The following is a 135,511-nucleotide window of genomic DNA, read 5'->3' on the forward strand; positions in this document are numbered from 1 at the left end:
GATAGAAGGGTGGAGAGATTGGAGGGCCCCCTGTGGAGGATAGAAGGATGGAGAGATTGGAGGGTCCCCTGTGGAGGATAGAAGGATGGAGAGATTGGAGGGTCCCCTGTGGAGGATAGAAGGATGGAGACATTGGAGGATCCCCTGTGGAGGATAGAAGGATGGAGAGATTGGAGGGTCCCCTGTGGAGGATAGAAGGATGGAGAGATTGGAGGGTCCCCTGTGGAGGATAGAAGGATGGAGAGATTGGAGGGTCCTCTGTGGAGGATAGAAGGGTGGAGAGATTGGAGGGCCCCCTGTGGAGGATAAAAGGATGGAGAGATTGGAGGGTCCCCTGTGGAGGATAGAAGGATGGAGAGATTGGAGGGTCCTCTGTGGAGGATAGAAGGATGGAGACATTGGAGGATCCCCTGTGGAGGATAGAAGGATGGAGAGATTAGAGGGTCCCCTGTGGAGGATAGAAGGATGGAGAGATTGGAGGGTCCCCTGTGGAGGATAGAAGGGTGGAGAGATTGGAGGGCCCCCTGTGGAGGATAGAAGGATGGAGAGATTGGAGGGTCCCCTGTGGAGGATAGAAGGATGGAGAGATTGGAGGGTCCTCTGTGGAGGATAGAAGGATGGAGACATTGGAGGATCCCCTGTGGAGGATAGAAGGATGGAGAGATTGGAGGGTCCCCTGTGGAGGATAGAAGGATGGAGAGATTGGAGGGTCCCCTGTGAAGGATAGAAGGATGGAGAGATTGGAGAGTCCCCTGTGAAGGATAGAAGGATGGAGACATTGGAGGGTCCCCTGTGGGGGATAGAAGGATGGAGAGATTGGAGGGTCCCCTGTGGAGGATAGAAGGATGGAGAGATTGGAGGGTCCTCTGTGGAGGATAGAAGGATGGAGAGATTGGAGGGCCCCCTGTGGAGGATAGAAGGATGGAGAGATTGGAGAGTCCCCTGTGGAGGATAGAAGGATGGAGAGATTGGAGGGTCCCCTGTGGAGGATAGAAGGATGGAGAGATTGGAGGGTCCCCTGTGGAGGATAGAAGGGTGGAGAGATTGGAGGGACCCCTGTGGAGGATAGAAGGATGGAGAGATTGGAGGGACCCCTGTGGAGGATAGAAGGATGGAGAGATTGGAGGGTCCCCTGTGGAGGATAGAAGGATGGAGAGATTGGAGGGTCCCCTGTGGAGGATAGAAGGATGGAGAGATTGGAGGGTCCCCTGTGGAGGATAGAAGGATGGAGAGATTGGAGGGCCCCCTGTGGAGGATAGAAGGATGGAGAGATTGGAGGGTCCCCTGTGGAAGATAGAAGGATGGAGAGATTGGAGGGTCCTCTGGGGAGGATAGAAGGATGGAGAGATTGGAGGGACCCCTGTGGAGGATAGAAGGATGGAGAGATTGGAGGGTCCCCTGTGGAGGATAGAAGGATGGAGAGATTGGAGGGACCCCTGTGGAGGATAGAAGGATGGAGAGATTGGAGGGTCCCCTGTGGAGGATAGAAGGATGGAGAGATTGGAGGGTCCCCTGTGGAGGATAGAAGGATGGAGAGATTGGAGGGCCCCCTGTGGAGGATAGAAGGATGGAGAGATTGGAGGGACCCCTGTGGAGGATAGAAGGATGGAGAGATTGGAGGGTCCCCTGTGGAGGATAGAAGGAAGGAGAGATTGGAGGGTCCCCTGTGGAGGATAGAAGGATGGAGAGATTGGAGGTACCCTTGTGGTGTATAGAAGGATGGAGAGATTGGAGGGCCCCCTGTGGAGGATAGAAGGATGGAGAGATTGGAGGGTCCCCTGTGGAGGATAGAAGGATGGAGAGATTGGAGGGCCCCCTGTGGAGGATAGAAGGATGGAGAGATTGGAGGGTCCCCTGTGGAGGATAGAAGGATGGAGAGATTGGAGGGACCCCTGTGGAGGATAGAAGGGTGGAGAGATTGGAGGGTCCCCTGTGGAGGATAGAAGGATGAAGAGATTGGAGGGTCCCCTGTGGAGGATAGAAGGATGGAGAGATTGGAGGGTCCCCTGTGGAGGATAGAAGGATGGAGAGATTGGAGAGTCCCCTGTGGAGGATAGAAGGATGGAGAGATTGGAGGGTCCCCTGTGGAGGATAGAAGGATGGAGAGATTGGAGGGTCCCCTGTGGGGGATAGAAGGATGGAGAGATTGGAGGGTCTCCTGTGGAAGATAGAAGGATGGAGAGATTGGAGGGTCCCCTGTGGAGGATAGAAGGATGAAGAGATTTGAGGGTCCCCTGTGGAGGATAGAAGGATGGAGAGATTGGAGGGTCCCCTGTGGAGGATAGAAGGATGGAGAGATTGGAGGGTCCCCTGTGGAGGATAGAAGGATGGAGAGATTGGAGAGTCCCCTGTGGAGGATAGAAGGATGGAGAGATTGGAGGGTCCCCTGTGGAAGATAGAAGGATGGAGAGATTGGAGGGTCCCCTGTGGAGGATAGAAGGATGAAGAGATTTGAGGGTCCCCTGTGGAGGATAGAAGGATGGAGAGATTGGAGGGTCCCCTGTGGAGGATAGAAGGATGGAGACATTGGAGGATTCCCTGTGGAGGATAGAAGGATGGAGAGATTGGAGGGTCCCCTGTGGAGGATAGAAGGATGGAGAGATTGGAGGGTCCCCTGTGAAGGATAGAAGGATGGAGAGATTGGAGAGTCCCCTGTGAAGGATAGAAGGATGGAGAGATTGGAGGGTCCCCTGTGGAAGATAGAAGGATGGAGAGATTGGAGGGTCCCCTGTGGAGGATAGAAGGATGAAGAGATTTGAGGGTCCCCTGTGGAGGATAGAAGGATGGAGAGATTGGAGGGTCCCCTGTGGAGGATAGAAGGATGGAGACATTGGAGGATCCCCTGTGGAGGATAGAAGGATGGAGAGATTGGAGGGTCCCCTGTGGAGGATAGAAGGATGGAGAGATTGGAGGGTCCCCTGTGAAGGATAGAAGGATGGAGAGATTGGAGGGTCCCCTGTGAAGGATAGAAGGATGTAGAGATTGGAGGGTCCCCTGTGGAGGATAGAAGGATGGAGAGATTGGAGGGTCCCCTGTGAAGGATAGAAGGATGGAGAGATTGGAGGGTCTCCTGTGGAGGATAGAAGGATGGAGAGATTGGAGGGTCCCCTGTGAAGGATAGAAGGATGGAGAGATTGGAGGGTCCCCTGTGAAGGATAGAAGGATGGAGAGATTGGAGGGTCTCCTGTGGAGGATAGAAGGATGGAGAGATTGGAGGGTCCCCTGTGAAGGATAGAAGGATGGAGAGATTGGAGGGTCCCCTGTGGGGGATAGAAGGATGGAGAGATTGGAGGGTCCCCTGTGAAGGATAGAAGGGTGGAGAGATTGGAGGGTCCCCTGCGGAGGATAGAAGGGTGGAGAGATTGGAGGGTCCCCTGTGAAGGATAGAAGGATGGAGAGATTGGAGGGTCCCCTGTGAAGGATAGAAGGATGGAGAGATTGGAGAGTCCCCTGTGGAGGATAGAACGATGGAGAGATTGGAGGGTCCCCTGTGGAAGATAGAAGGATGGAGAGATTGGAGGGTCCCCTGTGGAGGATAGAAGGATGAAGAGATTTGAGGGTCCCCTGTGGAGGATAGAAGGATGGAGAGATTGGAGGGTCCCCTGCGGAGGATAGAAGGATGGAGACATTGGAGGATCCCCTGTGGAGGATAGAAGGATGGAGAGATTGGAGGGTCCCCTATGGAGGATAGAAGGATGGAGAGATTGGAGGGTCCCCTGTGAAGGATAGAAGGATGGAGAGATTGGAGGGTCCCCTGTGAAGGATAGAAGGATGTAGAGATTGGAGGGTCCCCTGTGGAGGATAGAAGGATGGAGAGATTGGAGGGTCCCCTGTGGAGGATAGAAGGATGGAGAGATTGGAGGGTCCCCTGTGAAGGATAGAAGGATGGAGAGATTGGAGGGTCCCCTGTGGGGGATAGAAGGATGGAGAGATTGGAGGGTCCCCTGTGAAGGATAGAAGGGTGGAGAGATTGGAGGGTCCCCTGCGGAGGATAGAAGGGTGGAGAGATTGGAGGGTCCCCTGTGGAGGATAGAAGGATGGAGAGATTGGAGGGTCCCCTGTGGAGGATAGAAGGATGGAGAGATTGGAGGGTCCCCTGTGGAGGATAGAAGGATGGAGAGATCGGAGGGCCCCCTGCGGAGGATAGAAGGATGGAGAGATTGGAGGGTCCCCTGTGGAGGATAGAAGGATGGAGAGATTGGAGGGTCCCCTGTGGAGGATAGAAGGATGGAGAGCTTGGAGGGTCCCCTGTGGAGGATAGAAGGATGGAGAGATTGGAGGGTCCCCTGTGGAGGATAGAAGGATGGAGAGATTGGAGGGTCCCCTGTGGAGGATAGAAGGATGGAGAGATTGGAGGGTCCCCTGTGAAGGATAGAAGGATGGAGAGATTGGAGGGTCCCCTGTGGGGGATAGAAGGATGGAGAGATTGGAGGGTCCCCTGTGGGGGATAGAAGGATGGAGAGATTGGAGGGTCCCCTGTGGAGGATAGAAGGATGGAGAGATTGGAGGGTTTCCTGTGGAGGATAGAAGGATGGAGAGATTGGAGGGTCCCCTGTGGAGGATAGAAGGATGGAGAGATTGGAGGGCCCCCTGTGGAGGATAGAAGGATGGAGAGATTGGAGGGTCCCCTGTGGAGGATAGAAGGATGAAGAGATTTGAGGGTCCCCTGTGGAGGATAGAAGGATGGAGAGATTGGAGAGTCCCCTGTGGAGGATAGAAGGATGGAGACATTGGAGGATCCCCTGTGGAGGATAGAAGGATGGAGAGATTGGAGGGTCCCCTGTGGAGGATAGAAGGATGGAGAGATTGGAGGGTCCCCTGTGAAGGATAGAAGGATGGAGAGATTGGAGAGTCCCCTGTGAAGGATAGAAGGATGGAGACATTGGAGGGTCCCCTGTGGGGGATAGAAGGATGGAGAGATTGGAGGGTCCCCTGTGGAGGATAGAAGGATGGAGAGATTGGAGGGTCCTCTGTGGAGGATAGAAGGATGGAGAGATTGGAGGGCCCCCTGTGGAGGATAGAAGGATGGAGAGATTGGAGAGTCCCCTGTGGAGGATAGAAGGATGGAGAGATTGGAGGGTCCCCTGTGGAGGATAGAAGGATGGAGAGATTGGAGGGTCCCCTGTGGAGGATAGAAGGGTGGAGAGATTGGAGGGACCCCTGTGGAGGATAGAAGGATGGAGAGATTGGAGGGACCCCTGTGGAGGATAGAAGGATGGAGAGATTGGAGGGTCCCCTGTGGAGGATAGAAGGATGGAGAGATTGGAGGGTCCCCTGTGGAGGATAGAAGGATGGAGAGATTGGAGGGTCCCCTGTGGAGGATAGAAGGATGGAGAGATTGGAGGGCCCCCTGTGGAGGATAGAAGGATGGAGAGATTGGAGGGTCCCCTGTGGAAGATAGAAGGATGGAGAGATTGGAGGGTCCTCTGGGGAGGATAGAAGGATGGAGAGATTGGAGGGACCCCTGTGGAGGATAGAAGGATGGAGAGATTGGAGGGTCCCCTGTGGAGGATAGAAGGATGGAGAGATTGGAGGGCCCCCTGTGGAGGATAGAAGGATGGAGAGATTGGAGGGACCCCTGTGGAGGATAGAAGGATGGAGAGATTGGAGGGTCCCCTGTTGAGGATAGAAGGATGGAGAGATTGGAGGGTCCCCTGTGGAGGATAGAAGGATGGAGAGATTGGAGGGCCCCCTGTGGAGGATAGAAGGATGGAGAGATTGGAGGGACCCCTGTGGAGGATAGAAGGATGGAGAGATTGGAGGGTCCCCTGTGGAGGATAGAAGGATGGAGAGATTGGAGGGTCCCCTGTGGAGGATAGAAGGATGGAGAGATTGGAGGTACCCTTGTGGTGTATAGAAGGATGGAGAGATTGGAGGGCCCCCTGTGGAGGATAGAAGGATGGAGAGATTGGAGGGTCCCCTGTGGAGGATAGAAGGATGGAGAGATTGGAGGGACCCCTGTGGAGGATAGAAGGGTGGAGAGATTGGAGGGTCCCCTGTGGAGGATAGAAGGATGAAGAGATTGGAGGGTCCCCTGTGGAGGATAGAAGGATGGAGAGATTGGAGGGTCCCCTGTGGAGGATAGAAGGATGGAGAGATTGGAGAGTCCCCTGTGGAGGATAGAAGGATGGAGAGATTGGAGGGTCCCCTGTGGAGGATAGAAGGATGGAGAGATTGGAGGGTCCCCTGTGGAAGATAGAAGGATGGAGAGATTGGAGGGTCCCCTGTGGAGGATAGAAGGATGAAGAGATTTGAGGGTCCCCTGTGGAGGATAGAAGGATGGAGAGATTGGAGGGTCCCCTGTGGAGGATAGAAGGATGGAGAGATTGGAGGGTCCCCTGTGGAGGATAGAAGGATGGAGAGATTGGAGAGTCCCCTGTGGAGGATAGAAGGATGGAGAGATTGGAGGGTCCCCTGTGGAAGATAGAAGGATGGAGAGATTGGAGGGTCCCCTGTGGAGGATAGAAGGATGAAGAGATTTGAGGGTCCCCTGTGGAGGATAGAAGGATGGAGAGATTGGAGGGTCCCCTGTGGAGGATAGAAGGATGGAGACATTGGAGGATCCCCTGTGGAGGATAGAAGGATGGAGAGATTGGAGGGTCCCCTGTGGAGGATAGAAGGATGGAGAGATTGGAGGGTCCCCTGTGAAGGATAGAAGGATGGAGAGATTGGAGAGTCCCCTGTGAAGGATAGAAGGATGGAGACATTGGAGGGTCCCCTGTGGGGGATAGAAGGATGGAGAGATTGGAGAGTCCCCTGTGGAGGATAGAAGGATGGAGAGATTGGAGGGTCCCCTGTGGAAGATAGAAGGATGGAGAGATTGGAGGGTCCCCTGTGGAGGATAGAAGGATGAAGAGATTTGAGGGTCCCCTGTGGAGGATAGAAGGATGGAGAGATTGGAGGGTCCCCTGTGGAGGATAGAAGGATGGAGAGATTGGAGGGTCCCCTGTGAAGGATAGAAGGATGGAGAGATTGGAGGGTCCCCTGTGAAGGATAGAAGGATGTAGAGATTGGAGGGTCCCCTGTGGAGGATAGAAGGATGGAGAGATTGGAGGGTCCCCTGTGAAGGATAGAAGGATGGAGAGATTGGAGGGTCTCCTGTGGAGGATAGAAGGATGGAGAGATTGGAGGGTCCCCTGTGAAGGATAGAAGGATGGAGAGATTGGAGGGTCCCCTGTGAAGGATAGAAGGATGGAGAGATTGGAGGGTCTCCTGTGGAGGATAGAAGGATGGAGAGATTGGAGGGTCCCCTGTGAAGGATAGAAGGATGGAGAGATTGGAGGGTCCCCTGTGAAGGATAGAAGGATGGAGAGATTGGAGAGTCCCCTGTGGAGGATAGAAGGATGGAGAGATTGGAGGGTCCCCTGTGGAAGATAGAAGGATGGAGAGATTGGAGGGTCCCCTGTGGAGGATAGAAGGATGAAGAGATTTGAGGGTCCCCTGTGGAGGATAGAAGGATGGAGAGATTGGAGGGTCCCCTGCGGAGGATAGAAGGATGGAGACATTGGAGGATCCCCTGTGGAGGATAGAAGGATGGAGAGATTGGAGGGTCCCCTGTGGAGGATAGAAGGATGGAGAGATTGGAGGGTCCCCTGTGAAGGATAGAAGGATGGAGAGATTGGAGGGTCCCCTGTGAAGGATAGAAGGATGTAGAGATTGGAGGGTCCCCTGTGGAGGATAGAAGGATGGAGAGATTGGAGGGTCCCCTGTGGAGGATAGAAGGATGGAGAGATTGGAGGGCCCCCTGTGGAGGATAGAAGGATGGAGAGATTGGAGAGTCCCCTGTGGAGGATAGAAGGATGGAGAGATTGGAGGGTCCCCTGTGGAGGATAGAAGGATGGAGAGATTGGAGGGTCCCCTGTGGAGGATAGAAGGGTGGAGAGATTGGAGGGCCCCCTGTGGAGGATAGAAGGATGGAGAGATTGGAGGGTCCCCTGTGGAGGATAGAAGGATGGAGAGATTGGAGGGTCCCCTGTGGAGGATAGAAGGATGGAGACATTGGAGGATCCCCTGTGGAGGATAGAAGGATGGAGAGATTGGAGGGTCCCCTGTGGAGGATAGAAGGATGGAGAGATTGGAGGGTCCCCTGTGGAGGATAGAAGGATGGAGAGATTGGAGGGTCCTCTGTGGAGGATAGAAGGGTGGAGAGATTGGAGGGCCCCCTGTGGAGGATAGAAGGATGGAGAGATTGGAGGGTCCCCTGTGGAGGATAGAAGGATGGAGAGATTGGAGGGTCCTCTGTGGAGGATAGAAGGATGGAGACATTGGAGGATCCCCTGTGGAGGATAGAAGGATGGAGAGATTGGAGGGTCCCCTGTGGAGGATAGAAGGATGGAGAGATTGGAGGGTCCCCTGTGAAGGATAGAAGGATGGAGAGATTGGAGAGTCCCCTGTGAAGGATAGAAGGATGGAGACATTGGAGGGTCCCCTGTGGGGGATAGAAGGATGGAGAGATTGGAGGGTCCCCTGTGGAGGATAGAAGGATGGAGAGATTGGAGGGTCCTCTGTGGAGGATAGAAGGATGGAGAGATTGGAGGGCCCCCTGTGGAGGATAGAAGGATGGAGAGATTGGAGAGTCCCCTGTGGAGGATAGAAGGATGGAGAGATTGGAGGGTCCCCTGTGGAGGATAGAAGGATGGAGAGATTGGAGGGTCCCCTGTGGAGGATAGAAGGGTGGAGAGATTGGAGGGACCCCTGTGGAGGATAGAAGGATGGAGAGATTGGAGGGACCCCTGTGGAGGATAGAAGGATGGAGAGATTGGAGGGTCCCCTGTGGAGGATAGAAGGATGGAGAGATTGGAGGGTCCCCTGTGGAGGATAGAAGGATGGAGAGATTGGAGGGTCCCCTGTGGAGGATAGAAGGATGGAGAGATTGGAGGGCCCCCTGTGGAGGATAGAAGGATGGAGAGATTGGAGGGTCCCCTGTGGAAGATAGAAGGATGGAGAGATTGGAGGGTCCTCTGGGGAGGATAGAAGGATGGAGAGATTGGAGGGACCCCTGTGGAGGATAGAAGGATGGAGAGATTGGAGGGTCCCCTGTGGAGGATAGAAGGATGGAGAGATTGGAGGGACCCCTGTGGAGGATAGAAGGATGGAGAGATTGGAGGGTCCCCTGTGGAGGATAGAAGGATGGAGAGATTGGAGGGTCCCCTGTGGAGGATAGAAGGATGGAGAGATTGGAGGGCCCCCTGTGGAGGATAGAAGGATGGAGAGATTGGAGGGACCCCTGTGGAGGATAGAAGGATGGAGAGATTGGAGGGTCCCCTGTGGAGGATAGAAGGAAGGAGAGATTGGAGGGTCCCCTGTGGAGGATAGAAGGATGGAGAGATTGGAGGTACCCTTGTGGTGTATAGAAGGATGGAGAGATTGGAGGGCCCCCTGTGGAGGATAGAAGGATGGAGAGATTGGAGGGTCCCCTGTGGAGGATAGAAGGATGGAGAGATTGGAGGGCCCCCTGTGGAGGATAGAAGGATGGAGAGATTGGAGGGTCCCCTGTGGAGGATAGAAGGATGGAGAGATTGGAGGGACCCCTGTGGAGGATAGAAGGGTGGAGAGATTGGAGGGTCCCCTGTGGAGGATAGAAGGATGAAGAGATTGGAGGGTCCCCTGTGGAGGATAGAAGGATGGAGAGATTGGAGGGTCCCCTGTGGAGGATAGAAGGATGGAGAGATTGGAGAGTCCCCTGTGGAGGATAGAAGGATGGAGAGATTGGAGGGTCCCCTGTGGAGGATAGAAGGATGGAGAGATTGGAGGGTCCCCTGTGGGGGATAGAAGGATGGAGAGATTGGAGGGTCTCCTGTGGAAGATAGAAGGATGGAGAGATTGGAGGGTCCCCTGTGGAGGATAGAAGGATGAAGAGATTTGAGGGTCCCCTGTGGAGGATAGAAGGATGGAGAGATTGGAGGGTCCCCTGTGGAGGATAGAAGGATGGAGAGATTGGAGGGTCCCCTGTGGAGGATAGAAGGATGGAGAGATTGGAGAGTCCCCTGTGGAGGATAGAAGGATGGAGAGATTGGAGGGTCCCCTGTGGAAGATAGAAGGATGGAGAGATTGGAGGGTCCCCTGTGGAGGATAGAAGGATGAAGAGATTTGAGGGTCCCCTGTGGAGGATAGAAGGATGGAGAGATTGGAGGGTCCCCTGTGGAGGATAGAAGGATGGAGACATTGGAGGATTCCCTGTGGAGGATAGAAGGATGGAGAGATTGGAGGGTCCCCTGTGGAGGATAGAAGGATGGAGAGATTGGAGGGTCCCCTGTGAAGGATAGAAGGATGGAGAGATTGGAGAGTCCCCTGTGAAGGATAGAAGGATGGAGAGATTGGAGGGTCCCCTGTGGAAGATAGAAGGATGGAGAGATTGGAGGGTCCCCTGTGGAGGATAGAAGGATGAAGAGATTTGAGGGTCCCCTGTGGAGGATAGAAGGATGGAGAGATTGGAGGGTCCCCTGTGGAGGATAGAAGGATGGAGACATTGGAGGATCCCCTGTGGAGGATAGAAGGATGGAGAGATTGGAGGGTCCCCTGTGGAGGATAGAAGGATGGAGAGATTGGAGGGTCCCCTGTGAAGGATAGAAGGATGGAGAGATTGGAGGGTCCCCTGTGAAGGATAGAAGGATGTAAAGATTGGAGGGTCCCCTGTGGAGGATAGAAGGATGGAGAGATTGGAGGGTCCCCTGTGAAGGATAGAAGGATGGAGAGATTGGAGGGTCTCCTGTGGAGGATAGAAGGATGGAGAGATTGGAGGGTCCCCTGTGAAGGATAGAAGGATGGAGAGATTGGAGGGTCCCCTGTGAAGGATAGAAGGATGGAGAGATTGGAGGGTCTCCTGTGGAGGATAGAAGGATGGAGAGATTGGAGGGTCCCCTGTGAAGGATAGAAGGATGGAGAGATTGGAGGGTCCCCTGTGGGGGATAGAAGGATGGAGAGATTGGAGGGTCCCCTGTGAAGGATAGAAGGGTGGAGAGATTGGAGGGTCCCCTGCGGAGGATAGAAGGGTGGAGAGATTGGAGGGTCCCCTGTGAAGGATAGAAGGATGGAGAGATTGGAGGGTCCCCTGTGAAGGATAGAAGGATGGAGAGATTGGAGAGTCCCCTGTGGAGGATAGAACGATGGAGAGATTGGAGGGTCCCCTGTGGAAGATAGAAGGATGGAGAGATTGGAGGGTCCCCTGTGGAGGATAGAAGGATGAAGAGATTTGAGGGTCCCCTGTGGAGGATAGAAGGATGGAGAGATTGGAGGGTCCCCTGCGGAGGATAGAAGGATGGAGACATTGGAGGATCCCCTGTGGAGGATAGAAGGATGGAGAGATTGGAGGGTCCCCTATGGAGGATAGAAGGATGGAGAGATTGGAGGGTCCCCTGTGAAGGATAGAAGGATGGAGAGATTGGAGGGTCCCCTGTGAAGGATAGAAGGATGTAGAGATTGGAGGGTCCCCTGTGGAGGATAGAAGGATGGAGAGATTGGAGGGTCCCCTGTGGAGGATAGAAGGATGGAGAGATTGGAGGGTCCCCTGTGAAGGATAGAAGGATGGAGAGATTGGAGGGTCCCCTGTGGGGGATAGAAGGATGGAGAGATTGGAGGGTCCCCTGTGAAGGATAGAAGGGTGGAGAGATTAGAGGGTCCCCTGCGGAGGATAGAAGGGTGGAGAGATTGGAGGGTCCCCTGTGGAGGATAGAAGGATGGAGAGATTGGAGGGTCCCCTGTGGAGGATAGAAGGATGGAGAGATTGGAGGGTCCCCTGTGGAGGATAGAAGGATGGAGAGATCGGAGGGCCCCCTGCGGAGGATAGAAGGATGGAGAGATTGGAGGGTCCCCTGTGGAGGATAGAAGGATGGAGAGATTGGAGGGTCCCCTGTGGAGGATAGAAGGATGGAGAGATTGGAGGGTCCCCTGTGGAGGATAGAAGGATGGAGAGATTGGAGGGTCCCCTGTGGAGGATAGAAGGATGGAGAGATTGGAGGGTCCCCTGTGGAGGATAGAAGGATGGAGAGATTGGAGGGTCCCCTGTGAAGGATAGAAGGATGGAGAGATTGGAGGGTCCCCTGTGGGGGATAGAAGGATGGAGAGATTGGAGGGTCCCCTGTGGGGGATAGAAGGATGGAGAGATTGGAGGGTCCCCTGTGGAGGATAGAAGGATGGAGAGATTGGAGGGTTTCCTGTGGAGGATAGAAGGATGGAGAGATTGGAGGGTCCCCTGTGGAGGATAGAAGGATGGAGAGATTGGAGGGCCCCCTGTGGAGGATAGAAGGATGGAGAGATTGGAGGGTCCCCTGTGGAGGATAGAAGGATGAAGAGATTTGAGGGTCCCCTGTGGAGGATAGAAGGATGGAGAGATTGGAGAGTCCCCTGTGGAGGATAGAAGGATGGAGACATTGGAGGATCCCCTGTGGAGGATAGAAGGATGGAGAGATTGGAGGGTCCCCTGTGGAGGATAGAAGGATGGAGAGATTGGAGGGTCCCCTGTGAAGGATAGAAGGATGGAGAGATTGGAGAGTCCCCTGTGAAGGATAGAAGGATGGAGACATTGGAGGGTCCCCTGTGGGGGATAGAAGGATGGAGAGATTGGAGGGTCCCCTGTGGAGGATAGAAGGATGGAGAGATTGGAGGGTCCTCTGTGGAGGATAGAAGGATGGAGAGATTGGAGGGCCCCCTGTGGAGGATAGAAGGATGGAGAGATTGGAGAGTCCCCTGTGGAGGATAGAAGGATGGAGAGATTGGAGGGTCCCCTGTGGAGGATAGAAGGATGGAGAGATTGGAGGGTCCCCTGTGGAGGATAGAAGGGTGGAGAGATTGGAGGGACCCCTGTGGAGGATAGAAGGATGGAGAGATTGGAGGGACCCCTGTGGAGGATAGAAGGATGGAGAGATTGGAGGGTCCCCTGTGGAGGATAGAAGGATGGAGAGATTGGAGGGTCCCCTGTGGAGGATAGAAGGATGGAGAGATTGGAGGGTCCCCTGTGGAGGATAGAAGGATGGAGAGATTGGAGGGCCCCCTGTGGAGGATAGAAGGATGGAGAGATTGGAGGGTCCCCTGTGGAAGATAGAAGGATGGAGAGATTGGAGGGTCCTCTGGGGAGGATAGAAGGATGGAGAGATTGGAGGGACCCCTGTGGAGGATAGAAGGATGGAGAGATTGGAGGGTCCCCTGTGGAGGATAGAAGGATGGAGAGATTGGAGGGCCCCCTGTGGAGGATAGAAGGATGGAGAGATTGGAGGGACCCCTGTGGAGGATAGAAGGATGGAGAGATTGGAGGGTCCCCTGTTGAGGATAGAAGGATGGAGAGATTGGAGGGTCCCCTGTGGAGGATAGAAGGATGGAGAGATTGGAGGGCCCCCTGTGGAGGATAGAAGGATGGAGAGATTGGAGGGACCCCTGTGGAGGATAGAAGGATGGAGAGATTGGAGGGTCCCCTGTGGAGGATAGAAGGATGGAGAGATTGGAGGGTCCCCTGTGGAGGATAGAAGGATGGAGAGATTGGAGGTACCCTTGTGGTGTATAGAAGGATGGAGAGATTGGAGGGCCCCCTGTGGAGGATAGAAGGATGGAGAGATTGGAGGGTCCCCTGTGGAGGATAGAAGGATGGAGAGATTGGAGGGACCCCTGTGGAGGATAGAAGGGTGGAGAGATTGGAGGGTCCCCTGTGGAGGATAGAAGGATGAAGAGATTGGAGGGTCCCCTGTGGAGGATAGAAGGATGGAGAGATTGGAGGGTCCCCTGTGGAGGATAGAAGGATGGAGAGATTGGAGAGTCCCCTGTGGAGGATAGAAGGATGGAGAGATTGGAGGGTCCCCTGTGGAGGATAGAAGGATGGAGAGATTGGAGGGTCCCCTGTGGAAGATAGAAGGATGGAGAGATTGGAGGGTCCCCTGTGGAGGATAGAAGGATGAAGAGATTTGAGGGTCCCCTGTGGAGGATAGAAGGATGGAGAGATTGGAGGGTCCCCTGTGGAGGATAGAAGGATGGAGAGATTGGAGGGTCCCCTGTGGAGGATAGAAGGATGGAGAGATTGGAGAGTCCCCTGTGGAGGATAGAAGGATGGAGAGATTGGAGGGTCCCCTGTGGAAGATAGAAGGATGGAGAGATTGGAGGGTCCCCTGTGGAGGATAGAAGGATGAAGAGATTTGAGGGTCCCCTGTGGAGGATAGAAGGATGGAGAGATTGGAGGGTCCCCTGTGGAGGATAGAAGGATGGAGACATTGGAGGATCCCCTGTGGAGGATAGAAGGATGGAGAGATTGGAGGGTCCCCTGTGGAGGATAGAAGGATGGAGAGATTGGAGGGTCCCCTGTGAAGGATAGAAGGATGGAGAGATTGGAGAGTCCCCTGTGAAGGATAGAAGGATGGAGACATTGGAGGGTCCCCTGTGGGGGATAGAAGGATGGAGAGATTGGAGAGTCCCCTGTGGAGGATAGAAGGATGGAGAGATTGGAGGGTCCCCTGTGGAAGATAGAAGGATGGAGAGATTGGAGGGTCCCCTGTGGAGGATAGAAGGATGAAGAGATTTGAGGGTCCCCTGTGGAGGATAGAAGGATGGAGAGATTGGAGGGTCCCCTGTGGAGGATAGAAGGATGGAGACATTGGAGGATCCCCTGTGGAGGATAGAAGGATGGAGAGATTGGAGGGTCCCCTGTGGAGGATAGAAGGATGGAGAGATTGGAGGGTCCCCTGTGAAGGATAGAAGGATGGAGAGATTGGAGGGTCCCCTGTGAAGGATAGAAGGATGTAGAGATTGGAGAGTCCCCTGTGAAGGATAGAAGGATGGAGAGATTTGAGGGTCCCCTGTGGAGGATAGAAGGATGGAGAGATTGGAGGGTCCCCTGTGAAGGATAGAAGGATGGAGAGATTGGAGGGTCCCCTGTGGAGGATAGAAGGATGGAGAGATTGGAGGGTCCCCTGTGAAGGATAGAAGGATGGAGAGATTTGAGGGTCCCCTGTGGAGGATAGAAGGATGGAGAGATTGGAGGGTCCCCTGTGAAGGATAGAAGGATGGAGAGATTGGAGGGTCCCCTGTGGAGGATAGAAGGATGGAGAGATTTGAGGGTCCCCTGTGGAGGATAGAAGGATGGAGAGATTGGAGGGTCCCCTGTGAAGGATAGAAGGATGGAGAGATTGGAGGGTCCCCTGTGAAGGATAGAAGGATGGAGAGATTTGAGGGTCCCCTGTGGAGGATAGAAGGATGGAGAGATTGGAGGGTCCCCTGTGAAGGATAGAAGGATGGAGAGATTTGAGGGTCCCCTGTGGAGGATAGAAGGATGGAGAGATTGGAGGGTCCCCTGTGAAGGATAGAAGGATGGAGAGATTGGAGGGTCTCCTGTGGAGGATAGAAGGATGGAGAGATTGGAGGGTCCCCTGTGAAGGATAGAAGGATGGAGAGATTGGAGGGTCCCCTGTGAAGGATAGAAGGATGGAGAGATTGGAGGGTCTCCTGTGGAGGATAGAAGGATGGAGAGATTGGAGGGTCCCCTGTGAAGGATAGAAGGATGGAGAGATTGGAGGGTCCCCTGTGAAGGATAGAAGGATGGAGAGATTGGAGAGTCCCCTGTGGAGGATAGAAGGATGGAGAGATTGGAGGGTCCCCTGTGGAAGATAGAAGGATGGAGAGATTGGAGGGTCCCCTGTGGAGGATAGAAGGATGAAGAGATTTGAGGGTCCCCTGTGGAGGATAGAAGGATGGAGAGATTGGAGGGTCCCCTGCGGAGGATAGAAGGATGGAGACATTGGAGGATCCCCTGTGGAGGATAGAAGGATGGAGAGATTGGAGGGTCCCCTGTGGAGGATAGAAGGATGGAGAGATTGGAGGGTCCCCTGTGAAGGATAGAAGGATGGAGAGATTGGAGGGTCCCCTGTGAAGGATAGAAGGATGTAGAGATTGGAGGGTCCCCTGTGGAGGATAGAAGGATGGAGAGATTGGAGGGTCCCCTGTGGAGGATAGAAGGATGGAGAGATTGGAGGGTCCCCTGTGAAGGATAGAAGGATGGAGAGATTGGAGGGTCCCCTGTGGGGGATAGAAGGATGGAGAGATTGGAGGGTCCCCTGTGAAGGATAGAAGGGTGGAGAGATTGGAGGGTCCCCTGCGGAGGATAGAAGGGTGGAGAGATTGGAGGGTCCCCTGTGGAGGATAGAAGGATGGAGAGATTGGAGGGTCCTCTGTGGAGGATAGAAGGGTGGAGAGATTGGAGGGCCCCCTGTGGAGGATAGAAGGATGGAGAGATTGGAGGGTCCCCTGTGGAGGATAGAAGGATGGAGAGATTGGAGGGTCCTCTGTGGAGGATAGAAGGATGGAGACATTGGAGGATCCCCTGTGGAGGATAGAAGGATGGAGAGATTGGAGGGTCCCCTGTGGAGGATAGAAGGATGGAGAGATTGGAGGGTCCCCTGTGGAGGATAGAAGGGTGGAGAGATTGGAGGGCCCCCTGTGGAGGATAGAAGGATGGAGAGATTGGAGGGTCCCCTGTGGAGGATAGAAGGATGGAGAGATTGGAGGGTCCTCTGTGGAGGATAGAAGGATGGAGACATTGGAGGATCCCCTGTGGAGGATAGAAGGATGGAGAGATTGGAGGGTCCCCTGTGGAGGATAAAAGGATGGAGAGATTGGAGGGTCCCCTGTGAAGGATAGAAGGATGGAGAGATTGGAGAGTCCCCTGTGAAGGATAGAAGGATGGAGACATTGGAGGGTCCCCTGTGGGGGATAGAAGGATGGAGAGATTGGAGGGTCCCCTGTGGAGGATAGAAGGATGGAGAGATTGGAGGGTCCTCTGTGGAGGATAGAAGGATGGAGAGATTGGAGGGCCCCCTGTGGAGGATAGAAGGATGGAGAGATTGGAGAGTCCCCTGTGGAGGATAGAAGGATGGAGAGATTGGAGGGTCCCCTGTGGAGGATAGAAGGATGGAGAGATTGGAGGGTCCCCTGTGGAGGATAGAAGGGTGGAGAGATTGGAGGGACCCCTGTGGAGGATAGAAGGATGGAGAGATTGGAGGGACCCCTGTGGAGGATAGAAGGATGGAGAGATTGGAGGGTCCCCTGTGGAGGATAGAAGGATGGAGAGATTGGAGGGTCCCCTGTGGAGGATAGAAGGATGGAGAGATTGGAGGGTCCCCTGTGGAGGATAGAAGGATGGAGAGATTGGAGGGCCCCCTGTGGAGGATAGAAGGATGGAGAGATTGGAGGGTCCCCTGTGGAAGATAGAAGGATGGAGAGATTGGAGGGTCCTCTGGGGAGGATAGAAGGATGGAGAGATTGGAGGGACCCCTGTGGAGGATAGAAGGATGGAGAGATTGGAGGGTCCCCTGTGGAGGATAGAAGGATGGAGAGATTGGAGGGCCCCCTGTGGAGGATAGAAGGATGGAGAGATTGGAGGGACCCCTGTGGAGGATAGAAGGATGGAGAGATTGGAGGGTCCCCTGTGGAGGATAGAAGGATGGAGAGATTGGAGGGTCCCCTGTGGAGGATAGAAGGATGGAGAGATTGGAGGGCCCCCTGTGGAGGATAGAAGGATGGAGAGATTGGAGGGACCCCTGTGGAGGATAGAAGGATGGAGAGATTGGAGGGTCCCCTGTGGAGGATAGAAGGATGGAGAGATTGGAGGGTCCCCTGTGGAGGATAGAAGGATGGAGAGATTGGAGGTACCCTTGTGGTGTATAGAAGGATGGAGAGATTGGAGGGCCCCCTGTGGAGGATAGAAGGATGGAGAGATTGGAGGGTCCCCTGTGGAGGATAGAAGGATGGAGAGATTGGAGGGCCCCCTGTGGAGGATAGAAGGATGGAGAGATTGGAGGGTCCCCTGTGGAGGATAGAAGGATGGAGAGATTGGAGGGACCCCTGTGGAGGATAGAAGGGTGGAGAGATTGGAGGGTCCCCTGTGGAGGATAGAAGGATGAAGAGATTGGAGGGTCCCCTGTGGAGGATAGAAGGATGGAGAGATTGGAGGGTCCCCTGTGGAGGATAGAAGGATGGAGAGATTGGAGAGTCCCCTGTGGAGGATAGAAGGATGGAGAGATTGGAGGGTCCCCTGTGGAGGATAGAAGGATGGAGAGATTGGAGGGTCCCCTGTGGGGGATAGAAGGATGGAGAGATTGGAGGGTCTCCTGTGGAAGATAGAAGGATGGAGAGATTGGAGGGTCCCCTGTGGAGGATAGAAGGATGAAGAGATTTGAGGGTCCCCTGTGGAGGATAGAAGGATGGAGAGATTGGAGGGTCCCCTGTGGAGGATAGAAGGATGGAGAGATTGGAGGGTCCCCTGTGGAGGATAGAAGGATGGAGAGATTGGAGAGTCCCCTGTGGAGGATAGAAGGATGGAGAGATTGGAGGGTCCCCTGTGGAAGATAGAAGGATGGAGAGATTGGAGGGTCCCCTGTGGAGGATAGAAGGATGAAGAGATTTGAGGGTCCCCTGTGGAGGATAGAAGGATGGAGAGATTGGAGGGTCCCCTGTGGAGGATAGAAGGATGGAGACATTGGAGGATCACCTGTGGAGGATAGAAGGATGGAGAGATTGGAGGGTCCCCTGTGGAGGATAGAAGGATGGAGAGATTGGAGGGTCCCCTGTGAAGGATAGAAGGATGGAGAGATTGGAGAGTCCCCTGTGAAGGATAGAAGGATGGAGACATTGGAGGGTCCCCTGTGGGGGATAGAAGGATGGAGAGATTGGAGAGTCCCCTGTGGAGGATAGAAGGATGGAGAGATTGGAGGGTCCCCTGTGGAAGATAGAAGGATGGAGAGATTGGAGGGTCCCCTGTGGAGGATAGAAGGATGAAGAGATTTGAGGGTCCCCTGTGGAGGATAGAAGGATGGAGAGATTGGAGGGTCCCCTGTGGAGGATAGAAGGATGGAGACATTGGAGGATCCCCTGTGGAGGATAGAAGGATGGAGAGATTGGAGGGTCCCCTGTGGAGGATAGAAGGATGGAGAGATTGGAGGGTCCCCTGTGAAGGATAGAAGGATGGAGAGATTGGAGGGTCCCCTGTGAAGGATAGAAGGATGTAGAGATTGGAGGGTCCCCTGTGGAGGATAGAAGGATGGAGAGATTGGAGGGTCCCCTGTGAAGGATAGAAGGATGTAGAGATTGGAGGGTCCCCTGTGGAGGATAGAAGGATGGAGAGATTGGAGGGTCCCCTGTGAAGGATAGAAGGATGTAGAGATTGGAGGGTCCCCTGTGGAGGATAGAAGGATGGAGAGATTGGAGGGTCCCCTGTGGAGGATAGAAGGATGGAGAGATTGGAGGGTCCCCTGTGAAGGATAGAAGGATGTAGAGATTGGAGGGTCCCCTGTGGAGGATAGAAGGATGAAGAGATTTGAGGGTCCCCTGTGGAGGATAGAAGGATGGAGAGTTTGGAGGGTCCCCTGTGGAGGATAGAAGGATGGAGAGATTGGAGGGTCTCCTGTGGAGGATAGAAGGATGGAGAGATTGGAAGGTCCCCTGTGGAGGATAGAAGGATGGAGAGATTGGAGGGTCCCCTGTGGAGGATAGAAGGATGGAGAGATTGGAGGGACCCCTGTGGAGGATAGAAGGATGGAGAGATTGGAGGGTCCCCTGTGAAGGATAGAAGGATGGAGAGATTGGAGGTACCCTTGTGGTGTATAGAAGGACAGAGAGGTTTGAGGGACCCCTGCTGGGGGGTGGGGGGTTACCTTGGCCTGGAGCTCTGGAGTCTGGCATGGAAGGATTCTACCACAGGAGGCAGTTGGAAGGAGGCTTTCCAGAGAAGCCCCAGGAGCAAAGAGAGTGAGTAGATCTGCACTGTGCAGGGGCAGACAAGGGGAGAGACTGCCAGCTTTATCAGGTCTCTCTTGTAGACAGTAGGGATGAGCCGAACACCCTCCCCCACCCCCGTTCAGTTCACACCACAACATGCGAACAGGCAAAAAATTTGTTTGAACACGCCAACACCGTTAAAGTCTATGGGACACGAACATGAATAATCTAAAGTGCTAATTTTAAAGGCTAATATGCAGGTTACTTTCCTAAAAAGTGTTTGGGGACCCAGGTCCTGCCCCAGGGGACATGGATCAATGCAAAAAAAAGTTTTAAAACCGTCCATTTTTTTCAGGAGCAGTGATTTTAATAATGATTAAAGTGAAACAATAAAAGTGTAATATTCCTTTAAATGTCATACCTGGGGGGTGTCTATAGTATGCCTGTAAAGGGGCGCATGTTTCCCGTGCTTAGAACTGTCTAACAGCAAAATGACATTTCTAAAGGAAAAAAAAGTAATTTAAAACTACTCGCGCTTATAATGAATTGTTGGTCCGCAATACACATAAAAGTTCATTGATAAAAACGGCATGGGATTCCCCCACAGGGGAACCCCGAACCAAAATTAAAAAAACAAAAACAAATGCGTGGGGGTCCCCCTAAATTCCATACCAGGCCCTTCAGGTCTGGAATGGATATTAAGAGGAACCAAGCGCCAAAATGAAAAAAAAAATGGCATGTGGTATCCCCAAAAAGCCATACCAGACCCTTATCTGAGCACGCAACCTGGCAGGCCGCAGGAAAAGAGAGAAGAGAGGGGGATGAGAGAGCGCCCCTCCCCCTCCTGAACCGTACCAGGCCACATGCCCTCAACATTGGGAGGGTGCTTTGAGGTAACCCCTCAAAGCACCTTGTCTCCATGTTGATGTGGAGAAGGGCCTCATCCCCACAACCCTTGCCCGACGGTCGTGGGGGTCTGCGGGGATGGGGGGTTATCGGAATCTGGAAGGGGACAGCCAGATCCCACCCCCCCCGTGTGAATTGGTAATAGGGGTACAAATGTACCCCTACCATTTCACAAAAAAGTGACAAAAAGGTTAAAAAACCCAAGAGATGGTTTTTGACAAGTCCTTTATTTATGTCTTCTTCTTTCTGCTTCTTTAGTCTTCTTCTGGTCTTCCTTCCGTGTTCTTCTTCTTCTCCATCTTCTTCTTTGTCTTCTTGTTCCTCTGCTCTTCTCGTCCCGCATCTTGCTCCAGGGTCACCCGTTTACGTAAACGGGGTGATGCCGCCCCCCCTCTGACATCACGAGGAAAGCCATAGGGAAGTCCTCGTGCATGGGGGGGGGGGGGGTTGGGGGGCGAGGTCATGGGGTGGCCCCACCCTCCGTTATTTAAGAAGTGTCAGAAGAATCGAAGCGCCACGCGGTGGAAGTCTCCCACAGAGGCGGATTGTGCGGATGGAGTGGAGAAGAAGCCGGAGCAAGATGCAGGACGAGAAGAGCGGAGGAAGAAGAAGATGAAGAAGAAGATGGAAAAGAAGATGGAGAAGAAGAACAACACGGAAGGAAGACCAGAAGAAAGAAGATGAAAGAAGAAGCGCAAAGAAGAAGAATTTAGTAAAGGACTTTTGTCTTTTCTAACCTTTTTGTCACTTTTTTTTGTGCATGGTAGGGGTACTTTTGTACCCCGTTACCAATTCACACAGGGGGGGGGGCGGGATCTGGGGGTTCCCTTGTTAAAGGGGGCTTCCAGATTCTGATAAGCCCCCCCGCCCACAGACCCCCACAACCACTGGGCAAGGGTTGTGGGGATGAGGCCCTTGTCCCCATCAACATGGGAACAAGGTACTTTGGGGGGCTACGTCAAAGCATCCTCCCAATGTTGAGGGCATGTGGCCTGGTACGGTTCAGGAGGGGGGCTCTCTCTCACCCCCCCCCCCTCTTTTCCTGCGACCAGCCAGGTTGTGTGCTCAGGTAAGGTTCTGATATGGATTTTTGGGGGGACCCCACGCCATTTTTTTTTTTTTTACATTTTGGTGTGGTGTTCCCCTTAATATCCATACCAGACCTGAAGGGGCTGGTATGGAATTTAGGGGGACCCCCACGCATTTGTTTTTTTTAATTTTGATTCGGGGTTCCCCTGTGGGGAAATTCCATGCCGTTTTTTTATCAATGAGCTGTTATGTGTATTGTCAGACAGACAATTCATTAGTGCTTTTAAATTACTTTATTTTCCTTTAGAAATGTCATTTTGCTCTCTGGCAGTTCTAAACACAGGAAACATGCGCCCCTTTACAGACATACTATAGACACCCCCCAGGTACGAAATTTAAAGGAATATTTCACTTTTATTGTTTCACTTTAATCATTATTAAAATCACTGCTCCCGAAAAAACTGCAGTTTTTAAAACTTTTTTTTTGCATTGATGCATGTCCCCTGGGGCAGGACCCGGGTCCCCAAACACTTTTTATGACAATAACTTGTATATAAGCCTTTAAAATTAGCACTTTAGATTTCTCCCATAGACTTTTACAGGGTGTTCCGCGGCTTTCGAATTTGCCGCAAACACCCCAAATTGTTCACTGTTCGGGGAACCAGAGAACAGCCAATGCCAGTGACCTCAGTGTTTCCTGTGTCCCCTGTGTATCCAGTCCCCACAGTGACCACAATATCTCCAATGACCCCAGTGTCTCCAGTGTCACCCAAATATCCAGTGATCCCGGTATCCCCAGTGACCTCAGAGTTTCTGGTGACCCCATTATTTCCACTGACCCCATTGTCCCCTGTGCATCCAGTGACGCCAGGGACCACAACATCCCCAGTGACCCCAGTGTTGACCATGTATCCAGTGACCCCAGTATCTCTAGTGACCTCAGTGTGCCCAGTGTCTCTAGTCTCTCCAGTGACTGCAGTATCTCCAGTGATTTCAATGTCTCCAGTGACCCCAGTATGTCCAGTGATTAACACTTATTGTAATCACTGAGCCCCCCTGCAAAAGTCCCATCTCTAGTCCTGGACAGCTTGGACCGTGCCTGTGTATGTGGAGAGAATGATGAAAACAGAGCATAACAATCAATGATGATGATGATGGGTGTGATCAATAATATTAACAAGGATGAATTTAATAATAATAATAATCATATAAAATAAGGGGTGTGTAATAATAAATGATAATAAATAAGGATGAGAGTAATAATAATAATAATAGGAGGGATAATAATAATAATAATAATAATAGGAGGGGTAATAATAATAATAATAATAATAATAGGAGGGGTAATAATAATAATAATAATAATAAGAGGGGTAATAATAATAATAATAAGAGGGGTAATAATAATAATAATAATAATAATAATAATAATAATAAGAGGGGTAATAATAATAATAATAATAATAATAATAATAGGAGGGGTAATAATAATAATAATAATAATAGTAATAGGAGGGGTAATAATAACAATAAGAGGGGTAATAATAATAATAATAATAATAATAATAAGAGGGGTAATAATAATAATAATAATAATAATAAGAGGGGTAATAATAATAATAATAATAATAATAATAAGAGGGGTAATAATAATAATAATAATAATAGGAGGGGTAATAATAATAATAATAATAATAATAGGAGGGGTAATAATAATAATAATAATAATAATAATAAGAGGGGTAATAATAATAATAATAATAATAAGAGGGGTAATAATAATAATAATAATAATAATAGGAGGGGTAATAATAATAATAATAATAATAAGAGGGGTAATAATAATAATAATAATAATAGGAGGGGTAATAATAATAATAATAATAATAATAATAGGAGGGGTAATAATAATAATAATAATAATAATAATAATAATAGGAGGGGTAATAATAATAATAATAAGAGGGGTAATAATAATAATAATAATAATAATAATAATAGGAGGGGTTATAACATATAATATAAAATAATAGGAGGGGTTATAACATATAATATAAAATAATAGGAGGGTATAATAAATGATAATAAATAATACAGAATATGTATAGCTTTAGTAATATATATATAGGTGGGAGGAGTAATGATATTATATTATAATATTAGGAGACTCCTCCTCCTTCCAGGTGATAGTGTCGGACCGCGGGGAGAACTCCCTGTCACTGGCTCTCAGCACTGGGGTGGGGCGGTACAGCGGGGCGGGACCACTAGGAGGGTGGGAGTGGCTTCTACCAGCCCAGCAGCCAGGTAGAATGGAGGAGGGGGCGGAGGATAACTGAAAGTGGGCGGGACACCGAGCGGAGTGGGAACGGCTGAAGACTGCGGGGAGGGGACAGAAGAGCGTAAGACTCGTATAGAGGTGGGCGAAGATGAACAGGTGATGGGCGGAGATGGGCAGGTAGTGGGCGGAGATGGAGAGGTGGTGGTCGGAGATGGACAGGTGATGGGCGGAGATGGACAGGTGATGGGCGGAGATGGAGAGGTGGTGGGCGGAGATGGATAGGTATTGGGCGGAGATGGACAGGTAGTGGGCGGAGATGGAGAGGTGATGGGCGGAGATGGAGAGGTGATGGGCGTGTCTCGGGTGTGTCTGGTAACAGGTGAGTCAGGAAGAGGTGAGGACAGGGACTGATGGCTCCACCGAGACCCGAAATCCGATACCAGAAAGTGCAGAACTCCCCGGGGGAGGAGGGGGAGGTCTCCATCCACCTGTACAGGTAATATCTCTATGTAGGGGGGTCACCATCTATACATATACTATATATATCCCGGGGGGAGGGGTCTCCATCCACCTGTACAGGTATGACTATCTCTGTATACTGATTAGTGTATATACAGTGATGTACTCTGTGCTGTGCGGAGGTCGGGTTTGCTCTGTACTCGGTATCTGTATACCGGTAACAAATATATACAGTGTCTTAAAGTATTCACACCCCTGACATTCCCCACATCTTCTCATGTTACACTGAAAACCATAAATGTATTTTATTGGGATTTTATGTGATGAACCAACACAAAGTGTCACATAATTGTGAAGTGGAAGGAAAATTATACAAATAAATATGTGAAAAGTGTGTGTGTGTGTGTGTGGGGAGGGGCATTTTGTATCCAGCCTGCACAGAGTCCTGACCTCAACCCGATAGAACACCTTTGGGATGAATTAGAGCGGAGACTGCGAGCCAGGCCTTCTCATCCAACATCAGTGCCTGACCTCACAAATGCACTTCTGGAAGAATGGTGAAACATTCCCATAGACACGTCTCCTAAACCTTCCCAGAAGAGGTGAAGCTGTTGTAGCTGCAAAGGGCCAACTCAATATTGAACTCTCCGGACCAAAGCTGGAATGCCATTGAAGTTCATGTGTGTGTAAAGGCAGGTGTCCCAATACTTTCGATAATATAGTCTATATATATATATATAATGTCCACAAAGATGTATATATTGGCCAGGAACAGCTGTATACATATTGTTTAGCAGTGATGTATACTGTAGTGTGGGGGATGGAGTTGTGTGCTGTCACCAGCACAACCGGTGTATCGGGTTCTGCCGGTGGAGTGTGTCAGACCTGTACGGCTGGATGTTGCTGGGTGTCGGTGAGGAGGGCGGTGCTGGGTGTCGGTGAGGAGGGCGGTGCTGGGTGTCGGTGAGGAGGGCGGTGCTGGGTGTCGGTGAGGAGGAGGGCGGTGCTGGGTGTCGGTGAGGAGGAGGGCGGTGCTGGGTGTCGGTGAGGAGGAGGGCGGTGCTGGGTGTCGGTGAGGAGGAGGGCGGTGCTGGGTGTCGGTGAGGAGGAGGGCGGTGCTGGGTGTCGGTGAGGAGGAGGGCGGTGCTGGGTGTCGGTGAGGAGGAGGGCGGTGCTGGGTGTCGGTGAGGAGGAGGGCGGTGCTGGGTGTCGGTGAGGAGGAGGGCGGTGCTGGGTGTCGGTGAGGAGGAGGGCGGTGCTGGGTGTCGGTGAGGAGGAGGGCGGTGCTGGGTGTCGGTGAGGAGGAGGGCGGTGCTGGGTGTCGGTGAGGAGGAGGGCGGTGCTGGGTGTCGGTGAGGGGGGCGGTGCTGGGTGTCGGTGAGGGGGGCGGTGCTGGGTGTCGGTGAGGGGGGCGGTGCTGGGTGTCGGTGAGGGGGGCGGTGCTGGGTGTCGGTGAGGGGGGCGGTGCTGGGTGTCGGTGAGGAGGGCGGTGCTGGGTGTCGGTGAGGAGGGCGGTGCTGGGTGTCGGAGAGGAGGGCGGTGCTGGGTGTCGGTGAGGGGGGCGGTGCTGGGTGTCGGTGAGGAGGGCGGTGCTGGGTGTCGGTGAGGAGGGCGGTGCTGGGTGTCGGTGAGGGGGGTGGTGCTGGGTGTCGGTGAGGGGGGCGGTGCTGGGTGTCGGTGAGGGGGGCGGTGCTGGGTGTCGGTGAGGGGGGCGGTGCTGGGTGTCGGTGAGGAGGGCGGTGCTGGGTGTCGGTGAGGGGGGCGGTGCTGGGTGTCGGTGAGGGGGGCGGTGCTGGGTGTCGGTGAGGGGGGCGGTGCTGGGTGTCGGTGAGGAGGGCGGTGCTGGGTGTCGGTGAGGGGGGCGGTGCTGGGTGTCGGTGAGGAGGGCGGTGCTGGGTGTCGGTGAGGAGGGCGGTGCTGGGTGTCGGTGAGGAGGGCGGTGCTGGGTGTCGGTGAGGGGGGCGGTGCTGGGTGTCGGTGAGGGGGGCGGTGCTGGGTGTTGGTGAGGAGGGCGGTGCTGGGTGTCGGTGAGGGGGGTGGTGCTGGGTGTCGGTGAGGGGGGCGGTGCTGGGTGTCGGTGAGGGGGGCGGTGCTGGGTGTTGGTGAGGAGGGCGGTGCTGGGTGTCGGTGAGGAGGGCGGTGCTGGGTGTCGGTGAGGGGGGCGGTGCTGGGTGTCGGTGAGGAGGGCGGTGCTGGGTGTCGGTGAGGGGGGCGGTGCTGGGTGTCGGTGAGGGGGGCGGTGCTGGGTGTTGGTGAGGAGGGCGGTGCTGGGTGTCGGTGAGGGGGGTGGTGCTGGGTGTCGGTGAGGAGGGCGGTGCTGGGTGTCGGTGAGGAGGGCGGTGCTGGGTGTCGGTGAGGAGGGCGGTGCTGGGTGTCGGTGAGGGGGGCGGTGCTGGGTGTCGGTGAGGGGGGCGGTGCTGGGTGTCGGTGAGGAGGGCGGTGCTGGGTGTCGGTGAGGGGGGTGGTGCTGGGTGTCGGTGAGGGGGGCGGTGCTGGGTGTTGGTGAGGAGGGCGGTGCTGGGTGTCGGTGAGGGGGGCGGTGCTGGGTGTCGGTGAGGAGGGCGGTGCTGGGTGTCGGTGAGGGGGGTGGTGCTGGGTGTCGGTGAGGGGGGCGGTGCTGGGTGTCGGTGAGGGGGGCGGTGCTGGGTGTCGGTGAGGGGGGCGGTGCTGGGTGTCGGTGAGGGGGGCGGTGCTGGGTGTCAGTGAGGGGGCGGTGCTATGTGTGTTCTTCCATACAAAACTCATATCCCTCAATGACAACTCTCAGGCTCTGATCACATTGTGTGTGAATTTGCATATCTTCCCACACAACATGAAATGAAAAGTGCACGTCGGGACCTCCATGGTGTGAAGGAGTTGATGTTGGCATTTAATCTATTTTATATTTGTTTGTGAGGCACGTCGCACGACCGCGCAATTGTCAGTTAAATCGGCGCAGTGCCGAATCGCAGAAAGCGCTCTGGTCTTTGGCCAGCAAAATGGTCCGGGGCTTAAACCCTACTCTGCTTTCCATTTGCTTCTATAGCACTTGTACCAACACTACTTCATTTGCCAAACCCATACCAGAAGGATACCAGAACTTCTTTTTGTGCTAGATATGGTAGCCATGGTCAGAGATTGGGGAGGTGGTGATATGGAAAGATATGAAGAGGAGATGAGATACCAAACATGATGATATATAGAATATAATAATAAATACAAAATGTATGAAAAAATATTTCTTTAATACAGATTAAAACCAATTCAAAGTCCGACCCCCCCCCCCGGTGTCCGTGTATTCAGTATTTCTTCGGGGACGAGATACTCGAACCCATAACTTGGTTTGGTGAGAACAATACGAGTTTATTATAATGATATAATAGAATAAATCATTTTCATTGGTCTTGCAGCCAGTCGCCGCCATCGCCCATCATCCGCAAACGCTATCGAGAATCCTGTTTTCGAATCTTCTCCTCCTTACTCCTACTGGTGGTGGCCGTCGGCTTTGTCTTGTACGATGTCGAGTTCAGAAATACAGAAACGCCGGCTACCCAACCAAAATTTGGTGTCCACCTCGACGAGTCCTCAGATAGTAATGTTTCTGGAGGTCCCCCATCAATGGCCAACCATGAAGAGCTAGGAGAAGGTCGCCACCACCACCACCACCACCATGATTCCCAAACGTCGGACCAAGAAGAGGCTGAGGGAGATGAAGACGGGAACTCTTCTTCTGGCCATCACCATTTTGGAGGCACCTTCCACCAAGCAGCAGCCGTTACCGACTCTGGTGAGGAATATAATCTGGTGATCTATAGAACCCTACGACCTCTTAGGGGTATTTTAACCACTTGCCGACCAGCGCAAAACGACGATGTATGTCGACAGAATGGCACGGGCAGGCAAATGGGCGTACACGTACGTCCCTTTTTAAATTTGCCGCCCTGCCATCGGGAGCGCGCCGCCGGCGGCGCTCTCCCGCGCTGGTCGGGACCCCCGTGAGTCCGGTCGCGGGACCCGCAGACTCGATCGCCGCAATCGTCTCACGGAGCTGCCGAATGGAGGAAGTGCCGTTGTAAACAACATTTCTCCATTCTGCCTAGCAACTAGTGACGCTGATCTCTGCTCCATGTGATTGGAGCGAGAGATCAGTGTTCACTAAATGAAAGCCCAACCCCCCCCCACAGTTAGTAACACACCCCTAGGAACACTTAACCCCTACACTGCCACCCACTGGTTAACCCCTTCACTGCCAGTGTCATTTACACAGGAATCACTGCATTTATATAGCACTGATTACTGTATAAATGACAATGGTCCCAAAAACGTGTCAAAAATGTCTGATGTGTCCGCCGCAATGTCGCAGTCACAATAAAAATCGCTGATCGCCGCCATTACTAGTAAAAAAAAAAAATAATAAAAAATTATTAATAAAAATGCTATAAAACTATCCATATTTTGTAAACGCTATAACTTTTGCGCAAACCAATCAATAATCGCTTATTGTGATTTTTTTTTTTTTTTTTTTTTTTTTTACCAAAAATATGTAGAAGAATACGTATCGGCCTAAACTGAGGGAAAAAAATGTTTTTTTTATATATTTTTGGGGGATATTTATTATAACAAAAAGTAAAAAATAATGCGTTTTTTTTTTTTTCAAAATTGTCGCTCTATTTTTGTTTATAGCGCAAAAAATAAAAACCGTAGAGGTGATCAAATACCACCAAAAGAAAGCTCTATTTGTGGGAAAAAAAGGACGTCAATTTTGTTTGGGAGCCACGTCGCACGACCGCGCAATTGTCAGTTAAAGTGACGCAGTGCCGAATCGCAAAAAGTGGTCTGGTCTTTGACCAGCAAAATGGTCCGGGGGCTGAAAGTGGTTAAGAAAGTTGTGGATAGTTTTTTTTTTTTTTGGTTTTATAATTTTCCTTTGTATTTTATTACACAAAGACCATTACTACTAAACTAGAAGGACTATAACGCTACTGATAGGTAAACAAGTATCAAAAATATTTATTGCACAGCATAAAAACTTTGGAAAAACATGAAATTGTACATATGTATCAAAAAATGAACATAAAAAATGTTCTTCTCAGATTATCACCATCCATGGGGGGGATGTAAGACTTGCTGTTGCTCCGACGCAGGTTGCGTTTCGCAGGGCACAACTCACTTCTTCAGGCACACACTAGAATAAACAATAGGGGTGTAGTTTGTAATTTTGGGACCCCCCACATTCAGTGGCGGACTGACAACTTATGGGGCCCCCAGGCAATCAGACATTATGGGGCCACACAGTATATACACATGCACACACACACAGTATACAATCACACCGTATACACAGACAGATGTTAAACTTCCTCCCATTGGTCTTTCCCCGCTCCACCCTATAAGACCAGAACATGCTCCCGTTCCAACCTGCGAAGGCCTAACGTATTAATACTGTCCCTCCAGGGGCAGACTGACAACTCATGGGGCCCCCGGGCAATAGGAGATTATGGGGCCACACAGTATACACAAACACACACACACACAGTATACACAAACACAGTATACACAGACATGTTTCTATTGGCTGAGAAGGTACTGGAGAGGCGGGGCAGGAATAATCTCTGGATTTTTAGACCAAAAGGATGTCGGTGAGGGACATTTCAGAGACAGATGTAAAAAAAAAAAAAAAAAAAAAAGATTTTTACATACTTTCCCTGGTTTTACTGAGGCTGGAAACCCTGATGGGGGGGCCCCCTAGTGGAACGGGGCCCTCGGGCAGTGCCCGAGTGGCCCCAATGGTCAGTCCGCCCCCTGCCCACATTATGATATCCTTGGCCTAATCATATAGTGTACTTGGCAATATGATGATATACTGTATGGATGACTCTACTACCCATATGATGTATCATTCCATCTGGAATGTTCATATAGGAGCCTGACCCCCTTACAAACTGTGTGTGGACTGTGCCATCTGATCAGGAGGGAGCGGCCGCTGATTGTGTGAAGAATACATATGATATACTCTTCTACTCCATTTATATATCTCCTTTTTTTTTATACAAAATTTCAAAATATGTGGCAATAGATCACTAGACCACTACACTGAGTGATGAGATGTGATCTTGACTGACATTTGCATTGTTTATTCTAGTGTATTGTCTGTGTTTTTACATTTCCTGAGAAGTGAGCTGTGCCCCACGAAACGCAACCTACATCGGAGCAACAGCAAGTCTGACATCCCCCCCCATGGATGTGGGGTTGGTGATAATCAACACTAAGAAGAACATTTTTATGTTCCTATTTTTTGTTTTATGTTTCGTTTGTGGTACATATGTACAATTTCATGTTTTTCCAATGTTTTTACTCCATACAATAAATATTTTTGATACATTTTTACCTATTGATACAGTTATAGTCCTTCTAGTTTAGTAGTTGGGGTCTTTGTGTAATGAATCTTTAGGATGAGGTACCGGACTAATTTTGTCCAACTTTGAGGGCTCTCCTTATGAGACCCCCCCCCCCCTCCCATTTTTCTTATCCTTTTTGTATTTTACTTTTTAGTGATATATCAATTTAGGAATATCATTTTCAACACTCGTTTCTACTAGCTTTTGTTATGCACCAAATGTAAAAACAGTTTCCTCCTCTCTGACTCTTTCCCCTGCTCCTTCCTCCTCCTCCTCCTCCTCCTCTGAGTCTTCCCCCCTGCCTCTTCCTCCTCTCCGAGTCTTCCCCCCCTGCCTCCTTCCTCCTCTCCGAGTCTTCCCCCCCCTGCTCCTTCCTCCTCTCCGAGTCTTCCCCCCCCTGCTCCTTCCTCCTCTCCGAGTCTTCCCCCCCCTGCTCCTTCCTCCTCTCCGAGTCTTCCCCCCCTGCCCCTTCCTCCTCTCCGAGTCTTCCCCCCCTGCCCCTTCCTCCTCTCCGAGTCTTCCCCCCCTGCTCCTTCCTCCTCTCCCAATCTTCCCCCCCCTGCTCTTCCTCCTCTCCGAGTCTTCCCCCCCCCTGCTCCTTCCTCCTCTCCGAGTCTTCCCCCCCCCCTGCTCCTTCCTCCTCTCCGAGTCTTCCCCCCCCCCCCTGCTCCTTCCTCCTCTCCGAGTCTTTCTCCCCCCCTGCTCCTTCCTCCTCTCCGAGTCTTCCCCCCCTGCTCCTTCCTCCTCTCCCAATCTTCCCCCCTGCTCCTTCCTCCTCTCCGAGTCTTCCCCCCCCCCCTGCTCCTTCCTCCCTCTCCGAGTCTTCCCCCCCCCCTGCTCCTTCCTCCTCTCCGAGTCTTCCCCCCCCCCCCCTGCTCCTTCCTCCTCTCCGAGTCTTTCCCCCCCTGCTCCTTCCTCCTCTCCGAGTCTTCCCCCCCCCCCTGCTCCTTCCTCCCTCTCCGAGTCTTCCCCCCCCCCTGCTCCTTCCTCCTCTCCGAGTCTTCCCCCCCCTCTGCTCCTTCCTCCTCTCCGAGTCTTCCCCCCCCCCTGCTCCTTCCTCCTCTCCGAGTCTTCCCCCCCCCTGCTCCTTCCTCCTCTCCAAGTCTTCCCCCCCCCCCCCTGCTCCCTTCCTCCTCTCCGAGTCTTCCCCCCCCCCCCCTGCTTCCTTCCTCCTCTCCGAGTCTTCCCCCCCCCTGCTCCTTCCTCCCTCTCCGAGTCTTCCCCCCCCCCCCCTGCTCCTTCCTCCTCTCCGAGTCTTCCCCCCCTGCTCCTTCCTTCCTCTCCTCCTCTCCCCCCCCCTCTTCCTCCTCTCCGGAGTCTTCCCCCCCCTGCCTCTTCTTCCTCCTCTCCGAGTCTTCCTCCTCTCCGAGTCTTCCCCCCCTGCCTCTTCTTCCTCCTCTCCGAGTCTTCCCCCCTGCCTCTTCCTTCCTCCTCTCCGAGTCTTCCCCCCCCCTGCTCCTTCCTCCTCTCCCGAGTCTTCCCCCCCTGCTCCTTCCTCCTCTCCTCCTCTCCCCCCCCCTCTTCCTCCTCTCCGAGTCTTCCTCCTCTCCGAGTCTTCCTCCTCTCCGAGTCTTCCCCCCCTGCCTCTTCTTCCTCCTCTCCGAGTCTTCCCCCCCTGCCTCTTCTTCCTCCTCTCCGAGTCTTCCCCCTGCCTCTTCCTCCTCTCTGAGTCTTCCCCTGCCGCTATACCAATCTACCAGAGACCTGTCTGGGTTCATCAGGGGTGCCATCAAATGACGGCACCCCTGATGATAGTGTAACCCATACCCAAGAACAGGATGAGAGGTTTAAATTTGAGACCCGCCCCATTCAGACTTGGAACAGAACAGGGTGCACTGCAATGCTCACACCTCCCACCAGGTTCTTGAACAATCAACATCTTTTTTTTTTCTGTTGTTACACACGCCATGGTGATTGGATGAAGTTGCTAAAATTACTGGGAGAAGTTCCTGGCATATTGGGGTATAAATAATTGAGAACGTTCCTGACACTCATTAGAAATAAGGATGATACAATAAATAATCTAATTAAATGAGGAGTAAACATCATCATAGTTACATAGTAAGGTTGAATAAAGACACCAGTCCATCCAGTTCAACCTGAGTGAGTGTCTACAATTGCCCCTATCCCTGTGCATTGCACTCTCACATCGGTCCCTACCCTCAAGGAGCCCACAATCCACGATCCCCATTCATATACTAGGGCCAATTTTGGACAAAGGGCAATTAACCTATCAGCATGTCTTTGGAGTGTGGGAGGAAACCGGAGTACCCGGAGGAAACCCACACAGGCACAGGGAGAACATGCAAACTCCAGGCAGGTAGTGTCATGGTTGGGATTTGAACCAGCGACCATTTTTACTGCTAGGCGAGAGTGCTAACCACTACACCACTGTGCCGCCCATTCATCATGACAGAACAAGTCCAGTTGAATGTGACCCATCACTGTTCATAATTACTCCCTCACATTCATCACATGTTACTCTTTTCTTTCCATGGTGACAGAGACATGCTCCATGTTGGCTCGGGACATCCTCCAGTCGGGGGGTTCGGTGGTTGATGCAGGAATCTCTGCTGTGTTCTGTTTGGTGGTTGTACACCCACACACTTCCAGCTTGGGTAAGTGATTGTCTACCTTCACCTGTAGGATTGGTGCTACAGACTATACATAAATGTGATTGGGATGACCTATACATACACATCAGAGGGGGGGGGGGGGGGAAGATGATTGGAAAGACTTACACATCAAAGGTAGAAGATGTTTTGCGTGGACCTTCATATGGGAAGGTGGTGGGGCAGTAAAAGGTGATGGGAGGAACTATACATTGAGACTAGAAGGTGACTGGAGGACCTTCATATCAGGTGGTAAAAGATGATTGGGAGGATCTACACATCAGGGGTCAGAAGATGATTGAGGAGACCTATACATCAGGGGTAGGAGATGTTTGGGTGGATCTACATGTAGAGGTGTAGAAGGTGATTAGGAAAACCAGCATAGCAAGGTGTAGAAGTTGATTGAGACAATGTCAGGAACCATGAAACAGACTGAGACAGAAGTACAATCAAATCACACTTGTTTATTAATAAAAAATAAAAAGGTAAATAGAAAAAAGCGTAGTCAAGCATAGCCAGAGTCCAGTAGCCAGATCAGGTAGTCAGCCAGTCCAAAGTTCATTAACCAGATCGGGTAATCAGCCAGGCCTGAAGTCAGGGATCCAAGGAGAGCAACTGCAAGCATGTTGAGAAGGCAGGAGGGATGTCAGCAAGCCAGTCTTGAAACAAAGATCAGGAGATGGTTCCTAGTGATGTGACCAACGCGAAGGCAAATGGAAAAGTGAGCAGGAAGGCTTTAAATAGGCAGGTCAGACGAGCATCATCGGGAACAGCTGGTAACTGTGAAAAGAGAAGAGAGCTGCCAATTAGCCGACAGCTGAGCGGCCAGCCCAGAGGAGGAAGGGCTAAGCCAGCCCTGACAGACAATCTATACATCATGGGGTAGAAGATAATTAGGAAGACGCATACCTACACATCATGAGGTAGGATATAATTGGGAAGACCTTCTGTATGCCCCAGAGGTAGAAGATGTTTAGGAAAACCTACACATGGGTAGTAGAAGGTGATTGGGAGGACTTACACACTGGGAGGAGGGAGTAGAAAATGATTGGAAGGACACATTTGGTGGGAAAAGGTGATTGGGAGCTCATCAAGGGGTAGAAGGTAATTGGGAGGATCTACACATCAAGGGGTAGAAGGTAATTGGGAGGATCTACACATCAAGGGGTAGAAGGTAATTGGGAGGATCTACACATCAAGGGGTAGAAGGTAATTGGGAGGATCTACACATCAAGGGGTAGACAGTGATTGGGAGGACCTACACATCAAGGGGTAGGCAGTGATTGGGAGGACCTACACATCAAGGGGTAGAAGGTAATTGGGAGGACCTACACATCAAGGGGTAGAAGGTAATTGGGAGGCTCTACACATCAAGGGGTAGAAGGTGATTGGGAGGACCTACACATCAAGGGGTAGAAGATGATTGGGAGGGATCTACACATCAAGGGGTAGAAGGTGATTTGAAGGGTTTACACATCAGATGGATAACAGTTGACTGGGGGGACCTACACTGAGGTGTAAAAAGTGTTTTGGAGGACCTGCACATTGGGAGGTAGAGTATGATTAGGAGGACCTACATATCAAGGGGTAGAAGGTAATTGGGAGGCTCTACACATCAAGGGGTAGAAGGTAATTGGGAGGATCTACACATCAAGGGTAGAAGGTGATTGGGAGGATCTACACATCAAGGGGTAGAAGGTAATTGGGAGGACCTACACATCAAGGGGTAGAAGGTAATTGGGAGGACCTACACATCAAGGGGTAGAAGGTAATTGGGAGGACCTACACATCAAGGGGTAGAAGGTAATTGGGAGGACCTACACATCAAGGGGTAGAAGGTGATTGGGAGGACCTACACATCAAGGGGTAGAAGGTAATTGGGAGGATCTACACATCAAGGGGTAGGCAGTGATTGGGAGGACCTACACATCGGGGGATAGAAGGTGATTTGTAGGGTTTACACATCAGATGGATAACAGTTGATTGGGGGGACCTACACTGAGGTGTAAAAAGTGTTTTGGAGGACCTGCACATTGGGAGGTAGAGTATGATTAGGAGGACCTACACATCAGAGGGTAGAAGGTGAATAGGAGTACCCACTTATTCAAGTTGCCCCACCTCCACTCCAGGGTTGCCAACCTCCTGCAGCATTTTTTTACTGGCAAAACATGGAAAATCTACTGAGAGAGCACATTTTTTTTTATTTTATTTTTTTCTGACAACCTGAAAAATGACTGGGAAAAAAAAACTAAGACAATCCAATATTTAAACAGTATAAACATGATATGGAAACACTGACAATAAACATAACAAGTAAGGCCGCGTACACACGGGCGGACTGTTCGCCCAACCTTGTCCGCTGAACAGTGTTTGGGCGGACAGTCCGCCCGTGTGTGGGCTTTCAGCGGACAGTTTCAGCGGACAGTTTGACGGACAAAGTCTTTCAGAAATTCCGAAAAACTGTCCGCTGAAACTGTGTTTGAGCGAACAGTCCGTCCGTGTGTAGGCTACTTTCGAAATGAGCAAACTGTTCCCGCTCGGAGGAAAGTCTGCTCATTTCGAGCGCGTGTACAGGTAGGCGGGGCCCGCGAAGGAGACGTCGCGGGCTCCGCCGCCTGGAATGGGCTTAAAGGGGAACCCCAACGCCGAAAAAATCGGCGTGGGGGTTCCCCCAAAGTCCACAACAGACCCTTGTCCGAGCACGCTACCCGGCCGGCCAGGAAAGGGGGGCGAGCGAGCGCGCCCCCCCTCCTGAGCCGTACCAGGCCGCGTGCCCTCAACATGGGGGGGTGCCTTGGGGAAGGGGGGGCCGCGCGGCCCCCCCCACCCCAAAGCACCTTGTCCCCATGTTGATGAGGACAAGGGCCTCTTCCCGACAACCCTGGCCGTTGGTTGTCGGGGTCTGCGGGCGGGGGGCTTATCGGAATCCGGGAGCCCCCTTTAAGAAGGGGGCCCCCGGATACCGGCCCCCCACCCTATGTGAATGAGTATGGGGTACAATGTACCCCTACCCATTCACCTGTGAAATAAAGTACAAAAAAAAACACAACACAGAGAAAAAATATTTTATTGCACAGCTCCGGGGGTCTTCCGTCTTCGGGGGTCTTCTCGCCGGACTCCTCCGCTATCTTCGTGTAGCTCTTTTACTAGCGGAGGAGCCCGGCTTTCTCCCTCCCCGCCGCCGGCCTCTTCTCCCGACTTCGGGGGTCTTGTCCCCCTCTTCGGTTCTTCTGCCGGGCCACCGCGCCTTCTTGTAGCTCTTTTGCAGGCGGTGGCCCGGTCTTCTGTCGGCGCTGCCTTCGGTTCTTCTGCCGGGCCACCGCGCCTTCTTGTAGCTCTTTTACAGGCGGTGGCCCGGTCTTCTGTCGCTGTCGCCGTCGCCGTCGCCGCCTTCCGTTCTTCTTCTTGTTCTTCTTCTTCTTCCCCAGGAGATGTTGACACGTCGCTCTCTCCGGCCGGAATGCCAGAGCTGCGCTGTGCGGTCACTTATATAGTGACAATGGGGCGGTGTCACATGGTATATGTCACATGGGTTGGTCACATGGTGACCCCGCCCCCTTACGATGTCATAGTCCCCATGTGACATCAACCCATGTGACCAACCCATGTGACATATACCATGTGACACCGCCCCATTGTCACTATATAAGTGACCGCACAGCGCGGCTCTGGCATTCCGGCCGGAGAGAGCGACGTGTCAACATCTCCTGGGGAAGAAGAAGAAGAACAAGAAGAAGAAGAAGAAGAACGGAAGGCGGCGACAGCGACAGCGGCGACAGAAGACCGGGCCACCGCCTGTAAAAGAGCTACAAGAAGGCGCGGTGGCCCGGCAGAAGAACCGAAGAGGGGGACAAGACCCCCGAAGTCGGGAGAAGAGGCCGGCGGCGGGGAGGGAGAAAGCCGGGCTCCTCCGCTAGTAAAAGAGCTACACGAAGATAGCGGAGGAGTCCGGCGAGAAGACCCCCGAAGACGGAAGACCCCCCGGAGCTGTGCAATAAAATATTTTTTCTCTGTGTTGTGTTTTTTTTTTGTACTTTATTTCACAGGTGAATGGGTAGGGGTACATTGTACCCCATACTCATTCACATAGGGTGGGGGGCCGGTATCCGGGGGCCCCCTTCTTAAAGGGGGCTCCCAGATTCCGATAAGCCCCCCGCCCGCAGACCCCGACAACCAACGGCCAGGGTTGTCGGGAAGAGGCCCTTGTCCTCATCAACATGGGGACAAGGTGCTTTGGGGTGGGGGGGCCGCGTGGCCCCCCCTTCTCCAAGGCACCCCCCCATGTTGAGGGCACGCGGCCTGGTACGGCTCAGGAGGGGGGGCGCGCTCGCTCGCCCCCCTTTCCTGGCCGGCCGGGTAGCGTGCTCGGACAAGGGTCTGTTGTGGACTTTGGGGGGACCCCATGCCGATTTTTTTCGGCGTTGGGGTTCCCCTTTAAGTCCATTCCAGGCGGCGGAGCCCGCGACGTCTCCTTCGCGGGCCCCGCCTACCTGTACACGCGCTCGAAATGGGCGGATTTGCCTCCGCCTTACGTGGGCGAGTCCGTTCATTTCAAAAGTTGAGCGAACTGTTTGGCAAACAGTTCGCTGAAACAGTCTGCTCAAAAAGTGCCGTGTGTGGCCATGTCCGTCCATGCTAATTTTGAGCGGACTGTTTGCCGAAACTGTTTGACAAACAAAGTTGGGCGAACAGTCCGTCCGTGTGTACGCGGCCTCAGAGTCAATACGGCAGGACAAATTATCAGCCTCTAATATTTACAGACAGTTGCAAAAAAACACATGCTGTCAGTAAATTTACTGACGGTTGGAAACCATGATCCCCTCCATAAAATATACCCGTGGGGGAAATATACTTAGATAATATACTTACCCTTCCCTGATCTCCATAGTGCAGGTGGCAGCATCATCCTCACTCTTTCCGGCCAGGTTTCTTGATGTATTTTGGCATGCTCCGGTTCATCTACGTAAACAACTGTTTTTGTGGATATTAATGCCCAACTCACCTCCTTTCTTGGGGCCCCTCGACCCCCTATGGTTTGCCTAGAAACTTTACAACTGCATTCACAAGAATGTTGAGTAGCCCAGATCGCACAAGATGATCCGGAACTGCGCTGCAGGGTCTTCTTGTGAGATTTTGGCTACATGGCCTTCCCCCGAGGTTCTTCTTGGTAGGTGGATGACATAACGCCCTACACTGCAGAGGTTGAGGAAGTTAAGGAACTGAAGGTGGGACATCTGCTTTAGGTATCGGGTTATTGATGAAGTGTAGGCGATCACTGGAGAGGTAAGTAGAAGAAGGTGACTGGCGGAGTATAGTATGTAATTGGACACATAAGTAATAGATGATTGGTAGAGTATAAGGAGTAACTGGAAGTTGATTGGTATAGAGAAGAAGGATGTTGATTTGTAGAATTAGGTTTTTTTTTTTTTTTTTAAAGCGGGATTCCGCTCTTTTTTTTTTTTTTTTTCTTACCTGTGTTACAGGTGGGCGACTGCTACCTTCGCTTAGCATCCACGTCTGGCGTTTTTTTGACCCCCGGTGCGACGATTCTTTTCCTCGGGATGACTTTTAAAAAAGTGCTCTGGCGTTTTCCATTTTAAGTGTGGGCGTCTGAAGCCCACAGGCATTTACTTCCTGTGTATCGATGACGCTCGGCTCCCAGCATGCTCCGCTCCATCTCGCACATGCTCAGTGTGCAATAGTGGTAATGGCAGATACAGCTGCCTGCCCACTTTAAAAATGGCAAATTCGGGCACGCCCTCGTCACGTGACCGGCGTCCTAACGAAATCTCGCGAGATTTCGCAATTTCATTGTCCCCCCATGGATTCTTGGGAAATAGCTTAGAAATTTCCCAGGGACCATTGCGAGGACGATAACCACGCCTACTCCCACGGGAGGACAACCCGGAAGTCAGCAGAAACATCTGAAATAAAAGGTAAGTAAAGAATAATTTTTTTTTTCAGGGTTCATTTAGGTAAGTATTCAATATGGTGATTTTAATAAGATGAAGTTTCATTTTTAGGTACCAAACCACTTTAAACTTCTAATTGCTCCCTACACTCTACCAATCAAGATGATTGAGGAGACCTATACATCAGGGGTAGGAGATGTTTGGGTGGATCTACATGTAGAGGTGTAGAAGGTGATTAGGAAAACCAGCATAGCAAGGTGTAGAAGTTGATTGAGACAATGTCAGGAACCATGAAACAGACCGAGACAGAAGTACAATCAAATCACACTTGTTTATTAATAAAAAATAAAAAAGTAAATAGAAAAAAGTGTAGTCAAGCATAGCCAGAGTCCAGTAGCCAGATCGGGTAGTCAGCCAGTCCAAAGTTCATTAACCAGATCGGGTAATCAGCCAGGCCTGAAGTCAGGGATCCAAGGAGAGCAACCGCAAGCAGGATAAGAAGCCAGGTGGGATGTCAGCAAGCCAGTCTTGAAACAAAGATCAGGAGATGGTTCCTATTGATGTGACCAACGTGAAGGCAAATGAAAAAGTGAGCAGGAAGGCTTTAAATAGGCAGGTCAGTGGAGCATCATCGGGAACAGCTGGTAACTGTGGAAAGAGAAGAGAGCTGGCAATTAGCCGACAGCTGAGCGGCCACCCCAGAGGAGGAAGGGCTAAGCCAGCCCTGACAGAGACAATCTATACATAATGGGGTAGAAGATAATTAGGAAGACGCAAACCTACACATCATGAGGTAGGATATAATTGGGAAGACCTACTGTATGCCCCAGAGGTAGAAGATGTTTGGGAAAACCTACACATGGGTAGTAGAAGGTGATTGGGAGGACTTACACACTGGGAGGAGGGAGTAGAAAATGATTGGAAGGACACATTTGGTGGGAAAAAGTGATTGGGAGCTCATCAAGGGGTAGAAGGTAATTGGGAGGATCTACACATCAAGGGGTAGAAGGTAATTGGGAGGATCTACACATCAAGGGGTAGAAGGTAATTGGGAGGACCTACAATTGGAAAGAGTGAGGATGATGCTGCCACATGCACTATGGAGACCAATCATCTCACTTATGTGTCCAATTACCCACTATATTCCACCAGTCAACTTCTACTTACCTCTCCAGTGATCGCCTACACATCATCAATAACCTGGTACCTAAAGCAGATGTTCCACCTTCCGTTCCTTACCTTCCCCAACCTCTGCAGTGGTAGGGAGTTACATCATCCACCTGATGAGAAGATCCTGGGGAATGCCATGTAGCCAAGTGCAGGATCATCTTGTGAGATCTAGGCTACTCAACATTGTCGCGAGCGTAGTTGGGAAGGTAAGAGGGAGGGGACTGGTGGAATTTAGGGGGGGAAATAGGAAATAATTTGGTTTATGTGGAATTTTTTTTCTCTTTCTTGCTGAAATGCAACCAAATAACTAGCATAAAGCTAAGTCATCTCGCCATATGTCATTTCAGGTGGAGTCTTCTCATCCATCTATTTCAACCAAGCCTCACAGAACACCTCAGTATTAAATGCAATACCCAGAGAAACGTCTTCAATTTCATATGGAGTACCTCAGGTTCTTCAGGGGTTATGGGTGCTTCATCAGAAGTACGGAATGAAACCCTGGGCTCAGCTAGTAAGTTCTGCTGTCATTCTATCAGAAAAGGGATTCTTGGTGGACTCCAGCCTTCGTGCTGCTCTTATGGCAAATCACGAGAAGGTTCTAAGCTCTGAGGGTCTGCGGAACCTCTTCTGTGATCCTCAACAAAATCTTAAAGACGTTGGAGAGAGAGTAGAAAATCCCACGCTGGGCAAACTCTTGGATAAGATTGGAAGTTCCGTTTCAGACCCTGCGCTTTCAGATGACCTCATACACAGTCTGATGAGTGACATTGGGGTTACAGAAGATAAGAAATTCAGAGAGTCCATCTCCAGATATCTTACCCTAGAAGACCCGCTGACACTTCACTTGGATGCACTAACTTTGTTCACTTCTGGTGGTCCCACTGCCGGGAAAATCCTCTCCAACTCCATTCAAAAGATTTACGAAGAAGAGCATGAGCAAAGCATGGAGTCGGTTTCTGAGCGTCTCCTAAATTTTTCGAAGGCGATGTATACACAGAGTGGAGCCTGGCCTAGAGACTTATCTTCCCAATTATCTCCTTTACAGCTGCCCACATGGAGCCCGGCGCCTGTTGGAAGCAATGTCATGATAGCTGACGCTTCTGGAGATATCTTTGTGTTGTCCCTCACGCTCAACAGCACCTTTGGATCCGGGTTTGTTTCTTCATCTACAGGGATCCTTCTCAGTGACTTTGTTCAAAGTCAGGTTTCCTTGCAGAGCTCCAGACCCCTTTACTGGGCCTGCCCATCAGTGCTGATATATGGGGAGGATAATGACGTGATCGGGTTGTCCGCTTACGGGGGAAGTTCAGTGCCATTCTCCCTGGCTCAAGTTATCATACGTCATCTCCTCTTGGAGAAGGACCTGACGGAATCCGTGACTGGATCCCTGGTGGAGGTTCAACCTGTAGGCTCTGACCCCTGGATGGAGTACTTTGGGCTGCAGGGTAACAGCACAGAGCCGGTAGTGGCGGTGGAAGTTCAGGCAGAACATGTGCATGTTATGAAGTCTCATGGACCTTGCTGTTATACTGCTGGACTTTAGCCATTTCCTAATTAATGTCAAAAATAAGCTCCTCGAAGATGGCTTCCATGGACAAGAAGTTCTCTTTTCAGTTATGTTTAGCAAGCTAAATAGTATTTTATCAGCATGGACTTTGATATGGTACCAATGTCTGTTGAAGGGTTGGCTGGACGCTCAGATCCCAAGAGTTTACACCATCATGCCAAGTAGGGGCTTTTCCTGTGCCCAGATCTTCCAGTAAATATAAAAGGAAACTGATGACATTCCCTTAAATCCAAAATAAGTGTAACTTTATTGTTCCAGGCAGGCTTTAAGACAAAGCCCCCCCTAGGACACCTCCCATGTCTTGAACAATAAATTTACACTTATGTTGGATTTTTTGGAATGTCATCAGCTTCTTTTTGGGTTTACTGGTAGCGCGGGGCACGGGAAAAGACCCTGCTTGGCCTTTGCATCTGGTGCTGTCCGCCAAGGGTATGACCCAACATGAAGGACTAGGCAGTGGTGTATAATTTATCACTACTGTCAACTCGGCTGTTGAAGTGAAGTCTTGTTTGGGTAATTATTGGGGAATTTTGAAAAGTATTAAATTTTGACACAGTTCACTCTGTGCCTTCCGTTAACGATTAATTACTTTGCCATCTGCCCCCAATTACCCTCAACCCTTGGTGTTTCTGCCCAGGAACATCTACCGGCGTTTGATAAGCAGTGCAAGCTCATTGAGGTCCCGCAAGGCTCATTACAGCTCAACTGAATGTATAGTAAACGATCAACCCCCCCCCCCATAGTAATCTCATGGGGTAAAAAAACCTAAACGGCCCTAAACCTGTACAGTCTTGTGGGGCGTTTGACTCTTTCCTGGCCCTGCAGGGATCATTTGGTGATGTTCGTAACCCATGAAGCTACTTTAGGGGTCTTATACTCCATGTTTTACCTGCTGATGAGCTGCAGACCTCCCGTTTTATATGAAGCGGCTGACTCACAGGAAACATTATGGGGAAGAAGTGTAGAACAGGAATGCTGTCATCAATTTGATTTCACATTGGAAGTTATTGGCCATGCTCTACGCCAGGGATCTGCAATTAGCGGACCTCCAGCTGTTGCAAAACTACAAGTCCCATCATGCCTCTGCCTCTAGGTTTCATGCTTGTGCCTATCAGCGTCTTGCTGTGCCTCATGGGATTCATAGTTCTGCAACAGCTGGAGGTCCGCTAATTGCATATCCCTGATCTACGCCATGCTTATAGGTTTACATGCAGCTTAAAGTATAATAGTATTTTACAAGCAATAATGAAATGCTATCTCAAAAGTTTGGCTGTGTCAAGTAAAGATGATAGTTCCTTAGGGAGTTCGTTGAACTGAGTATTCTTTCAGGAACCCATCTCGTCTTGGTTCTGTGTTTTTTTTTTTTTTGTATTACTTGTGGTACGCTCCAGTACATTGTGAAACTGATCAAATGTAAGAGAACACACTTACCTTGTGGGGTGGCAGTGACCTACCTTAAGGTGGCATACTTCTAAATTGCAAAGACATATATATTGGGAGGAGACAGAATCCTACTTTTTGTGGGGAGGAACTGACCTATGTTTGGGGGAGGAGGTAGAGACTTACCCATGGAAGGATGCAGAAAGCTTCCTTTGGAGTGATGCAGAGACATATAATTGGATGAAAGACTAGACCTACCTTTGGGGGAGAGATAAAGACCTACCTTTGAAAGGAAAGTGGAAATCAACCTTTTGGAAGGGTGGGACCTACCTTTTTAAGATGGTGAAACGGAGAGTTGGTGGGGCAGGGACCTACCTTTTGATTGGGGAGGCAGCAATCTACTTTTTGGAGGGATGTAGAGATCTTCTTTGGTGTTGTGCCTGAGCTTATGCTTTGGGGGGTCTACCTTTTGGGGCAAGGCAGTGCTCTACCTTTGGTGGAGAAGTAGGGATCTAACTTTGGAGAGTCCAGAGATCTATATTTGGTTGTGAGGCAAAGAGGGGGGGTCTAAAAATGGGGGGTCTACCTTTTTGGGGAGACGGTGATCTACCTTTTGGTGAGGAGACAGAGACTTGTCTACATGTTCCGGGGAATACCTTTTGAGGGTTAGTCAGGGGTCTACTGTACTTTTTGAGGAGAAAGCAGAGATCTATATTTGGATGGCAGAGACATTCCTTTTGGGGAGACCTGTTTACATTTTGGAGGGGAATACGAAGCCTACCATCAGTGGAAGGAAGGGACCTGCCTTTGGGGTGTTAGACAGGGACCTACCTTTTGGAGGGACCAAACATCTATATTTGGATGCGGGGCAGAAAGCTACTTTTTTTTTTTCAGGGTCTGGTTGGTTATTTCATACAAATGCTTTTTGCTATTACCATATTACAAGGTTCTGTTGTTCGCCACACTCACTCCTGACTCATTCACGCACAATTCTATGCAACAGATCAATTGAATTGCACTTTTTTTTAATGAAGTCTAATAATGTTTGAAATATTTTTTGTATTTCTGTATGTATTTGTCACCAGGAACTGCACTGAACATTATTTATAGTTAAATCCAATTTAAAATCTAGTTTAAAACTAGAAAAGCACCCTAAATGTTAAATATGGAAATATATAAAATGTGTGTTTTGCAGTACAAATAAAATACTGAGTGTATTTTTGTTATATTGGAGTAGAACCACTCTAGATCCTTATCAGGGTTTCCTGTGACCCATATAAATATTTAGCACTGGTCAAATTGTATGTGTTATGGTTATTTCTCAGACTGAAGAGTTCATCGATTGTCTTTTATAGGGGACACTGGTGATGACCACAAACCTTCTACACAAATTCTTCTGGAGAATAGAAGGAGATCCCAGGAAATAACTTGCATAGATTTATTGACAGTTTATTTACAGGTTGGCCCTTGAAAAGGTTCTCCAAGGCCCCAGAATGTTCATAGAGCCCAGAATGTCCATAGAGCACCAAGTGCCCCAAGAGCCCAGACTGTCTCATGAGCCTATAGAGCATGGAGTGCACCAAGAGCCTAGAATGTCCATAGAGCACAGAATGACCACAGAGCACCAAGAGCCCATACTGTCTCAAGAGCCTATAGAGCACTGAGTACCCTGAGAGACCAGAATGTCCATAGAGCACAGAATGTACATAGAGCCCAAAGTGTCCCAAGATCCTAGAGTGTTCCAAGAGCCCAGAGTTCTCCAAGGTCTCAGAGTGTCCCAAAAAGACTAGATTGCCTCTGCAAATCCCAACCTTTTGGAAGTTGAAGCACAGATCAAGCCCTCTTCCCTTACCATGATATGGCTGTGCACAAGGCTGCCCACTGAATATGCAGGCATTGCATAATGTGAGGGAGTCCATGCCTATATGTTGCCTTTTAAAAACATTCCACATCACACTTTTACTTGTTTTCATAGGAATGGTAGTACAAACATATTAGCTCCCTCCCAGTCCTAGTATCAACGGTTCAAACCATGCCAACTCATTGTCAATCTAGGAGCAACTACACAACCATAGGACTTGACAGTCACTGAACAACGAAATCGAGGTATATGTGGTTACCTCAGAGTCCCTAAGTGTATTGTTTGCTATATATATATATATATATATATATATATATATATATATATATATATATATATAGCAAATACATACCTATACACACACACAGACACACACACAATGGGGCAAAAGGGTATTTAGTCAGCCACCAATTGTGCAAGTTCTCCCACTTAAAAAGATGAGAGAGACCTGTAATTGTCATCATAGGTGTCACCTCAACTATGAGAGACAAAATGTGGAAACAAATCCAGACAATCACATTCTCTGATTTGGAAAGAATTTATTTGCAAATTATGGTGGAAAATAAGTATTTGGTCAATACCAAAAGTTTATCTCAATACTTTGTTATATATCCTTTTTTGGCAATGACAGAGGTCAGACGTTTTCTGTAAGTCTTAACGAGGTTGTCACACACTGTTTCCGGTATGTTGGCCTCCATGCAAATCTCCTCTAGAGCAGAGATGTTTTGGGGCTCTCTCTGGGCAACACGGGACTTTCAACTCCCTCCAAAGGTTTTCTATGGGGTTGAGATCTGGAGACTGGCTGGGCCACTCCAGGACCTTGTAATGCTTCTTACGAAGCCACTCCTTCGTTGCCCGGGTGGTGTGTTTGGGATCATTGTCATGTTGAAAGACCCAGCCACGTTTCACCTTCAATGCCCTTGCTGATGGGAGGAGGCTTGCACTCAAAATCACACAATACATGTCCCCATTCATTCTTTCATGTACACAGATCGGTCGTCCTGTTCCTTTTTCAGAGAAACAGCCCCAAAGCATGATGTTGCCACCCCCATGCTTCACAGTAGGTATGGTGTTCTTTGGGTGCAACTCAGCATTCTCTCTCCTCCAAACACGACACAAGTTGTGTTTCTACCAAACTGTTCTACTTTGGTTTCATCTGACCATATGACATTCTCCCAATCCTCTTCTGGATCATCCAAATGCTCTCTAGCAAACCTCAGATGGGCCCGGACATGTACTGGCTTAAGCAGGTGGACACACGTCTGGCACTGCAGGATCTGAGTCCCTTGTGGCATAGTGTGTTACTGATGGTAGCCTTTGTTATGTTTTATAGAGCCCACCATCTTTAGGTGGGTGCTAATCAGGTTTAGTTAGGTAAGTGTTAAGTAAATTTGCCAAGGCCTTACATTTCTTTAGGCCTGGTTGTTTGGTTTGGACGGGAGGAGTGACAGAGTAGAGAGGGGAGGGTGTGGCCATCTGCATACTGCCCTGAAAGACCTCCCTTACCTTCCATTGAAATGTTCTGGAAGGAAGGCGGTCTGGGGACTGGGGTGCAGGCAGTTTGTATGGAGAGCCCTGGACCAATCAGTAAATTGTATTGGCAGGGGCAGGACTCATATATAAGCTGGGGGTCACATGCTCCTGGAAGGAGATGGGAGGAGTTGGATTCAGAGGAGCAGCAGAAATGTAGCCCATGGGGAGCAGGCTTGAAAGCCTGGGGGTTCAGAGACCCCAGCGCTGGATAGTTCAACAGAAATTAAGCCACCATGTAACTCCGGGAGAAGTGGACCGGGCATCTCAAGGTGGGATGTTTCCGACCATCTGGAGCGGGAAGTAGCTGCAAAAAGGACGCAGTGGTCAGGGATCGGCTTTCTGTGGTAATCATGGACTGTCGGTGGGAGAGTGGGAACAGAACTGGAAGGCCTGAGGGTTCAGAGACCTCAGTGCTGGATAGTTCAACAGAAATTAAGCCACCATGTAACTCCGGGAGAAGTGCACCAGGCATCTCAAGCTGGGATGCTTCTGACCATGCGGAGCGGGAAGTAGCTGCAAAAAGGACTCAGTGGTCTGGGATCGGCTTTCTGTGGTAATCATGGACTGTTGGTGAGAGAGTGCAATGGGAGTACAACCCAGCGGTCCTTATTCGTCCAGGACTTTTCTGAATTGACGCGGGAGGATCGCAGGAGTCAAGATAGGCAGGTGAGGCCTGGGGCTTCCAGCATCCACATACCACAATGTCATTCAGAGGGGCATTGGTCAGTTCACTATTGGAAAGGACTTTACACTCAGGAATCGGAAAGAGAGAGGCAGATCGTATTTCCCTAAGCAATCTTGTAACATACTGCAACTAAGAAAATTAAAGTTCTTTTAAGAGTTCATGGACTGTCTGCTGATTGTAATTCATGCAGGGGTGGAAGAACGGAAGAAGTTAACGGAAAGGTATGAACACACCCAGCAGCTCCCAGGGGAGTAGTGCGCTACACGTTGGTCCCAGCTCTCTGCAGATCATTCACTAGGGTCCCCCCGTGTGGTTCTGGGATTTTTTCTCACCGTTCTTGTGATCGTTTTGACCCCACGGGGTGAGATCTTGTGTGGAGCCCCAGATCGAGGGAGATTATCAGTGGTCTTGTATGTCTTCCATTTTCTATCTTTTACTCCCACAGTTGATTTCTTCACACCAAGCTGCTTGCCTATTGCAGATTCCGTCTTCCCAGCCTGGTGCAGGTCCCCACAATTGTGTTTCCGGTGTCCTTCGACAGCTCTTTGGTCTTCACCAGAGTGGAGTTTGGAGTGTGACTGTTTGAGGTTGTGGACGGGTGTCTTTTATACTGATAACAAGTCCAATCAGGTGCCATTAATACAGGTAATGAGCGGAGGAGAGAGGAGCCTCTTAACCACTTGGGATCCGCGCTATTGCCAAATGACGGCATTAGCGCGGACCTACTTTTCCGGGACTACGTCTATCGACGTCGTCCCGTGCACGAGCGGTCTGCGCGCCCCCTGAGGGGCGCGCTCTGTGATCGGCGAGTCCATGAGACTCGCCTGATCACCGATCCGTGCAAGGGGTCGATCCCGACCCCTTATCACGTGATCAGCTGTCAGCCAATGACAGCTGATCATGTGATAGAACGGAGCCGGTAATCGGCCAAAAAAAAGCCGATCACCGGCGGCCATGATCGAGACATCAGTCCCGATCACGGCCAGCAATACAAGCGACCACCTGCCCCCTGCCAGTGCCCACCTGCCCCCTGCAGTGCCATCCTGAATAAAAGTAAGTGCCCCCCAGCAGTGCCCACAGTGCCACCCACAGTGCCCACAATCTGCCTCAAAGGTGCTGCACCCCAGTGCCGCCCATCAGTGCCCAGCAGTGCCGCCCATCAGTGCCCAGCAGTGCCGCCCATCAGTGCCCAGCAGTGCCACCTATCAGAGCCACCTATCAGTGCCACCTATCAGTGCCCATCAGTCCCATCTATCAGTGGTACCTATCAGTGCCACTTACCCGTGCCACCCATCCGTGCCATCTTATCTGTGCCCATCTTTGCCCATCAGTGCCGCCTTATCTGTGCCCATCGGTGCCGCCTTATCTGTGCCTATTAGTGCCGCCTTAACTATGCCTATCAGTGCCCACCAGTGCAGCCTATCAGTGCCCACCAATGCAGCCTATCAGTGCCCCCTCATCCGCACACTTCAATGAAGGAGAAAAATTACCTGTTTGCAAAATTTTATAACAAACTATGAAACATGATTTTTTTTTTTTTTTTTGCATCTTTTTTTGTTTGTTTAGCAAAAAATAAAACTCCGAGCTGTAACTAAATACCACCAAAAGAAAGCTCTATTTGTGGGAAAAAAATGATAAAAATGTCATTTGTGTACAGTGTTGTATGCCCGCGCAATTGTCATTCAAAGTGCATCAGCGCTGAAAGCTGAAAATTGGTCTGGGCAGGAGGGGGGTTTAAGTGCCCAGTAAGCAAGTGGTTAAAGAAGAAGATACAGGTCTGTGAGAGACGGAAATCTCGCTTGTTTGTAGGCGACCAAATACTTATTTTCCACCAGAATTTGCAAATAAATTCTTTCAAAAATCAGACAAATGTGATTGTCTGGATTTGTTTCCACATTTTGTCTCTCATAGTTGAGGTGATACCTATGATGACCATTACAGGCCTCTCTTATCTTTTTAAAGCGGGACTCCGCCGGGACTCCGCGTTTTTTTTTTTTTTAAAGTCAGCAGCTACAAATACTGCAGCTGCTGACTTTTAAAATAGTGACACTTACCTGTCCAGCGCGCCCGCGATGTCGGCACTCGAAGCCGATCTCTCAATCGTCTCTCGGGTGCTGCCGCCGCCATCTTGGGTATGGGAATCAGGAAATGGAGCCTTTCGGCTTCATTTCCCGGTTCCCTACTGCGCATGCGCGAGCCGTGCTGCGCAATGAGGACGGTCCCCGCTGCCTCTGGGATCTGTGTGTTTCCCAGCAGGCAGCGGGGCACTTGCGGAAGGGGGCGGGTACTTGCGGAAAGGGGCGTAATCTACGCCCCTTTCCGCAGACAGCTATCCCGGAAGTGGGTGCAGTTACCTGGATTATCCAGGTAACTGCACCCCCCTCCCCCCTGAAAGGTGCCAATTGTGGCGCCGGAGGGGGGGGAGGATTCCGATGAGCGGAAGGTCCATTTTAGGGTGGACCTCCGCTTTAAGTGGGAGAACTTGCACAATTGGTGGCTGACTAAATACTTTTTTGCCCCGCTGTGTAATCTGACAATATTGACAAGACTTGGTGGAATGTGATTGTAAAGCTCACATTCCACCAAATTTTGTAAAAATTGACAGATCTATGGCTTTGAGGTTTACCAAGAGTTTCTACTGATAGCGGCCATGCGTAGCGTGTGAGTTACCACCACAGCCGTTATCAGTAGAAATTCGAGGTAAGCCTCGAAGCCCTCAATCCCATTTTTATATACTTCCCCCCAACACAGAACCTTTTTTATGCTTCAGCAAGTATCCAATCTACCCCACATCTTTTGTTGATCACTTGTCTGTGGTAAAAGCTTTACTGGTATCATTCACTGCGTTTATGTACAAACTTGGCAGTTTTGGCATCTCTGGTGGCACTCTGGGAGGTCCCGTCTTGCCTTCTATGGAAGGGCTTCTCAAGAAGGTTTGTGGCCATCACAAGTTTGCCCTAAAATTAGTTAAGAGTGGAAGATGAGGCTATCGGGTCTGATATGTTAATGTGTGTGTATATTGTACAGCAATTATGACCAATGCCGTGTTATTCTCACACTAGACCTATTGCCTGTATTGATTTTGAAGAGAAATAAATGTTCATCAGCTCCGTATCTGTGTTGTGTCATCATTAACAAAGATGAACAGGAGACCCATTAGAAGCAGTTGTCATGGTGGACGGTATCATACATGAAATGTTCATTATCACATCCAAAGACTTGCCATAGACCTCCTCCTAGAAATGTTCTGCCTAAGGCCGCATACACACGGGCGGATTGTCTGGCCAACTAAGTTCGTCAGACAATCCGACAGTCCGTCCAAATTTTGAATGAACGGACTTGACCACACACGATGAACAGACAGTCCGCTGAAAGCTTGCGCGATGACGTGTACAGCACGTACGACAGGACTAGAAATAGGACGTCCAATACACTGCAATGCAACCTTCGGCCGTGTAAATCCTTTCTGAGCATGCGCCATACTTAGTCCGTCCAACTTGCCTACACACGAGTGGACTGTCCGCTGAAACCAAGTTTGGATGGACAAAACCAAGTTTGAACGGACTGTCTTACGGAAATTCCGTAAGACTTTGTTCGTCAGACTGTCCGCTGAAAAAGTCCGCTGAAGCCCACACACGAGCGGATTGTCCGCTGAAACACGGTTCAGCGGACTAAGTTGGACAGACAATCCGCCCGTGTGTACGCGGCCTTAGCCTGGTCCATACCCCAGTAGGATCATTTGTTCGATTTTTCTTATCATTAATGGAGTCAATATGCTGATTGTTTTTGACAGATGTTATACGAAAAAAACAAAAAACTTTCATTTTGAAATGTTTTCTTAGCCCTTGTACACACGGGTCGGACATTCCGACAACCAAATCCGTCTGATTTTTTCCGACGGATTTTGTCCAACGGATTTTGTCAGAAACTGTTGCATACACACGGGTCGGACAAAGTTGTCAGAAAATCCGATCGTTCAGAACGTGATGACGTTATTTCGTTATGACGGGACTACGTTCAGGCTAGTAGCCAATAGCTTTGCTGTAGGAACTTGATCTGAGCATGCGTGGCACTTTGTCCGATCGGAATTCTCTACACATGATCGGACAAAGTCCGATCAGACCATGTTGTCGGAAAATTTTACCGACAAGTTGGAAAACTTGTCGACGGAGACCACACACAGTCGGATTATCCGACAAAACGGTCCGATCGGACACATTCTGTCGGAATCTCCGACTGTGTGTACAAGGGCTGAAACTTCTTGAACTAACTGTGAATGTGGTTTTCATTTTGGAAAAAAAATGGACTTATTGTAATGTACATGGGCAATTGGGCATACTGAAACGGGGCATAGATTTTGAAACCTCATCATGGCAAGTGAACAAAATTGTATGGCCATCTTAATAGACTTTACAGACCAAGTTAGAGCTGAAGAATTCTGGAGAAGAAAATGTAATCACATAGACCGGTATGAAAGAATTTTTTTTTTTTCACTGCATGATCCTTGGCCCGAGAGCTACCCAGTTCATGCCTGTGGACTCGTTAATATTACCAGGGAACACTGAGTTGTCTATGACAGGGATAAGGTAATCTAGAATGATGGGAAATCCTTTTCTTCCAGGAGGTCCCTTCTGATGGCTTCGGGATCTTCTGCCTCACACAAAGCCCAGATGAGGACTTCTGTAACATCTAACTGCTGACTATGCAAGAAAGTGTTGTGAATGACCTGGATAAGGTAATATAGAGCAGTGGTCGCCAACTAGTGGTCTACGAGAAAACTTTGGTAGCCCCCAAGGGTTCTGCCGCTAATCAACATTGTGGCCCAATGTTGTTTCCAGTGTTCTCAATGCACACCGACAGTCAATACTGTCAGAGTGCTTGATACCCGATGCAGCCTCTGTAGTTCCGGCTCCAGGGAACTCAGAGGGTGGCGCCGGGAGTGGTGCAGAGAGTGGGAGGTGAAAATGGAGGAGACTTCCAATGGCAGCACTGATCACAGATTGTTTGAGGAAGCATGGAGCTCGAGCACATGGCCAGATGAGGAGGCAAGATCCAATGATGAGTCTGTGTAAAGGCAGTAGTGTGATGCAGAGTGCCAGGGGGTTTGGCAGAGGGGGGCAGAGAGCCGAGGCATTGTGTGTAAGGCATGTAAGATTCATGTTAGTGGTCCACGGGATTTAAAATTGTGAGTTTAGTCGTCCGTGAGGTCCAAAAGGTTGGCAACTACTGATACAGATCAATGGGAAAACTTGGCTTCAGGGAGGTCACTAGTGATGGTTTTGGGATCTGCTGCCTCACAAACAGCCTGGATGGGAACTTCTGTAACCTGCCATTGCTGACGAGGATTGAACTCAACTGAAAAACTTTGAGAACTTCCCAAAGGATGGAGAGAGACTGGCACGATGTTTTTACAAAATTGTTGCCTCACAAAACTGTTTTGTCCTGATTGTCTGTCTATATAAAGGCCTAATGTACTCTTAAAAAGAAGACAGAAGAAGGAGACACGGGGGCAAGCAGTAATGTAGACCTTGGGTGGGATCCAGATTTCTTACTCCAAAAGATTTCTGCCCTAATTTGGTTGGCATCTACTGGAAAGCCATGTGAAGAAAGGATTTAAATTGGGTAAGGGCACAAGGTGGATTGCACATGATGAGATAAAACATACACAGATCCTGAGGGTAGCGAGTCCTTTCTGGCATAACTTGGTTCTGGAAAGGAGGTTCCCCCATGTGTTGTGTCCACCTCTTCTACAGGATGGGTATGGAATTTGCCTCACTTGCCAAAAAGAGCTTTCATGAAAAATACAGCGAGATACAGGAGATAACCTTTGATCCATATGAGGTGGAGAACAGCGACTGTTACTGCACACAAAAATATGTAAAAAAACTTTTTTTTTTCACCACCACCGACTGATCCCTTAACGAATCATTCGCTCAGGCTGAAGGTCCATTCCCACCCTATAGAAAGGAAGGATTCCTGCCATGTACTTTGCACTGTTGCGCAACTACCGTGCAGCTCTAATTATGGGGCATCTCCATACTCTGCTATGTCCAGAGCCATCACCATGCAGCCCTAATAACGGGGCACCTCCATACTCTGCCATGTCCAGAGCCATCACCATACAGCCCTAATCAGGGGGCACCTCCATACTCTGCCATGTCCAGTGCCATCACCATGCAGCCCTAATTATGGGGCACCTCCATACTCTGCCATGTCCAGTGCCCTCACCATGCAGCCCTAATCACGGGGCACCTCCATACTCTTCCATGTCCAGTGCCCTCACCATGCAGCCCTAATTATGGGGCACCTCCATACTCTGCCATTTCCAGAGCCATCACCATGCAGCCCTAATCACGGGGCACCTCCATACTCTGCCATGTCCAGTGCCATCACCATGCAGCCCTAATTATGGGGCACCTCCATACTCTGCCATTTCCAGAGCCATCACCATGCAGCCCTAATTATGGGGCACCTCCATACTCTGCCATGCCCAGTGCCATCACCATGCAGCCCTAATCACGGGACACCTCCATACTCTGCCATGTCCAGTGCCAACACCATACAGCCCTAATCACGGGGCACCTCCATACTCTGCCATGTCCAGTGCCATCACCATGCAGCCCTAATCACGGGGTACCTCCATACTCTGCCATGTCCAGTGCCATCACCATGCAGCCCTAATCACGGGACACCTCCATACTCTGCCATGTCCAGTGCCAACACCATACAGCCCTAATCACGGGGCACCTCCATACTCTGCCATGTCCAATACCATCACCATGCAGCCCAAATCACGGGGCATCTGCATACTCTGCCACCACCATATACTGTAGTTACATAGCAGGTAAGGTTAAATAAAGACAATAGTTCATCCAGTTCAACCTGTGTAGGTGTTTGTGTGTCATTGTCATTGATGTACGTCCAAGAGTCTTTTAAAACTATTAGTACTCCCCGCTGACACCACTAATTGTGGAAGAGAGTTCCACGTCCTTATTGCTCTGACAGTGAATAACCCCTACACAGCTTAAACCGCTTCTCCTCCAATCTCGTTGTGTGTCCTCTTACACTCCTTGAGACTGATTCATTTTTTTTTCCTACACTGGGATCGCCATTGAGGTATTTGTGTATCATCATATCTCCTCTCAAGCGTCTCTTCTTCAGGGAGAATAAACTTCGTGCTTGTATTCACTCCTCTTAATTGAGGTCCTCCAGTCCCCCTATTAATCGTGTTGCCCTTCTTTGGATTCTCTCCAGTTCCAGCACATCGTTTCTGAGGACTGGTGACCAGATCTGGATGGAATACACCAGATATGTCCTAACCAGGCTTTTATAAAGTGGCTAGCCCTAGCAGTCCTAATCACATCGCACCTCCACACTGTGTCAGGTCCCGTTATTGGTGTACAGAGTCTCCTGATTGGCCCTTCTGTTTCATTATGCTTTGATTTTGTTGATATCAGAACCTTAGTAGACAACACCTAACACTGGAAGACAAGGATATTGGCAATAAATGCGATCTTTATACAGTGAGAGACTTTGCTCTCACATGTTGTATGTCATTGCCGGAAGATAATGTGTTGGTATTACACCATCTACAGTCACAAGACACTCAGGTGATGGCCATAAAAGAGGAATGTCTACACTCTACAGCAGCCTTTCTCAACATTTTCAACACAGAGGAACCCTTGAAATAGTTCTCCGGTCTCTGGGAACCCCCTGCTAAAAATTAGATATCTACAACTCCTGATAAATTAGTATGATGGTCGGTGGGAAGAATGGTCCTTACACTTGTGGTCATTGGGAAGAATGGTCCTTACACTTGTGGTCATTGGGAAGAATGGTCCTTACACTTGTGGTCAGTGGGAAGAATGGTCCTTACACTTGTGGTCATTGGGAAGAATGGTCCTTACACTTGTGGTCAGTGGGAAGAATGGTCCTTACACTTGTGGTCAGTGGGAAGAATGGTCCTTACACTTGTGGTCATTGGGAAGAATGGTCCTTACACTTGTGGTCATTGGGAAGAATGGTCCTTACACTTGTGGTCATTGGGAAGAATGGTCCTTACACTTGTGGTCATTGGGAAGAATGGTCCTTACACTTGTGGTCAGTGGGAAGAATGGTCCTTACACTTGTGGTCAGTGGGAAGAATGGTCCTTACACTTGTGGTCATTGGGAAGAATGGTCCTTACACTTGTGGTCATTGGGAAGAATGGTCCTTACACTTGTGGTCAGTGGGAAGAATGGTCCTTACACTTGTGGTCATTGGGAAGAATGGTCCTTACACTTGTGGTCAGTGGGAAGAATGGTCCTTACACTTGTGGTCAGTGGGAAGAATGGTCCTTACACTTGTGGTCATTGGGAAGAATGGTCCTTACACTTGTGGTCATTGGGAAGAATGGTCCTTACACTTGTGGTCATTGGGAAGAATGGTCCTTACACTTGTGGTCATTGGGAAGAATGGTCCTTACACTTGTGGTCAGTGGGAAGAATGGTCCTTACACTTGTGGTCATTGGGAAGAATGGTCCTTACACTTGTGGTCATTGGGAAGAATGGTCCTTACACTTGTGGTCAGTGGGAAGAATGGTCCTTACACTTGTGGTCAGTGGGAAGAATGGTCCTTACACTTGTGGTCAGTGGGAAGAATGGTCCTTACACTTGTGGTCATTGGGAAGAATGGTCCTTACACTTGTGGTCATTGGGAAGAATGGTCCTTACACTTGTGGTCATTGGGAAGAATGGTCCTCACACTTGTGGTCATTGGGAAGAATGGTCCTTACACTTGTGGTCATTGGGAAGAATGGTCCTTACACTTGTGGTCATTGGGAAGAATGGTCCTTACACTTGTGGTCATTGGGAAGAATGGTCCTTACACTTGTGGTCAGTGGGAAGAATGGTCCTTACACTTGTGGTCAGTGGGAAGAATGGTCCTTACACTTGTGGTCAGTGGGAAGAATGGTCCTTACACTTGTGGTCATTGGGAAGAATGGTCCTTACACTTGTGGTCATTGGGAAGAATGGTCCTTACACTTGTGGTCAGTGGGAAGAATGGTCCTTACACTTGTGGTCAGTGGGAAGAATGGTCCTTACACTTGTGGTCAGTGGGAAGAATGGTCCTTACACTTGTGGTCATTGGGAAGAATGGTCCTTACACTTGTGGTCAGTGGGAAGAATGGTCCTCACACTTGTGGTCATTGGGAAGAATGGTCCTTACACTTGTGGTCATTGGGAAGAATGGTCCTTACACTTGTGGTCAGTGGGAAGAATGGTCCTTACACTTGTGGTCAGTGGGAAGAATGGTCCTTACACTTGTGGTCAGTGGGAAGAATGGTCCTTACACTTGTGGTCATTGGGAAGAATGGTCCTTACACTTGTGGTCAGTGGGAAGAATGGTCCTTACACTTGTGGTCAGTGGGAAGAATGGTCCTTACACTTGTGGTCAGTGGGAAGAATGGTCCTCACACTTGTGGTCATTGGGAAGAATGGTCCTTACACTTGTGGTCATTGGGAAGAATGGTCCTTACACTTGTGGTCAGTGGGAAGAATGGTCCTCACACTTGTGGTCAGTGGGAAGAATGGTCCTTACACTTGTGGTCAGTGGGAAGGAGGAGGAGGACACACCCAAGGAGCTCTCTGAGAACCACACCTTTTTTCAAGCCTGGGCCTTGCCTGCTAGCTTGGCCCAGGAATAATGCCTGATCCTGGGGGAGGCCCTGGGATGGATTCCCCTGATGATACGGGGCCTAGTGAGGAGGAGGAGGTGGAGGATCTGTCTGTGGGTCCAGGCCCTGCTGAGAATGTGGATGTCTACAGACAGAAGATTGTTGACCGTTTTCGGGCAATCGGAAGGGCTGAGGAGAAGCTAAAATGTTTAAAATCTGAGCATAAAAACTTCAAGACCAAGACCAAAGAACCGTTTGGCCATGAAGCCAGAGTTACAGCAGATGGAGGAGAAGGTGAAGAAACAATCTTTATTTTTGAATAAATTGAAGGACAGAAGCGGAGCTTTTGCAGAAAAGTTTAAAAACGAGAAAAGATTTTCCAGCCAGAAATCGGTGAGTTCTGTGGATCAGCAGGTAACAGACAACCCGGCTTCATCTGTCTCTGCACCTCTCCCCCCATGTCAGGCTGGGGAATCGCCAGCGGCAACCAGCCAGGGGGTTGAGAATGAATATGGCACCCTACAGTTCATCCAGCAGATGGAGTCACCCCTGAGGGCAGACAGGTCTGTTGGTGAGCCATCGGAGGTCCCTGAGGATGAGCAGAGGGATTGCAGACCGGCAGAGCCAGCACTGGTGGAGGGATCCCAGTGCGCTGTACTGCCTCCATCCAACGTGTCTGCCCCACCTGCTGTAGTGGATGGTGTCCCGGCTGAGGAACAGAGAGGGAAGGCAATCTGCAAACAGCTGCCTGCTACAGGGAAACCCTCTGCAGACATGGAGGGAGAGCCCCTGGCAGAGGTGTCATCAGCTCACCAGAGCAATGTGGATGGATCTCCATCATGCACCCCACGCCTGGATTTTGCTGATACTGCTGGGACCTGTAGTTCTACAAGCAAGATGGCTGCCAGCTCCAGAGAGCCTGTTTCTCCTTCACCTGGGCTGATTGATGCAGGTGGGGGAGGGGATCAGCACAGTGCAGCATGTGAAGTGGAGACAGCCATGGAAGTCTCCTGCAGTGATTCACCTGTTGCTGTATTAGGACAACATTCACCCGGCTCAGCTGATAGTCCTGTCCTGATGGAGGAGAAGAGTCGGCCTGGAGGTGAAGTGTGTATGGGGACAGCAGTGACTGTGGACATGGCAGGAACTATGAATGTGCCAGGAAATAATGACAGTAATAATATTGATAAGGCAGTGAATGTGGTGGGTGGAGGTGAAGGGGTTAATATTGCTGACCAAGATAAAAATGACATTTCTCTTTCTGCTCAGCAGAAGAAAGACTCATCGATTGTACAGACCAAATCTGTACAATCGATATCTGCTAGAAATGTGTCAGAAGGCTCCAAACAAACAAATGTCTCTTCTGCTGGGAGGAATATGGGGAGTTATGCATCTGTTGTGGGGAGTCGCACCAAGGAGGGTGGGGGGAATGCTGTAAATATTGGTGGTCACAATATAGGGGGGTTTGGTGGTGGGATTGGTGGTGGGTATAGGAGGAGGAATGTGGTTCAGTTCAAGTGAGGGGACCCCACCAGTGAGGGGGAGGGTGGCTGAGTTGATTTTGGAAATGGGGTTTAAAGCTGTGGATATTTTTGCTTTGATTTGCCCAGTGGGGAGTTATGAATTTGATTTATCTTTTGTAAAACCTGAGGGGTTGGATTTATTTTGGGAGCGACATAGGAGGTGCCAGGGCCTTTCGCAGTGGAGTGGCTTGGTGCCAAAGGTGATTTCCAGGCAGCCTCTGATAAAATCGGTGACCATCCTGGTGCCTAACGAATCCATACCAGAGGCTGATTTGATAGTATGGCTACGCCGATATGGTGAGGTCCTCACTCCACTGTTGAAGGTCCTGGATGAACATGGGATATGGACGGGGGCCTGGACGGTGTCACTAAAACTGGGGGTGCTGGGCAATGTAGTCCAACATCTGCCCTGCTCAGCTTTCCTGGGAAGAGATCGGCTGACTATATTCTACCAGGGACAGCCCAAAGTCTGCAATAAATGTGGTGAAAAGGGCCATTTTGCCTCTACCTGCACCCGTAAAAAGTGTTCGCTATGCCAGGGTCTGGACCATTTGGCAAAAGATTGTACCCAAATTCGGTGCAATCTGTGCCAACAGCTTGGCCATCCTTACAGTAAGTGTCCAGAGGCTTTACATAACCTGCCAGGATTGGAGGCTGAGCTGCAGAGGCTGGATAAGGAGGATGAGGCCGCTGTAACTGTTGTTGTCCCTCCTGTGTCAGTTCCATCTGTTTCAGGTTCTGTTTCCCCTGGTAATGTGGTCCCTGAGTCTGTCCCTCCTGTGTCTGTTCCATCTGTTTCAGGTTCTGTTTCCCTTGGTAATGTGGTCCCTGAGTCTGTCCCTCCTGTATCAGTTCCATCTGTTGCTTCAGATTCTGTCCCCTCTAGTGATGTGGTCCCTAAGTCTGTCCCCCATGTGGTTGTCCCTATTCCTGCTGTACGTAGGTCCTCCAGACTAGCGGAAGCTGCTGGGGGGGCAGGTTTAGCGGATCTTCCTTCTCAGCCTCCAGTCCCTGTCCCTCGGCAGCGCAAACGTGGTCAGGGGAATGTGGGGGTGCTGGATGGGGGTGGGGCTGATGGAAGGGTGTCCATATCCCATGTCTCACCCTCTGTTGGGGGGGATTCGGATGATGAGGGGTGGGAGACGTTTAGGAGGAAGAAAAAGAAGAAGAGGAAGACAAATAAGGTGTTAATTTCTTCCTCAGAGTCGGACCCAGGAGGGGTTCCTCTTGGTAACCCTTTTTCAGTTTTGTCAGGTGATGGGATGTCTGATTTATCTTTTTCTTTATCATCCATGGATGAGGGGGAGTCACATAGTTTGAAGAGAGCTGTTTCTGGTGATGAGAGTGTGGCAAAGGTTAAGAAACGACTACCCCAATCACCCTGATGGCAGTTCCCACTCCGATAAAGGTGGCGACCATTAATGTCGCCAGCATGAAATCTGCAAGAGCTCGTGATATTGCCTTATTTTTGCTCAGCCAGTTTGATGCCGAGATTTTATTTTTGCAAGAGACCTGGCTCAATACTTTGGCCGATGTCCATCTAGCAAAAAGGGAGTGGAGATGCGGTCCCTCCTTTTGGTCTCTTGCGGCAGAGCCCTGCAGCGGAGTTGCGGTCCTTTTTAAAACCGATATGGTAACGTGCCGGCGGGTAATTGAGGTAGAGATTGGGAGATGCATGGTCTTGGACGTCTCTGTTAGGGGGCAGGACCTGCGCCTGATTAATATCTATGGACCGCAGTCAAGATGGGGCAGGAAATGCCTCCTCACAGAGATCAAGCCCTTCCTTTTTACGTCCCAGCAGGTTGTCTTTGGAGGTGATTTTAACACCATAATTAGGCCTGAAGACAGGAGAGGCTCCATAGACAGGCTGGCGTACGATAGCGTTTTTCTTAGAGATATGGTGAGACAAGCAGGCCTGGTAGATGTGCATATTAAGCACTGCCCTGGCAGCACGGGATTCACATTTCAGAGAGGGAATAGTCAGAGTAGGATAGATAGGTTTTTTTTAAAGGAGAACTCTGCTTTCGCGGCTCCTGAGTTGAGGGCGGTGGAGTTCTCTGACCACTGTATGCTGTCTGTGACTCTGAATGCCTCGGACACTCCACCCAGGGGAAGGGGTACCTGGAAACTGAATTTGGCTCTCCTGGAAGACGTAGAGGTAAGACAATCCTTTGAGGATTTTTTCCAGGCACAGGTTTCTATTCTGGACTTTTGCAGCACTAAGTCAGAGTGGTGGGAGCTTGTGAAACAAAGGGCGATTGGACTTTTCAAGGCCATAAGTAAGAAGAAGCAGCTTGGTATGTACATTGCCTATCAGCATTTGCGGAGGAAGCTTGATCGTCTTGTCTCGTATAGAGGAGATCCAGGGGAGATCTCTGAGGTGAAGTTTCTTCTTAGAAAGTGTCAATACGACCGGCATGCCTCCTTGGTTCTGGAGAGGGATTATGGAAAATATCACTCGCCTGATCCTTACCAGAACTGTAAGCAAGGCATAGCAGTTAAGACGGTCATAGGCCTGAGGGATAGTACGGGTTCCCTGGTGAAGTCCAGATCAGGGATCCTGGAGATCTTCAGATCATATTATGCAGACCTTCTGGGAAGAAAGGACCTTTGTCGGGACAAGATGGAAAGCTTTCTGGATTCTACTCCAGGATTGGGAAATGGTACATTGCCTTTGATGGATTTGACAGAACCAATTTCAGTGGATGAGGTAGTTCATGCTATAGAGAAGCTGGCTACCAAAAAATCGCCTGGGCCAGATGGGTTGACAGCTGAATTTTACAAGTGTTTTAAGTCCATTCTGGCTCCCTTTTTAGCGGAGGTTTATAACAGCTGTCTAGAAGAGGGTTCGCTCCCTCCCTCCATGAGGCAATCCGCTGTGATTCTTCTGTCAAAAGGTAAAGACCCCTCAATGATTGAGAACTGGCGCCCCATCAGTCTTCTCAATGTTGATAGAAAGATCTTGGCGAAGATTCTTTTTTGGCGCTTGTCGTCAGTGGCAGGCGATTTGTTGTCCATTCATCAGCACTGCTCGGTCCAAGGTAGAAGTACCTTTTCAGCGGTTTTAGCTGTCCGGGAGGCTTTGGAACGATGCAGGGCTGCTGGATGGAGAAAGTACTTGCTGGCATTGGATCAGGCGAAGGCTTTTGATAGAGTCAATCACGAGTACCTGTATTTGCTACTTGGTAGATACGGCCTGCAGGGGAGGTTTATAGATTGGCTGAAGACATTATATAAAGGGGCTGAGAGCTTCCCACTGGTTAATGGTTGGGTTGGACGGCCTTTTGAGGTTGGCTCTGGTGTGCGCCAGGGATGTCCTCTGAGCCCCCTGTTATATGTATTCGCAATCGACCCCTTCATAAGAAGGCTAGAGAGTGGATCTTTGTGCGGGGTGCCTTTGGGCATTGCTGGTGTGCCACCTTTGAAGGTCGTGGCCTATGCCGATGATGTGTCTGTTATTGTCTCTGGAACGGAGGAGGCGCAGGAGGTGGTCTCTATGATAGAGCAGTACACGGAGGCTTCTGGTTCTAAAGTCAACCATGAAAAGAGTGAAGTTTTCTGGATGGGTGAGGAAGGTGAAAGCTTCGAACTTCCGGATGCCTTCCCAGAGCCCCAGCAGGAAATTAAAGTGTTGGGCATCAAATTTGGTCCTGGTGACTATGGTCATCGAAATTGGGAAAGCAGGTTGGTGTGTGCCAATGCCAAAGTAGCAAGTTGGAAGAAATGGAAGCTTTCATTGAGGGAGAGGGTTGACTTGATCAAAACGTACCTGGTCCCAATTTTTTTATATGTCAGCTTCGTCTGTATCTTGCCAGTATCTCTCTATGCAAGGGTGTACAGCTGCTTTTTCCAACTGTTATGGGGAAGTAGGCTGAACCTGATCAAACGCAATGTAACTTACCTGTCTAGGCGGGAGGGTGGCCTAGGAATGGTCAACCCAATAGTTTTCTTTTCTCTGCTGTTTTTAAAGTACAATCTTGGTAACATGCTAGCAGAGAACCCGCCGGGATGGGTGGGTATTTTTCAATCTTGTTTTAAGCCTTTTCTGCGATCCTGGGAAGATGGCGGGCCAGTGAAAAGTCTGAGAGTCCGACATGGCAAGCTCCCGGCTTATGTTGCCCCGTGTCTGAAAATACTTCGGCAGTGGCAGGTGACAGTGGAGGATATCAAGTCCCTCCCCAGGAAGCTTCTGGAGAAGAGGATTTTGGGCTCTGCTTTCAGTGTGTCACTGGCCTTAAGGGATTGCCCAGGCTCTGTAATGAGGGAAGGGTTGCGTTTAATCAATTTAGAAAGAATCCCCTTGAAGTTTAGGGATCAAGCCTGGCTCGCCTTCCATGGAAGGCTCTATGTGAGAGGGAACTTGAAGCATCGCCCTGTGGATGATCGGGATTGTCCTAGAGCGGAGTGTGTTGGTAAAGTGGAGTCTATGGACCACTTTTTGCTCCAGTGTCCCTTTAACATAGAGGTGTATAAAAAGGTGGGGAGGGCTCTAGGCATCCCCTTTTTCTATCACATGAGTTATGCGGAGTGGGTGTATGGGGCATTTCCGACTCACTGGGATTTTGATTTGGATACACTGTTTTTAGTTAGTATAGTTGTCCGTTACTTCACATGGAATGCACGGTGCCAGATTACCCTGCGGAAGAAAGTCCTCTCTGTTGAGGTGGTGGTGCACGATATTCTGGGTGAGGTTGGGAAAATTTGGGGTCTTGAGAAGGGCAGGGAGCCTCGGGCAGTCTGGATAAGGGCGTGGAGGAATATCAGACCTGCCTTTGGTGAACTGCCCATCTCTGGGTGAGGAGCTCTTTTCTTTTTCTGGTTCTTTCACTCCCTTAGCTTTTGTTGGTTAATATCTTCTTTTTGAAGAAGGGCTGCATGCATAATGGGTGCGGGATTGTTTCTTAACCTCACAAGTTTGATGTCTGGTGTAATGGTGTGAGTCGTAATAGGATTTATGTTATTGCTGTAAAGTATTTTCTTTTTTTGGTTTGAGAGCAGATTTGCTATATTTATTTTAATTTATGTAAATATGTATATATTTATGTATATTTATATATTGTGATTTTATGCTTAATGATTGCAAGACTTTTAATAAAGAAAAATTGGGAAGAATGTTCCTTACATTGGTGATCAGTGAGAAGAATGTTCCTTACATTGATGATCAGTGAGAAGAATGTTCCTTACATTGGTGATCAGTGAGAAGAATGTTCCTTACATTGGTGATCAGTGAGAAGAATGTTCCTTACATTGGTGATCAGTGAGAAGAATGTTCCTTACATTGGTGATCAGTGGGAAGAATGTTCCTTACATTGGTTATCAGTGAGAAGAATGTTCCTTACATTGGTGATCAGTGAGAAGAATGTTCCTTACATTGGTGATCAGTGGGAAGAATGTTCCTTACATTGGTGATCAGTGAGAAGAATGTTCCTTACATTGGTGATCGGTGGGAAGAATGTTCCTTACATTGGTGATCAGTGGGAAGAATGTTCCTTACATTGGTGATCAGTGGGAAGAATGTTCCTTACATTGGTGATCAGTGAGAAGAATGTTCCTTACATTGGTGGTCAGAGAGAAGAATGTTCCTTACATTGGTGATCAGTGAGAAGAATGTTCCTTACATTGGTGATCAGTGAGAAGAATGTTCCTTACATTGGTGATCAGTGAGAAGAATGTTCCTTACATTGGTGATGAGTGAGAAGAATGTTCCTTACATTGGTGATGAGTGAGAAGAATGTTCCTTACATTGGTGATCAGTGAGAAGAATGTTCCTTACATTGGTGATCAGTGAGAAGAATGTTCCTTACATTGGTGATCAGTGGGAAGAATGTTCCTTACATTGGTGATCAGTGAGAAGAATGTTCCTTACATTGGTGATCAGTGAGAAGAATGTTCCTTACATTGGTGATCAGTGGGAAGAATGTTCCTTACATTGGTGATCAGTGAGAAGAATGTTCCTTACATTGGTGATCAGTGAGAAGAATGTTCCTTACATTGGTGATCAGTGGGAAGAATGTCCCTTATATTGGTGATCAGTGAGAAGAATGTTCCTTACATTGGTGATCAGTGGGAAGAATGTTCCTTACATTGGTGATCGGTGAGAAGAATGTTCCTTACATTGGTGATCGGTGAGAAGAATGTTCCTTACATTGGTGATCGGTGAGAAGAATGTTCCTTACATTGGTGATCAGTGAGAAGAACGTTCCTTACATTGGTGATCAGTGAGAAGAATGTTCCTTACATTGGTGATCAGTGAGAAGAATGTTCCTTACATTGGTGATCAGTGAGAAGAATGTTCCTTACATTGGTGATCAGTGGGAAGAATGTTCCTTACATTGGTGATCAGTGAGAAGAATGTTCCTTACATTGGTGATCAGTGAGAAGAATGTTCCTTACATTGGTGATCAGTGAGAAGAATGTTCCTTACATTGGTGATCAGTGAGAAGAATGTTCCTTACATTGGTGATCAGTGAGAAGAATGTTCCTTACATTGGTGATCAGTGAGAAGAATGTTCCTTACATTGGTGATCAGTGAGAAGAATGTTCCTTACATTGGTGATCAGTGAGAAGAATGTTCCTTACATTGGTGATCAGTGAGAAGAATGTTCCTTACATTGGTGATCAGTGAGAAGAATGTTCCTTACATTGGTGATCAGTGAGAAGAATGTTCCTTACATTGGTGATCAGTGAGAAGAATGTTCCTTACATTGGTGATCAGTGAGAAGAATGTTCCTTACATTGGTGATCAGTGAGAAGAATGTTCCTTACATTGGTGATCGGTGGGAAGAATGTTCCTTACATTGGTGATCAGTGGGAAGAATGTTCCTTACATTGGTGATCGGTGGTCAGTGGAAGGATGTAGATCAGGGGTCTCCAAGCCTTCTAAACAAAAGGCCATTTTTTTGTCTTTCAGACTTTATGGGGGCTGGACTGTGTCCAATGGTAGTGGAAATTTTCCTTACATCAGTGGGAGTAAACATCACCACAATAGTGCCCCAGCATTGGTATCAGTGGGAGGAATAGTGCCCCATTGTTGGTGTCAGTGGGAGAAATGGCACCCCATTGTTGATATCATTTGGTAGAGTAGTGTCTCCTATCAGTGGGAGGCATAGAACCCCAAGGGCAAATAAAGGGCCGCATCTGGCCCCCGGGCCACAGTTTGGAGACCACTGATCTAGATGATGCTAGACGTCCTCCGGCCAGGAAATGTGGTCGGGCTCTATATGACTTGCTGCAGCATCTGTGAGAAGCTCGCAGTGTGCATTTAAATCACAGTAAGCCATTTCGGGCCAGGAGAGGAGTCGGTACAACTGTGCAAGACTGAAGGGAAGGCCGGAGGGAGGATTTAAACTGGCCGTACTTAGAGATTGCTGAACAATGTGAACGTTTTCAGCAGAATGACAAGCTGACCTTGCTGTGTGTGGGGCATGAAGGACCATATTATTATATTTCCGTGTTGTTCCATCTAGTAGACGCAATGAGGACTTTGCACAACATATAACAATATTAATATTAATGACGTATACAAAGTTGATCTCCCAGGGGTATAATATTATATACCTCCGTGTTCCACCATCTTGAATCTGTGTGTCTTCTCCATTCCCACCTACAGTGCTATGGATGGGATGGGGTTAAGGGGCAGAAAGTGTTGTTGCTCCACCCCTGTGCAATGTAGGATTGGCCGGGTTATGTATCCATGTGAACTAATCCACCAATCTGATAAGCCTACCTTGTAGAGGAATTACAATGTTAGTCAACAATGAAAACTAATAAGGACAGCCCAGATCAGAAAAGTGACCTTCTATAATGTTCAATCATCTCACAATCACACATACAGGCACATGCCATTAAATAAAAAGTGACATCTGTGCAGAGGAAGTGAATACATGGAAGCCCCATCTCGGTGGGCCAAGCGGCAGGACGGTGCGAGGGATCGCGGTTCTCCTGGACCACGGTGAGGGTGAGGAGCTTCTGGTGAACGTGGAGCACCTACCACCAGTGGCTGGATGGTTCAGCTCAGTTGTCCTGCATGCATTTGCCCAGCAACTGCACCCTCAGACCCCATCGCACTGCCCCCCCACCATGTGGAAGAATTCATAATTATGGGGGAAAAGGATGGTGAGAGAGATGCGGAATTCAGGAGCAACCTGTCAGACCTGTGAGATGGCTAGAGGTGTATGTCTCATGGCCACTGTTTGGCCGCCATCTTTGATTCACCAGCCAAACCATTTACTTGGCTTCTCAGGTCTGGCAACGTTGACCTTGAATGTCACAACTCTGGTGGACGTGTCTGACATACGATTCATCAATGTGACCCATGAAAGCCTCCTTGTCTGCACGTTGCCCATCAGATGCCAATGCGGAGCCCATGAAGAGCAGAATATAATGCACACAATAGTTCTTGGTCCATAATGAGGTAATACTGATCTTCCAGCCGTTGTCCCCGGCCAGAGTGAAGGCAGTTTGTGACATGAACCGTCTGTCTCCAGTCACAGCCGTCCCACAGATTGGTACTCGTCCAACCTCCGGTCCCCCCGTGTCAACTGGTGCAGATGCTGTTTATAGACACAGATCCAGGGTCTACCAGACCCAGTTCCTCCTGCTCATTAACGCACAACTGGTACCCACAGCCCTTTCTCCGCGCCAGGGGCGCTACTCTCCCATTTGGTTTGGCACGTGGTGGTAGTAGGAAGCCAACGCTGCCGGCAATCAGCATGTGCCAGATGCTGTGGATGTAAAAGTAGTTTTCCTCCGTCTCAACGAAGGCGTAGAGGGCCACGGCAGAACTGGCGATGAGGGTTCCTGGGCAGAGGTAGAAGAGCCATCTCTTCCATGTTGGGGGGTAACAGTGGCGCCTCCGGATCGTTCTGAATGTCTGACAATAGAAAGAACATGCATTATACATGACATACACAATACCGGAGCAGCTGTGACATCATATACCCTGCACTGTACTGTACCCTGCATATGTGACATCATATACCCTGCACTGTACTGTACCCTGCATATGTGACATCATATACCCTGCACTGCACTGTACCCTGCATAAGTGACATCATATACCCTGCACTGTACTGTACCCTGCATATGTGACATCATATACCCTGCACTGCACTGTACCCTGGATATGTGACATCATATACCCTGCACTGCACTGTACCCTGGATATGTGACATCATATACCCTGCACTGTACTGTGCCCCGAGGAACCCTACATGCCCCTCCACCAGCTCCTATAGGCTCACACAAACCCCTCCCTTTGTGCTTCTCACTGCCATGTCCCAGATTCTGTTCTCATCCTGTCCTGCTAAATTGCTCACCTACCTTTCATCAATAGCCAAGGAGGTCCTGATACCTCTATATAGATCTCCATATCACTAGAGGGGTCACCAGCAGGAGGAAGGAGGTCCTGATTCCTCTATATAGATCTTTATATCACTAGAGGGGTCACCAGCAGGAGGAAGGAGGTCCTGATTCCTCTATATAGATCTTTATATCACTAGAGGGGTCACCAGCAGGAGGAAGGGGGTCCTGATTCCTCTATATAGATCTTTATATCACTAGAGGAGTCACCAGCAGGAGGAAGGAGGTCCTGATCCCTCTATATAGATCTTTATATCACTAGAGGGGTCACCGGCAGGAGGAAGGAGGTCCCGATTCCTCTATATAGATCTTTATATCACTAGAGGGGTCACCAGCAGGAGGAAGGAGGTCCTGATCCCTCTATATAGATCTTTATATCACTAGAGGGGTCACCGGCAGGAGGAAGGAGGTCCCGATTCCTCTATATAGATCTTTATATCACTAGAGGGGTCACCAGCAGGAGGAAGGGGGTCCTGATTCCTCTATATAGATCTTTATATCACTAGAGGGGTCACCAGCAGGAGGAAGGAGGTCCCGATTCCTCTATATAGATCTTTATATCACTAGAGGGGTCACCAGCAGGAGGAAGGAGGACCTGATCCCTCTATATAGATCTTTATATCACTAGAGGGGTCACCAGCGGGAGGAAGGAGGTCCTGATTCCTCTATATAGATATTTATATCACTAGAGGGGTCACCAGCGGGAGGAAGGAGGTCCTGATTCCTCTATATAGATCTCTATATCACTAGAGGGGTCACCAGCAGGAGGAAGGAGGTCCTGATCCCTCTATATAGATCTTTATATCACTAGAGGGATCACCATTAGGAGGAAGGAGGTCCTGATTCCTCTATATAGATCTTTATATCACTAGAGGGGTCACCAGCAGGAGGAAGGAGGTCCTGATTCCTCTATATAGATCTTTATATCACTAGAGGGGTCACCAGCGGGAGGAAGGAGGTCCAGATTCCTCTATATAGATCTTTATATCACTAGAGGGGTCACCAGCAGGAGGAAGGAGGTCCTGATTCCTCTATATAGATCTTTATATCACTAGAGGGATCACCACGGACTGCCAATAAAGTGAGTGCTCACCACATTTTTCCCACATTTTGTAGAGGTAACTGTGATCGAAGGACGCTTTGGTCGCTGTGTCTCTCTCTCTCTCTCTCTCACAATGTGAGTGATACTGTACAGAGAATAAAAGAAGGTACATTGAAGACATCAGCGATCAGACATTGCCTTCACTTTACCTTCTGTTATCCTCTATTCAGTATCACCTACCACGGTGTCCTGCATTTAACCACTGCCCGCCCCCCGTATGTTTATGGACGCCCTCGGACGGGAACTGTGATATCTCGGTCCATGTTGCAGCTGTAGCAATGATTGAGATAGCATTTTTTTTTTATCCTGAGGGATTCTGCACAAGAACAACAACAAGCCGCTGGATTACATTTACAAGTGCTAGAAGGGAAAAGCAAAACCGCCACCGCCACGCCCACCACGCCCGCGATGCGGCCTTTATCGGGCTTTCCTATGTGCAATCGGAGAGCCCGGAAAGGGTGTGACCAGCAGCATCCAGCTCTAGGCAGACAGTGAGGGGAACGGATGTTGTTCCCCCCCCCCCACTAGACACGTGCAATTCATTTCAGTCCGAATACAAATTCGGACAAATTTTTGGTTATTTGGATGTACCTGATTCTCCGAAATTAAATAGTAACTAATTTAGTTTGAAACCTATTAAAATTTGTTTTGTTTATTCGTTTTCTAACGAATTTGAACTTTTCAGGACTATTAGAAGTCAGATCGGTCGAAAAACAGTTGATCAATTCGAGTTTTTCCCCACTGACAGATGAATGTAAAAAAAAAAAAAAAAAAAAAAAAAAAAAAAAAATTCTGGCAGTTGAAAATAGAATAATAGAAACAATAACAGAATAATCTCGACCAATCCAAATTCTAATCGTTCTGAAAATGTTGCAATTCGCTATAAAAAGAATGAACGAAATTCATTTTATTCGATTTCAACAAAATTTGTTACTATTTCATTCGGAGATTCGGATACATCCAAATCTCCGAATAACCCAAAAAATTTGTCCGGATTTGTATTCGGACCAAAACGAATTGCACATGTCTAGTGGGAAGAACAAGATTAATAGACCAAAAACTAATTTTCAACTAAATATAAAATGAAAACAAATTCTGAAAACAAATTCTGAAAACAAATTAAAACCAAATTCCATAACGAAACAAAATTCTAAGTAATTTTCTAGCAAAAACAAAAACAAAAAAAACATGCTTTTTTTTACATGTAGGAGAGGAGTGCCAGAATTGGCCCCGGACTGGAAGAGGACAAGCTGGCAGGAGGAGAGAGTTCACCTGAGCAGGATGCCGCTGGTCTTTCATTGTCCACTCATAAGCCATTTATGTGATGGACCAACACAAAGTGACACATATGAAGTGGAAGGAAAATGATAAATGATACAAATAAATGTGAAAAGTATGGGGAAGGGGCATTTGTATGGCGCCCCCCGGAGTCACAACTTTGTAGAACCCCCTTTCTCTACAAGTCTTTTTGGGGGTGTCTCTACCAGCTTTGCACATCTAGAGAGGAACATTTCTGCCCATTCTTCTTCTTTGTAAAATATCTCAAGCTCTGTCAGATTGGATGGAGAGCCTCTGTGATCAGCAATTTTCAAGTCTGGCCACAGATTCTCAATGGGATTTAGGTCTGGACTGTGACTGGGCCATTCTAACACATGAATATGCTTTGATGTAAACCATTCCATTGTAGCTCTGGCTGGATGTTTCGGGTCGTTGTCCTGCTGGAAGGTGAACCTCCGCCCCGGTCTCAAGTCTTTTGAAGACTCCAAAAGGTTTTCTTCTAAGATTGTCCTGTATTTGGCTCCATCCATCTTCCCATCAACTCTGACCAGCTTCCCTGTCCCTGCTGAAGAAAACCATCCCCACCACATGATGCTGCCACCACCATGTCTCACAGTGGGGATGGTGTGTTCAGGGGGATGGGCGGTGTTAGTTTTCCCCACACATAGAGTTTTGCTTTTAGGCCATAAAGTAGAATTTTGGTCTCCTCTGACCAGATCACCTTCTTCCACATGTTTGCTGCCCCCTCCCCCACATGGCTTCTCACAAACTACAAACAGGACTTCTTATGACTTTCTTTCTCCAATGTCTTTCTTCTTGTCACTCTTCCATAAAGGGCAGATTTGTGGAGAGACGACTAATAGTTGTCCTGTGGACAGATTCTCCCCCCTGAGCTGTGGATCTCTGCAGCTCCTCCAGAGTTACCATGGACCTCTTGGCTCTTCTCTGATGAATGCTCTCCTTGCCCGGCCCGGTCAGTTTAGGTGGACGGCCATGTCTTGGTAGGTTTGCAGTTGTGCCCATACTCTTTCCATTTTCCGATGATGGATTGAACAGAGCTCCGTGAGATGATCAAAGCTTGGGAAATGTTTTTATAACCTAACCCTGCTTTATACTTCTCCACAACTTTATCCCTGACCTGTCTGGTGTGTTCCTTGGCCTTCATGATGCTGTTTGTTCACTAAGGTTCTCTAACAAACCTCAGAGGGCTTCACAGAACAGCTGTATTTATACTGAGATTAAATTACACACAAGTGAATGGAACTATTTACACGGCCCCCCTTATGGCTGATCAGGCCATAGACACAGAGACGGTCCTCCAATCACACCGTAGACAGATCTGCTGCATGTGACCCTATCATAGACATTCACATACCCAGGCGATGGCCATGATCCCCACAGCGAACAGACTGGGCCCCAACAGGTTCCACAAGCCGTGACGATCCAGCTGAAGAGCCATGGAAAGCAACATCGCCCCCAGCAGGTACAAAACCTAAGAGACGAGAGAAGAGACTGTCAGAGAAATGGTGAATGTCACCCCTGTCTGGATTGTATGTGCTGGCACCCACCAGTACCCCAGAGAGGTACAGAAACACATTATAGAAAGGAGGGGTTCAGTGAGCCCCCTGCAGGTACATAGACATAATACAGGGAGGAGGGGTACAGTGAGCCCCCTGCAGGTACAGAAACACATTACAGGGAGGAGGGGTGCAGTGAGCCCCCTGCAGGTACACAGACATATTACAGGGAAGAGGGATGCAGCAAGCCCCCTGCAGGTACACAGGCACATTACAGGGAGAGGTGCAGTGAGCCCCCTGCAGGTACACAGACATATTACAGGAATGAGGTGTGCAGTGAGCCCCCTGCAGGTACATAGACATATTACAGGGAGGAGGGGTGCAGTGAGCCCCCTGCAGGTACACAGACATATTACAGGGAGAGGTGCAGTGAGCCCCCTGTGGGTACATAGACATATTACAGGGAGAAGTTGTGCAGCAAGCCCCCTGCAGATACACAGGCACATTACAGGGAGGAGGGGTGCAGTGAGCCCCCTGCAGGGACACAGATATGTTACAGGAAGGAGGGGTGCAGTGAGCCCCCTACAGGTACACAGAGATATCAAAGTGAGGAGTGAAACAATGAGCCCCCTGCATATTCATTTACCCATAAGAGGGAAGAGGGGTGCAGTGAGCCCCCTGTAGGTACATAGACACATTACAGGAAGGGTTACAGTGAGCCCCCTGCAGGTACATAGACACATTACAGGGAGGGTTGCAGTGAGCCCCCTGCAAGTACATAGACACATTACAGGGAGGGTTGCAGTGAGCCCCCTGCAGGTACATAGACACATTACAGGGAGGGTTACAGTGAGCCCCCTGCAGGTACATAGACACATTACAGGGAGGGTTACAGTGAGCCCCCTGCAGGTACATAGACACATTACAGGGAGGGTTGCAGTGAGCCCCCTGCAGGTACACAGACATATTACAGGGAGGAGGGGTGCAGTGAGACCCCTGTGGGTGCAGAAATATTTTACAAAAAAGCAGGATGCAGTGTTCCTCCTGCAAGTACAGGAATAGGTAACAGAAAGGAGAAGTGCAGTGCTCCCCTTGCAGGTACAAAGAAATATTACAGGAATGAGGGGTTCAGCGCTCCCCTTGCAGGTACAAGGACATATCACAGGAATGAGGTGTGCAGCGCTCCCTGCAGGCACAGCAAAATATTACAAATAGGAGGGTAGTAGTGCCCCCCCTGCAGGTTCAGAGACATATTACAGGAAGGAGATGTGCAGTGCTCCCTGCAGGCACAGCAAAATATTACCAATAGGAGGGTAGTAGTGCCCCCCCTGCAGGTTCAGAGACATATTACAGGAAGGAGATGTGCAGTGCTCCCTGCAGGCACATCAAAATATTACAAATAGGAGGGTAGTAGTGCCCCCCCTGCAGGTTCAGAGACATATTACAGGAAGGAGATGTGCAGTGCTCCCTGCAGGCACAGCAAAATATTACAAATAGGAGGGTAGTAGTGCCCCCCCTGCAGGTTCAGAGACATATTACAGGAAGGAGATGTGCAGTGCTCCCCCTTTAGGAATCTTCTTACCTGTTTGATGATTGGTTGCAGTCTGGCCATGCTGATTACTGTCACCCACACAGACATGAGAGAGCCGAGGAAATCGCAGAACTGCAGCACGTCATACTCCATGATACAGAAGACCACGATTCCAGGCTGGTCACAGGCGTGATAGAACTGCAGGGAAGAGATCACATGGTGTGACACATACATCTACACCGAACACACCATACCGGAGAATAAACAGGACCAGATCTGCTGATTATTGGGATTCTTCTCTAATAGGACAAATCTTCATTTATATATTAACAAGAGCCTAAAACTTACGCAGCCTAAAGATTGGATGATTGGCCAGGGACAGCGAACACTCACCGTGGAGAAGAACATTGTGAAGATGTAGACGGAGGCTTCCAGGAGGTAGTGACCCCGGAGGGCGATGAGGACAGGCGGAAGGAACATCAGGTTGCTGAGACACAGGAGGAGGGTGGACAGGAGCTGGAAGCCGTATGTGAAGGCCTGACTGTTATCCGTACATCCCCATCCACTCCACCCTGAGAGAGACCACAGAGAGGTCAGACATGGAAATATCTGGGACATCATCCAATCGTATACAGAGCTTTGACATCACACTCAAGGACTGCCATCTGAATTCACTCATAGTATACCGAACTGTGACATCACACTCAAGGACTGCCATCTGTATCCACTCATAGTATACCGAACTGTGACATCACACTCAAGGACTGCCATCTGAATTCACTCATAGTATACCGAACTGTGACATCACACTCAAGGACTGCCATCTGAATTCACTCATAGTATACCGAACTGTGACATCACACCCAGGGACCGTCATCCTATTCAACCCAAAATTTATTGTACTTTCTTGATCATACATCACGGGACACAGGAGCTTCATTACATAGTGGGTTATATAGGCACCTCTGGTGATTGGACACTGGTTGACCCAATTAAAGAGAATTCCTCCCCTATATAATCCCTACCATTAGGGAGGCACCTCAGTTTTTTCGCCAGTGTCTGGTCGATGGTCACGTAAAACTTAGCTCTATGCGGGTCCCGGCGAGGGCCGAAGGGCTACAACAAACCGGATCCATACCTCGGGCCGATAATTGACTCCCAAGATGGTATGGTACCCGGGCCTCGTCTGCCGAAGACACGAGGTTTTGCCTGTAAGTCCTCTCCATTGGAAGACTGGACTCTGGGACAACCAGACTTGGGGTACTGTTTACTCAGAGCGCCCGTAAGTTTCTGGCAGAGTTTTTTACAAGGCCCAGGTAGGAGGATCTTTTCGTAAGAACCCCAGATACGCCTGAAGGTTGGCTAACAATACCCGCCGTGATGGGTGAAGGCTGGAATTGGTCTGAAATCAGCAATTCCTGCGGCGGGGAACAGGTATGGGAAGTCATCCTATATATTTATTTATATGAATGGATTTCTTCATTGTGAGTAGTTGTATGTCTTACCTGGTTTCCACCACTTGAGGGAGTAAGAGCAAGCCTGATGCATACTTACATGCCTTTCAAACAAACACGCTCAGTGAAATGCCTGGTCCTCCCAGCTATTCACGTTTCCTTGCAGTCCCTGCCACAATAAAAGTAAAAAAGGGGTCCCACGCAGATCGGGGGGTCCCAGGTCACCCTTTTGGGTTCCCCTTCCCCCCCCCCGGATCCCGCGGTCCTCGTGCACGCGTGCGGGCGCGTGCACGCGCGCCGGGCGCGCTCCCGGCCTAATAGGGAAAGGGGGGGGGGGGTGTGGTTGCCAGCTGTGCACAATCAAGTGCTCCAGACTGTAATGCAGGCGCCAAAACGGCCGTTTTTAAAAGCCCAGAGCGTCAGGGGACTGTAAGGTGAGACACAGGAGCTGTGGGCTGTAAGCATCCGTGGGATTGGATCCAGGCGAACCTTAAGACACCTACTCGGCATCATATTGTGCAGTTAAGCTTATATTGATTTATTGTGAGACTTTAAGCACAACAAAGTGATTGCATTTTACACTAGTAACTCTGCTTTGTAGCTCAGTACTATGTCTCCTCGTAAGAGGGTTTCAGGGGCAGGTAATAAAAGCACTGGCAGATCACCGCCTAGGTCCAGGGGTTCCAAAAGTGCATGCAGATTACCATCCCCCTCTGCAAGAGTGGAGCCTGCATCTCAAGACGAGTCAGTGCCCCTTTCAGGCTTTGCAGCCTCTCCTAATGTCGCAGCCCCGGTCTATGTCACTGAGGACTCCCTTAGGGCTTCATTGGAGAGTTTTGAAGGGAGGATAATGAATTTTATTTCTGCCTCCCTAAAAGATAGCAGAAAAAGGGGTAGATCCCCTCCCTCTGCTGAAATCCCTCTCTCAGACAGCTGCTCTGAAAATGAGGAGAGATCCCTATCTTTGGAAAGGGATCACGAGCAGTCGGATCAGTCAGAGGATGAGGAGTTAGTCCCCTCCTCCCAGGCACTCAGAAAGCAGGTGCAGTATTACACTGAATTGGTGCGTACCACGTTCAGAATGCCGGCTGCTGAAGTCGCTACATCCTCTGTCTCTTCCCTGGGAGTCAGGAAAGCCCCACAGACTGCTTGTTCCTTCCCAATTCATCCTTTAATGGCTGACTTGATGTATGAGGACTGGGGACATCCCGATAAACTGTTTACTCCTCCCAAGAGGTTTTCTATGTATTATCCCGTGGAGGAAAGTTTCACCAAGAAATGGGGGGCCCCATCTGTGGATGCGGCTATCTCTTGTGTGAATAAAAACCTAACTTGTCCTTTGGATAATGCGCAGGTATTTAAGGACCCAGCTGACAAAAGGCTGGAAACCTTGTTAAAAGCCTCCTTTTCCATGGCCGGCGCTGTGGTGCAACTTACAGTCGCAGCCGTGGGGTTGTGTCAGTTCCTTAAGGAACAGGTTAAACAGATGTTTGAACTCCTTCCTAATGAGGAAGTAGAGAAATATGCAGAGATGCCTCACATCTTATGTTTCATAATTGATGCGATTTTGGATTCTGTCCAACAAGCATCACGTTTGTCCCTCATGTTGGTACACATGCGTAGGGCTCTATGGCTAAAAAATTGGGCTGCTGAAATGTCATGCAAAAAGCATTTGACTGGGTTCCCGTTTAAAGGGGAACGGTTGTTTGGAGAGGAATTAGATAAATTCGTCCAAAATATTTCGGGAGGTAAATCTACACTCCTTCCAGTCAAGAAGAGTAAACGTCCTTCATTCAGGCGTACTCTCTCTCCCGAAGCGTCAAGCTCTAAACAGTGGCGACGGCCTTCTCAGCCCTCCTCGGCTGCAAAGCCTCAGGGCCGAGCCCAGGGACAGAAAAAGACTTGGGGGCGGAAGCCTGCCAAGCAGACCTCCAAGACATCCTTGTGAAGGGGCGCCCCCGCTCGGCCGAGTGGGGGGAAGGCTCCTGCAGTTTGCAGGCGCCTGGCGGGAAGAGATTCAGGACAAATGGGTGATCTCTTCAGTATCTCTGGGCTACAGGCTAGAGTTTCAGAAGATTCCACCTTCTCGTTTTCTAAGGTCAAGGATCCCCAGGGATCCGATAAAGCAGAAACCGCTATTTCTGGCCTTAGATCAATTACTATCCCAGGGTGTGATAGTAGAAGTGAGCCCGAAAGATCAGGGTTCAGGTTTCTATTCGAATCTCTTCACCGTTCCAAAACCAAACGGAAGTGTCAGACCTATCTTGGATCTGAGAGACTTAAACCGGTTTCTACACATCCAGACCTTCCGGATGCAGTCAATACGCACTGTGGTCTCCTCCCTGCAAGGAGGAGAATTCATGGCATCAATAGATATCAAAGACGCATATCTCCATGTGCCAATATTTCCCGCACACCAGAAGTTTCTGAGGTTCGCGGTAGAGCAGCGCCATTTTCAATTTGTGGCCCTGCCGTTCGGCCTAGCCACGGCCCCTCGAGTCTTCACGAAGATTCTAGACCCTCTCTTAGCAATCTTAAGAGTTCAGGGCATAGCCGTCATGGCTTACCTAGACGACTTGCTTCTCGTAGAGAGAACTGCAACATGCCTAAGTCGCAGCGTCACCAAAACGCTAGAACATCTGGGCCGCCTAGGTTGGATTATAAACCTAGAAAAATCGTCTTTACAACCGACCACCAGGTTGGATTACCTGGGTCTGATTATCGACACCGCTCAAGGCAGGGTGTTCCTTCCAAAGCCAAAGGCCTTGGCCATTGGAGATCTAGTGCACCTGATTCTGGGCAGAAGATCCTCCTCCATTCGGTTGTACATGAGACTGTTGGGAAAGATGGTCGCCTCTTTCGAGGCCGTTCCATTCGCCCAGTTCCACTCAAGGCCCCTGCAAAGATGCATCCTTGCGATTTGGAACAGGAAGCCCCAATCCCTGGATCTTCCTATGCGTTTATCCCCTCGGGCACGCAAAAGTCTTGTCTGGTGGTTACAGACCAAAAATTTGCTGAAAGGCAAAACCTTTCTTCCCCTCTCATGGAAGATTGTCACCACGGATGCCAGCCTGACAGGCTGGGGAGCCGTGTTGCAGGAAACATGCTCGCAGGGAAAATGGTCTGCGACCGAAAGTCTGCTGCCCATAAATATCTTGGAGATTCGGGCAGTTTACATGGCACTCAGAGAGTGGGCTCACAGACTGCGAGGTTTCCCAGTTCGGATTCAGTCCGACAATGCCACCGCAGTGGCTTACATCAATCACCAGGGCGGTACCAGAAGTCTGGTGGCCCAAAAGGAGGTGAATCGCATACTTGTCTGGGCAGAAGAGCATGTTCCGTGCCTCTCTGCAGTCTTCATCCCAGGAGTGGAGAATTGGCAGGCAGATTATCTCAGCCGCCAGCAGTTGTGCCCAGGAGAATGGGCTCTGCACCCCGATGTGTTTCAAGACATATGTCACAAGTGGGGCACTCCAGACGTGGATCTGTTTGCGTCCAGATTCAACAGGAAACTGGACAACTTTGTGTCAAGGACAAGAGATGCACTTGCTCAGGGGTCAGATGCTCTGACAGTTCCCTGGGATCAGTACAATCTGATCTATGCCTTCCCCCCGAACCCGCTGTTATCGAGGTTCTTGGGAAGGGTCAAGAGGGAGACGAAGCCGGTCCTTCTAGTGGCCTCGGCTTGGCCCAGGCGACCATGGTTCGCAGAAATCATGAAGTTGGCAGTGGGCAGGTCATGGACCCTCCCTCTCTGGCCAGATCTGCTCTCACAGGGTCCAATTTACCACCCTGCTTTACGCAGTCTGAATTTGACGGTCTGGCTGCTGAGACCCACATTTTGAGAGGCCGTGGTCTTTCGGGGCCAGTCCTCTCCACTCTGGTCAATGCCAGAAAACCGGCCTCCAGGCGTATCTATTACAAGATCTGGAGGGCATATGTTTCCTGGTGTGAACCCAGGAGATGGCATCCTAGAAGGTATGTCATTAGCAGAATCTTGGCCTTTCTCCAATCAGGCCTTGAAATGAATTTGGCCATAAGCACCATCAAGGTGCAGATTTCGGCCCTATCGGTCTTTTTTCAAAGATCGCTTGCATCACATTCCCTTGTACGGGCTTTTATCCAGGGGGCTATGCGGATGAGACCGCCAGTCAAACCTCCGGTATGCCCTTGGGATCTGAATTTGGTTCTCTTGGCCTTAGAAGCCCAACCATTTGAACCTCTGCATCTGGCTTCTTTAACTCTCCTGACAAAGAAGCTGGTGTTCCTAGTAGCCATATCCACGGCTAGAAGGGTATCAGAATTGGCAGCTCTTTCCTGTAAAGAGCCCTATTTAATTATCCATAAGGACCGAGTGGTCATGCGTCCCAACAGGTCCTTTCTACCTAAGGTAGTTTCAGGTTTTCACCTGAATCAGGATGTAATCCTACCATCCTTCTTTCCAAACCCTCAGTCCACAGAGGAAGAATCCTTACACACTTTAGACGTGGTTAGAGCAATCAGTCTTTATCTTCAAGCAACTGCTCAGATAAGAAAAACTGACTGTTTATTTATTCTGCCAGAAGGCCCTAAAAGGGGTCAGGCAGCGTCAAAGTCCACTCTCTCGAGGTGGATCAGACAGGTTATTTCTCAGGCCTATGACTTAAAGGGGAAGACTCCTCCTTTTCAGGTGAAAGCGCACTCTACTAGGGCTGTCAGTGCTTCTTGGGCAGTGCATCACCAGGCCTCCCTGGCTCAGATCTGTAAGGCCGCGACTTGGTCATCAGTCCACACATTCACCAGATTCTATCAGGTGGATGTCAGAGGGCAGGAGGATATCGCCTTTGGGCGCAGTGTACTGCAGGCTGCAGTTTAGGTCCTCAGGTCCCTGGCGGTCTTGAATTATGATCTGTGTCTCCCTCCCCTCAACCTGAGCATTGCTATGGGACATCCCACTATGTAATGAAGCTCCTGTGTCCCGTGATGTATGATCAAGAAAATAGGATTTTTATATACAGCTTACCTGTAAAATCCTTTTCTTGAGAGTACATCACGGGACACAGGGCTCCCGCCCCTCTTGGGTTTTACGTGGTTTCTTATTGCTTTGCTACAAAACTGAGGTGCCTCCCTAATGGGAGGGATTATATAGGGGAGGAATTCTCTTTAATTGGGTCAACCAGTGTCCAATCACCAGAGGTGCCTATATAACCCACTATGTAATGAAGCTCCTGTGTCCCGTGATGTACTCTCAAGAAAAGGATTTTACAGGTAAGCTGTATATAAAAATCCTATTATCCCCCCTTGGTGACCTCCATGGATCTTTATCTGGGACCTCCACAGTATAAGGTCTGAGCACTTCCACACCATCCCCACTGACTGACAGGGTGAAACTGCCCTACCCCTAAACCCTTCTGTGCTGCCATCCTCCCTGATGACCTCAACTATTTACTGCCTGAATACTTCTATGCCATCCCTGTCACTTCTGACTGACAGGGTGACACTGCCCCACCCTCAAACCCTTCAGTGCCACCTGAATACTTCCACACCAGCACCACCCCACCCCCCCGACTAACAAAGGGATAACCCTACCCCATCCCTAGACACCGTTCTTCTTGGTGTACTTAGTCTGCTGCCTGAATACTTCCAGGCCAGCCTACCCCCCCCGCTCACTGACATGGGTGAAATTGCCCCCCTGACCCCTTAGTGCCACCGTCCTCATTGGTGACCTCCACAGTCTACTGCCTGAATACTTCCAGACCAGCCTCACCCCCGCTGACTGACATGGGTGAAATTGCCCCCCTGACACCTTAGTGCCACCATCCTCAATGGTAAACTCCACAGTCTACTGCCTGAATTGTTCCACACAAGCCCTTCCTCTGCTAACTGACATGAGTGACACTGCCCAACCCCTAGACCCCCTTAGTGCTGCCATCCTCCACAATGACCTCCACTGCCTACTGCCCCAATACTTCTATATCAGCTCCGCCCCTGCTCACTGACACTGGTGACAATGTCCCACTATCTTCCTCAGTAGCCTCAATCTACTGCCTGAATAATTCCAGACCAGCCCACTGATTAACATGGGTGACTCTGCCCCACCTCTCCCCCTAGTGCCACCATCCAACCTGATGACCTCCACTGTCTACCACCTTAATACTTCCACACAAGCTCTGCCCCCCCCCCCCCCAGACTGACACAGGTGACACTGCTCCGTCCTTTACCTGCTCGGCACTCGCAGGCAGCATAAAGGTAGTTGTTGGTCCTCAGCAGTTTGCACTGTCCATACGTTCCGCATTCATTAATGCATGGCGAGAGGAAGGTACGCAGATTCAGCTCGGCGCTGACATTATGACATGGCCGCCACCTGCAGGGAACAGATACAACCAGGGATCAGTCCCTTCCAAATACAGAAGAAATCCACTATACAGATACCCATCCCTCTGGGATCAGCTTAGAGTTTGACCAATGGGTGACCACCTCCTGGCTGTCTCTGCTTTGTCTTCATGCTCTGTCTTTATGGAGAATATTTGTGTATCTTTATGTTTAGTCTACACTTTCTTAATGGAATACAAGCTTGTCTTCTGCCAGCAAGCTCTCTGTGGGTAAGCAGTGGTCTCTCTGCAGAGATCTGACATGCCCATGCTAAATCAGAGCTAGAGCTCAGCAGGCGGCATGTTGGACCTCTGCAGATGTTACAACTAATATCTACCTTGATGACAGAAAACATCTAGAACTCGCTTCATAGACGTAGAACTTCACCGATCACATGTATGGCACCACGGTACATGGATTATTCATAGATCTCATTACTTACACTGAAACTCAGTAGGATTTAATAGACTCTGCCAGTAGATACCCTTAACCCACTTATACCCATCTTCCACCTGTTTGTTCTCCCCTCAGAAAAATTACTGAGCGCTTCATTAAAGGAGTTGTGGGGTACCATGTCAAAGTTTAGGGGATCATTAGCTGGGGATTTTCCCTCTCAAGAGAATCCACCACCCTGCCCTGACTGATGCCCTTCAAAGCTCAACGGTTTTAGATTTGGATGGCGTTGGGAGGGATGAGAACCTCCCTTTGTATCCATGCTTGTGTCCTATTGTGGAGATTCTGCTTACTTCCTGTCCTAGGGAGGCATCTAAAGTCATGGAACATCTTCCAATAGGAAAAGAGAATAATGTAAAAAATGAAGAAATGTTTTGTGTACCAACCATACCATGTAAAATTGTATCAAGATTTTGCAAATTTGCTGTGGGTTGTAGAACTCACCCGTGCTGAGAGGCACACATAGACCGTAGACTTAGGTACCAGGTGCCAGTCTGGGGGTATGGGATCCGCAGGCGGCTGAGCGAGTTGCTGCTGTTTACTGACAGAGAGAATCCGGAGAGAGAGTCTGCGGAGAGGAATGTGAGGAGAGGTCAGAGCAATGCAGAGAGGGGCAGGAAGTCGGCTATGGACCGAGGTGTCTACAGACCTCAGATGGTGACTGGATGCATCCAACCAACTTTCCCATGCATAGGGAGGAGGAGCGTGTGGTCATGTGGTGACTTGTGTCAGGTAAAACAACAACTTGGCCAAGAAAATGTGATTTCATTATTCTACCCCCAAGCAGGTCTGAAAAGATATCATCACCATGGGCCTTCGAAATCCTACAGACATGTGAGCACCTGCCCATCCAACCATAACCAGTCTGGAAGGATAATACCACGGTTAGCCATTGAGGTCCTACAGGTGTGTAAGCACCTGCTTAGCCTACCTTAGCCAGTCTGGAAGGATGATATCACCTACAGACATGAGAGCGCCTGCCCATCCAACCATAACCAGTCTGGAAGGATAATATCACCATGGGCCATTGAGGTCCTAGAGAGATGAGAGCGCCTGCCCATCCAACCATAACCAGTCTGGAAGGATAATATCACCATGGGCCATTGAGGTCCTAGAGAGATGAGAGCGCCTGCCCATCCAACCATAACCAGTCTGGAAGGCTAATATCACCATGGGCCATTGAAGTCCTAGAGAGATGAGAGCGCTTGCCCATCCAACAATAACCAGTCTGGAAGGATAATATCACCATGGGCCATTGAGGTCCTAGAGAGATGAGAGCGCCTGCCCATCCAACCATAACCAGTCTGGAAGGCTAATATCACCATGGGCCATTGAGGTCCAACAGACAGAGTGCCTGCCCATCCAACCATAACCAGTCTGGAAGGATAATATCACCATGGGCCATTGAGGTCCTTCAGACATGAGTGCGCCTGCCCATCCAATGATTACCAGTTTGGAAGGATAATATCACCATGGGCCATTGAGGTCCTACAGACATATAAGCACCTGGCCAAAAAACCATAACTAGTCTGGAAGGATAATATCACCATGGGCCATTTAAGTCCTAGAGAGATGAGAGCGCCTGCCCATCCAACAATAACCAGTCTGGAAGGATAATATCACCATGGGCCATTGAGGTCCTACAGACATGTAAGAACCTGGCCAAACAACCATAACTAGTCTGGAAGGATAATATCACCATGGGCCATTGAGGTCCTACAGACATGTAAGAACCTGGCCAAACAACCATAACTAGTCTGGAAGGACAATATCACCATGGGCCATTGAGGTCCTACAGACATGAGAGCACCTGTCCATCCAACCATAACCAGTTAAATTAGGTAAAAGCCTTCAGCTCTGAGAACTTTTTATACTTTACAATATCCTCCTCTATCATCGCTGAAAAAAACATTGGCTGTGTATAAATGTGGACACCAGCGTCTTAACTACAAGATATAATTATGGCAGAAGGCTCAATGCCCCAAAGGATGATGAGAGTGATGGGAACACTAACCTGTCTGGCAGGTGATGGAGGAGTTGTCACCGAGGATCAGTGGGACGCCATGGTTCAGACACCCGAAGACTGTCACGTTCTCTCCTTGGACAGATGACTGTCATGAGGGGATAGAGAGCATTACATAGATGGAAGAGAAACCAAGACAATATCAATACTGTGATGACCATTGGTTACCCACCAAACCAAGATCCACCAGCTAAACATGACTTCTGCTCATTAGACCTCCTTTGCGTAATTCACACCTGCCCACTGTAACATAACCCAACTTTACATAGCCCGCTATACAAGTCACTCATTCATTCATTCAACTTTACATATATGATATATCGTTACCTTGGTCACCGAACTTTCATGTATTATAGACGGTCTGTCTACCTTAATGAGGTCAAGTAAAGTTATACTGCGTTACTGTGTTCATGCAGTGCAAGTAAATGGGTTCACTTTAATGGCACCCCACCAGCTGCTTCCCTTGCCTTCCTCACCACTCCATTCACCCAGGAAGTAAAGTGACATATGGAGTAACAGGACTTTTCCTCTCCTTCTATATGACAGCTCTGGTGCTTTCTGATTGTCCATGAGGTGTCCAGGACTGGAGCTTCCACAGGACTTAAATGCTGTCTTCTGCTGGTGATTGGAGTTGAAGGGTAGCAAAGGGAAGGTGAGAATTAGCAGCTGTGGGGGGCAGTAATAAAGTTAACCTGTTGCCCTTCCATCTCTGGACAAAGAACTGATCCAGGTTAAGCTTACCAACCTCACACATATTCCTGAATGACTCTTGTGCCCTAGCTTAGCCATACATCCATAATCATAGTCACATGACCCATACCAGTTGGTGCCCTCAGCCTCTATTGTTACTCACAGTATTGAGACGGACTTCCAGGTTGAAGACCCCTCCACTGTCCAGTACAGGTAGAAGATTAACACTGAACACAGCAGGCCGGTCTGGTGGTACTGACACATTGGGTCCGAAGAATATGTAGAAATGGACTGAGAACGTGTCCAGCTCGTTCCTTAGGGTGGGTCGTATGGGCCAGCAAGATGGCTGGAGGATGGTGGCATTACCCCAAGACACGTTTCCTGCTGACAGAGAGACTCCAGGGGCTGGGAGTCCTTCTAAGGAAGCCAATCCACCTGCTGCTCCAAAAGACTGAGGCATGTTCAAGGAGGAACTGGGAGCGTTGGGCCCACGGGAGAGGCCAGGCCGAGAACAGTCTGCCAGGAGAACAAAGCCAACATTATGATGGTAAACACCCTACAAACCTCCCACAGGCTCAACAACCCAGTACTCACCTTGAAGTTGTGTAGTCAGCTGGAAATAGATAGCGGTGCCCGCCATTCCTGTCCTCTCCACCAACACATAATACCAGTGCTGCCAGAGTGGCAGTGCCAGGAGGAGCTGGCATACAGACGAGGAGGAGGTGCAGTCTTGGCTGGAAGAATTGTGCAGAGGAGGGCCTTTGGCACGCAGTCTCAGCAGGAGGGGGCAACTGTCAGCAGTGCGCACACCAGTACGGCAACCCAGGAGACTGACCCGCAATCCCGAGGTGAACTGAGGAATGAAGACCCTGAAAGAGTAAGAAGAGGGGGGGGTAAGTATGTAGCAAGTCAAGGGGTAGATATGTATCATGTGGGCATTTCTTATCCTGTGGTGGGCAGAGAGTGGGTGCTCCAACATGATGTAAGTTTAGTAAATCTTATTTCACAGGACAGAAGGTCCCATGAGATAGCCGACCTGTTTTTGGGTTCAAAACTCCCCTTCATCAACGCTGGGAAGCAAGATAACAATAATAAAATGATCTAACTATTGTCTGGGCTGGCTTAGTCTTTCCTTCTCTGGGCTGGCCGCTCAGCTGTTGGCTAATTGCCAGCTCTCTTCTCTCTCCACAGTTACCAGCTGTTCCTGATGATGCTCGTCTGACCTGCCTACTTAAAGCCTTCCAGATCACTTCACCTCTGCCTTCGCGTTGGTCACATCACTGAAACCATCTCCTGTGGTTAGTTTAAAGACTGGCTTGCTGACATCCCTTCTGGCTCCTTATCCTGCTTGCTGTTGCTCTACTTGGATCCCTGACTTTTGGACTGGCTGATTACCCGATCTGGTTACTGGACTCTGGCTATGCCTGACTACGCTTTTTCTATTTACCTTTTTATTTTTATTAATAAACAAGTGTGATTTAATTGTACGTCTGTCTCAGCCTGATTCTTGGTTTCTGACAACTATACAGACACATATTAGGATGTCTTAATACCAAGATATGGTATTATATAAGACATACGTATGGCATACCTTGGTATCAAGACATGTGAAAATGTGAAAATACTGCCTTTGCCTGATGTTCCTGTACCTCACTCAGGGGTGTCTTTAATATTGATTGGACCCTTGGCAAACATTTTCTTGGCTCCCCTCCTCCATGTGATTTAGCTCTCCACCTGCTCATACACTGACAATCAATGTAATGGGGGATTTTACATTAACAACTAATAAAGGGGGATTTCTACACTGGCCACCAATGTAATGACTTACACTCACCACCAATCTAAATGGGGCTTTTATACGAAACACCAATGTAAATTTGGATTTTTTTTTGACTGGTTGCCAATATAAACAGGAGTTTCTACACTGGCCACCAATGTAATGGGTATTTACACTGACCACTAATGTAATAGTGATTTACACTGATCACTAATGTAATAAGAGCATTCACAGTAACCACCAATGTAAGGAGAAATTTACATTGGCCACCAATGGAAGGGGGACCTTCTCACCAGCCATTAGCGTGAATGAAAGGTTTGTAAACCAAGCCCCAATGTAATGAGAAGATTTACACTGACCACCGATGTAACTGAAACATTTAGCCTGCGTTCACATTTGTGTGTGTGTCGGGAACGCATGCTAAATCGCTTTCGTGACACCACAGAAATGTGCTGCCCTTTAGCAGACACAGCAGTGCCATTCATTGTTAATGACATCCTCACACATCTGCTGAGATGTGCCTATTCACATCCACCACCATGGCACCATGTTATTTTGAAAAAGGGTTCCACCTCCAATTTGCTTACCTTTACAAAACAGGCTTAATGACCACAGTTGTGGGCAGGACTTTCAAGCACACCCCTTTACCTCCCCAGTGGGCAGCATTCAGCAGAAGTGATGGTAGATATGACATCAGTGGGGCATGATAAACATATGAATGCCGCTTCTATTTACACATCAATGCTGCCGGTCTGCAGCTATTTACATATTAATGCAGGTCATTTACATGTAAACACAGGGTCTGCAGGTGAGTCATCTGTACAAGGCAAAGCAGAGCTGGGCAGCATTAGTAACAGAACTTCACACTGAAATATCGGGACACAGCACGGGACTAAAACTTCAAGGGACAAGGGAATTTAAACTGGAATAGTTGGCAAGTATGAGGCAGCTGCTTTGGGCCCCACAACAATGATGCTCTTGCTCTCACTTAAATGCAGCCCTGACCTTACTGTCTGGATAAGATCAGATCTTGGCTTTTATTCCGAAACTGCCTTTGTCTGATGTTCCTGTACCTTACTGTCCAGCCAAGATCTGACCTTGGCCTGTATCCCAACACTGACTTTGCCTGATGTTCTTATATTTTGCTGTCCAGCTGTTGATGGCTTTCAGCTTCTGTCCTGGCTTTGCTCCTGTCCACTAATCTGGTGTCACCATGTTCCTTGCCTCTAGTCCTTATCTGACGGTCCACAGTCATCTGTGTCCAGGGGCGGACTGACAACTCATGGGGCCCCCGGGCAATAGGAGATTATGGGGTCCCCAGGCAATCAGACATTATGGGGCCACACAGTATACACACACACACACACACACACACACACACACACACAGTATACAATAACACAGTATACACAGACATGTTTCTATTGGCTGATAAGGTACTGGAGAGGTCGGGCAGCTATAATCTCTGGATTTTTAGACCAAAAGGATGTCGGTAAGGGACATTTCAGAGACAGATGTAAAAAAACACAGATTTTTACATACTTTCCCTGGTTTTACTGAGGCTGGCAACCCTGATGGGGCCCCCTAGTGGCATGGGGCCCTCGGGCAGTGCCCGAGTGGCCCAATGGTCAGTCTGCCCCTGTCTTTGTGTCATATCTAACAGTTGGGGTTGCCCAATACATCCGCCCTCATGCCGCTCTGTGTCTCCTGTAGCCTCCTCCAGAAGTGTTGGACAAGATGTGCAAGAGAAGCCCCCACTCTAGCCCTCTAGGTGAGTTTGCCGTGTCCCCCACATGGCTTCTTGCAAACTGCTAACAGGACTTCTTATGGTTTTCTTTCAACAATGACTTTCTTCTTGTCACTCTGTCATAAAGGGCAGATTTGTGGAGAGACGACCAATAGTTGTCCTGTGGACAAATTCTCAGAGGTTTGTTGCAGTGTAAATAAGACACATAGAAGACAATTGTTTTGTGGGTGTCCTAATGGTGACTGCCGTTCTTCCAGGAAAATGCCAGTGGCCGCAGTATATGTGCACCTTAATGCACACTTGTTAATAGGTTTTATGGCATTCCGGGCCAGGATAGGGGGTGGGCGACAGGGTCAGCTGCCCACAGTGCACTGGTAAAGAATAGGCTGAGTAGCACCCATCCTAATCAGTCTGGCAGGGAAGAGGTTAAATGCCCCCCCATGCACAGCTCTCGTCTATTTCTGTTACTTATGAGCAGGGCTGTCATTAGAAATCTGGCCCTGTACAGCGCTCCTGGCAAACGTCCAGGGGACAATAATGAGGCAGCACGTCAAGCACACTATGTCCTATTGTGGGTGTGCCCATTGTGCTAGCGGTGGGAAGGGCCTAAAAATTGAGTCTACATACAGAGTGCAGGTGTCAGGAGTATGCATCACACATGGGGTGACCACACGTACCGGATTGCCTGGGACAGTCCCGCATTTTGCAGGTCTTTCCGGGGGCACAGACCCAGGGACTGACACAGCCAGCCCCCCGGGCCGATCTGATGCCCCCGAAAAAAGGCAGCCGCATCGCCACTTTACTCACTGACAGTACTTGTCCTAGCCGCCCGAGACTCATTGTACCATGTTCCACCGCTGGCTCTACACTGTCTAAACGGGTTGCTAGGACTGCCTGGCGTCTAGCAAACAGTGACGTTACGTCACCACGGAGCGAGTCCGAGGCCCCAGCATTCAGAACGGAGGAGGGTTTAACTTCCTCCTCCTTCCATGCCTAGTGCTTTATCTCCACCCACCTCCTCCTCAATCTTCTCCGGCGGCATGCTCAGAGGGAAGGCAACTGCCAGTATTTAAGAAACTCTCAATACTCAGAGGTGAGGCCAGGTGCCGGGGATGGATGGGACAACATGTGTGTCATGAGGTACTGACTGCAGAGAGGACGGCAGATGAGCTGGCAGCAGAGGGCAGGTGACACCCTCTGAGGGATGTGAGGAGGACACACCCTTAGATCTCACGGGTTCATGCTGGGACTTGTAGTCCTTCACTTTTGACAAAAAAAGTGAAGGACTACATGCCCCAGCTTGAACCCCTCATAGCTGAAGATGTGACACCCCCACCCAACTAGTGAAGAACTACAGGTCCCAGCATGAACCCATATCAGGTGGTCATACTGGGACTTGTAGTACTTCACTTTTGAGCACTGTGACCCCCCCCCCCAAGAAAAGTGGACTACAGGTCCCAGCATGAACCCGTGAAATCTATGTGGTCACAAAAAAAAAAAAAGGTATCAAAAATCATCTTTATTTTTGGGAAGGGGGTGTCCCTGAATGGCAGTTTGGAAATGTGGTCACCCTAATCACTCAGAGTGCATGTTCAGGAGTATGTAGTATACCAAGTGCATACTGTATATTTCAGGAGCCGAGTCACTTGATATTACTTGAAAGCAAACAAAAAAAAGACCCCTTTCTGGCCCCAGGCCCTCCATCTGAGCTAATGGGGCACAGAGAACTTTATTAATAATGCTGGGAACTACAATCTGCGGTAATACTCTGCCTGCTCCCCATGGAAAATTCCCTCTCTGCCAATGCCACCCCACCCCACCACTGGACTAATGAGGTGAGGGCCTGGTACAAAAGGGCCAACTCTACCGAGACCCCCCCCCCCCCATCCTCAGCCCCATTTTATGAGTAATAGCGGATCCCCTCTACCTAGGTTCGCCACCTGTCCAGGATTCACCCAGACAGTGCGGGTTTTGAATCATGTGTCCAGGTCTGAAACCCGGACACATTATTCAGACCAGGCTGTAGCTCCCCAAGTAACCCAGATATTCACACACAAATCTGTTGCTGTCCAGTAGCTGTGAGCAGATGTCTGGGGGCAGGTTGGGCATTACTGGGGGGGACAGGGTGATGATTTCAGCAAGGGGGCAATTTGACCACACCCACTGCTGAATGTGGCACGCTATGCCCACCGCATTACTACTCTCCTTGGGGCAACCAAAGTTGTCCCAAGGCCACTAAAGTGTTTGGGTTTTGCTTACAGAAAAGGTGGCAACCCTACCTCCACCCATTAGCCTGTCCAGACTGCAGCACTTGGAAGGCAAGACAGAACCGGAACCCGGAGTCCGGGACACGTTCCTTACTGATACTCTCTAGCTGGTTGGCTACTTTAGTAATGCTGGAGCTCTACCACCCCAAGACTGCTGCTAGATACAACACGATAAAGTAGAAAGGAGTCTGGCAAAGTATTAGGGTGCAGTGTGAGAGGTGAGAAGCACCACCGGGCAGGGGAGCCGAGGTCGGGGAGCAGGGCTATGCATTGTTATTACTGGCTCGGTCTCCTAAGAAAAAAACAACAACTATCTACACCCCTCCCAAGCACACAGGTGGGATCCCAGATCTCCCAACTTTTGAAGTTTAGATTGCCACCTCTCAGAAGGAGAGGACACTTAAAAGAGCAAAGGAAAAACAGACACAAAAGCTGAAAGTATATTCTGGTCTGTGGACCTCCCAAGAAGAGCCCCCCCACCCCACCCCACCCCACCCAGAGCACACAACGTAAAACATGCCCCTTCCCTATCTGTGCTGGGGCGACACTCAATGGCCTATCCACAGAATTTCAGACCCAAGAATGGAGGGGACTACTCACTTGTAGAGTGCAGAGCGATTGTGTGGAGGAAGCATCTGCTCCGTGATGTACCCGGGATACAGGACTGGCACGCCAACTGCCCGCTGCACGATGAGCTGTGGCTGGAAGAGGTACTGGCATTCATCATGTAAACCCTGTGTACACAGCAAGACGATGAGATGGAGGGACACCAAAAATGGGGAAATAGAATATATGACATCAGTGCAATCCTCACTAAAAATATTATCATCCAAATATTCCATAATGGCTCGTGGAAGACCAGCTACCATCAACGTTGGCCAAGGAGTGCATCACAGCCTGTAGGTTTCATCAATCAGCAAGGAGGTGATGGCAGTGGATGGAGGAGATGACAGTTGGGTACACTAGATACAATAGGGAAGGAGATGGCAGTGGACGGAAGTGATGACAGTTGGGTACACTAGATACAATAGGGAAGGAGATGGCAGTGGACGGAAGTGATGACAGTTGGGTACACTAGATACAATAGGGAAGGAGATGGCAGTGGACGGAAGTGATGACAGTTGGGTACACTAGATACAGTAGTGATGGAGATGGCAGTGGACAGAAGTGATGACAGTTGGGTACACTAGATACAATAGTGATGAAGATGGCAGTGGATGGAGAATATGACAGTTGGGTACACTAGATACAATAGGGAAGGAGATGGCAGTGGACGGAAGTGATGACAGTTGGGTACACTAGATACAATAGGGAAGGAGATGGCAGTGGACGGAAGTGATGACAGTTGGGTACATTAGATACAATAGTGATGGAGATGGCAGTGGATGGAAGTGATGACAGTTGGGTACATTAGATACAGTAGTGATGGAGATGGCAGTGGATGGAGGAGATGACAGTTGGGTACACTAGATACAATAGGGAAGGAGATGGCAGTGGACGGTAGTGATGACAGTTCAGTACACTAGATACAATGGTGATGGAAATGGCAGTGGACGGAAGTGATGACAGTTGGGTACACTAGATACAATAGTGATGGAGATGGCAGTGGACGGAAGTGATGACAGTTGGGTACATTAGATACAATAGGGAAGGGGACAGCAGTGGACGGAAGTGATGACAGTTGGGTACACTAGATACAATAGTGATGGAGATGGCAGTGGACGGAAGTGATGACAGTTGGGTACACTAGATACAATAGTGATGGAGATGGCAGTGGACGGAAGTGATGACAGTTGGGTACACTAGATACAATAGTGATGGAGATGGCAGTGGACGGAAGTGATGACAGTTGGGTACACTAGATACAATAGGGAAGGAGATGGCAGTGGACGGAAGTGATGACAGTTGGGTACATTAGATACAATAGGGAAGGAGATGGCAGTGGACGGAAGTGATGACAGTTGCGTACATTAGATACAATAGTGATGGAGATGGCAGTGGACGGAAGTGATGACAGTTGGGTACATTAGATACAATAGTGATGGAGATGGCAGTGGACGGAAGTGATGACAGTTGCGTACATTAGATACAATAGTGATGGAGATGGCAGTGGACGGAAGTGATGACAGTTGGGTACACTAGATACAATAGGGAAGGAGATGGCAGTGGACGGAAGTGATGACAGTTGGGTACACTAGATACAATAGGGAAGGAGATGGCAGTGGACGGAAGTGATGACAGTTGGGTACACTAGATACAATAGTGATGGAGATGGCAGTGGACGGAAGTGATGACAGTTGGGTACACTAGTTACAAGAGGGAAGGAGATGGCAGTGGAGGGTAGTGATGACAGTTGGGTACAATAGATACAGTAGTGATGGAGATGGAAGTGGAAGGAAGTGATGAAAGTTGGGTACACTAGATACAGTAGTGATGGAGATGGCAGTGGACGGAAGTGATGACAGTTGGGTACACTAGATACAATAGTGATGGAGATCGCAGTGGACGGAAGTGATGACAGTTGGGTACACTAGATACAATAGTGATGGAGATGGCAGTGGACGGAAGTGATGACAGTTGGGTACACTAGATACAATAGTGATGGAGATTGCAGTGGATGGAAGTGATGACAGTTGGGTACACTAGATACAATAGTGATGGAGATGGCAGTGGACAGAAGTGATGACAGTTGGGTACACTAGATACAGTAGTGATGGAGATGGCAGTGGATGGAAGTGATGACAGTTGGGTACACTATATACAATAGTGATGGAGATGGCAGTGGACGGAAGTGATGACAGTTGGGTACACTAGATACAATAGGGAAGGAGATTGCAGTGGATGGAAGTGATGACAGTTGGGTACACTAGATACAATAGTGATGGAGATGGCAGTGGACAGAAGTGATGACAGTTGGGTACACTAGATACAGTAGTGATGGAGATGGCAGTGGATGGAAGTGATGACAGTTGGGTACACTATATACAATAGTGATGGAGATGGCAGTGGACGGAAGTGATGACAGTTGGGTACACTAGATACAATAGGGAAGGAGATGGCAGTGGACGGAAGTGATGACAGTTGGGTACATTAGATACAATAGTGATGGAGATGGCAGTGGATGGAAGTGATGACAGTTGGGTACATTAGATACAGTAGTGATGGAGATGGCAGTGGATGGAGGAGATGACAGTTGGGTACACTAGATACAATAGTGATGGAGATGGCAGTGGACGGAAGTGATGACAGTTGGGTACACTAGATACAATAGTGATGGAGATGGCAGTGGACGGAAGTGATGACAGTTGGGTACACTAGATACAGTAGTGATGGAGATGGCAGTGGATGGAAGTGATGACAGTTGGGTACACTATATACAATAGTGATGGAGATGGCAGTGGACGGAAGTGATGACAGTTGGGTACACTAGATACAGTAGTGATGGAGATGGCAGTGGATGGAAGTGATGACAGTTGGGTACACTAGATACAATAGTGATGGAGATGGCAGTGGACGGAAGTGATGACAGTTGGGTACACTAGGTACAGTAGTGATGGAGATGGCAGTGGACGGAAGTGATGACAGTTGGGTACACTAGATACAATAGTGATGGAGATGGCAGTGGACGGAAGTGATGACAGTTGGGTACACTAGATACAATAGTGATGGAGATGGCAGTGGACGGAAGTGATGACAGTTGGGTACACTAGATACAAGAGGGAAGGAGGTGGCAGTGGACGGAAGTGATGACAGTTGGGTACACTAGATACAGTAGTGATGGAGATGGAAGTGGAAGGAAGTGATGACAGTTGGGTACACTAGATACAGTAGTGATGGAGATGGCAGTGGATAGAAGTGATGACAGTTGGGTACATTAGATATAATAGTGATGGAGATGGCAGTGGACAGAAGTGATGACAGTTGGGTACACTAGATACAATAGTGATGGAGACGGCAGTGGACGGAAGTGATGACAGGTGGGTACACTAGATACAATAGTGATGGAGATGGCAGTGGACGGAAGTGATGACAGTTGGGTACATTAGATACAATAGTGATGGAGACGGCAGTGGACGGTAGTGATGACAGTTGGGTACATTAGATACAATAGTGATAGAGACGGCAGTGGACGGAAGTGATGACAGTTGGGTACACTAGATACAATAGTGATGGAGATGGCAGTGGACGGAAGTGATGACAGTTGGGTACACTAGATACAATAGTGATGGAGATGGCAGTGGATGGAGGTGATGACAGTTGGGTACACTAGATACAATAGTGATGGAGATGGCAGTGGACGGAAGTGATGACAGTTGGGTCCACTAGATACAAGAGGGAAGGAGGTGGCAGTGGATGGAAGTGATGACAGTTGGGTACAATAGATACAGTAGTGATGGAGATGGCAGTGGACGGAAGTGATGACAGTTGGGTACACTAGATACAGTAGTGATGGAGATGGCAGTGGATAGAAGTGATGACAGTTGGGTACATTAGATACAATAGTGATGGAGATGGCAGTGGACGGAAGTGATGACAGTTGGGTACACTAGATACAATAGGGAAGGAGATGGCGGTGGATGGAGGTGATGACAGTTGGGTACACTAGATACAATAGTGATGGAGATGGCAGTGGACGGAAGTGATGGCAGTTGGGTACATTAGATACAATAGTGATGGAGACGGCAGTGGACGGAGATGATGGCAGTTGGGTACATTAGATACAATAGTAATGGAGATGGAAGTGGACGGAAGTGAGGACAGTTGGGTACACTAGATACAATAGTGATGGAGATGGCAGTGGACGGAAGTGATGACAGTTGGGTACACTAGATACAATAGTGATGGAGATGGCAGTGGACGGAAGTGAGGACAGTTGGGTACACTAGATACAATAGTGATAGAGACGGCAGTGGACGGAAGTGATGACAGTTGGGTACACTAGATACAGTAGTGATGGAGATGGCAGTGGACGGAAGTGATGACAGTTGGGTACACTAGATACAATAGGGAAGGAGATGGCGGTGGATGGAGGTGATGACAGTTGGGTACATTAGATACAATAGTGATGGAGATGGCAGTGGACAGAAGTGATGACAGTTGGGTACATTAGATACAGTAGTGATGGAGATGGCAGTGAACGGAAGTGATGACAGTTGGGTACATTAGATACAATAGTGATGGAGACGGCAGTGGACGGTAGTGATGACAGTTGGGTACACTAGATACAATAGTGATGGAGATGGCAGTGGACAGAAGTGATGACAGTTGGGTACACTAGATACAGTAGTGATGGAGATGGCAGTGGATAGAAGTGATGACAGTTGGGTACACTAGATACAATAGTGATGGAGATGGCAGTGGACGGAAGTGATGACAGTTGGGTACACTAGATACAATAGGGAAGGAGATGGCGGTGGATGGAGGTGATGACAGTTGGGTACACTAAATACAATAGTGATGGAGATGGCAGTGGACAGAAGTGATGACAGTTGGGTACACTAGATACAATAGTGATGGAGACGGCAGTGGACGGTAGTGATGACAGTTGGGTACACTAGATACAGTAGTGATGGAGATGGCAGTGGACGGAAGTGATGACAGTTGGGTACATTAGATACAATAGTGATGGAGACGGCAGTGGACGGTAGTGATGACAGTTGGGTACACTAGATACAGTAGTGATGGAGATGACAGTGGACGGAAGTGATGACAGTTGGGTACACTAGATACAATAGGGAAGGAGATGGCGGTGGACAGAAGTGATGACAGTTGGGTACACTAGATACAGTAGTGATGGAGATGGCAGTGGACGGAAGTGATGACAGTTGGGTACATTAGATACAATAGTGATGGAGACGGCAGTGGATGGTAGTGATGACAGTTGGGTACACTAGATACAGTAGTGATGGAGATGGCAGTGGACGGAAGTGATGACAGTTGGGTACACTAGATACAATAGTGATGGAGATGGCAGTGGACAGAAGTGATGACAGTTGGGTACACTAGATACAGTAGTGATGGAGATGGCAGTGGACGGAAGTGATGACAGTTGGGTACACTAGATACAGTAGTGATGGAGATGGCAGTGGACGGAAGTGATGACAGTTGGGTACATTAGATACAATAGTAATGGAGACGGCAGTGGACGGAAGTGATGACAGTTGGATACACTAGATACAGTAGTGATGGAGATGGCAGTGGACGGAAGTGATGACAGTTGGGTACATTAGATACAATAGTAATGGAGACGGCAGTGGACGGAAGTGATGACAGTTGGGTACACTAGATACAATAGGGAAGGGGACAGCAGTGGACGGAAGTGATGACAGTTAGATACACTAGACACAATAGTGATGGAGATGGCAGTGGACGGAAGTGATGACAGTTGGGTACACTAGATACAATAGGGAAGGGGACGGCAGTGGACGGAAGTGATGACAGTTAGATACACTAGACACAATAGTGATGGAGATGGCAGTGGACGGAAGTGATGACAGTTGGGTATATTAGATACAGTAGTGATGGAGATGGCAGTGGACGGAGATGATGGCAGTTGGGTACATTAGATACAATAGTAATGGAGATGGAAGTGGACGGAAGTGAGGACAGTTGGGTACACTAGATACAATAGTGATGGAGATGGCAGTGGACGGAAGTGATGACAGTTGGGTACACTAGATACAGTAGTGATGGAGATGGCAGTGGACGGAAGTGATGACAGTTGGGTACACTAGATACAATAGGGAAGGAGATGGCGGTGGATGGAGGTGATGACAGTTGGGTACATTAGATACAATAGTGATGGAGATGGCAGTGGACAGAAGTGATGACAGTTGGGTACACTAGATACAGTAGTGATGGAGATGGCAGTGAACGGAAGTGATGACAGTTGGGTACATTAGATACAATAGTGATGGAGACGGCAGTGGACGGAAGTGATGACAGTTGGGTACATTAGATACAATAGTGATGGAGACGGCAGTGGACGGAAGTGATGACAGTTGGGTACACTAGATACAGTAGTGATGGAGATGGCAGTGAACGGAAGTGATGACAGTTGGGTACATTAGATACAATAGTGATGGAGATGGCAGTGGACGGTAGTGATGACAGTTGGGTACACTAGATACAATAGTGATGGAGATGGCAGTGGACAGAAGTGATGACAGTTGGGTACACTAGATACAGTAGTGATGGAGATGGCAGTGGATAGAAGTGATGACAGTTGGGTACACTAGATACAATAGTGATGGAGATGGCAGTGGACGGAAGTGATGACAGTTGGGTACACTAGATACAATAGGGAAGGAGATGGCGGTGGATGGAGGTGATGACAGTTGGGTACACTAAATACAATAGTGATGGAGATGGCAGTGGACAGAAGTGATGACAGTTGGGTACACTAGATACAGTAGTGATGGAGATGGCAGTGGATGGAAGTGATGACAGTTGGGTACATTAGATACAATAGTGATGGAGACGGCAGTGGACGGTAGTGATGACAGTTGGGTACACTAGATACAGTAGTGATGGAGATGGCAGTGGACGGAAGTGATGACAGTTGGGTACATTAGATACAATAGTGATGGAGACGGCAGTGGACGGTAGTGATGACAGTTGGGTACACTAGATACAGTAGTGATGGAGATGACAGTGGACGGAAGTGATGACAGTTGGGTACACTAGATACAATAGGGAAGGAGATGGCGGTGGACAGAAGTGATGACAGTTGGGTACACTAGATACAGTAGTGATGGAGATGGCAGTGGACGGAAGTGATGACAGTTGGGTACACTAGATACAATAGTGATGGAGATGGCAGTGGACAGAAGTGATGACAGTTGGGTACACTAGATACAGTAGTGATGGAGATGGCAGTGGACGGAAGTGATGACAGTTGGGTACACTAGATACAGTAGTGATGGAGATGGCAGTGGACGGAAGTGATGACAGTTGGGTACATTAGATACAATAGTAATGGAGACGGCAGTGGACGGAAGTGATGACAGTTGGGTACACTAGATACAATAGGGAAGGGGACAGCAGTGGACGGAAGTGATGACAGTTAGATACACTAGACACAATAGTGATGGAGATGGCAGTGGACGGAAGTGATGACAGTTGGGTACACTAGATACAATAGGGAAGGGGACGGCAGTGGACGGAAGTGATGACAGTTAGATACACTAGACACAATAGTGATGGAGATGGCAGTGGACGGAAGTGATGACAGTTGGGTATATTAGATACAGTAGTGATGGAGACGGCAGTGGACGGTAGTGATGACAGTTGGGTACACTAGATACAATAGTGATGGAGATGGCAGTGGACAGAAGTGATGACAGTTGGGTACACTAGATACAGTAGTGATGGAGATGGCAGTGGACAGAAGTGATGACAGTTGGGTACACTAGATACAGTAGTGATGGAGATGGCAGTGGACGGAAGTGATGACAGTTGGGTACATTAGATACAATAGTAATGGAGACGGCAGTGGACGGAAGTGATGACAGTTGGGTACACTAGATACAGTAGTGATGGAGATGGCAGTGGATGGAAGTGATGACAGTTGGGTACACTAGATACAGTAGTGATGGAGATGGCAGTGGACGGAAGTGATGACAGTTGGGTACACTAGATACAGTAGTGATGGAGATGGCAGAGGACGGAAGTGATGACAGTTGGGTACACTAGATACAATAGGGAAGGAGGTGGCAGTGGATGGAGGTGATGACAGTTGGGTACACTAGATACAGTAGTGATGGAGATGGCAGTGGACGGAAGTGATGACAGTTGGGTACACTAGATACAATAGGGAAGGAGGTGGCAGTGGATGGAAGTGATGACAGTTGGGTACATTAGATACAATAGTGATGGAGATGGCAGTGGATGGAAGTGATGACAGTTGGGTACACTAGATACAATAGTGATGAAGATGGCAGTGGACGGAAGTGATGACAGTTGGGTACACTAGATACAATAGGGAAGGAGATGGCAGTGGACGGAAGTGATGACAGTTGGGTACACTAGATACAGTAGTGATGGAGATGGCAGTGGACGGAAGTGATGACAGTTGGGTACACTAGATACAGTAGTGATGGAGATGGCAGTGGACGGAAGTGATGACAGTTGGGTACACTAGACACAATAGTGATGGAGATGGCAGTGGACAGAAGTGATGACAGTTGGGTACACTAGATACAATAGTGATGAAGATGGCAGTGGACGGAAGTGATGACAGTTGGGTACACTAGACACAATAGTGATGGAGATGGCAGTGGACAGAAGTGATGACAGTTGGGTACACTAGATACAATAGGGAAGAAGATGGCAGTGGATGGAGGTGATGACAGTTGGGTACACTAGATACAATAGGGAAGGAGGTGGCAGTCGATGGAGGTGATGACAGTTGGGTACACTAGATACTGTAGTGATGGAGATGGCAGTGGATGGAAGTGATGACAGTTGGGTACACTAGATACAATAGGGAAGGGGACAGCAGTGGACGGAAGTGATGACAGTTGGGTACACTAGATACAATAGTGATGGAGATGGCAGTGGACGGAAGTGATGACAGTTGGGTACACTAGATACAATAGGGAAGAAGATGACAGTGGACGGAAGTGATGACAGTTGGGTACACTAGATACAATAGGGAAGGAAATGGCAGTGGACGGAAGTGATGACAGGTGGGTACACTAGATACAATAGTGATGGAGATGGCAGTGGACGGAAGTGATGGCAGTTGGGTACATTAGATACAATAGTGATGGAGACGGCAGTGGACGGTAGTGATGACAGTTGGGTACACTAGATACAATAGTGATGGAGATGGCAGTGGACAGAAGTGATGACAGTTGGGTACACTAGATACAGTAGTGATGGAGATGGCAGTGGACAGAAGTGATGACAGTTGGGTACACTAGATACAGTAGTGATGGAGATGGAAGTGGAAGGAAGTGATGAAAGTTGGGTACACTAGATACAATAGTGATGGAGATGGCAGTGGACGGAAGTGATGACAGTTGGGTACATTAGATACAATAGTAATGGAGACGGCAGTGGACGGAAGTGATGACAGTTGGGTACACTAGATACAGTAGTGATGGAGATGGCAGTGGATGGAAGTGATGACAGTTGGGTACACTAGATACAATAGTGATGGAGATGGCAGTGGACGGAAGTGATGACAGTTGGGTACACTAGATACAGTAGTGATGGAGATGGCAGAGGACGGAAGTGATGACAGTTGGGTACACTAGATACAATAGGGAAGGAGGTGGCAGTGGATGGAGGTGATGACAGTTGGGTACACTAGATACAGTAGTGATGGAGATGGCAGTGGACGGAAGTGATGACAGTTGGGTACACTAGATACAATAGGGAAGGAGGTGGCAGTGGATGGAAGTGATGACAGTTGGGTACATTAGATACAATAGTGATGGAGATGGCAGTGGATGGAAGTGATGACAGTTGGGTACACTAGATACAATAGTGATGAAGATGGCAGTGGACGGAAGTGATGACAGTTGGGTACACTAGATACAATAGGGAAGGAGATGGCAGTGGACGGAAGTGATGACAGTTGGGTACACTAGATACAGTAGTGATGGAGATGGCAGTGGACGGAAGTGATGACAGTTGGGTACACTAGATACAGTAGTGATGGAGATGGCAGTGGACGGAAGTGATGACAGTTGGGTACACTAGACACAATAGTGATGGAGATGGCAGTGGACAGAAGTGATGACAGTTGGGTACACTAGATACAATAGTGATGAAGATGGCAGTGGACGGAAGTGATGACAGTTGGGTACACTAGATACAATAGGGAAGGAGGTGGCAGTCGATGGAGGTGATGACAGTTGGGTACACTAGATACTGTAGTGATGGAGATGGCAGTGGATGGAAGTGATGACAGTTGGGTACACTAGATACAATAGGGAAGGGGACAGCAGTGGACGGAAGTGATGACAGTTGGGTACACTAGATACAATAGGGAAGGGGACAGCAGTGGACGGAAGTGATGACAGTTGGGTACACTAGATACAATAGGGAAGAAGATGACAGTGGACGGAAGTGATGACAGTTGGGTACACTAGATACAATAGGGAAGGAAATGGCAGTGGACGGAAGTGATGACAGTTGGGTACACTAGATACAATAGGGAAGGAAATGGCAGTGGACAGAAGTGATGACAGTTGGGTACACTAGATACAATAGTGATGGAGATGGCAGTGGATGGAAGTGATGACAGTTGGGTACACTAGATACAATAGGGAAGAAGATGACAGTGGATGGAAGTGATGACAGTTGGGTACACTAGATACAATAGGGAAGGAGGTGGCAGTGGACGGAAGTGATGACAGTTGGGTACACTAGATACAATAGGGAATGAGGTGGCAGTGGATGGAAGTGATGACAGTTGGGTACATTAGATACAATAGGGAAGGAAATGGTAGTGGACGGAGGTGGTAATAGAGTCTTATGAGGAGAAAAGGGATTCTTGTGGAAAACCCTTTAGTTGTGAGAGATGAGGCGATGAGGAGGACATCACATTTGCTGCGGTAGAGTATACAATGGAGGTTTGAGCACTATGTATATATATATATAGATAGATAGATAGATAGATAGATAGATAGATAGAAGAGATCGGTTGTTTGAAGGTGACATTAGTCTCACATCAGGACTGTAAATGGTATTGTACCTTAATTGTGATCTTCCCGTCATCTTTGGGTAGGTGGGCGGCCAGGAACCAGTCTCCCGGAAGAGGACTTGTGACGTTAAACACTCCAGTGGTTCTGTTTGGAAGGGTCCAGGTGAGGGTGAGTGTGAATGAGCCCGGTACCGCGGTGTCTCGGGGGAAGTGAGCATTTAATGGGTTAATAACCGGAGGAGCGCCGGGCCTGAAGTATCTGCAGAGAGAACAGGACATGGTGGAGTTACAGTTTGTAGATTCTAAATCTACTACAGGAGATCTCTACAAAAAAGTCTGGATATTGATAGAAAGGCTCCGTCCACAAATCTGATATTAATGGGTGGAAGATTCCGGCTCAGCATCTCTCCCCAGAATTTCATGTCACTTGGGGAATGAAACTCCCCACCAAGACATTTCGCTCTGTTCCTTCTCATATTGTATTTTTTTTTATATCTTAAAAAAACCTACATGTCTCAGAAACGTAGGGAGTGCGGGGATGGTGGCAGACCCTTGCAATAGGCACAGCGGGTGTACAGACCCGGGAATAGTGATGGCCGAACGGTTCGCCCGGCGGTCGTTTCGCGGCGAATTTCCGACTTTCGCCGTCCGCGGGTTCGAACGCCTTTTTCCGTCGTTCGCCCCGGCGGACTTACGTGTTTAATGTATACAAGAACTTTAACCTTTCGTGACACGTTTATCATGTGTTACAGGACAACCAATTGAGACATGACAGCTCATGGACACTTGGACATTCCCCCTAACCTATAAATACACCCGATCCGGTGGCCATTTTACATTCTTTCTTCTGTCACTGTAGGGAAAGGATCCTGTGTGGAGTAGGGACAGAGAAAACGCTAGCTATTTGGTACACAAAAGTTCTTTTCAGGACTGGTATAGGTGTTAGGTCAGCAGCCTGAGTTTCTTTTGTCAGTTTAGATAAAGGGACAGAGCGCTGTATGCTGCTATTTTAGGGACAGCTCAGCCAGATTAGTCTTTCTTCATCATCATCATCATCATCATCATTAGCTGTTACTATCAGGTCCACAAAAGAGCTGTTCCAGCTAATCGTTCCAGCCTACTCTTTTTTGCCAATTTGTATAGGGACAGGCAGGAAGCAGTGTGTCAGGCAGTGAGGATAATTTTAAAGACTTGCTGTTACTATTAGTTCCACAAAGGTTCTTTTCAGGACTGGTATCAGTGGTACGGTAATAGGCTTGTACACGTATAATATTCTTTCTTCCAAATATAGAAAGAATATTATACTTGACTGCTGCCCTTCTGCTGCAGTCTGCTAATCATTCACAACTCACTTGTTCCACAAAAGTTCTTATAAGGACTGGTAACTTGGTCTGTCTAGGGTGCTACGGTACATAGGCTTGGGTGCGGTACAGTCTGCTGTTCTGTAAGGACCGCTATCGGTCCACAATAGATAGGGTTGCCGTGCACTACTGCTGACCGCTGCCCTATACTGCAGCAGTCCTTCAGCGGTATAGGGACTGACGCACAGTCTGCTAAACACTAATACACAACCTGCTTGGTCCACAAAAGTTCTTATAAGGACTGGTAACTTGGTATAGGGTGCTACGGTACATAGGCCTGAGTGCGTTACAGTCTGCTGTTCTGTAAGGACCGCTATCGGTCCACAATACATAGGGTTGCCGTGCACTACTGCTGACCGCTGCCCTATACTGCAGCAGTCCTTCAGCGGTATAGGGACTGACGCACAGTCTGCTAAACACTAACACACAACCTGCTTGGTCCACAAAAGTTCTTATAAGGACTGGTAACTTGGTATAGGGTGCTACGGTACATAGGCCTGAGTGCAGTACAGTCTGCTGTTCTGTAAGGACCGCTATCGGTCCACAATACATAGGGTTGCCGTGCACTACTGCTGACCGCTGCCCTATACTGCAGCAGTCCTTCATTGGTATAGGGACTGACGTACAGTCTGCTAATCACTAACACACAACCTGCTTGGTCCACAAAAGTTCTTATAAGGACTGGTAACTTGGTATAGGGTGCTACGGTACATAGGCCTGAGTGCGTTACAGTCTGCTGTTCTGTAAGGACCGCTATCGGTCCACAATACATAGGGTTGCCGTGCACTACTGCTGACCGCTGCCCTATACTGCAGCAGTCCTTCATTGGTATAGGGACTGACGTACAGTCTGCTAATCACTAACACACAACCTGCTTGGTCCACAAAAGTTTTTATAAGGACTGGTAACTTGGTATAGGGTGCTACGGTACATAGGCCTGAGTGCAGTACAGTCTGCTGTTCTGTAAGGACCGCTATCGGTCCACAATACATAGGGTTGACGTGCACTACTGCTGACCGCTGCCCTATACTGCAGCAGTCCTTCATTGGTATAGGGACTGACGTACAGTCTGCTAATCACTAACACACAACCTGCTTGGTCCACAAAAGTTCTTATAAGGACTGGTAACTTGGTATAGGGTGCTACGGTACATAGGCCTGAGTGCAGTACAGTCTGCTGTTCTGTAAGGACCGCTATCGGTCCACAATACATAGGGTTGACGTGCACTACTGCTGACCGCTGCCCTATACTGCAGCAGTCCTTCAGCGGTATAGGGACTAAGAGTTTTGTCACAGGGTGATTTAAAAAATGACATGCAGAGGAAGAGGCAGGCCCTTCCGCAGGGGTGGTAGGGGTAGGGCAGGAGCAACAGCCTTGAGCCAAAGTGGGAAGTTGCAGAAGGTGCGTTCAATTACTTTAAAGGACGCACCAGACTTGGTTGAGTGGCTCACTCAGCCTTATTCTTCTGCACCCTCCTCATCCTCTCGATCTGCACCCTCTTCTTCACTCTCTGCTATGTGCACCCCCAAAGACACTACCACCAACAACACCACCACCACCACATACCTTCCGCTTGAGTGCAAATGGGGGCCTTCATGCTCCAGTGTTTTAATAGGGACCCCCGTATAAAAAGCATGAGGGTCAAGGACCAGTACTGGGTGGCAACGTACTTAGATCCCCGGTACAAACACAAAATGGCGGAAATGTTACCGCCGTCGCAGAGGGCTGTCAGAATGCAGCACTTCCAGGCCTTGCTTCGAGAAATGCTGCATTCTGCTTTTGCGTGCGCTGGCAGAGGAGCAATTCCCACTCCCAGAGAAGGATTTGCGGGTACCAATCCAACAGCGCCTGCAAGAAGAGGCCGGTTTGAAGATGTGTTGGTGACTTCGGATATGAGGTCATTCTTTCAGCCGACCCATCGACAGGTGTCATCCGGATCCAGCATCAGGGAACGCCTAGACCGTCAGGTGTCCGACTACATTGGGTTAACGGCCGATGTGGACGCTCTGAGGAGTGATGAACCCCTAGACTACTGGGTGGGCAGGCTTGACCTCTGGCCAGAGCTTGCCCAATTTGCAATCGAACTGTTGGCTTGCCCCTCATCCAGTGTCCTGTCCGAAAGGACGTTCAGCGCAGCAGGGGGGATTGTGACCGATAAGCGTACTCGCCTAGCTCACGACAGTGTTAACTACCTCACATTTCTAAAAATGAATGAGGCATGGATCTCGGAGGAATTCAACACATGTGATCAGTAGACCATGTATATGTCTATAAACAATTTTTGGAATCAAGCACACAGACCTTCTTAATTCATTTGGCTCACTTCCCTGACCCAAAAAAGCACACCGTACTATATGCCCCTACCCTCCTCTTTGAAGAGGTTGAGCGGTGTCATATTTCTACTGGGGCTGCTTATTATGAGGGGTTCCCACCATCCCTGTGCTGTGCTGACTTCCTCCTGGGTGTTCTTATTATGAGGGGCTCCCACCATCCCTGTGCTGTGCTGACTTCCTCCTGGGGGTTCTTATTATGAGGGGCTCCCACCATCCCTGTGCTGTGCTGACTTCCTCCTGGGGGTTCTTATTATGAGGGGATCACACCATCCCTGTGCTGTGCTGACTTCCTCCTGGGGCTGCTTACGGTGCTGCTGTCAGCGCTGTATGTCACGGAGCTGCTGTCAGCGCTGTATGTCACGGAGCTGCTGTCAGCGCTGTATGTCACGGAGCTGCTGTCAGCGCTGTATGTCACGGTGCTGCTGTCAGCGCTGTATGTCACGGAGCTGCTGTCAGCGCTGTATGTCACGGAGCTGCTGTCAGTGCTGTATGTCACGGAGCTGCTGTCAGCGCTGTATGTCACGGAGCTGCTGTCAGCGCTGTATGTCACGGAGCTGCTGTCAGCGCTGTATGTCACGGTGCTGCTGTCAGCGCTGTATGTCACGGAGCTGCTGTCAGCGCTGTATGTCACGGAGCTGCTGTCAGTGCTGTATGTCACGGAGCTGCTGTCAGCGCTGTATGTCACGGAGCTGCTGTCAGCGCTGTATGTCACGGAGCTGCTGTCAGCGCTGTATGTCACGGTGCTGCTGTCAGCGCTGTATGTCACGGAGCTGCTGTCAGCGCTGTATGTCACGGAGCTGCTGTCAGCGCTGTATGTCACGGAGCTGCTGTCAGCGCTGTATGTCACGGAGCTGCTGTCAGCGCTGTATGTCACGGAGCTGCTGTCAGCGCTGTATGTCACGGTGCTGATGTCAGTGCTCTGTATTACGGTGCTGCTGTCAGTGCTCTGTATCTCCTGCACCCTCTTGTTTGCCTACCCTGGTCCCTGACCTTCCCTCTCCTCCATTGCCTTCATTAGCTCCATAGTCCTGAATTGTCAGAACAATTTCCCAAATAAAAAAAAAATGCTTGTAGTTATCGATCCCAAATTCACCTCATACATGTATTATGCTATTGTCCAGGTGGTGGGACTACGTGCTACCCCCTAATAATTACCCCGTGGCCGCAAATTCGACCTAAAGGTTTGCGAAATTCGCCTCCCATTGAAGTCAATGGAGCCCGCGGCGAACGGTCGTTTTCGCGAACGTTTGTGCCCGTTCGCGTTTCGCGTTCGCGAAACGTCCCGTCGGAAGTTCGTCCATCACTACCCGGGAACTCAACACAGGGATGGTGGGAACCCCTCATAATGGGCACAGTGGGTGTACAGACCCGGGAACTCAACACAGAGATGGTTGGAACCCCTCATAATGGGTACGGCACGTGTACAGACCCGGGAACTCAGCACAGGGATGGTGGGAACCCCTCATAATGGGCACAGCGGGTGTACAGACCCGGGAACTCAGCACAGGGATGGTGGGAACCCCTCATAATGGGCACAGCAGGTGTACAGACTCAGGAACTTAGCGCAGGGATGGTGGGGACCCCTCATAATGGGCAAAGTGGGTATACAGATCTGGGAACTCAGCACAGGGATGGTGGGGACCCCTCATAATGGGCACAGCGGGTGTACAGACCCGGGAACTCAGCACAGGGATGGTGGCAACCCCTCATGACGGGCACGGCGGGTGTACAGACCCGGGAACTCAGCACAGGGATGGTTGGAACCCCTCATAATGGGCACAGCGGGTGTACAGACCCGGGAACTCAGCACAGGGATGGCGAGAACCCCTCATAATGGGCACAGCGGGTGTACAGACCCGGGAACTCAGCTCAGGGATGGTGGGAACCCCTCATAATGGGCACAGCAGGTGTACAGACTCAGGAACTTAGCGCAGGGATGGTGGGAACCCCTCATAATGGGCACAGCGGGTGTACAGACCCGGGAACTTAGCGCAGGGATGGTGGGGACCCCTCATAATGGGCACAGCAGTTGTATAGACCCGGGAACTTAGCACAGGGATGGTGGGGACCCCTCATAATGGGCAAAGTGGGTGTACAGATCTGGGAACTCAGCACAGGGATGGTGGGGACCCCTCATAATGGGCACAGCGAGTGTACAGACCCGGGAACTCAGCACAGGGATGGTGGAAACCCCTCATGATGGGCACGGCGGGTGTACAGACCCGGGAACTGAGCACAGGGATGGTTGGAACCCCTCATGATGGGCACAGCGGGTGTACAGACCCGGGAACTGAGCACAGGGATGGTTGGAACCCCTCATGATGGGCACAGCGGGTGTACAGACCCGGGAACTGAGCACAGGGATGGTGGGAACCTCTCATAATGGGCACAGCGGGTGTACAGACCCGGGAACTGAGCGCAGGGATGGGGGCAACCCCTCATAATGGGCACAGCGGGTGTACAGGCTTAACTATCTGTATCGTCCTTATATCCAGTTCTTTGCAGTAAGCTATCCAATGTTGAATATTTTTACCCATTAGCCCCTCCCACATCCCAGCCAGAGGACATACACTGTGACACTGCGGTCAGGACAGTTGTCACCGAAGGTTCCGCCCTGCTCCTTGAAGGTAATGAGGTTCCACACAGCGATAACCGTGTCCTCCGGAATGTGGAAATGGAAAAGTTCAATGCTGCCCACCGAGCGGAATGGATTCAGCTTCCGGGGGGTCCGTGTGAAGTAATCAGTTACGAAGAGACCATCTGTAATGAAGAGGAGCGGAGACAATCAGAGGTCATATACTGGATCCCTGGCTGATGTAACGCTGTCTACATCCTGATATGGAGGGATTGAGACACGCCGCACACCTGTACCACCTCCAGTACCACCATCACACCTGAGACACGCCACACACCTGTACCACCTCCAGTACCACCATCACACCTGAGACACGCCACACACCTGTACCACCTCCAATATCACCACCACACCTGAGACACGCCACACACCTGTACCACCTCCAGTACCACCATCACACCTGAGACACACCACACACCTGTACCCCCTCCAGTACCACCATCACACCTGAGACACGCCACACACCTGTACCACCTCCAGTACCACCATCACACCTGAGACACGCCACACACCTGTACCACCTCCAGTACCACCATCACACCTGAGACACGCCACACACCTGTACCACCTCCAATATCACCACCACACCTGAGACACACCACACACCTGTACCACCTCCAATATCACCACCACACCTGAGACACACCACACACCTGTACCCCCTCCAATATCACCATCACACCTGAGACACACCACACACCTGTACCACCTCCAATATCACCATCACACCTGAGACACACCACACACATGTACCCCCTCCAATATCACCACCACACCTGAGACACACCACACACCTGTACCACCTCCAGTACCACCATCACACTTGAGACACGCCACACACCTGTACCACCTCCAGTAACACCATCACACCTGAGACACGCCACACACCTGTACCACCTCCAGTAACACCATCACACCTGATACACGCCACACACCTGTACCACCTCCAGTAACACCATCACACCTGAGACACGCCACACACCTGTACCACCTCCAGTACCACCATCACACTTGAGACACGCCACACACCTGTACCATCTCCACTATCACCACCACACCTGAGACATGCGGCACACCTGTACCACCTCCAGTACCACCATCACACCTGAGACACGCCACACACATGTACCACCTCCAATATCACCACCACACCTGAGACACGCCACACACCTGTACCACCTCCAATATCACCACCACACCTGAGACATGCGGCACACCTGTACCACCTCCAATACCACCATCACACCTGAGACACGCCACACACCTGTACCACCTCCAGTACCACCATCACACCTGAGACACGCCACACACCTGTACCACCTCCAGTACCACCATCACACCTGAGACACGCCACACACCTGTATCACCTCCAGTACCACCATCTCACCTGAGACACGCCACACACCTGTACCACCTCCAATATCACCATCTCACCTGAGACACACCGCACACCTCTACCACCTCCACTATCACCACCACACCTGAGACATGCAGCACACCTGTACCACCTCCACTATCACCACCACACCTGAGACACGCCACACACCTGTACCCCCTCCAATATCACCACCACACCTGAGACATGCAGCACACCTGTACCACCTCCACTATCACCACCACACCTGAGACACGCCACACACCTGTACCCCCTCCAATATCACCACCACACTTGAGACACACCACACACCTGTACCACCTCCAGTACCACCATCACACCTGAGACACGCCACACACCTGTATCACCTCCAGTACCACCATCTCACCTGAGACACGCCACACACCTGTACCACCTCCAATATCACCATCTCACCTGAGACACACCGCACACCTCTACCACCTCCACTATCACCACCACACCTGAGACATGCAGCACACCTGTACCACCTCCACTATCACCACCACACCTGAGACACGCCACACACCTGTACCCCCTCCAATATCACCACCACACTTGAGACACACCACACACCTGTACCACCTCCACTATCACCACCACACCTGAGACACGCCACACACCTGTACCCCCTCCAATATCACCACCACACTTGAGACACGCCACACACCTGTACCACCTCCAGTACCACCATCTGACCTGAGACACGCCGCACACCTGTACCCCCTCCAATATCATCATCTCACCTGAGACACGCCACACACCTGTACCCCCTCCAATATCACCACCACACTTGAGACATGCCACACACCTGTACCACCTCCAGTACCACCATCTCACCTGAGACACACCACACACCTGTACCCCCTCCAATATCACCACCACACCTGAGACTTGCCACACACCTGTACCACCTCCAATATCACCATCTCATCTGAGACACGCCACACACCTGTACCACCTCCAATATCACCACCACACCTGAGACTTGCCACACACCTGTACCCCCTCCAATATCACCATCACACCTGAGACACGCCACACACCGGTAACCCCTCCAATATCACCATCTCACCTGAGACACGCCACACACCTGTACCCCCTCCAATATCACCACCACACCTGAGACACGCCACACACCTGTACCCCCTTTAATATCACCATCACACCTGAGACACGCCACACACCTGTACCCCCTCCAATATCACCATCTCAACTGAGACACGCCACACACCTGTACCACCTCCAATATCACCATCACACCTGAGACACGCCAAACACCTGTACCCCCTCCAATATCACCACCACACCTGAGACACACCACACACCTGTACCCCCTCCAATATCACCACCACACCTGAGACACACCACGCACCTGTACCACCTCCAGTACCACCATCTCACCTGAGACACGCCACACACCTGTACCCCCTGCAATATCACCATCTCACCTGAGACACACCACACACCTGTACCCCCTCCAATATCACCATCACACCTGAGACACACCACACACCTGTACCCCCTCCAATATCACCACCACACCTGAGACACACCACACACCTGTACCACCTCCAGTACCACCATCTCACCTGAGACACGCCACACACCTGTACCCCCTGCAATATCACCATCACACCTGAGACACGCCACACACCTGTACCCCCTCCAGTACCACCATCTCATCTGAGACACGCCACACACCTGTACCCCCTCCAGTACCACCATCTCACCTGAGACACGCCGCACACCTGTACCCCCTCCAATATCACCATCTCACCTGAGACACACCACACATCTGTACCACCTCCAGTACCACCACCACACCTGAGACACACCGCACCCCTGTACCCCCTCCAATATCACCACCACACCTGAGACATGCCACACACCTGTACCCCCTCCAATATCACCATCTCATCTGAGACACACCCCACACCTGTACCCCCTCCAATATCACCATCACACCTGAGACACGCCACACACCGGTAACCCCTCCAATATCACCATCTCACCTGAGACACGCCATACACCTATACCACCTCCAATATCACCACCCCCACCTGAGACACACCACACACCTGTACCCCCTCCAATATCACCACCACACCTGAGACACGCCACACACCTGTACCCCCTCCAATATCACCATCACACCTGAGACACGCCACACACCTGTACCCCCTCCAATATCACCATCTCACCTGAGACACGCCACACACCTGTACCATCTCCAATATCACCACCCTCACCTGAGACACACCACACACCTGTACCCCCTCCAATATCACCACCACACCTGAGACACGCCACACACCTGTACCACCTCCAATATCACCATCTCACCTGAGACACGCCACACACCTGTACCACCTCCAATATCACCACCCCACCTGAGACACGCCACACACCTGTACCCCCTCCAATATCACCATCACACCTGAGAAACACCACACACCTGTACCCCCTCCAATAACACCATCTCACCTGAGACACGCCATACACCTGTACCACCTCCAGTACCACCACCCCCACCTGAGACACACCACACACCTGTACCCCCTCCAATATCACCACCACACCTGAGACACGCCACACACCTGTACCCCCTCCAATATCACCACCCCACCTGAGACACGCCACACACCTGTACCCCCTCCAATATCACCATCACACCTGAGACATGCCACACACCTGTACCACCTCCAGTACCACCGTCACACCTGAGACACGCCACACACCTGTACCCCCTCCAATATCACCATTACACCTGAGACACGCCACACACCTGTACCACCTCCAATATCACCATCCCACCTGAGACACGCCACACACCTGTACCCCCTCCAATATCACCACCACACCTGAGACACACCACACACCTGTACCCCCTCCAATATCACCATCCCACCTGAGACACGCCACAAACCTGTACCCCCTCCAATATCACCATCTCACCTGAGACACGCCACACACCTGTACCCCCTTCAATATCACCATCCCACCTGAGACACGCCACAAACCTGTACCCCCTCCAATATCACCATCTCACCTGAGACACACCACACACCTGTACCACCTCCAATATCACCACCACACCTGAGACACACCACACACCTGTACCCCCTCCAATATCACCATCACACCTGAGACACACCACACACCTTTACCACCTCCAGTACCACCATCTCACCTGAGACATGCCGCACACCTGTATCCCCTCCAATATCACCATCCCACCTGAGACACGCCACACACCTGTACCACCTCCAGTACCACCATCTCACCTGAGACACGCCACACACCTGTACCCCCTCCAATATCACCATCTCACCTGAGACACGCCACACATCTGTACCCCCTCCAATATCACCATCTCATCTGAGACACACCGCACACCTGTACCCCCTCCAATATCACCATCACACCTGAGACACACCACACACCTGTACCCCCTCCAATATCACCATCACACCTGAGACACGCCACACACCTGTAATCCCTCCAATATCACCATCACACCTGAGACACGCCACACACCTGTACCCTCTCCAATATCAACATCACACCTGAGACACACCACACACGTGTACCACCTCCAGTACCACCATCTCCCCTGAGACACACCGCACACCTGTACCACCTCCAGTACCACCATCACACCTGAGACTCACCACACACCTATACCACCTCCAGTACCACCATCTTACCTGAGACACACCACACACCTGTACCCCCTCCAATATCACCATCACACCTGAGACACACCACACACCTGTACCCCCTCCAATATCACCATCACACCTGAGACACGCCACACACCTGTAATCCCTCCAATATCACCATCACACCTGAGACACGCCACACACCTGTACCCTCTCCAATATCAACATCACACCTGAGACACACCACACACGTGTACCACCTCCAGTACCACCATCTCCCCTGAGACACACCGCACACCTGTACCACCTCCAGTACCACCATCACACCTGAGACTCACCACACACCTATACCACCTCCAGTACCACCATCTTACCTGAGACACACCACACACCTGTACCACCTCCAATATCACCATCTCACCTGAGACACACCACAAACCTGTACCCCCTCCAATATCACCACCACACCTGAGACACACCACACACCTGTACCCCCTCCAATATCACCACCACACCTGAGACACGCCACACACCTGTACCCCCTCCAATATCACGATCTCACCTGAGACACGCCACACACCTGTACCCCCTCCAATATCACCATTACACCTGAGACACGCCACACACCTGTACCACCTCCAATATCACCATCACACCTGAGACATGCCACACACCTGTACCCCCTCCAATATCACCACCACACCTGAGACACACCACACAACTGTACCCCCTCCAATATCACCATCCCACCTGAGACACGCCACACACCTGTACCCCCTCCAATATCACCATCACACCTGAGACTCACCACACACCTGTACCACCTCTAGTACCACCATCTCACCTGAGACACACCACACACCTGTACCACCTCCAATATCACCATCTCACCTGAGACACACCACACACCTATACCCCCTCCAATATCACCACCACACCTGAGACACACCACACACCTGTACCCCCTTCAATATCACCATCACACCTGAGACACGCCACACACCTGTACCCTCTCCAATATCACCATCACACCTGAGACACACCACACACGTGTACCACCTTCAGTACCACCATCTCCCCTGAGACACACCGCACACCTGTACCACCTCTAGTACCACCATCTCACCTGAGACACACCACACACCTGTACCACCTCCAATATCACCATCACACCTGAGACACACCACACACCTGTACCACCTCCAATATCACCACCACACCTGAGACACACCACACACCTGTACCCCCTCCAATATCACCACCACACCTGAGACACGCCACACACCTGTACCCCCTCCAATATCACCATCTCACCTGAGACACGCCACACACCTGTACCACCTCCAGTACCACCATCACACCTGAGACTCACCACACACCTGTACCACCTCTAGTACCACCATCTCACCTGAGACACACCACACACCTGTACCACCTCCAATATCACCACCACACCTGAGACACACCACACACCTGTACCCCCTCCAATATCACCACCACACCTGAGACACGCCACACACCTGTACCCCCTCCAATATCACCACCACACCTGAGACACGCCACACACCTGTACCCCCTCCAATATCACCATTACACCTGAGACACGCCACACACCTGTACCACCTCCAATATCACCATCACACCTGAGACATGCCACACACCTGTACCCCCTCCAATATCACCACCACACCTGAGACACACCACACAACTGTACCCCCTCCAATATCACCATCCCACCTGAGACACGACACACACCTGTACCCCCTCCAATATCACCATCACACCTGAGACTCACCACACACCTGTACCACCTCTAGTACCACCATCTCACCTGAGACACGCCACACACCTGTACCCCTTCCAATATCACCATCTCACCTGAGACACGCCACACATCTGTACCCCCTCCAATATCACCATTACACCTGAGACACGCCACACACCTGTACCACCTCCAATATCACCATCACACCTGAGACATGCCACACACCTGTACCCCCTCCAATATCACCACCACACCTGAGACACACCACACAACTGTACCCCCTCCAATATCACCATCCCACCTGAGACACACCACACACCTGTACCCCCTCCAATATCACCATCACACCTGAGACACGCCACACACCTGTACCACCTCCAATATCAATACCCCACCTGAGACACGCCACACACCTGTACCCCCTCCAATATCACCACCACACCTGAGACACGCCACACACCTGTACCCCCTCCAATATCACCATCTCACCTGAGACACGCCACACACCTGTACCCCCTCCAATATCACCATTACACCTTAGACACGCCACACACCTGTACCACCTCCAATATCATCATCACACCTGAGACACGCCACACACCTGTACCCCCTCCAATATCACCACCACACCTGAGACACACCACACAACTGTACCCCCTCCAATATCACCATCCCACCTGAGACACGCCACACACCTGTACCACCTACAATATCACCATCACACCTGAGACACGCCACACACCTGTACCACCTCCAACATCACCACCACACCTGAGACACACCACACAACTGTACCCCCTCCAATATCACCATCCCACCTGAGACACGCCACACACCTGTACCACCTCCAATATCACCATCACACCTGAGACACGCCACACACCTGTACCACCTCCAACATCACCACCACACCTGAGACACACCACACAACTGTACCCCCTCCAATATCACCATCACACCTGAGACATGTCACACACCTGTATCACCTCCACTATCACCACCACACACCTGTACCACCTCCAATATCACCCCTACACCTGAGACACGCCACACACCTGTACCACTTCCAATATCACCATCAGACCTGAGACATGTCACACACCTGTACCACCTCCACCACACCTGAGACACACCACACACCTGAAACACCTTCAATATCACCATCACTTCTGAGACATGCCGCACATCTGTACCACCCCCAGTATCACCATCACACCTGAGACACACCACACACCTTTACCACCTCCAATATCACCACTATACCTGTACCACCTCCAATATCACCACTATACCTGTACCACCTCCAATATCACCACCACACCTGGGACATGCCACACACCTGTACCCCCTCCAATTATAACTGCATCTACCTTCTGTGAATTCTACTGTGTTACTTAAAACAAAGTATGAAGTACCTCTCCTTTGTAGTTATAATAGTAGTGGATGATGGGGGTAGGAAGTTACAACTGATGCTAATAATAATGTATGATGGGGTGATTGTGGGTGATGTTGGGTATAATGTTATATTCTTTCACCCCCTAGTCTGGTGTACAGAACACTCAGTAGAAGGACAGGGATGAGTATGGGGGTGATGGTAGATGATTGGGAATGGAGGTAGGAAATGATGATGATGGATAATGGATGATAGGTATAATGATGGGGGTAGTAGTTGTTGAAAATAGGTATAATGATGGGTGTAGTAGTTGAGGATGATAATGGGTATAATGATGGGGGTAGTAGTTGATGATAATAGGTATAATGATGGGTTAGTAGTTTATGATGATGATGATATGTATAATGATGGGGGTAGTAAGTAATAGATAACAATGGATGATGGGTATAATGATGAGGGTAGTAGGCATTAGATAACAATGGATGATGGGGGTAGTAATTGATGATGAGAGATAGAATGATGGGGGTAGTAGTTGATGATAATAGGTATAATGATGGGGGTAGTAGTTGATGATAATAGGTATACTGATGGAGGTAGTAGTTGAGGATGATGATGGGTATAATGATGGGGCTAGTAGGTAATATAATAACAATGGATGATGGGTATAATGATGGGGGTAGTAGTTGATGATAATAGGTATACTGATGGGGGTAGTAGATGAGGATGATAATGGGTATAATGATGGGGGTAGTAGTTGAGGACAATGATGGGTATAATGATGGGGGTAGTAGGTAATAGATAACAATGGATGATGGGTATAATGATGGGGGTAGTAGGTGGATGATGAGTATAATGATGGGGGTAGTAGGTGGGTGATGAGTATAATGATGGGGGTAGTAGGTGGGTGATGGGTATAATGATGGGGGTAGTAGGTGGATGATGAGTATAATGATGGGGGTAGTAGGTGGGTGATGGGTATAATGATGGGGGTAGTAGGTGGATGATGAGTATAATGATGGGGGTAGTAGGTGGGTGATGGGTATAATGATGGGGGTAGTAGGTGGGTGATGGGTATAATGATGGGGGTAGTAGGTGGGTGATGGGTATAATGATGGGGGTAGTAGGTAATAGATAACAATGGATGATAGGTATAATGATGGGGGTAGTAGGTGTATGATGGGTATAATGGTGGGCTTAGTAGGTGGATGATGGGGGTAGTAGGTGGGTGATGGGTATAATGATGGGGGTAGTAGTTGAGGACAATGATGGGTATAATGATGGGGGTAGTAGGTGGGTGATGGGTATAATGATGGGGGTAGTAGGTGGGTGATGGGTATAATGATGGGGGTAGTAGGTGGGTGATGGGTATAATGATGGGGGTAGTAGGTAATAGATAACAATGGATGATAGGTATAATGATGGGGGTAGTAGGTGTATGATGGGTATAATGGTGGGCTTAGTAGGTGGATGATGGGGGTAGTAGGTGGGTGATGGGTATAATGATGGGGGTAGTAGTTGAGGACAATGATGGGTATAATGATGGGGGTAGTAGGTAATAGATAACAATGGATGATGGGTATAATGATGGGGGTAGTAGGTGGATGATGAGTATAATGATGGGGGTAGTAGGTGTATGATGGGTATAATGGTGGGCTTAGTAGGTGGATGATGGGGGTAGTAGGTGGGTGATGGGTATAATGATGGGGGTAGTAGGTGGATGATGGGTATGGTGGTGTATTCTCTCACCCCCGGGTCCGGTGTACAGAGCACTGAGTAGTAGTAGTATGATGAGGATGATGGGGGTGATCTCTCCCCCCGGATCTCCCGGTATTATCCTCATCCCGCCGCCTCCCTCTCCGCATCTCCTCCGGCCTGGACCACCGCGTGACGTCACCGATCTACACCGGGGGCGGGGCTACACGGCCGGGCTGAGGCTGGGATTGGTCGGCAGAGATGTCACTCTGTACCATGGATGAGTAACCGAACACAATAACATCATCTCCACCGATACATTGTATACAAATCACCCCATATATACTATACATTGTATACACATCACCCCCCCCCATATATACTATACATTGTATACACATCACCCCCCCATATATACTATACATTGTATACAAATCACCCCCATATATACTATACATTGTATACACATCACCCCCCCCCCCATATATACTATACATTGTATACACATCACCCCCCCATATATACTATACATTGTATACAAATCACCCCCATATATACTATACATTGTATACACATCACCCCCCCCATATATACTATACATTGTATACACATCACCCCCCCATATATACTATACATTGTATACACATCACCCCCCCATATATACTATACATTGTATACAAATCACCCCCATATATACTATACATTGTATACACATCACCCCCCCCCCCATATATACTATACATTGTATACACATCACCCCCCCATATATACTATACATTGTATACAAATCACCCCCATATATACTATACATTGTATACAGATCACCCCCCATATATACTATACATTGTATACAGATCACCCCCCCATATATACTATACATTGTATACAAATCACCCCCATATATACTATACATTGTATACAGATCACCCCCCATATAGTATACATTGTATACAGATCACCCCCCCATATATACTATACATTGTATACAAATCACCCCCATATATACTATACATTGTATACAGATCATCACCCCCCATATATACTATACATTGTATAAAGATCACCCCCAAATATACTATACATTGTATACAGATCACCCCCATATATACTATACATTGTATACACATCACCCCCCATATATACTATACATTGTATACAGATCACCCCCCATATATACTATACATTGTATACACATCACCCCCCCCCCCCCATATATACTATACATTGTATACACATCACCCCCAATATATACTATACATTGTATACAGACCACCCCCATATATACTATACATTGTATACAGATCATCACCCCCCCATATATACTATACATTGTATACAGATCACCCCCCCATATATACTATACATTGTATACAAATCACCCCCATATATACTATACATTGTATACAGATCACCCCCCATATATACTATACATTGTATACAGATCACCCCCATATGTACTATACATTGTATACAGATCACCCCCCCATATATACTATACATTGTATACAAATCACCCCCATATATACTATACATTGTATACAGATCATCACCCCCCATATATACTATACATTGTATAAAGATCACCCCCAAATATACTATACATTGTATACAGATCACCCCCATATATACTATACATTGTATACACATCACCCCCCATATATACTATACATTGTATACAGATCACCCCCCATATATACTATACATTGTATACACATCACCCCCCCCCCCATATATACTATACATTGTATACACATCACCCCCAATATATACTATACATTGTATACAGACCACCCCCATATATACTATACATTGTATACAGATCATCACCCCCCCATATATACTATACATTGTATACACATCACCCCCATATATACTATACATTGTATAAAGATCACCCCCATATATACTATACATTGTATACAGATCACCCCCATATATACTATACATTGTATACAGATCATCACCCCCCCATATATACTATACATTGTATACACATCACCCCCATATATAGTATACATTGTATACAGATCACCCCCCATATATACTATACATTGTATACACATCACCCCCCCCCCATATATACTATACATTGTATACACATCACCCCCCATATATACTATACATTGTATACAGATCACCCCCCATATATACTATACATTGTATACAGATCATCACCCATATATACTATACATTGTATACAGATCATCACCCCCCATATATACTATACATTGTATACACCTCACCCGCCATATATACTATACATTGTATACACCTCACCCCCCATATATACTATACATGGTATACAGATCACCCCCATATATACTATACATTGTATACAGATCCTCACCCATATATACTATACATTGTATACAGATCACCCCCATATATACTATACATTGTATACAGATCACCCCCATATATACTATACATTGTATACAGATCACCCCCCATATATACTACACATTGTATACACCTCACCCCCATATATACTACACATTGTATACAGATCATCCCCCCATATATACTATACATTGTATACAGATCATCACCCCCCATATATACTACACATTGTATACACCTCACCCCCATATATACTATACATTGTATACAGATCATCCCCCCATATATACTATACATTGTATACAGATCATCACCCATATATACTATACATTGTATACAGATCACCCCCATATATACTATACATTGTATACAGATCATCACCCCATATATATACTATACATTGTATACAGATCACCCCCCATATATACTATAAATTGTATACAGGTCATCCCCATATATACTATACATTGTATACACCTCACCCCCCATATATACTATACATTGTATACACCTCACCCCCAATATATAGTATACATTGCATACAGATCACCCCCCCATATATACTATACATTGTATACAGATCACCCCCCATATATACTATACATTGTATACACCTCACCCCCCATATATAGTATACATTGTATACAGATCACCCCCCATATATACTATACATTGTATACAGATCACCCCCATATATACTATACATTGTATACACCTCACCCCCCATATATACTATACATTGTATACACCTCACCCCCCATATATAGTATACATTGTATACAGATCACCCCCCATATATAGTATACATTGTATACAGATCATCACCCATATATACTATACACTGTACACAGATCATCACCCCATATATACTATACATTGTATACAGATCACCCCCCCCCCCATATATACTATACATTGTACACCCCAATATATCACCATATATACAGAACACTGTGTATATATCTCCAAATACACTACACAGGACTGTATATACACCAATATTATATACACCTCATCCTGTACACCCCTCCCCCTCATACCGATCATTGTATCCATATCTCCGAATACATTGTAATCACATCTCCTCTACACTCATCACTGTATACCCCTCACATCATTATATACTCTACATACATCATCCAATATATTGTTATTATTTTGTTTTTGTTTTTGTTTTGCAATAAGAAAGATTGTTTTTCCTAACAATAGAAATTACAAATCATAATACAAAGGAGAGAAAAATAAACAACATTACAGAGACCTGTAAGATCATATAGGGAGAAAATCATGACATTTCACAATGGGTAATATTACAAATAATAAAATCAAACCCATATATAGTATAGACTAGTGATTAGTGATGGCCGAACGGTTCGCCCGGCGGTCGTTTCGCGGCGAATTTCCGACTTTCGCCGTCCGCGGGTTCGAACGCCTTTTTCCGTCGTTCGCCCCGGCGGACTTACGTGTTTAATGTATACAAGAACTTTAACCTTTCGTGACACGTTTATCATGTGTTACAGGACAACCAATTGAGACATGACAGCTCATGGACACTTGGACATTCCCCCTAACCTATAAATACACCCGATCCGGTGGCCATTTTACATTCTTTCTTCTGTCACTGTAGGGAAAGGATCCTGTGTGGAGTAGGGACAGAGAAAACGCTAGCTATTTGGTACACAAAAGTTCTTTTCAGGACTGGTATAGGTGTTAGGTCAGCAGCCTGAGTTTCTTTTGTCAGTTTAGATAAAGGGACAGAGCGCTGTATGCTGCTATTTTAGGGACAGCTCAGCCAGATTAGTCTTTCTTCATCATCATCATCATCATCATCATTAGCTGTTACTATCAGGTCCACAAAAGAGCTGTTCCAGCTAATCGTTCCAGCCTACTCTTTTTTGCCAATTTGTATAGGGACAGGCAGGAAGCAGTGTGTCAGGCAGTGAGGATAATTTTAAAGACTTGCTGTTACTATTAGTTCCACAAAGGTTCTTTTCAGGACTGGTATCAGTGGTACGGTAATAGGCTTGTACACGTATAATATTCTTTCTTCCAAATATAGAAAGAATATTATACTTGACTGCTGCCCTTCTGCTGCAGTCTGCTAATCATTCACAACTCACTTGTTCCACAAAAGTTCTTATAAGGACTGGTAACTTGGTCTGTCTAGGGTGCTACGGTACATAGGCTTGGGTGCGGTACAGTCTGCTGTTCTGTAAGGACCGCTATCGGTCCACAATAGATAGGGTTGCCGTGCACTACTGCTGACCGCTGCCCTATACTGCAGCAGTCCTTCAGCGGTATAGGGACTGACGCACAGTCTGCTAAACACTAATACACAACCTGCTTGGTCCACAAAAGTTCTTATAAGGACTGGTAACTTGGTATAGGGTGCTACGGTACATAGGCCTGAGTGCGTTACAGTCTGCTGTTCTGTAAGGACCGCTATCGGTCCACAATACATAGGGTTGACGTGCACTACTGCTGACCGCTGCCCTATACTGCAGCAGTCCTTCAGCGGTATAGGGACTGACGCACAGTCTGCTAAACACTAACACACAACCTGCTTGGTCCACAAAAGTTCTTATAAGGACTGGTAACTTGGTATAGGGTGCTACGGTACATAGGCCTGAGTGCAGTACAGTCTGCTGTTCTGTAAGGACTGCTATCGGTCCACAATACATAGGGTTGCCGTGCACTACTGCTGACCGCTGCCCTATACTGCAGCAGTCCTTCAGCGGTATAGGGACTGACGCACAGTCTGCTAAACACTAATACACAACCTGCTTGGTCCACAAAAGTTCTTATAAGGACTGGTAACTTGGTATAGGGTGCTACGGTACATAGGCCTGAGTGCGTTACAGTCTGCTGTTCTGTAAGGACCGCTATCGGTCCACAATACATAGGGTTGCCGTGCACTACTGCTGACCGCTGCCCTATACTGCAGCAGTCCTTCATTGGTATAGGGACTGACGTACAGTCTGCTAATCACTAACACACAACCTGCTTGGTCCACAAAAGTTCTTATAAGGACTGGTAACTTGGTATAGGGTGCTACGGTACATAGGCCTGAGTGCGTTACAGTCTGCTGTTCTGTAAGGACCGCTATCGGTCCACAATACATAGGGTTGCCGTGCACTACTGCTGACCGCTGCCCTATACTGCAGCAGTCCTTCATTGGTATAGGGACTGACGTACAGTCTGCTAATCACTAACACACAACCTGCTTGGTCCACAAAAGTTCTTATAAGGACTGGTAACTTGGTATAGGGTGCTACGGTACATAGGCCTGAGTGCGTTACAGTCTGCTGTTCTGTAAGGACCGCTATCGGTCCACAATACATAGGGTTGCCGTGCACTACTGCTGACCGCTGCCCTATACTGCAGCAGTCCTTCATTGGTATAGGGACTGACGTACAGTCTGCTAATCACTAACACACAACCTGCTTGGTCCACAAAAGTTCTTATAAGGACTGGTAACTTGGTATAGGGTGCTACGGTACATAGGCCTGAGTGCGTTACAGTCTGCTGTTCTGTAAGGACCGCTATCGGTCCACAATACATAGGGTTGCCGTGCACTACTGCTGACCGCTGCCCTATACTGCAGCAGTCCTTCATTGGTATAGGGACTGACGTACAGTCTGCTAATCACTAACACACAACCTGCTTGGTCCACAAAAGTTCTTATAAGGACTGGTAACTTGGTATAGGGTGCTACGGTACATAGGCCTGAGTGCGTTACAGTCTGCTGTTCTGTAAGGACCGCTATCGGTCCACAATACATAGGGTTGCCGTGCACTACTGCTGACCGCTGCCCTATACTGCAGCAGTCCTTCATTGGTATAGGGACTGACGTACAGTCTGCTAATCACTAACACACAACCTGCTTGGTCCACAAAAGTTCTTATAAGGACTGGTAACTTGGTATAGGGTGCTACGGTACATAGGCCTGAGTGCGTTACAGTCTGCTGTTCTGTAAGGACCGCTATCGGTCCACAATACATAGGGTTGCCGTGCACTACTGCTGACCGCTGCCCTATACTGCAGCAGTCCTTCAGCGGTATAGGGACTGACGCACAGTCTGCTAAACACTAACACACAACCTGCTTGGTCCACAAAAGTTCTTATAAGGACTGGTAACTTGGTATAGGGTGCTACGGTACATAGGCCTGAGTGCAGTACAGTCTGCTGTTCTGTAAGGACCGCTATCGGTCCACAATACATAGGGTTGCCGTGCACTACTGCTGACCGCTGCCCTATACTGCAGCAGTCCTTCATTGGTATAGGGACTGACGTACAGTCTGCTAATCACTAACACACAACCTGCTTGGTCCACAAAAGTTCTTATAAGGACTGGTAACTTGGTATAGGGTGCTACGGTACATAGGCCTGAGTGCGTTACAGTCTGCTGTTCTGTAAGGACCGCTATCGGTCCACAATACATAGGGTTGCCGTGCACTACTGCTGACCGCTGCCCTATACTGCAGCAGTCCTTCATTGGTATAGGGACTGACGTACAGTCTGCTAATCACTAACACACAACCTGCTTGGTCCACAAAAGTTCTTATAAGGACTGGTAACTTGGTATAGGGTGCTACGGTACATAGGCCTGAGTGCGTTACAGTCTGCTGTTCTGTAAGGACCGCTATCGGTCCACAATACATAGGGTTGCCGTGCACTACTGCTGACCGCTGCCCTATACTGCAGCAGTCCTTCAGCGGTATAGGGACTGACGCACAGTCTGCTAAACACTAACACACAACCTGCTTGGTCCACAAAAGTTCTTATAAGGACTGGTAACTTGGTATAGGGTGCTACGGTACATAGGCCTGAGTGCAGTACAGTCTGCTGTTCTGTAAGGACCGCTATCGGTCCACAATACATAGGGTTGCCGTGCACTACTGCTGACCGCTGCCCTATACTGCAGCAGTCCTTCATTGGTATAGGGACTGACGTACAGTCTGCTAATCACTAACACACAACCTGCTTGGTCCACAAAAGTTCTTATAAGGACTGGTAACTTGGTATAGGGTGCTACGGTACATAGGCCTGAGTGCGTTACAGTCTGCTGTTCTGTAAGGACCGCTATCGGTCCACAATACATAGGGTTGCCGTGCACTACTGCTGACCGCTGCCCTATACTGCAGCAGTCCTTCATTGGTATAGGGACTGACGTACAGTCTGCTAATCACTAACACACAACCTGCTTGGTCCACAAAAGTTCTTATAAGGACTGGTAACTTGGTATAGGGTGCTACGGTACATAGGCCTGAGTGCGTTACAGTCTGCTGTTCTGTAAGGACCGCTATCGGTCCACAATACATAGGGTTGCCGTGCACTACTGCTGACCGCTGCCCTATACTGCAGCAGTCCTTCAGCGGTATAGGGACTGACGCACAGTCTGCTAAACACTAACACACAACCTGCTTGGTCCACAAAAGTTCTTATAAGGACTGGTAACTTGGTATAGGGTGCTACGGTACATAGGCCTGAGTGCAGTACAGTCTGCTGTTCTGTAAGGACCGCTATCGGTCCACAATACATAGGGTTGCCGTGCACTACTGCTGACCGCTGCCCTATACTGCAGCAGTCCTTCATTGGTATAGGGACTGACGTACAGTCTGCTAATCACTAACACACAACCTGCTTGGTCCACAAAAGTTCTTATAAGGACTGGTAACTTGGTATAGGGTGCTACGGTACATAGGCCTGAGTGCGTTACAGTCTGCTGTTCTGTAAGGACCGCTATCGGTCCACAATACATAGGGTTGCCGTGCACTACTGCTGACCGCTGCCCTATACTGCAGCAGTCCTTCATTGGTATAGGGACTGACGTACAGTCTGCTAATCACTAACACACAACCTGCTTGGTCCACAAAAGTTTTTATAAGGACTGGTAACTTGGTATAGGGTGCTACGGTACATAGGCCTGAGTGCGTTACAGTCTGCTGTTCTGTAAGGACCGCTATCGGTCCACAATACATAGGGTTGCCGTGCACTACTGCTGACCGCTGCCCTATACTGCAGCAGTCCTTCATTGGTATAGGGACTGACGTACAGTCTGCTAATCACTAACACACAACCTGCTTGGTCCACAAAAGTTTTTATAAGGACTGGTAACTTGGTATAGGGTGCTACGGTACATAGGCCTGAGTGCGTTACAGTCTGCTGTTCTGTAAGGACCGCTATCGGTCCACAATACATAGGGTTGCCGTGCACTACTGCTGACCGCTGCCCTATACTGCAGCAGTCCTTCATTGGTATAGGGACTGACGTACAGTCTGCTAATCACTAACACACAACCTGCTTGGTCCACAAAAGTTCTTATAAGGACTGGTAACTTGGTATAGGGTGCTACGGTACATAGGCCTGAGTGCGTTACAGTCTGCTGTTCTGTAAGGACCGCTATCGGTCCACAATACATAGGGTTGCCGTGCACTACTGCTGACCGCTGCCCTATACTGCAGCAGTCCTTCATTGGTATAGGGACTGACGTACAGTCTGCTAATCACTAACACACAACCTGCTTGGTCCACAAAAGTTTTTATAAGGACTGGTAACTTGGTATAGGGTGCTACGGTACATAGGCCTGAGTGCGTTACAGTCTGCTGTTCTGTAAGGACCGCTATCGGTCCACAATACATAGGGTTGCCGTGCACTACTGCTGACCGCTGCCCTATACTGCAGCAGTCCTTCATTGGTATAGGGACTGACGTACAGTCTGCTAATCACTAACACACAACCTGCTTGGTCCACAAAAGTTTTTATAAGGACTGGTAACTTGGTATAGGGTGCTACGGTACATAGGCCTGAGTGCAGTACAGTCTGCTGTTCTGTAAGGACCGCTATCGGTCCACAATACATAGGGTTGCCGTGCACTACTGCTGACCGCTGCCCTATACTGCAGCAGTCCTTCATTGGTATAGGGACTGACGTACAGTCTGCTAATCACTAACACACAACCTGCTTGGTCCACAAAAGTTTTTATAAGGACTGGTAACTTGGTATAGGGTGCTACGGTACATAGGCCTGAGTGCAGTACAGTCTGCTGTTCTGTAAGGACCGCTATCGGTCCACAATACATAGGGTTGACGTGCACTACTGCTGACCGCTGCCCTATACTGCAGCAGTCCTTCAGCGGTATAGGGACTAAGAGTTTTGTCACAGGGTGATTTAAAAAATGACAGGCAGAGGAAGAGGCAGGCCCTTCCGCAGGGGTGGTAGGGGTAGGGCAGGAGCAACAGCCTTGAGCCAAAGTGGGAAGTTGCAGAAGGTGCGTTCAATTACTTTAAAGGACGCACCAGACTTGGTTGAGTGGCTCACTCAGCCTTATTCTTCTGCACCCTCCTCATCCTCTCGATCTGCACCCTCTTCTTCACTCTCTGCTATGTGCACCCCCAAAGACACTACCACCAACAACACCACCACCACCACATACCTTCCGCTTGAGTGCAAATGGGGGCCTTCATGCTCCAGTGTTTTAATAGGGACCCCCGTATAAAAAGCATGAGGGTCAAGGACCAGTACTGGGTGGCAACGTACTTAGATCCCCGGTACAAACACAAAATGGCGGAAATGTTACCGCCGTCGCAGAGGGCTGTCAGAATGCAGCACTTCCAGGCCTTGCTTCGAGAAATGCTGCATTCTGCTTTTGCGTGCGCTGGCAGAGGAGCAATTCCCACTCCCAGAGAAGGATTTGCGGGTACCAATCCAACAGCGCCTGCAAGAAGAGGCCGGTTTGAAGATGTGTTGGTGACTTCGGATATGAGGTCATTCTTTCAGCCGACCCATCGACAGGTGTCATCCGGATCCAGCATCAGGGAACGCCTAGACCGTCAGGTGTCCGACTACATTGGGTTAACGGCCGATGTGGACGCTCTGAGGAGTGATGAACCCCTAGACTACTGGGTGGGCAGGCTTGACCTCTGGCCAGAGCTTGCCCAATTTGCAATCGAACTGTTGGCTTGCCCCTCATCCAGTGTCCTGTCCGAAAGGACGTTCAGCGCAGCAGGGGGGATTGTGACCGATAAGCGTACTCGCCTAGCTCACGACAGTGTTAACTACCTCACATTTCTAAAAATGAATGAGGCATGGATCTCGGAGGAATTCAACACATGTGATCAGTAGACCATGTATATGTCTATAAACAATTTTTGGAATCAAGCACACAGACCTTCTTAATTCATTTGGCTCACTTCCCTGACCCAAAAAAGCACACCGTACTATATGCCCCTACCCTCCTCTTTGAAGAGGTTGAGCGGTGTCATATTTCTACTGGGGCTGCTTATTATGAGGGGTTCCCACCATCCCTGTGCTGTGCTGACTTCCTCCTGGGTGTTCTTATTATGAGGGGCTCCCACCATCCCTGTGCTGTGCTGACTTCCTCCTGGGGGTTCTTATTATGAGGGGCTCCCACCATCCCTGTGCTGTGCTGACTTCCTCCTGGGGGTTCTTATTATGAGGGGATCACACCATCCCTGTGCTGTGCTGACTTCCTCCTGGGGCTGCTTACGGTGCTGCTGTCAGCGCTGTATGTCACGGAGCTGCTGTCAGCGCTGTATGTCACGGAGCTGCTGTCAGCGCTGTATGTCACGGAGCTGCTGTCAGCGCTGTATGTCACGGTGCTGCTGTCAGCGCTGTATGTCACGGAGCTGCTGTCAGCGCTGTATGTCACGGAGCTGCTGTCAGTGCTGTATGTCACGGAGCTGCTGTCAGCGCTGTATGTCACGGAGCTGCTGTCAGCGCTGTATGTCACGGAGCTGCTGTCAGCGCTGTATGTCACGGTGCTGCTGTCAGCGCTGTATGTCACGGAGCTGCTGTCAGCGCTGTATGTCACGGAGCTGCTGTCAGTGCTGTATGTCACGGAGCTGCTGTCAGCGCTGTATGTCACGGAGCTGCTGTCAGCGCTGTATGTCACGGAGCTGCTGTCAGCGCTGTATGTCACGGTGCTGCTGTCAGCGCTGTATGTCACGGAGCTGCTGTCAGCGCTGTATGTCACGGAGCTGCTGTCAGCGCTGTATGTCACGGAGCTGCTGTCAGCGCTGTATGTCACGGAGCTGCTGTCAGCGCTGTATGTCACGGAGCTGCTGTCAGCGCTGTATGTCACGGTGCTGATGTCAGTGCTCTGTATTACGGTGCTGCTGTCAGTGCTCTGTATCTCCTGCACCCTCTTGTTTGCCTACCCTGGTCCCTGACCTTCCCTCTCCTCCATTGCCTTCATTAGCTCCATAGTCCTGAATTGTCAGAACAATTTCCCAAATAAAAAAAAAATGCTTGTAGTTATCGATCCCAAATTCACCTCATACATGTATTATGCTATTGTCCAGGTGGTGGGACTACGTGCTACCCCCTAATAATTACCCCGTGGCCGCAAATTCGACCTAAAGGTTTGCGAAATTCGCCTCCCATTGAAGTCAATGGAGCCCGCGGCGAACGGTCGTTTTCGCGAACGTTTGTGCCCGTTCGCGTTTCGCGTTCGCGAAACGTCCCGTCGGAAGTTCGTCCATCACTAGTATAGACATCACCCCATACAGTATATATACTTCACCCAATGCCCTACATCCTACTGTCCTCTGTACACTGCTCTACATCCTACTGTCCTCTATACACTGCCCTACATCCTACTGTCCTCTGTACACTGCCCTACATCCTACTGTCCTCTATACACTGCCCTACATCCTACTGTCCTCTATACACTGACCTACATCCTACTGTCCTCTGTACACTGCCCTACAAACTACTGTGCTCTGTATATTGCCCTACATCCTACTGTGCTCTGTACACTGCCCTACATCCTACTGTCCTCTATACACTGCCCTACATCCTACTGTCCTCTGTACACTGCCCTACATCCTACTGTCCTCTATACACTGCCCTACATCCTACTGTCCTCTATACACTGACCTACATCCTACTGTCCTCTGTACACTGCCCTACATCCTACTGTCCTCTATACACTGCCCTACATCCTACTGTCCTCTATACACTGACCTACATCCTACTGTCCTCTGTACACTGCCCTACAAACTACTGTGCTCTGTATATTGCCCTACATCCTACTGTGCTCTGCACACTGCCCTACATCCTACTGTCCTCTGTAAACTGCTCTACATCCTACTGTCCTTTGTATACTGCCCTACATACTACTGTCCTCTGTACACTGCCCTACATCCTACTGTGCGCTGTACACTGCCCTACATCCTACTGTCCTCTGTATACTGCCCTACATCCTACTGTGCTCTGTACACTGCCCTTCATCCTACTGTCCTCTGTAAACTGCTCTACATCCTACTGTCCTCTGTATACTGCCCTACATACTACTGTCCTCTGTACACTGCCCTATATCCTACTGTCCTCTGTACACTGCTCTACATCCTACTGTCCTCTGTAAACTGCTCTACATCCTACTGTCCTCTGTATACTGCCCTACATACTACTGCCCTCTGTACACTGCCCTACATAGTACTGTCCTCTGTACACTGCTCTACATCCTACTGTCCTCTGTAAACTGCTCTACATCCTACTGTCCTCTGTATACTGCCCTACATCCTACTGTGCTCTGTACACTGCCCTACATCCTACTGTCCTCTGTATACTGCCCTACATACTACTGTCCTCTGTATACTGCCCTACATACTACTGTCCTCTGTACACTGCCCTATATCCTACTGTCCTCTGTACACTGCTCTACATCCTACTGTCCTCTGTATACTGCCCTACATAGTACTGTCCTCTGTACACTGCTCTACATCCTACTGTCCTCTATACTGCCCTACATCCTACTGTCCTCTGTACACTGCCCTACATCCTACTGTCCTCTGTACACTGCCCTACATCCTACTGTCCTCTGTACACTGCCCTACATCCTACTGTCCTCTGTATACTGCCCTACATCCTACTGTGCTCTGTACACTGCCCTACATCCTACTGTCCTCTGTACATTGCTCTACATCCTACTGTCCTCTGTATACTGCCCTACATACTACTGTCCTCTGTACACTGCCCTATATCCTACTGTCCTCTGTACACTGCTCTACATCCTACTGTCCTATGTATACTGCCCTACATACTACTGTCCTCTGTACACTGCTCTACATCCTACTGTCCTCTGTATACTGCCCTACATCCTACTGTCCTCTGTACACTGCCCTACATCCTACTGTCCTCTGTACACTGCCCTACATCCTACTGTTCTCTGTACACTGCTCTACATCCTACTGTCCTCTGTACACTGCCCTACATCCTACTGTCCTCTGTACACTGCTCTACATCCTACTGTCTTCTGCACACTGCTCTACAGCCTACTGTCCTCTGTACACTGCCCTACATATTACTGACCTCAGTACATTGCTCTACATACTACTGACCTCTGTACACTGCTCTACATACTACTGTCCTCTGTACACTGCCCTGCATATTACTGACCTCTGTACACTGCCCTACATACTACTGACCTCTGTACACTACTCTACATACTACTGACCTCTGTAGACTGCCCTACATACTACTGACCTCTGTACACTGCTCTACATACTACTGGCCTCTGTACACTGCTCTACATACTACTGACCTCTGTACACAGCTCTACATACTACTGACCTCTGTACACTGCCCTACATAGTGTTGACCTCTGTAGACTGCCCTACATACTACTGTCCTCTGTACACTGCCCTACATATTACTGACCTCTCTACACTGCCCTACATACTACTGACCTCTGTACACTGCTATACATACTACTAACCTCTGTAGACTGCCCTACATACTACTGACCTCTGTACACTGCTCTACATACTACTGTCCTCTGTATGCTGCCCTGCATATTACTGACCCCTGTACACTGTCCTACATACTACTGACCTCTGTACACTGCTCTACATACTACTGTCATCTGTACACTGCCCTACATATTACTGACCTCTGTACACTGCCCTACATACTACTGTCCTCTGTACTCTGCCCTACATACTGCTAACCTCTGTACACTGCTCTACATGCTACTGACTCCTGTACACTGCTCTACATACATCTGACCTCTGTACACTGCCCTAAATACTACTTACCTCTATACACTGCCCTACATATTACTGACCTCTGTACACTGTCCTACATACTACTGACCTCTGTACACTGCTCTACACACTACTGACCTCTGTGCACTGTCCTATATACTACTGACCTCTGTACACTGCCCAACATACTACTGACCTCTGTACACTGCTCTACATTTTACTGACCTCTGTACACTGCTCTACACACTACTGACCTCTGTACACTGCTCTATATACTACTGACCTCTGTACACTGCCCTACATACTACTGACCTCTGTACACTGCTCTACATTTTACTGACCTCTGTACACTTCTCTACACACTACTGACCTCTGTACACTGCCCTATATACTACTGACCTCTGTACACTGCCCTACACACTACTGACCTTTGTAGACTGCCCTACATACTACTTACCTTTTTACTCTGCCCTACATACATTTTCTATCCTGAGTATGTATTTAGAAGCACCTAGTAAAAGATGATAGTCACACTCTGAAGTATGTTTTTGCTTGAGCAGAGGTATCAAATACAGCCAATGCTTTTTTTGGTGCAACAGACTTGCCCTTTTTCAGGGCTTTAGGCATGATTTGTGACTGAATCAGGAAGGACTGCACTATATATCCTGAACTGAGGCGGGGTTAGGACTGAGTGGGGTGCAGATCCAGTTGGCTGCTTTTATATATGTTATATATTCAGGTTATGTTGACACACATGGGTAAAATACCCCTTTACAATGATGGCCAGTAGGAAGTGTGCAACCTTTACCGAGAAAGTCAGAATGCCACCATTGAAGAGATGTGTATCAAGCTACTGGCATTGCCAAATAGTGTTGGCTATGGAACTATTTAGGCACCATCAATTCGGAGGTAAATCAGCCACAGCTTAAGGATCTCCTGGGAGTCTTGATCTCTTGAGGACCGTTCTATAGAACCTTAGTTGAGACAACGGCTGTTCTAGAAGATAGAAGTCTTCTGAGATGCAATGGTACTAGGTGGTGGAGTCCCTGGTTTACCGTAATTGAAGATCGGACACATATCACGGCACTATTCAGAAGATGGAATCTGATGAAGACGATGAACTTTGCCATACGTTGTATTGATGATTCCCCTGTGTGATACGATGTATGTGGCCCCTTAGATGTCCCATGGTCCTTTGTTTTACTTTCTAATATTAGTATTGAGTAAATTGTAGCTCTGTATTCATTGGAAATTTATGACTTATTGATGAAAAAAAAGGAACCCAAAAGCATTCCAGTTTCTGTACCGACACACCTTTTATGTGTTTTACACGCCGTTCTGATCACAATAAAGTATTTCTTTTCTGTAAACACGAGACTCATTTTAGGGTTCAGGTGAACTGGGGTAGGGATGAGCCAATGGCTCTGGCTGATCGTAGGTTCAGACTAAACATTGGCTGTTCGGACGTTCATATGAACACCCAAAGTTCGGTCCATTCACCCCCCATTTGGCGGGAGGACAAAAAGCATATATCAAAGTGCAGAGGCATAACAAGAACCTTAAGGGTCCCCAGGACAAGAAACCAAGAGAACATGAAGGGCCCCCCCTAACCCACGGCTGGGGCCCTTCCCTCTGAGCCCGGTGGTGGAATGCCAGGGCCCGTTCGCAAGTGCGACCTTTGCGACCCTGGTAATTCCACTATTGGTGTCAGTAGTTTTTACTTTTGTTATTTTGTTTTATTTTATTTTTTTACCATCTTATTTTATTTTATCTTTACAATTTACAATTTTTTTTTTTTTAATTTTTTGAAAAAAATCTATTTTTTACACTTTAAAAAAAATATATATTTTACAATTTTAAAATAATTATATATTTCTTGTATTATTTCTTCTTTTGTAATATGTAGGGCAGTGTACAGAGGTAAGTAGTATGTAGAGCAGTGTACAGAGGTAAGTAGTATGTAGGGCAGTGTACAGAAGTCAGTAAGATATAGAGCAGTGTACAGAGGTCAGTAGGATGTAGAGCAGTGTAATGAGGTCAGTAATATCTAGGACAGTATACAGAGGTCAGTGGGATGTAGGGCAGTGTACAGAGGTCAGTAGGATGTAGAGTAGTGTACAGAGGACAGTAGGATGTAGAGCAGTGTACAAAGGACAGTAGGATGTAGAGCAGTGTACAGGGGACAGTAGTATGTAGGGCAGTGTACAGAGGACAGTAGGATATAGAGCAGTGTACAGAGGTCAGTTGTATGTAGGGCAGTGTACAGAGGTCAGTAATATGTAGGGCAGTGTACAGAGGTCAGTAGGATGTAGAGCAGTGTACAGAGGTCAGTAAAATGTAGGGCAGTGTACAAAGGTCAGTAGGATGTAGAGCAGTGTACAGAGGACAGTAGGATGTAGGGCAGTATACAGAGGTCAGTAGTATGTAGAGCAGTGTACAGAGGTCAGTAATATGTAGGGCAGTATACAGAGGTCAGTAGGATGTAGGGCAGTGTACAGAGGTCAGTAGGATGTAGAGCAGTGTACAGAGTACAGTAGGATGTAGAGCAGTGTACAGAGGGGGGAAGGGGGAATCACTGTGGGGGGGGGGGGGCAGGAGAGCACACGGGTGACAGCAGGACCTGGATAGAAGGGATGGTGGGAGGCGGCATGTAGAGGAGCAGATCCCCTCCATTTTCCTCCTGTGCCTGCTGAATGCTTGAGAGGAGGAGAAGCTGGCTTTCAGCAGGTGCATCAGGAAGATAAAGGGGATGTTCCTCTATATCTCTATATGCCCCCCCCCCGCCTCCCCTCCTATCCAAGTATACCGGGCAGCCTCATGGGCCCCCTGAAGAATGAGGTTTATTTCATAATTGTGACCCCTGTAGGTACACCTCTCCCCCACCACTGTCCACATTTTGTCAATGACACTTATGCCGCGTACACACGATCAAACAATCCGGTGGAAAAGTCCGGCAAACTCAAGTCCGCCAAACAATCCCCCCGTGTGTAGCCTCCGGCATACTTTTTTGACCCAAAAGTACGGCGGACTTAGAATGCCGTGTTGCACTCCAATCTTCCCGTCGGACTCGCATTTCGGCGGACAA

General features: G+C 49.1%; 2 protein-coding genes across 2 annotated transcripts; one reads left to right on the top strand and one right to left on the bottom strand.

Moving 5' to 3' along the window:
- The first annotated feature begins 24,247 nt into the window (after positions 1 to 24,247).
- On the top strand, positions 24,248 to 44,675 carry LOC143959502 (glutathione hydrolase 6-like). The gene is made up of 4 exons (XM_077468180.1): positions 24,248 to 24,395; positions 27,748 to 28,124; positions 33,240 to 33,353; positions 40,777 to 44,675. Exons 1-4 carry the CDS (start codon positions 24,310 to 24,312, stop codon positions 41,970 to 41,972), a joined length of 1,773 nt encoding a protein of 590 aa, XP_077324306.1. The 5' UTR covers positions 24,248 to 24,309; the 3' UTR covers positions 41,973 to 44,675.
- A 21,744-nt stretch (positions 44,676 to 66,419) lies between these two features.
- Positions 66,420 to 118,282, bottom strand: LOC143959503 (transmembrane protein 8B-like). Its single transcript, XM_077468181.1, has 13 exons — positions 118,133 to 118,282; positions 108,106 to 108,295; positions 101,893 to 102,100; positions 90,786 to 90,919; positions 84,989 to 85,263; positions 84,558 to 84,910; positions 83,696 to 83,792; positions 82,126 to 82,249; positions 81,078 to 81,220; positions 73,817 to 73,995; positions 73,475 to 73,621; positions 71,751 to 71,867; positions 66,420 to 67,507 (listed from the first exon to the last, which is right to left on the bottom strand). The coding sequence occupies exons 1-13, from the start codon at positions 118,224 to 118,226 to the stop codon at positions 67,172 to 67,174; spliced, it is 2,397 nt and encodes a 798-aa protein (XP_077324307.1). The 5' UTR covers positions 118,227 to 118,282; the 3' UTR covers positions 66,420 to 67,171.
- Positions 118,283 to 135,511: the final 17,229 nt, after the last annotated feature.

Source organism: Lithobates pipiens, unplaced genomic scaffold (genome assembly GCF_037356315.1).
Source record: "Lithobates pipiens isolate NorthernLeopardFrog02 unplaced genomic scaffold, aLitPip1_a1.2 Scaffold_78, whole genome shotgun sequence".
Lineage (NCBI taxonomy): Eukaryota > Metazoa > Chordata > Amphibia > Anura > Ranidae > Lithobates > Lithobates pipiens.

What these genes read in the sequence shown, in the direction of transcription:
- LOC143959502 (XM_077468180.1), top strand. Translation starts at nt 24,310, where the DNA reads ATGGCTCCACCGAGACCCGAAATCCGATACCAGAAAGTGCAGAACTCC. An exon ending in GTCTCCATCCACCTGTACAG is followed by an intron (nt 24,396 to 27,747) that starts GTAATATCTCTA and finishes TTGGTCTTGCAG; the next exon opens with CCAGTCGCCGCCATCGCCCA. An exon ending in CCCACACACTTCCAGCTTGG is followed by an intron (nt 33,354 to 40,776) that starts GTAAGTGATTGT and finishes ATGTCATTTCAG; the next exon opens with GTGGAGTCTTCTCATCCATC.
- LOC143959503 (XM_077468181.1), bottom strand. Translation starts at nt 118,226, where the DNA reads ATGAGGATAATACCGGGAGATCCGGGGGGAGAGATCACCCCCATCATC. An exon ending in GCTGACTACACAACTTCAAG is followed by an intron (nt 84,911 to 84,988) that starts GTGAGTACTGGG and finishes TTCTCCTGGCAG; the next exon opens with ACTGTTCTCGGCCTGGCCTC. An exon ending in TGGAAGTCCGTCTCAATACT is followed by an intron (nt 83,793 to 84,557) that starts GTGAGTAACAAT and finishes CCCTCATGACAG; the next exon opens with TCATCTGTCCAAGGAGAGAA.